Below are 138,431 nucleotides of genomic sequence, written 5' to 3'. Positions count from 1 at the left end.
GAATAATCGAATCACGGTGACAACACGTTTCAAACTATTCTGCATTTCGCTAAACGTGGCTGATGGTATTTCCAGTTGTGTCACATTTCCCGACGCCTGTACATGTCTGTAAGTCAATTAAGACGGATCAATATTAACTCCCACACAAGCCTAGTTTAAACTTGCCATCTCAAAGCGCTCGTATAGAGGGCATGCTTGAGCACGATCGCCGCCCCCACGCCAGACATTTTCATTTACACATATCTCTCTCTCTCTCTCTCTCTCTCTCTCTCTCTCTCTCTCTCTCTCTCTCTCTCTCTCTCTATATATATATATATATATATATATATATATATATATATATATATATATACAAAAATGAGGTAAATGTTCACTCGGTGTACATGTAATATATAATAAAATAATAAAGTCCACGTTAGTCCATCATCTTCTTTATATCAGTTTCATACATAGTACTTTCGCTGTCTCATGACACTGAAGAGCTGTCATGAGACAGCGAAAGTACTATGTATGAAACTGATATAAAGAAGATGATGGACTAACGTGGACTTTATTATTTTATTATATATATATATATATATATATATATATATATATATATATATATATATATATATATATATATATATATATATATATATATATATATATATATACGCATCTGAAACGTGATTATATGATCATCCCCAAAAGTAAATATAACATATTTTTATTCATTATATTGTGATTTAGTAGAAGTCCATGGTGGGTTCGAATACCGGTTCGCACTGATTATGATAAACGTCCAAAACCTGCTGCCCTTTCCTCCCGTGTCAAGCTGACTTAAAGAACTGATAACCAATCCCTGTATCTTTAAAAATGTTATGGTAAAATGTCTAATTATATCATTTCCCATGATACATTTTAGGTGCCACCAGGCATTTGTGTCCGACTAACCGTCCTTGTCTCTAGACAAGATGGGTGTTGGGTAAGTTAAAGGATCACAGTGACTTTTACTTTGCCTTTGTCTACGAGCCAACGTTATATGCATTGACATTGTGTTCATTTTAGTCTTTTTTCAGTCACTGAAACACTTGGCTTGATGTTTCCGACTCCCTGATGTAGTTGAATCTCTGTCAACAGATACTCAGTACACACACCAGTAAGCACTACATCGTAATGATGACATCGTAATTTAGATAAATGGTTAAGTCTTTGATAGCCATTCATAACGACATGAAACTCTTTGTGGACGTGAGTTCTTTATTCTATGAACGACATTTCAGGGGTATTTCTTGCCCCTTCATCGGGTGATGGGAAGTACCAGAATCACGGAGTAAAGGTTGTCAAAAAGGGAAAGGTTTTTTTTTACAATCACTAAATTTGATAACCACAGATAACAGTTGTCCTGAAGAGATCGGTGTTTCACATCAATGTCAAAGCGTTGTTGCATTATTGCATGGTGGAATTTATACATGCAAGAAATATGTAGACAGGACTGCTTTAAATAAAATAATAATAATAAAAAAGGGCTGCTTTCTTACACGGGTAACACTTACCATTCGCGTCTCATTCTTCCTTTAACACAAGTGTCAAAGCGTACGCTGTGACTGTAAACGCGATTTGGGTCGATTGTTGACAAATAGGCATTATTATTATTATTATTATTATTATTATTATTATTATTATTATTTGCTTCATATCTAATTATAGACATTGCTGTGGTTGTATATACTCACTGTCAGTCATATTTTGAAAGGCCTGATGAGAAGCAAGAAGCGATAATAAATCTGTGTTACGTTGATATAATTATGTATATTGTTGGTTAATAAATTGTTTAAATACCCATTGTTATTTGTTAAATATGGGTGTACGACATGCGGCGGCTACAGACATAACATGCGCATGCGTGAGGCTCTCGTTACAATCATCACGGCTATAAGAACCTCAATCCTGTTATCTTTATAAATAATTAGGAAGTAATCATGATGATTTTCTATATGGCCTTCTACCTCCGTCTATCACCCATCTACATCTACCCCGATCTATCCATCTACGTTCACCCCTATCTATCTATTCATCTACATCCACCCGGCCTATCATCGACATCATCTTCGATCTATCCATCAACACCCAACCCGATCTGTCCATTAACACCTACCGTGATCTATCCATCTACATCCACCCGATCTATCATCTACATCCACCCGATCTATCATCTACATCTACCCCGATCTATCCATCTACATCCACCCAAATCTATCCATCTACATCCACCCTGACCTATGCATCTACATCCACCCGGCCTCTCATCGACTTCATCTTCGATCTATCCATCAACACCCAACCCAATCTGTCCATTAACACCTACCGTGATCTATCCATCTACATCCACCCCGATCTATCATCTACATCCAACCGATCTATCATCTACATCCACCCCGATCTATCATCTACATCTACCCCGTTCTATCCATCTACATCCACCCAAATCTATCATCTACATCCACCCCGATCTCTGCATCTACATCCACCCCGATCTATCCATCTACACCCAACCCGATCTATCCTTCTACACCCAACCCGATCTATCCATCTACATCCATCCCGATTTATCCATCTACATCCACCCCGATCTATCAAGCTACACCCAACCCGATCTATCCATCTACATCCACCCCGATTTATCCATCTACACCCAACCCGATCTATCCATCTACACCCAGCCCGATCTTTCTATCCTTGCCTACCCCAATCTATCCATCTACGCCAAACCCGATCACTGCATCTACGTCCAACTCGATCTATCCATCTCCATCCACCCCGATCTATCAATCTACACCCAACCAGATATATCCTTCTACACCCAACCCGATCTATCTATCTACACTCATCCCGATCTATCTATCTACACCCATCCCGATTTATCCATCTACATCCAACCCGATCTATCCATCTTCCCACCCCGAATTAGCCAAGCACATCCAACCCGATCTAACATGTACTCTTTAATTATTGGAGGAAATACATTCACCCCAATTTATCAATCTACATGTGTACCCCATCTATCATCTACATCCACCCGATCTATACATCTACATCCACCCCGATCTATCCATCTATACCCACCCCGATCTATCTATCCATTTACACCCACCCCGATCCATCCATCTACATCCATCCGATCCATACATCTACATCCATCACGATCTATACATCTACCCCGATCTATCCATCTATCTATCTATCTACACCCATCCCGATCCATCCATCTACATCCATCCCGATCTATACATCTACCCTGATCTATCCATCTATACCCACCCCGATCTATCTAGCCATCTACACCCATCCCGATCCATCCATCTACATCCACCCCGATCTATCCATATACACCCACCCCGATCTATCCATCTACACCCACCCCGATCTATCAATCTACACCCACCCCGATCTATCTATCCTCGCCTACCCCAATCTATCCATCTACACCCAACCCGATATATCCTTCTACACCCACCCCGATCTGTCTATCAATACCCACCCCGATTTATCCATCTATATCCAACCCGATCTATCCATCTTCCCACCCCGAATTAGCCAAGCACATCCAACCCGATCTAACATGTACTCTTTTACTATTGGAGGAAATACATTCACCCCAATTTATCAATCTACATGTACCCCCATCTATCATCTACATCCACCCGATCTATCCTTCTACCCCTATCTATCCATCTACATTTACCCCTATCTATCCATCTACATTTACCCTGATCTATCCATCTACATCCATCCCGATCTATCCATCTATCCCTATCTATCCATCTACATGTACCCCGATCTATCCATCTACATCCACCCGATCTATACATCTATCCCTATCTATCCATCTACATTTACCCCTATCTATCCATCTACATTTACCCTGATCTATCCATCTACATCCATCCCGATCTATCAATCTATACCCACCCCGATCTACCTATCCATCTATATGCACCCCGATCTATACATCTACATCCATCCCGATCTATCATCTATACCCACCCCGATCTATCTATCCATCTACATCCACCCCGATCCATTCATCTACATCCACCCCGAACTATCCATCTACACCCAACTCGATCTATCCATCTACACCCAACCCGATCTATCCATCTGCATCCACCCCGATCTATCCATCTACATCCAACCCGATCTATCCATCTACTTCCATACCGATCTATCCATCTTCGCCTACCCCGAATTAGCCAAGCACATCCAACCTGATCTTCCCATCTGTATCCAATCCTATCTAACATGTACTCTTTTACTATTGGAGGAAATAAAGAATGTCTGTCTGCACTATCAACATCCCCGGAGCAGTGGGGGTGCCTTGAGTTCAAAGCGTTCTCTCGTCACGCTGATCGCCCGGGTGCAATTCCCCAAATGGGCACAGTGTGTGAAGCCGTGCTATTGCTGGAATATTGTTAAAAGAGGAGTAAAACCACAACCTTTCAATCACTTAACATTCACATCATCTTCGATCTATCCATCAACACCCAACCCAATCTGTCCATTAACACCTACCGTGATCTATCCATCTACATCCACCCCGATCTATCATCTACATCCACCCGATCTATCATCTACATCCACCCCGATCTATCATCTACATCCACCCCGTTCTATCCATCTACATCCACCCAAATCTATCCATCTACATCCACCCCGATCTATGCATCTACATCCACCCCGATCTATCCATCTACACCCAACCCGATCTATCCTTCTACACCCAACCCGATCTATCCATCTACATCTATCCCGATTTATCCATCTACATCCACCCCGATCTATCAAGCTACACCCAACCCGATCTATCCATCTACATCCACCACGATTTATCCATCTACACCCAACCCGATCTATCCATCTACACCCAGCCAACATCCCTATCAACATCCCCGGAGCGGTGGGGGTGCCTTGAGTTCAAAGCGTTCGCTCGTCACGCTGATCGCCCGGGTGCAATTCCCCAAATGGGCACAGTGTGTGAAGCCGAGCTATTGCTGGAATATTGTTAAAAGAGGAGTAAAACCACAACCTTTCAATCACTTAACATTCACATCATCTTCGATCTATCCATCAACACCCAACCCGATCTGTCCATTAACACCTACCGTGATCTATCCATCTACATCCACCCCGATCTATCATCTACATCCACCCGATCTATTAAAGAGGAGTAAAACCACAACCTTTCAATCACTTAACATTCACCGATGTATGTATACAGATTCACCAGACCTCCCCATCAACACCTACACTGTTTAGCCTCAACAGCAGGACAAACTTTAAGGCAAGGGGGGTCACGGGGGGCTTAAGTTGTCCAAGGAGCCGCAATACGCTGGCCAGAAACCTATCATCGGCGGTTCGATTCTCGGTTAGCTCTTATTACGTTTCAGCACCATACCCGTGCTTCTAGGATCTGAAAGCCTAAAACCTGCATCGCTTCTGGCTTTCCTCCCACATCAAGCTGACACTTCGTATTACAACTGATATACTATTGAAACGACGTGAGATCCAACTCAAGTCACTTGTTTGAGATTTTGTTCTCACGACTAATGACCGAAAGAAGATGTACAACCTTTACGATACGCCTTCTGTCAATCACTGCACTTTGACAGCAATTATCCGTTTAAAGGGTTACCTTTTCAAGAAATGTATCCTGATTCCTGTCTGAAAAGAAGACTTTGTCATCGTGTCCATTCTTTTCAATTATTTAATCAGAAGTTGGTTATTTGGAACTTGTAACTTAATGTGAAACCTGTGAAAGGTTGATCTCGTTATCACGATCTGAAACAATTGTAATACTCCCCGACGTCCTGTGTCTTAAGACCATTGAGCTGCCGCTCAATCAAGATCAAAGCGTCCGCGCTAATGAGATGTAAAAAGCAACAAAATGCAATCAGCGTCATCCGCTATCTTAAAGCATATTTCATATTTCACAATGTCCTTTTTCTTGTTTAAGGGAGCTATTAAATCTTAACCTGGGGGATTTTGATTAAAACCAAGGGTGTTGTAGAGGTATTGGCAAAAGGATTACATTAGCAAAGGCAGTTTGCGTGAGCGACCTTTTTGATTGGAATCTACTATGCCAAAAACGTAGCTGTGGATGGAAATCATCCAGACAAATCTGCTGATCTATATGCTATTGGCAAATGGAAATGATATGATCGTATCTACTGGGGAGTAGGCGATCACATCTAATGGGTTCTAATGGTTCGTGGGATGAGATGGTGCGGCTTGGTCGTTAAAAAGGTCGGGGTCAAAATCCAAATTTGCATTTTGCAGCCAATGTCACTAATATCGGGTAACACCACCAAAGTTTGCCAGACAAGCGCGAATTCTAATGCCTCGACCAATGTCAGCTTGATTCATGTAGTTCCACTCGTCAGTGAGAACAGCACCGTGATCATTGAGAGTGGTGGGTGGATTTTGACGTTGACATACACGTCTGTCAATGACGTCCCAGACGTTCAAATGGGGCAAAGCCACGGCTGAGTGCTGGCAATGGCATGACATGGATGTTTTGCTGTTGGAGGAATTGGGTCACAATCCTGGCACGATGAGCATGTGCATTATCATCTTGAAAGATGAAACGTTACCGAACACGTTGTGCAAATGGCACCACGAGAGGTGCAATAATGTCCCAGTAGTATTGACATGTAACTCTGCCATGGACTCTGCAATATGGAGCGCAGATCGACCACCCAATACCATTATGGGCATACGCCCAAACCGATTATGCTGTACGACGTTAAAGTCCATAAAATACTCATTAGGACGTCTCCAAAATCAATTCTTCGGTCATTGACGTCGAGAGTGAACCTCGCTTCGTCAGACCATATGACAATAGCCCAACATCAATTAACCCAGTGCAGTGTGTTGTGGAATGACAAATGACATCCGTGCAGACGATTTCGCTCCGTCTGGGCATGTACTCTAACACCAGTTGCCTGTTGCAACCGGTACCTATTCTGAGTGGCAGTTTGCAACCGATATCTTAATGGCAACGTTCTGACTAGTCTGTCCTGGGTTGGAGTTGTTACCCCTGGGCGTCCCGAGCGGCGTCGATCATCGACGCTATGTTTGTTGGTATCGAGCCCACAATCTGCTGATCACAGATTGACAAACTTGCAGCGTTTGGGCAACAATATTCTGACGAGGTCCACCTGCCGTAAACGTTAAGCACGTTGCATACGTCTCATGCTCAGCGCTGTTGCCTCCTTAACGAAGTGTCTTTGAGCGTTTGGTTCCCAGAAAACAATATGCGTCTGCTCACAACCGAGTGACAATGGCATACCGCCCTTTGCACGTGTTGTACGAGGTCCCGCTCTTCGTGACACAATGTTGTGTTTTGGACCTTGATTTCATCGAAATGTTCTTGCCAAATAAATCATTAACTTTCCTTGCGAGACATTGGTCATTTCACCTCAAAACAAAATGTCCCCTACTTGTTTGCATAATATGTAATGTATTGTTTACGACTAAGCTTTGATTTATAATATCTAACTTGTAAACCCCATGAAGAATCACCACCCTCTGACTCAAGGCGCCGTCGGGGTATGAAGGAGCGAGGATTAGGAAAGGACCACAGAAACAAGCCCGAGAAACAAGGAAACATTCACAACTGTAGGTTGGTTGGTTGGTTGGTTGTTTAACACTGCACTATTACAGCTATATGACGGCGGTCTGTAATTAATCGAGTCTGGACCAGACAATCCACTGATCAATATCATGAGCAGCGATCCACGCAATTGGGATACGATGACATGCATCAACCAATCCAGTGATTAATATCATGAGCATCGATCCACACAATCGGGATACGATGACATGCATCAACCAAGTCAGCGAGCCTGACCACCCGATCCCGTTAGTCGTCTCTTACGACAAGCATGGGTTGCTGAAGACCTATTCTACCCCGGATCTTCACAGGTCCACAACTGTAGGTGGATAGTTATTTTTCGGAAATGATATTCGTTGTGGGGCAGAATACGCTCACCTTCTCGTGAATGCCTGGTGTTATCACCATTTGAAAGTGATTAATAAACATATGCTCATGGCATAGTCGGACTAATACAATCGACTCTGTTTTCAGCAGTGATTGGTTACAAATGTGCAATGCAGCCTTCACCTGGAGATCGGAAAGTTAAGCTGATACATGTATTGTTTACTCGACCGGCTCCGTGCCTGTCACTGAACGTCATCTTTCTTGTGTTTGTTGCACTCACGCGAATCCATTTACCTTGCCTTACAACGGCCAGATCGAGGCATCGCTGCTTGCGGACTTGGTTGATACATGTCATCGATCCCAATTGCGTGTATTGATGCTCATGATATCAATCACAGGATTGTCAGGCCCAGACTTGATTATTTACAGACCGCTGTCATATAGCTGGAATATTGCTGAGTGCGGCGTTAAACAACCAACCAACCAACCAACCAACCCAGAAACACCACGGACTGTAATATAGAAGCTAACGTACGTCATGTCCTTAGATCCATATCACACATTTCAGCTTAACCAGTGCACACTCCGAGAGTCTGGGCTCAACAACTGTTGGACAGGTCAAATGAAGTACAATTATTCTCACGGTCGGGTTGTCTGTCCTAAAAGGGATGGACAACAGTATACGTGGGGAAGCGATGGAGTGATATTGCATGGTTACTCTGTAATCCGTGTATAGTCAGATCCGCCGCATAAAGTTCGTGCAACATGAGAGTAGAGTTATAAAGTTGGTTGGTTTGAGGTTTAACGCCGCACTCAGCAATATTGCAGCTATATGACGGCGGTCTGTAAATAATCGAATCTAGACCAGACAATCCAGTGATCAATATCATGAGCAGCGATCCACGCAATTGGGATCGATGACATTCATCAACCAAGTCAGCGAGTCTGACCACCCGGTCCCGTTAGTCGCCTTTTACGACAAGCATAGTCGCCTTTTACGGCAAGCATGGGTTGCTGAAGACCTATTCTACCCCGGAATATTCAGAGTTATAGATATCGTTATAGAAAACAGCTGCAGGTATAACAGTTTGATGTTGAGCATAAAGCAAATAGAAACACTTTTAACGTTTTTATTAGGGTAATGACTGACGACAGATTGTGTTGTGTTATGTGAAATAATAAAACTAGTTAAGCCAGTATGGATTCCTCCCAGTGTTAGACGGTTTGACCTATGGGATTGAGGTGAGCTAATAAGACCGCCGTATTCGTATTCCTTTGGAGAGACAAAACTGATGTTTGAATGAAACACAATAACAAATGTCAGTCTTTGTACTGCCCCGGTGGTAATCGTTTGAACGAAGTCTTATGGTCTTATATGTCAACACATTTAACCGAGTCTGCTAGACGGTACACAATAAGTGCTTTTGTCAGAACGAGTGGTCTGGGGCATATGATTAGAAACCTTATGTCAACAGACCTAGTTTATATGTCTGTAGGTCGAGGATGACTGGAACAAGAATTGAGAATACAGAAGGAGCATTTGGTCCGGGATATCTGCAATTTCTATTTCAAAAACAAAGAATCATTTACTAACATCATCAACAGATTATTAATCAGATGTGTCATGTGCTCGACTTACATTTGACGTGTTTGTGATACTAATTATGGAATATTTTGGTTGGTTTGTTGTTTAACGCCGCACTCAGCAATATTCCAGCTATATGACGGCGGTCTGTAAATAATCGAGTCTGGACCAGACAATCCAGTGATTAATATCATGAGCATCGATCCACGCAATTGGGATCGTGGGTTGGTTTGTTGTTTAACGCCGCACCCAGCAATATTCCAGCTATATGACGGCGGTCTGTAAATAATCGAGTCTGGACCAGACATTCCAATGATTAATATCATGAGCATCGATCCACGCAATTGGGATCGTTGGTTGGTTGGTTGGTTGGTTGTTTAACGCCGCACTCAGCAATATTCCATCTCTATATGACGGCTGTCTGTAAATAATCGAGTCTGGACCAGACACTCCAGTGATTAATATAATGAGCATCGATCCACGCAATTGGGATCGATGACATGCATCAACCAAATCAGCGACCCTGACCACCCGGTCCCCTCAGTCGCCTTTTACGACAAGCAAAGTCGCCTTTTACGGCAAACGTGGGTTGCTGAAGACCTATAATTCTACCCCGGAATCTCCACGGGTCTCAATTGGGATCGATGACATGCAATTTCAACATTATATCTTCCCCAACATTGTTGATATGTCACTTTCGCCGACAACCGAGTCAGACCGCATGCTTACTACATGTTGTGGCATTTGTTTGTTGTTTAACTCCGCACTCAGCAATATTCCAGCTTATACAGCGATCTGTAAATAATAGCGACTGGACCATACAATCCAGTGATTGACATCATGAGCATCGATCCACGCAATTGGGATCGATCACATACATCAACCAAGTCAGCGAGCCTGACCCCCCGATCCCGATAGCCTTAAAAGGTGACTATGCTTGTCGTAAAAGGCGACTAACAGGATCGGGTGGTCAGGCTCGCTGACTTGGCTGATGCATGCCATCGATCCCTAGTGCGTGGATCGATGCTCATGAAATCAATCACTGGATTGTCTGGTTCAGATTCGATGATTTACAAACCGCCGTCATATAGCTGGAATATTCTTGAGTGCGGCGTTAAACAACAAACAAACATTCAATATTCCACCAGCTTCAGCCTTTAGTGTCCTAATTTCACAACTGTTGGGGTACAATTGAGCATCCCCTTCATACGATATACAACTCTTGCTCAAGTGTTTGATCAGGGTTACAACATTCAAGGCCTCGGCATAGCTTTAAACAAGTTTTATGGTTGACATATGGAGGTCATTTCAAGATTTGACACATCAGTGACAAAAATCATATCTGATGCAATTCCCTATCGTTGCCAAATTATGTGCATGTATTTGTGGGACGTTGGGGTAGCCTTGTGGTTAAAGCATTCGCTCGCAACGACGAGGACCCAGGTTTGATCCCCTCATGGGTACAATGTGTGAAGTCCATTTCTTGTGTACCCGGCCGTGATATTGCTGGAATATTGCTAAAAGCGGCGTAAAACTATACTCACTCATACCCATTTAGTTGTTTTCAGGTGAACAATTGACTTGCCTTTTGCATGTGTTTGTGACTGGTGCCATCGGTTGGGCAGGATACGCTCTCCCTTTTGGCGAACACCTGGTATAATCATGATCACATGCTCATGGTGTGGTCGGGATCGTTCAATGGCAGATATGTTCTTGCTGTGGGAAAGGTTTTGTAGCGTCTACTTGCAGCTATAAAGGCGTCATGAAGAGAGAAGGGGTCGAAATGATTACCTCGGCAGAGTGGGGCGTTGCTCGCAATACGATCGAAAGGTCTGTCTGGCCCAGTGTGTAACTGCATGTCATTGTGAAATCCTGGCCTATGGAATATTGCTGGCTGCGCGTTATACTCACACTCACACACGCAGACATTTGATTAAACATATTGACTGTCATGTTCACTGCCCACACAATTGTTGTGGGGGAGAATTCTTCCTCCATTTTGTATCTCCATGGAGAATTTTAAGCCATTGTTCTTTGTACATACCTTAGAGTGTTCAGTGGGCACATCCCCTCCTCCATCAACATGCGCTGATTCCTGACTCTGGGTTGAGGTGACACACACCATAAAAGGTTACGACTTTGACTCGATCTCTTTTGTCATCCAAGTTTTATCCACCATAACCCTTGGTTATTGACTTTAATGACATTGTGAGATTTTGTTCTTATCATGATCAGCTGCTGTGTCTGTGATCCGTTATACATACATTGAAAACAGACGATGAGTAAAACCGGTTAGATTTGTTTTGTTTGTTTTTTTGTTTAACGCCGCACTCAGCAATAGTACAGCGATATATGACGGCGGTCTGTAAAATAATCGAGTCAGGACCAGACAACCTAGTGATTGACATCATGAGCATCGATCCACGCAATTGACATGTATCAATAAACCAAGTGAGCGAGCCTGACCACCCGATCCCGTTAGTCGCCTCTTACGACAAGCGTAGTCGCCTTTTACGGCAAGCATGGGTTGTTGAAGACCTATTCTACCCCTGATTCTTCACCGGTTAGATTTACATTTATTCGAATCGTATTACACATTACAGGATTGATACTATGTAATATAAATGTGTGGGTGACGGAAAAGTCAGAAAAATGTCGGTGTTAGATCAGCATATCAGAAACATTTGTACATTATCCGGACTTGTATCTTGTATCTTGCGCGTTCGCATCAGAGGAACTCGCATTCATCGCTAATGACAGACACTAGCCATATCTACTCACACCGCCGTATTGGTTGCTGATGTATTGTCAATGTTTGTTTGTTGTTTAATGTCGCACTCAGCAATATTTCAGCTATATGACGGCGATCTGTAAATAATCGACTCTGGACTAGACAATCCAGTGATTGATATCGTGAGCATTCTGATACGATGACATGCATCAACCAAGTCGGCCAGCTTGACCACCCGATCCCGTTTGACGCCTCTTACGACAAACATAGTCACCTTTTACGGCAAGCATGGGTTCCAACCCGGATCTTCACAGGTCTGTGTCAAAAGAAATGCGTTAAATCATATATCTGTACATGTATACGTGAATCCCGACTGAAGTTATGGTACTAGCATATATATTAGTGTATAAACAGAACTTAAAAGTAGCTTTCTTAATGATACGGTACTGTTCCAAACAAGCGTCCCTTCAAATGCTTTATTTTCGCAATGGTGGGACGATTGTTGCAAAGGAAAATTCTGTACTTATGACGCCAAGGAATCTCGAACTTGGCGTAATCAAAAGAACTTTCTTTTTCAACAGTAACGTACATGCAAGTTATGTATGAGTCGTTCTTAAATTCATTCAAGTGTTATTTCTCATAGAAATACATGTAGTTCATGCCGGTACGAACACATAAATTCGGGAAACCAATAAATAATTAATTCAAAATCTTTTCATGTAATGCTTAAGTTGTATGGACGGTGTTTAAATTGTTGTCTTATTTAAAGATTTTCCAAAATCCAGTAACGAATGTTATGTCTCTCATGGCTTTTCCGTAATAACAATGCACATACTTTTGGGAAAGTTGTAATATATATTGAAATTTTCTTTGATAAAACAGTTAACCAGATGTACATGTACTTCATGTTTTATTCAGATCCTTGGAAATAGTGTTCCCAGCACTGATGCTATTATAGCTGAAAGCGAGGTAAAACTCAAGTCACTCACTGTAATCGTCCGGCTTCTGGTTCAATGAGAACGTTCATGCAACGCCAAAGAGGCACTGAATTTGTACCAATTTGCAACAGATTGGAATCAGGCTTTGCTGAGCATTTAAATGTGATACACATCAGGAAGAGACTTAATGGAGTCTTCTTCTTCAACTTCTTTATTATGAGGAACACAGCGTTTCGGTGTATGTACTTACTCCTGAATGAATGCTATGATGCAGAGAGCATATATAATGTACATGTAAGAACAACAAAAGAAATGAGATAGTGAGTGAGTTTGGTTTAACGCCGCTTTTAACAGTATTCCAGTTATATCGCGGCGTGTCAGCTTAATGTGGGAGGAAAGCCCGAAATGATGCAGGTCTCAGACGTTTACCACTTCAGTGAAACCCACGAGCACAGGTATGGTGCTGACAAACCTAGAAACACAATCGGGGCGAACCAGGATTCGAACCCACAATCATATGTTTCTGGCGTGCCCAAGGGACGCAACTCTGCACAGCGAATCGCGGCGCCTTAGACGACTGGGCCACCCGTGCCCCAGAAATGAGATAACAAAAGGTAACATAACAATAGAAACCAACAGATAATAGGCGCTGATAGGTGATTAGCAAAAGACAATGGAAGCCAACACTCGCCTGCAATAGCGCTGATAATTCTTTTGCTAATCACTGATCAGTTATCTGTTGGCTTCCCTTATTAAGTTACCTTTTGTTATCTTATTTCGTTTGTTGTCCTTACGTGTACATATATATGCTCTCTGCCTCATATCATTTATTCACCTGATGAAGGAGTAAGTATATACTCCGAAACATTGTGTTCCTCATAATAAAGAAGTTGACATCTGTAAATTCTCTTCCTGAAGAATGGATTACATTGTAGCTTAGAAATGATTTAGGAATTGATTACTATTGAAAGTTTCTTTCAGAAGATAATTCTTATGATTATGGAAATGATGGTTGTCGCTTTTATTTGATCCATTTGCAAGCTGCATGTAATCTGAACCTTTAATGTAGCGGTAGCGCAGGTCTAGAGTTTACAAATTGTTTTTGAACCAACGTGTATGGTGCTGACAAACCAAGGATTATAATCAGGACGCGTCCAGGCGTGACTAAGGGACTAAGTGTTGCAAGGAAAAAATGATTTTCTTTTAGTAAAGACAAGTCTATTAAATTAATACTATTTGAGAGCTCTGTGTGTTTAAACTTTTAAAAAAATAATCAATTAATTTGTCTATACATATCTTTACAATACCGAATTGTTTTGTTAGTTTGTTGGTTGTTTAACGCCGCACTCAGCAATATTCCAGCTATATGACACTGGTCTGTAAATAATCTAGTCTGGACCAGACAATCCAGTAATTGACATCATGAACATCAATCCACACAATTGGGATCGATGACATGCATCAAACCAAGTCAGTGAGCCTAACCACCCGATCCCGTTAGTCGCCTCTCACGACAAACATAGTAGCCTATACCGAATTGAATAAGCTGTTTACATCTGGTGTAATCAAAACTAAAACAACAACAAAAATGTTTAGTAAAACACTTTACAGTTTTTTTCCCTGTTTGTGCCATTGGAATATTGTGAAAAAGATATCTTTTTATCAATGACAGGAGCCTGCTGGGTCGCAAGGTTCATTGCTGCTTCTTCATGACGCATCGTGTAATCCCATTAGTGGGATTAGAGGTAAATTCCACACCCCTGCTGTGGTCGTAATCAGCTCCCGCGCATCACACCTGGGAGGTTTCTCATCAAAACAAACAACTGAACAATGGGATGACCTTCATTGTTATGATCAGACAACCAGGTTAATCTGAGATGATGACGAAACACTACCCAGATATGGAGATTTCACATCCGTCATCCAACAAAGAACATTCAAAATCTATCACAACATAGGAATTACGGTACTTCCTAAGCTGATACTTGGAAAAAGGTATAATTTTAAAGTCACCACCTGCCCCTGCGAATACATCTCAAGTTGAGTTGACAAGCAATTCATTAGGGACTTGTCTACCCCGGATCTTCACGGGTCACTTGTGTCATAATTGTTTGTTTGTTTGTTTGTTGTTTTACGCCGCACTCAGCAATATTACAGCGATATATGACAGCGGTCTGTAAATAATCGAGTCTGGACCAGACAATCCAGTGATTGATGTCATGAGCATCGATCCACGCAATTGGGATCGATGACCTGCATCAACCAAGTCAGCGAGCCTGACCAACCGATCCCGTTAGTCGCCTTTTACGACAAGCACAGTCGCCTTTTACGGCAAGCATGGGTTGCTGAAGACCTATTCTACCCCGGATCTTCACGGGTCGTGTCATAATTAAAGATTTGAGTAACACAAGTGACCCGTGAAGATCCTGGGTAGAATAGGTCTTCAGCAATCCATGCTCACCGTAAAAAAGCGACTATGCTTGTCGTAAAGGGCGACTATGCGACTCAAAAGGCGACTCATGGGATCGGGTAGTCAGGCTCGCAGACTTGGTTGATCTAAATAACGTGGATCGATGCTCATGATGTCAATCACTGAATTTTCTGACCCAGACTCAATTATTTACAGACCGCCGTCATATAGCTGGAATATTGCTTAGTGCGGCTTTAAAGAAACAAATAAACATACAAACGACTAATACAAGTAGTCGCTCAGGGAGATCAATGCATTCCAGTGACTTCAGAATCTATTCGTGAGTCACAGAATCATAACCTTTATGTAGTCCATCCAACACATTGAGAGGTTACGGTGGTAAGTTTTATTCTCTTCAAGGATAATTTCTCGAACCAACAGTGAACTTCCAACCCCAACATCCCTTTCCGGCTCCTTTCTGCACCATGTAAATGATATCGGGGGCGCGGGTGGCCCAGTCGTCTAAGGCGCCGCGATTCGCTGTGCAGAGTTGCGTCCCTTGGGCACGCCAGAAACCTATGATTGTGGGTTCGAATCCCGGTTCGCCTCGATTATGTTTCTAGGTTTGTCAGCATCATACCCATGCTCGTGGGTTTCACCGAAGTGGTAAGCGTCTGAGACCTGTTTCACTTCGGGCTTTCCTTCCACATTAAGCTGACACGCCGTGATATAACTGGAATACTGTTAAAAGCGACGTTAAACCCAACTCACATCGACAAATGCAATGATCATAACTGATACTGAGTATAATAAATACAATACGATAAACAACCCAACCCAACCCAATACAATACAATTCAAAGCAATCCACATCTGAAATTATTTTCGGACACGAAGTCATTCAGGACTTGGACATTTCAGAAATAGCAGTTCAAAAGCTTAGACGATTTTTCTTTTGTACATATATCTTATTTTAATAAAAGCTGCTTTCACCAAGTTTCGTCAAGGGGTGGGTTCTTAACAAGTTATACTTTATACAATATAAAACTCTAATCAACACGTTCAACAAATTCATATTCATTTACGGAAACATAAAGCTGTCATGTGAAACATTTGCATGGCCATTGCCTCAGGATACACTCGTTCAATGGTTCCTGACCTTGAGTATTCTAATAGGCTTAGTGATTACACGAGTGTGAGATGGTCAAGACGTCACGACAACCCACGACTCGACCTCTGACTGACCTTGGACGTCAATAGGGGAAGGGGGTTTTAAATAACACACACCGCTCGTTATGTTACTATAAACTCACAGTCCTCTGACGATACAACCTAAAGCAAAACACGGCAGTAAGTAGTACTCTCTTGAAAATGTCATGGCACCTCAGGGACTCGTCTTTAAGATGCACACATACCGTTTTAATGAAATACGTATGTAGGGGTCAGTAACATGTATTGATTTGTGTCTTTGGATTGTTATAATAATATTAATCAGGTTCAACGAAAACGCTATTTGGTAACGCCTTTGGCGCGATGTAACGTTCTTCGACCACTGCAGATTAAGTTCGGATGGTAGGCAACCCTATGTGTATTTCTATATGCTTCTAACGTTTCAATTAATTTTATAATTTTCGAATTTGGGTATCCATTAGCATTCTAGTTGCAAAGAAGAATGAAACAACTGGTTAGTGACGTATAATTTCACGAATATATTTAAATCTCATCTTGTTTAAATAGTTTATAAATTTCGTTGACGTTTTCCTTCCAGTAAATCATGACACTGCTAACAAGGACAGTCAAGCAATCGGGAAATTTGGCATTGAAGAACCTCTTTCATCAGGCCAACGCAAGCCCAAAGTCGACGTTTGCCAGCGTAGACCTTCTGGATCAGTATGAGTGCAAACATTTCAAGGCTATGCCGGGTCCTGGTGGACTCCATGCAATTCCTTATATCGGAATGGCTTTTCATATGTATCCGTTCAGTAAGTGTTTATCTGTACATGTAATACAAGATCTGGGATTCGAATCAAAGATGTCTCTAGGTCTGTCAGCACCAGTGCCATGCTCGTGGGTTTCACCAAAGTGATAAACGTCTATGACCTACATCACTTCAGGCTTTCCTCCAACATCAATCTGACACGCTGTGATAACTGAGATACAGTTCGAAGCGGCGTTAAACTCAACTCACTCACTCACTCACTCACTCATCCTCACGTATGGTTAAAATGTGTGATAAGAGTTTTGAGTCACTTTGGTGATATCCATGCGGGAAACTGTTTCATATTTTGTATCCATGCGGTAAACTGTTTCATGTATTGTGTCCATGCGGAAGGGCGTTTGATATATTGTATCCATGCGGGAACGTGTTTCATATTCTATTTTCGTGCGGTAAAGCGTTTCATATACTGTATTCGTGCGGGAAAGCTTTTCATATATTGAATCATTGCAGGAAAGCGTTTCATATATTTCATCCATGTGGAAAAGCCTTTCATATATTTTGGAGTCATCACTGACTTTCAGGGATCAATTCATGTAATATTTACCGCCGCTATTTTGCCTTTTACTTTCGAATGAGGAAAAAAATATAATTATGAATTATATTTAGAGCAGTAGGATGTATTATGAAATTTAATAACATGAGTAGGCACAACAGAGATTACATAGAATCTTGTTGTCATATCACGGTGGTACACTAGATCATAAAGTATTCCATTTTCATGATGCATTGGGTGGTAAAGTATAGTGATTACAATATGGCTATCGTAGATTAAAACGAATCATATTTCAAGATCACATTGGTAATAATGGCTTTTCTTCGTGATAATATACGAAAGTGAAGTGGTTTTAAAGGTTCATTTGGCGGTATTGTATCCAACACTGGCACGCTTGCAATAAGGGGGTTTGGTTTATCGCTTCTTTGAACACTATTTCTGTCATGTCATTGCGTGTCAGCTTAATGGTGGAGAAAAGTGAATGGTTAGAAAGGTGCCAATACGTTAGATCATGTTAGATAACCTTCCATTCTTTTCGGGGCGATCGGGTAGCCTTGTGGTTAAAGCGTTCGCACGTCACGCCGAAGACCCGGTTTCGATTCCCGACATGGGTACAATGAGTGAAGCCCTTTTCTGGTGTCCCCGGCCATATTGCTACTGTGTGTGAGGACATGTGTCCCTTCCTCATGCCAGGAACCGTTTGTTATAGGTTCGAAACCCAGGTTTGAAACAGCTTCTGATCTTAACCCGTACGTATGGGTATCACCAAAGTGGTTTAGGTCTATTGAACCCCACATACAGTTCACAAGAGACCCGTGAAGATTCCGGCAACCCATGCTTGCCGTAAAAGGTGACTATGCTTGTCGTAAAAGGCGACTAACGGGATCGGGTGGTCAGGCTCGCTGACTTGGTTGATGCATGTCATCGATCCCAAATGCGTGAATCGATGTTCATGATATTAACCACAGGATTGTCTGGTCCAGACTCGATTATTTACAGACCGCCGTCATAAAGCTGGAATATTGCTGAGTGCGGCGTTAAACAACAAACCAAAACCAAAATCAAAAAGTTCACAAGACGTGACAGAGCTGATGTTCAGTTCAAAGCAGTGTTCACCTGTTTCATCACCTGCTGGGGTGGGGTGTAGTCTAGTGGTAACACCGTTCGCCCGTCACGCCATATGTCCGGATCGATTCCTTTGTTGATGCAATGTATGTTGCCCATTTACCGCGAGTATTGCTAACAGCAGTGTAAAACACAACTCACTCACTTATTACCTGCTTATTTGTGTTTTTAGCGCAGTACAATAGCCAAGAGATACACAAGATCCTAGACTCCTTACACGACAGATATGGACCGACGTTCAGAATGGAGTTCCTTGGGAAGTCAGTAGTGACAGAAGAGCCGGACCACATGGAGGTCATCATCAGGAACGAGGGCAAATACCCCGCGAGGGCCCCAGTCGAGCTGTTCGACGAGTATGCCAAAAACAACAACCAGGAAAGAGGGATGTCGCTTGTGTGAGTTTTGTTCATTAGATCCTTTCAAAAATAATACCTGTGGGTAATGGGGGAAGGAGTAAGGTTTTGCGCCACATTTTGCAGTATTCTAGGACACCAGACATGAACTTCCGCCATTGTACCCACTACGGGAATCGAACCCGGTCCTCCGGCATGAACCTGTACTTAGCTTAGTGTTTCAAATGTGGGCGCGTCAAACACAGCTTTCGTTACACGGGACCCGTGAAGGTCCGGGGTCTTCAGCAACCCATGCTCGCCGTAAGAGGCGACTATGCCTGTCGTAAGAGGCGACTAACGGGATCAGATTCGCTGACTTGGTTGATGCATGTCATTGATCCCAATTGCGTGGATCGATGCTCATGATATCAATTACTGGATTGTCTGGTCCAGACTGGATTATTTACAGACCGTCGTCATATAGCTGAAATATTGCTGTTAAACAACAAACCAACAAACCAACGTTACACGGTCTTTCGATGTAAGGTGTATAACGTTCAGATGGCCTGTTTTGGCTAGCGTTGCCTTGTTTATCCGAAGCCCCGGGTTCACTTGCCAACGTTGAGACAAGGTGAGAAATCAGTTCTTGGTGTTCACTGCTCGTACTGTTGAAATATTCACACACTTTCTCTTTTTAAAATAAGTAATACATACACATTTGATACTTGAGCTTTTAAATAGTTAATGTATCTATTGGTGTTTGTTTCAAAGCGCCCAATAAAGCACTGAACATATCGCAGCAACAGCTTGGGCTTTAAGGATCAGAAAAACGTCTTAGTTTTTATTTCAAGTTATTTCTTTTCGTTGTCGAATCTAATATTTCGAAGATACTGAAATGACTATGGATTGCAATACAATATGTTCATGAACAAAGATACATAACTCGGCTTTAACCTCACCTTTGCGTACAGCGTAATGTAGACTACGTATGATGTAGTATTTTAGGATAATTCATATGCACATTAACATAGGTGACTTGTAACGTATATTTAGAGGATAACTTATACACAGATTATTTAGATCATGTTTGGTGAAGCTCGGGTAGACAGTGTGGTAACTACGTTGCTTGATAATGTTGTTTCCATTCCCTCTGATTGGTATTTTATTCAGAAACGGCCCAGAATGGCACCGCGTGCGCTCTGCAACCCAGCAGCATCTTCTGAAACCCCACTCTGCTGCCGTATACGTGGGCGCTCAGGCTGCCGTTGCCAACGACCTCATCACCAGAATGTCCAAAATCACATACACTCCAGAGGAGTTCAGAAATGAACTATTCCAATATGCGACAGAAAGTAGGTTTGAAAGGTCTCATCAATCGACTTGTAAATTTTTCTTTGCACCTGACAAAAGGTTACATGTTACATGTAACAAAAACAACGTCACCTGGGCTGTTTTACCTTGATCCGCTGCTCATAGGTTCGAATCCTCGATGGTCTTCAGCTTGTCATGCTTGTCGTAAGAGACAGCTAAAGGAGTCGGGTGGTCAGGCTCGCCGACTTGATCGATTCATGTCACCCCAGTTGCGTAAATTGATGCTCATGATGTCAATCACTGGATTTTCTGGCCCAGACTCACTTCACAGACCGCCATCATGTAACTGTAATATTGCCGAGTGTGGCGTTAAACAACAAACAATACAAATAATCGAATCCTCGATTCGTTCCAATTATGATTATTTGTTTGTCAGTTCGTGGGCTTTACAAACGTTGTGATGTGTATTTTCTATTCTCCAACAGTAAGCTGATACGCCGTGAAATTGCTGACAATGTGTTCCAAAATGCGCCAAACTCACGGCTTCTTTGTATGACAATACTAAAGTGTGTTTGAACCATTTCCCCTTACTCATGTTGGGGCCCATTTCGCTGTGGCGTCACTAAGGAGTGTCAGAAACTTGTGATCTAATCTCGGTTCGCCAAGATTATGTTTCCAGGTTTGTCACCAACATACCCGTGCTCGCTGCGACATACCTACATGTAAAATACTTCCCAAAGCGGTATTAATGCACATACTCTCAATCAATCAATGTCTATTTATAAAATATTGGAGGACACAGACCCATTCTACAGTTACATGATTGCTTGAGAGAATAACAGCCTATATGTATTGGAACATTGAAATGCATTATCACACACATGATTGACTTAGCTGCCTTGATTCACATGTATACACATACGTTTTTTACAGTTTCTGGATGTTTTAAGACATTGATAATACTGTCCCAAAAGAGCATTAAACCAGAGAGTAGAATAGGTCTTCAGCAACCCATCCTTACTGTAAAAGGCTACTATGATTGTCGTAAGAGGCGACAAACGGGATCGGGTGGTCAGGCTTGCTGACTTGGTTGATGCATGTCATCGATCCCAATTGCGTGGATCTATGTTCATGATAATAATCACTGGATTGTCTGGTCCAGATTCGATTATTTACAGACCGCCGTCATAAAGCTGGAATATTTCTGAGTGCGGCGTTAATCAACCAACCAAAGAACCAACCAACCATTCAACCATCCTTACGTGATACCTCTTCGAATTTGTAAAAAAACGTTTGAGAAATGCCTTGTTCAGGTATTGGAGTCGTCGCCTTCAACAAGCGCCTTGGCTTCATGGCGCCCGATGGCAGCAGCTTGTCCACGGAGAACGCCAACTACATCACGGCCATCCAGACCTTCTTCGCGCTGTTCTATGAAGATATTGGTTTATCTCTGTACAAAGTCTACCCTACAAAGTTGTACAGGCGCTTCGAAAAAGTAGCCAAGGAGGCTTACGGGTGAGCCTTTGGACTGATAGTTGAACATCACCGTGCATAAATATCAGCCAGAACGTTTTTGCACACAGAATTCATAACGTATAAGAGTATATATGTACATATATAACATACTCATGTTGTGCTTTTTTGATTTGATACTTCTGTGAGGGCAAGGGGTGGGATTTCGCGATTAAGAGTTGTGTCCCTTACGCTTGCAAGAAACGTGGGTTCGTGGGTTTGAATCCCAAATCTGCGCTTATTCTATGATTCTAAGATTGTCGGTTCCATACTCGTGCTCCTGGGTTTCTCCTGGGTGGTAAACATCATTGGTTTCCGGGGCACATAACTCCACAATGCCCCATGTCTGCATGAGTTCCGATTATAAGTTTGATCAGTTGTACAAAATAAAGTTAGCGTTACGACTGCCGAAAGTTTATGTTTAGGTATGAGAGTTACGCTCTCCATAGCGCTAAGCTCGCTATGTACAACGGCAGCATGGTGGTTACATTGTTAAACCCCGCTGATGATATACCGACTACAGAGAGTGTTGCTCATGTTGTCAACCACTGGTTTGTCTCCCACAGACTCCGCCCAGAGTTTGCATGCCGTCAGCGGCTTAAAAAAACATAATTAGTCACTGTCTGAAATGGTGTAAGATGCGTGTGCACAAGATCCAGATACTGTTCAAATGTACTTTAGCAAATGTTCTTCTGTCTCCAGCTGGGGCGGTCGGGTAGCTTAGTGGTTAAAGCGTTCGCTCGTCACGCCAAAGACCCGGGTTCGATTCCCGACATGGGTACAATGTGTGAAGCCCATTTCTGGCGTCCCCCGCCGTGATAATGCTGGAATATTGCTAAAGGCGGCGTAAAACCATACTCACTCACTCACTCACTCTGTCTCCAGCTACGGGCGTGCCCATATAAGAGAAGCAATGGCGAGGTTTGATCGTGAAATAAGGGAAGGAACCTTCGATCCTGAAGAGCCAAATCTGATCCTTCAGCTTCAGGCCCATCCAAATATGAAAGAAGGAAGCGTGGAGGCCATAATGCTGGACCTACTGACAGCGGGCACAGACTCGGTTAGTTCAACGCAAACAGTCATTTACCTTATATCGTTTTCATTCATTCATTCATTCATTCATTCATTCTATCTTATTTTTTATGTTTTTAATAGTAGTAGTTTTATATTTTGTGGGGGTGGGGTTCGTTCTGGGTGGGTGTTTGTTTGTTGCAAGTGATCCTCTAGGGGTCGAGTGTTGCATGCTTATTCCCGAATATGATCCTTAGTTTCTAAGCACCATGCATTTGTTCATCGGTTCTACATGTTTTATGAAGTGTTGGACGTCTGTTAGTATTATCTTCGTCACCTTGGGATTTTCTCCCACATTAAGCTGTCAAGCCGCGAAATCCCCCAGCTCCAGACAAAGCCTTAACTAATACACTAACGCGGGAACGATCACATTCCACTGCCAAAGTAAATATAGTTTATTGTACTTAAGGCCCTCAGCAGAGCTACAGCGTCTGTTCTAATACTTCCAATATACAATACCAGGCGAAGTGATGCAGTTACTCGGCTCGGAGTCAGTATACTGTGCACCCTGTCAAATGGTGTATCATGTCATATATTGTATAGCATTATATAGTGCACCCTCTCAAATGGTGTATCATGTCATATATTGTATAGCATTATATAGTGCACCCTGTCAAATGGTGTATCATGTCATTTTTGTATGGCATCCTGTCAAATGGTGTATCATGTCATTTTTGTATGGCATCCTGTCAAATGGTGCATCTTGTCATAAATTGTACATCCATAGACTGCAAAGAACGTTGAGTTCCTGCTACTGAGTCTTGCCCTGAATCCCAGCAAACAGCAGACGTTGTACGAGGAGATTGTGGATGTCATTGGTCCAAAGGGGAGCCCAATCCTTGCTGATCACATGACAAAGATGGCGTACTACAGGTCATGCATGAAAGAGTCATTCAGGTAAAAGCGTAAAAGAGAACAAACAAAATCACGTCCTACTCAATGTCTCTTTAATGACCAATGGCTCCTCCAGCTAGTTTACATGCACAGACCTCACAAATATAACATCTTTTAATGAGTGTCCATTTTCATTTTATTTTTCCATTGTTTCTCGATTCATTGTTTTAATTGACATTTCAAGATGGGGATAGCCTTGTGGGTAAAGTATTCGTTGTCAAGCAGAAGCCATGGGTTCAATTCTCCATATGATTACGATATGTAAAGCCCATATATGCTATCACCTGTCGTGATATTGCTGGAATATTGCGAAAAGCGGCGTAAAAGCCATACTCACTACAGGGTCATTTCTGGAACGTTTCGGGCGATATTGGAGATTCGCAATAAGCAGTAAACACACATCTTTGATCAATATTTATTTACATTTCTCAGGTTAAATTTCCCATTGCCTTTTGGAACATTGCGAGTTCTCCCAAAGGACGTAATGATTGGGGACTACTTGGTCCCGAAAGGAGTAAGTATTACATAGCTCCTTTGTTGTCTACATATGGCAAATATACAGTGAATCCCTGATATTCACATGGGACCGTTCCCTTGAAAAGCGTCCGCGTTACAACAATTCCGGATAAACTAGCCATAGACAGGAAGGTGTGTCATTTGTATAACTACAGTTATAACGAACTCAAAGGGACCATATGTATAACATGGCGAACATATATAATTATGTATATACAGCAAATGTCCCGAGACTAAAAAGACACTAGGTGTTTGCGAAAAGAGTAATCATGTCCTGCTCTACTGACAGCACCCGGCAATTTACATGATTTACATGTTTGTTTGTTGCTCAACGCAGCACACAGCAATACTCCTGGCCAACGACGCTGGCCTGTAAACAATCGACTCTGGACCAGACATGCCTGTGATAAATTCAGTGACACGATATCGTGTTTACTGAGTTTTTTTAAACTAACAATGTTACTTTGTGTCTAATTGATACAAAATACTGAGCTCATGGTGAAAGTCCGGGACTTTGATACACCTTCCGACACAACGTCCCAGTTCAAGTAAATATAAACAATCAATGCCAGAGAAAATGTAGTAGATGTACACTCTTGGTTCTATTCCCCACATGGGTACAATGTGTGAAGTCTATTTCTGGTGTCCCCCGCCGTGGTATTGCTGGAATATTGCTAAAGATTAGATAAACTGTACTCACTCACTCGCTAACTCACCAAAAGCACGAGCATAATGTTGACAGACCAATAATTATCATGCGCTAATCTAAGAAGCTGAATTGTGACACCAGAGATCACCCATGTCATGGATGATCTGGAGTAACAGTTCTGATGGTTTTGTCTCTCCAGACTGTAGCAGTTTGCAACAATCGCCGTCTCCTTCTGAACAGCGAATATTTCGAGTCCCCGAGTGAATTCCTCCCAGAACGGTGGATGCGATATGGAACCAATAAGAAGAGGGACAAAGACTACCCAGGTGTTGCTCTCCTGCCATTTGGGTTTGGGCTCAGAAAATGCATCGGTCGACGTTTCGCTGAGCAGGAGCTTTGGCTGGCAGTAACTAAGGTGAGTTGTTGTTGTTGTTGTTTGGCTGGCAGTAACTAAGGTGAGTTGTTGTTGTTGTTGTTGTTGTTGTTGTTGTTGAGTTCATCTGCAGCTTTACAAATTAGTATGCAACGCCACTGCCCCCGTATATACAACCTACCCAGCCACTGAAAAGTTCCAGACAGTGCTCTCATAATATAGAACATTACAGAAATTTCCCAATGTTTCTATAACATACTATCACTGGGAGTTTACACACCACACACGCATCTTAATATAGTAACTTCATGACGACTGATCACTGTCCAAACACAATGCAATAAGCGTCTACCGAGTCTGAGAATCAATGAAACACAGTTAGAACCATTGTTAAACAACAAAATACTCTGACATGTAACAAAAGTATGTAAACAGTGCCACGGATACTTCATCCTCGACGATGTAGCATCTCAAATCTCCATTCTATATTAGTACGATGCTCTTCTATGGCATATATCTGCATTCAAAATAACATCTTCGTCGTATTCAGTATACACATCTTAATTCTAGTGTGATACAATTAATACATTTGACCAGTTCGCTAGGTTACCATGCCACGATGCTTAAAAAGGCAATGTTGTTTAATCTTTATTGCATCAAGCCTGTCTTACAGTTTTAATACATTTGTGCTCGCATTTGCCTTACCAGATTTTACAGAATTTCAAAGTGACAGTATCGGAAGAAGATCGAAACTATGAAATCATATACACAACATTTGGTCAAGTAAAGAAGCCTATCAACTTCACGTTCAAACCAAGGTAACAGCTCCTACATGGGACACGGATTGCGGTGCCACGCCAAATCTCAAGGATAGGTCACAAGAGAATAGAATGAACAAGTATGTCTCCAACATAGGCCGCAATATATTGCTAACAATGTGAATATACAGTAAGACCTCAACAAATTAATGGAAGGATGACGTTCTTCTGAATCAAAGAGAAGAGTGATGTGTTTTGGAATATATGGGAAGCTAAGTCATGACCCTTTGTAGATATGGGGACAAGGGTAATATCCCTTTGTATATATGGGAAGTGGAGAAATGTCCCTTGTGTATATAGGAAGCGGAGTAATGTTCCTTTGTATATATATATGGGAAGTGGAGTAATGTCCCTTTGTATATATATGGGAAGCGGAGTGATGTCCCTTTGTATAATAAACGTTATCAGACACTTTAAGAAGCAACAACTAAATAGAATTTGTTCTAATAATTATTGATCGATTTTTATATTTAATTTATGTGATATCCACTTCTCGAAACAGAATATCATGGGGGGTGGGGGGTGGGGGGTGGGGGGGGGGGGGGGTTTCAAGTTTGAGACGGAAAAAAAAGATAGTTGTGAATAAGAGATATGTCGTGAAAAGTACAAGACTCTCCTTCAGCTGCACGATAATGCATTACCCCGTAATCCTTTGTTGAAAGAAATGAAAATGTTTTTCGGATTAATCAACATTTGTCAAATGATTCCGAAGAATGTTTGACAACAATTTGCAGCCCTTAACAGTTTTTGTGCGCACGTGAGTATACAATTGGATGTAAATACCCCGCCAATCATGTATTCTGGCATATTTGTATATTAAATCACCAAACGTTTGTGTACCAGATAATGTTGTAAAAATAAAGATTACTTGAGTATACATATAGTTGTTGGTGTGTCACTGAGAATTACAAAAGATGTTGTGTGTAATTTACACCGGACGAAAACGATGCCTTTTCGGACTTGGAAAGAACATTGAGCGAACGTTCATTCAAAGCACTCGCTGTCTCAAGTGGCCAATAAATGCAACATTGCTTGAAATTGCATTGAAGTGTTGTTTGATTGTGTTTGAGTTTGAAATGAAGTCTGGGATCGTAGGTATTATGCATTTAACAGATAAGGACATACTGTAATATTGCTCGTTTTAAGAAAACTTACAACTTTATGGATAACAACTTCTGGTTTATTGCATATAGCGGCATTTCAGTGTAGATTCTTACACCGTTATCAAGCTGGAGTGACAGCAACCAAGTGATGAAAGGTATATATGCCTGACATGTTGTGATAAGAAGTCGGTTACCATTGCCAACAACAGGTAACAGATAACAAGTAGCATACAGATAATTGGATGCAGCCAAATGTACAGTAAGAATAACAAATAACACACAGGTGATGTGTGAGTGAGTATGATTTTACGCCGCTTTTAGCAATTTTCAAGCAATATCACGGCGGGGGACACCAGAAATGGGCTTCACACATTGTCGGGAATCGAACCCGGGTCTTCGGCGTGACGAGCGAACGCTTTAACCACTGGGCACACAGAGGATGAAGCACACGGGTAATGAAGCCAGATGAACATTAAGGATAAGGATTAAAAGGATTAAACAGTTGTGACCGGCTGATTGGATCCTAATTAAAATTTCTATTAGATAAGATCTTCATAGGCAGACGAGATGAAATACCCTTAATCTCTTTTGATCAAAGGTTTGTGACGGCGGATTTCTACAGCTTCTGATAGTTTTCTTTTGGTGAACCCCTGATGTTTGGTCTCAGAAGCTATACAAATCCACCGTCAAAAACCTTCTTATGAATGTGGATTCTTTTGTCGCTTTTACATAAACATCAATAATGTAAGCCAAGTTGTTACTGCTACTTATACTGACACAATTGAGGTCAAGGTCACGAAGGTCAAGGTCAGTGTTCTACTGATGAAGGAAACCGCTGACTATAACTAGGACTAAAATTGAGGGTAATGAATTATTCCACTTAAAATAAATACAAAGGGACCGGAACCTTTAATCAAATAATAGAGAAGAACACTTTTCATGTCAGTAAGAGACATGCTCTTATGGTAACGTTGTGTTTCCCAAGAACGAATGTTTGATGTGTTTACTTCATCTTCGAAACACTGCAGTACGTCTAAAACACAAATTTTGCTATTTACAGTTTCAAATTAACCACCATATATGATAACCTTTTGATAAGAGTCCCAATCACTATAAATTGCCTTTTCCATTGTTGCAATACATCTCATCGGTGAGAATAAGTGTACATGTAGACTTCGCAGCCATACAAGAGACATGTCTCACCGTCACTTCCCTTGAAATCTGCCAAATGAATTACGTGTTAGTACAGTGACAAAAATGATGTCCGATGCAATTCCCTAGTTTGACTTGTACCATACGTTCCCATGCTTTTTCAGATGAACAATTGACTTGCCTTAGCATGTGTTTGTGACGTGTGCTACCGGTGAAGCAGGATACGCTCACCTTTTCGCGAACACATTGTATCATTACTATTTGATAGTGATTCAAAAATACATGCTCATGATATAGTCGGATGCTTGAATCGACTCTGCTCTATTCTGAGATTTCTATTATTTTCCATGTGGAAAGGGTTTCGTCACTTTTTTGTCCAGACAAACAAATAAGAATGATATCTATAATTTGATCTTGAAAGATCAATTGTACTAAGTCTTACAATTATTCTGTTTCTATTGTTGTTTGTTTGCGCCGTCTTTAGGAATATTTCAACACTGTTGAAGATTTTTATGACTGCATATTGTGTTTAATTTAACGATGAAATATGAAAAATTGTCCAAAGTGTTTGTACACATAGACTTTCCCAAAGCTTTCTGACAAAACGGAGTCAGGTTTCTAGCGTAGTACTGGTATCGAATAGAACTGAGTGAGTGTGCGGGATGTGCACGGGTATGAGTTTGACATCAGTAGGAACATGACCAGAGTAAAACTGGCATTTCAAAATAAGTTTCTGACCCGCCAAGAGACGCAATTCTGTATAGCGGCACCTTAATTACACGACTGGAAACTTGTGCCCTTAGACATGTGGGTCTCACCCCAATTGTTAGACACCTTAAAATAGAATAGAATACTCATAGGCTTTAATTCAGAATCTCAAAGAGATAATTCAAATACTTTAACAAGAGTCAACTCAATTTCACCAGTCTGCTCACAGTATCCAAATACTGTATTGTGGTCTTGATCCCATGAGTCAACTGATCTTTGAGTCTGCATTGTGCAGAGCGACTCATCATCAACCCAGATGGTGACAATGGAGTCATTGAAGCCTCAGAGCACACACAAGAGGATAGCATGAGGATCCTACTCTGGCAGTCCTTCCATGTAGATCTGTTGTCTGTTGATAAAACTCAACATTTTCGTGAGAAGCGGGGATGGGAACTGTGGAGAACATATAAATATAAGTTATTTTCATGATCAAATGGTCCATTAGTTAAATCTACACCGGTAGAAAATAAAACAGTGTATAATCCAATTGTATTGTTTCCAGTTATATGGCGGCGTGTCAGTTTAATGGGGGAGGAAAGCCCGAAGTGATGCAGGTCTCAGACGTTTACTGCTTCGGTGAAACCCACGAGCACGGGTATGGTGCTGACAAACCTAGAAACATAATCGAGCCGAACCGGGATTCGAACCCACAATCATAGGTTTCTGGAATCCCCAAGGGACGCAACTCTGCACAGCAAATCGGGGCGCCTTAGACGACTGGGCCAGCCGTGCCTCCTATATAGAGGATTAAGTCTATTAAGACTGGTCCATTACCACGACAGGTAAATCTCATATGTTTTGACAAGTCCTCTCTGCTCTACTGTCTAACAACCGGGGTGTCTGACAAATGGGGTATGACCGTCATATTAAACGTCAAAGCCAGAAAATAACCAGTCTCGATTACCTGCCGAAACAGATTCAAGTGGGCGTAATATGAATGGACACCAGCTGTTCGAGCAAAGGATAATTAAGCACATGTGCGTCCTGTCTACTCAGATGAAGAAAGATATGAAAATCTCGGAATTCGCAACTTTAAAAGCGTAGTGTGTGGGGATGCCTGTTGGTCTAAAGGGAGGTAATCCGTATAACTGCCTCACGTCAAAACACATGCCATCGGCAGATGGGTCGGTTTCTGATCATGGTTTTAGGCTATCTGATATTTGCGATATTCACACTCAGTGTTTCGAAACACGCAAGCGAAAAAAGATTAATGAGAAAAATGACATTTGAAGTGATGACTTAGAGGATATTGATCCTGAGATTTTGATCACTCGTCAGTATTAGATTCCCGGGGCATTATTGGAATAAATCTTAATCAATGAACACGTGTTTCTAATTACATTGACGTTGATGTGTACTAGATCTTGAATACTATTCGACTTGATGAGTGGAAAGTACACGTGTACGACTGCGACGATTAAACCTTTACCGTTCCAGTTTTCATTTCATTAGTGAACGTTGTCAGCAGTTCGGCAATGCCACGACGTGTAGGGTATCAACCATGATGGTTAAATACACCCTGTGGTCAAGTTGATCCGAACAAATTCACACTTTCAAATTGATCGAACTGTGATTAGATATACAACCTGTGCAACCAAACCTTCTTAAGCCCTCAGTACAGTGCGTATACAACTCTTGCTCAGAAGTTGTTTGATGAGTGCGTATACGACTCTTGCTCAGAAGTTGTTTGATCAGTGCGTATACGACTCTTGCTCAGAAGTTGTTTTATCAGTGCGTATACGACTCTTGCTCAGAAGATGTTTTATGAGAGCGTATACGACTCTTGCTCAGAACTTGCTTGATGAGTGCGTATACGACTCTTGCTCAGAACTTGTTTTATCAGTGCGTATACGACTCTTGCTCAGAAATTGTTTGATCAGTGCGTATACGACTCTTGCTCAGAAGTTGTTTGATCAGTGCGTATACGACTCTTGCTCAGAAGTTGTTTTATCAGTGCGCATACGACTCTTGCTCAGAACTTGTTTGATCAGTGCGTATACGACTCTTGATCAGAACTTGTTTAATCCATGTTACAACATTCAAGACCTCAGTTAAGCTTCCAAAATGTTTTATGGTAGACATGTTGAGGGAATTTCCAAATTTGAAGCATCAGTGACAAAAAAAAAGATGTCCGATGCAATTCTCTATTTTGGCTTATACCATATGTTCCCGTGTGTTTTTTTCAGGTGAACTATTGACTTGCCTGTGTATGTGTGTGATGGGTGCACCGGTGGAACAGGATATACGCTCACCTTTTCTCGAACATTTGGTCTCGTTACTATTTGATAGTGATTCATAAACACATGCTCATGATGTAGTCTGAATCGTACAATCGACTCTCTGCTTGATGTAGAGATTTCTATTGGATATGGAAAGGGTTTTGTCGCTTTATTTGTGTGTATAATCACGGCACGTATGGCGTATATTTGAGTACTTCAGAATAGATACACTTATAAGAAATGCTTTGCCATAAAAATGCGACTATGCTTGTCGTAAAAGGCGACTAACGGGACCGGGTGGTCAGGCTCGCTGACTTGGTTGATACATGTCATCGATCCCAATTGCGTGGATTGATGCTCATGATGTCAATCACTGGGTTGTCTGGTCCAGACACGAATATTCACAGACCGCCGTCATATAGCTGGACTATTGCTAAGTGATGCGTCAAGCAGCGAACAAACTGACTGACCTCGAGCTCACTTCAAAACTCTTCATTTAGGGTCGTTATCGGTTTGTTAATGTTGTAATACGCATCGGTTAACAGGCAAACTAGTGGTCGATGTAATATCTTATACTGAAAACCCCCGATCCTTTTCAGCAAATTTTTACCGCAATCACGGGGATCAAATTTCCTATTCTGTCTGCGAGATGGTTCAGTTACAACACGATGCCAAGGTGCACTTTATGTACAACAGAGTGAGTGATTATGTTTACGTCGCTTTAAGCAATATTCTAGTAATTACACGGGGGGGGACACCAGCAGTTATGTACAACAGAACTAGGACGTAATATAAGTGTTTATTTTGCAACATAACAATAATACATATTTGAGGTATATAAGAAAGAAATGGAAACATGACTTATGAAATGGTAGATGGATAACAATTTCCATGAAGTGATGAGGCAATATTTGTGCTCTTCGATGCTGTTATAATGCATCCCCAACCTTTGCCTAAAAATTGGTACACGTGCATGTACTTGTTATCCAGTCAAAAGGTCATCAATTCAACAATGTTCTTGGAACCCATCAGCAGAACTTTAAAGAAGCCACGTGCGCGTTACCGCATCGAACACTTAAGCAAAACGGACAGACAGAATTTATTCTGTACTTTAGGACTTAGGCCCAAAATACAAACACGATGGAAAATATGATTAAATTTAAATGCTGAATAAGTAAATAAGGAAATAAGGAAATATACACTTAAAAGGCAACTCTGATTCGTCTCGCCGGTGCATCTTTTATTAGGCCGCGTAATCCCCAGATTAACGCCGAGCCCCAGTCGAGAATATTTGCCAATAAAAAGCAAATTTTGAATCCGCGAAGCAAAAGGACATCCATATTTCAATTCTTTCAAAATTGAAGTGTTGTTGCCCTTTAATGTTCCAGCGATAGATATTTTCTTTCTAAGCTTAGCACTTGGCAAGTGAATTACTCAAACATTAAATATTATGAATATTGTCTTGATGAGATTGGGTTGATGAGATGATTGGTGAAACATGCTCTTCTCGGTTGGGAAAAGCTGTCGCATATCAATAATACACGTAGCTCACCTTCCACACAATCAAAGCCTAAAGTGTGGCAGAATAGCTAGAAGTGTTCTTTATGACTTGTGAAGTCTTTTTATGACGGCGACTTTTGACTGAAAGTCTGAAGGACATTATTTGAAACATGTTTTTTTAGCAAAATGGTTGTATTCATCTAACCTAAAGATCGAATTTAAATCAATATGAAAATTTATTTTTTTTAAATTTAAACGTGGTCTTTATTTTTTTAACTTACTTTGTTAGTGTGCTGTTAAAGACTTATTTAACAGTCATTTGTCAGCAAAATATACGTCGCACTGACATAATCTAAGAATAATGAGCTTTTACTGGTTTGGCTAGATACACGGATTGACAGCGATGTAACATAACACATGGAAATAGTGTCTGTATCATTGGCTCATTCCTTACGTATGCCCACTGTATCCCCGTCTGCTATAGAACCAGAGAGGTATGTATGTATGCTAGATGATAAATCGCTTCTTAGGGCATTGTGTAAATTTAGAGGGTCATTACACAATTTCAGTGTAAATTCTAGACGTACATGTAGATGTGAAAAAAGGGAAGTTGAAATGGGTATCTGTACGAAACTGACAATTAGGAGAGATTGAGGATGAATTTTATGTTTTATTAGTATGTGATAAACATGAACATCTTAGAGAAAAATATATTCCGATGTTTACCAATAGGCATAAACACAAGAGGTTAATGCTCAGTCATAAAATCCAACAACTCTGCTGTTACACGATCATTAGCCATATTGTTGAAACATATATTCACTGTCAGATTTTGTATATATCATGTATATCACGCAAAAAAACAAATGAAACTGAAAATGTCAACTTTACAATCGGCCATGTGACCTTAAATACCGAATACAATATCTATCTAGCTATCTGTATCCTCACCCCGAAAACATGAAGTAACAACGTTTTGTGGATACTACTTACCTTACCTTACCTTACTTATTTGGTGATCGGGTTTTCAAACGGAACGTATAAGATATGGCAAGACAGACAGACAGGTTTATTCAGTATTATGGCCATATGGCCTAAAGTACAATTGATACTAACTCATATGTCACGTGCATATACAGAAATTACATCTTCTTGAATCTGAGGAAAAAAAACATGCTTTATATAAGTAGCAAGGGCACGATTTGTCCCACTGGGATATGATTAATTTAAGAAATGAAAAGTTAAAATTTAAAAAGTTAAAGTTAAAAATCATTGTGAAAGTTATCGGCTGTGCTTATACGAAAGGTAAGGATAAAATGTGTCAATTACTTATATAAGAGGTTTTCAGGAAGCGTATTTGATCAGGGGCAAGACTTTGACACGGGAATATTTTCTCAGGAGGTGAAGATTAAAACAGTTGCAAGTACGATGAAGCGTAAGAACGATAAAATTAGTTTCTGCCATTTGGACTTGTCTGACAACTTTCTTCTCGAGATTAAAAAGTTTTCTGAATTTTACACAAAAAGGGCCATACTCCTACCTCCTTTGTGAGTGTGATCTTTGGTTTCATTCTGTAACGTGAAGGACATGTGTGTGGTTTGGTAGTTCAATAGACCTTTCATGGTAAATTGACCAGTAGCTGAACGATGAATGATAATTCAAAGATGCTAGCTTATCCGGGAAACATTCCTTTAAAAATCAACGTGAGAGATGATTAATTCGAGGACATAGATAACCCAGGATAGTATAGTGAGTTTCTTTTTTGTAACTCCATATATACAGAACATAGTATTTACAGATACATCCATCTCTCTCTCTCTCTCTCTCTCTCTCTCTCTCTCTCTCTCTCTCTCTCTCTCTCTCTCTCTCTCACACACACACACACTCTCTCTATCTCTCTCTCTCTCTCACTCACTTTCTCTCTCTCTCTAATGCCATATGTGAAGAAAAATATTTTCCAAAAAAACGCAAACTAATATTTATGCTGAATTTGAAGCCTTGCGTGGCTATATAATGCGACTTTGGAACGTCAAGCTTCTATTAGCTGAATCTTTTGTCATGACTCACAAACTCCTTCATGTGAAGTCTGTAAGTACAGATACATCTCATAATCTTGATAGTCCTGACCTTGAGCTCCTTGACCTTAACAAAAAGTCACTATGGGGGTGACCCCGCCACAGATGTCTGCTTCGTAGGTTCGTCTCGCGGAGACATTTGTCCATTCACTTCTTCGTTTAAAGGCTCCGATACTTCACATTTCTTGATAAGTTTATTTTTCAATATGGATTTCTTTTTATGACTAGCCAATCTTCCATTAGCATGACGATAATTCCTAAGGCACTGCATCTGAAACAAAAATTATGATATGTTAAACTGCATTCCTGTTGCAGGTAGGAGGCATGGGTGACCCAGCCGTCTAAGGCGCCGCATTTGAAAAATCATGACATGACAAGGCGCCGCGTTTTGCTGTGCAGAGTTGCGTCCTACACGAGAGAAACCTATGATTGTGGATGGGAATCCCGGTTCGCCCCGATTATCTTTCAAGGTTTGTCAGCATTAACCCATGTTCGTGGGTTTCACCAAAGTGGTAAACGTCTAAGACCAGCATCACGTCGGGCTTTCTTCCAAAATGAGGCTGCCACGCCGTGATATAACTGAAATACTGTTAAAAGCTGCGTTAAACCCAACTCACTCACTCAGCTACTCCTGTTCCGGGTTGGAAACATATATACAATCATTTCCCATTATTTATTTCCCATTATGTCTTAATCCTTTTGAGCTCACGTCTAGAAAAATGCACTGACCACCACCGCCGTCTTAGAAAACCACAATTGTCGAATGACGTCAAAAATATTCAGCTATGACGTCATGTCTTAAGTGACGTCATTCCGACATTACCCCACAAGACGATTCGAATGACGTCAACAATGCCGTCCGGATAGCATGAACAATACTTTGGTGCGCGCGAAGTGATATTTACGTTAGTGCCCATACAAATTTTATTTATAGCTCAGTCAATCACTAGTTTGCACTCATTTGATTTTTGACACAGATATTGATATTCCAAAGATGTATTCACAAATACTTTTCTCAAAAGACCCTTTACAGATTGCAAGAGAAAGACGCAGTAATTACAGTCATTAAGTGCCTCCTGACAGCTCTGTCACGGAACAATAGCAGCCTGGACACTGGCAAGACAACATAGAACGTTAATCAGTCAAAACAGATTCCAGGCGAAAGAGCAAAATATGAATGGATCACTAAAAATTAGTCACAACACCATGGGCCCATTTCGCCAAGCAATCTTAGCGCTAAGACTACCGCAAGCGTATATTAAAGTATGAGAGTTTCTATCATCTTAGCGCTAAGATCGCTTTTTGCAAATTGGCCCGGGTGCTTAGGAAAAGGGTAAGCAAGTCTTGCTCTACAGGTGGCTATGACATTCGCCATCTCTGCATACAAAACGTGTGCTGCCTGACACGGCAAAGCAGTACCCCTGCCCTACGACGGCCGTAACATTCGATTCTTGACAAGACAAACTTAACTTTTCTTTATTTTATGTTTTTCGCGCACTTATGTATAAGAGATAGTTATACATGCTAATAGCCTTTTATCTGTGCTAAAACTTCTCATTTCCTTGATTATTATCATTATTAGTAGTATTGGGAATCTCATCCGACTTCCTTCGAAACTTGTTCACATATGTGTAGGAGAAGTTTAGCTCTGAAACATGATGTGCGTCAGTCATTCCCTTTGAAACTGTCATTTTGCCATCTCCCATCTGCGACATCTTCTCCAAAACAGAGGATGCCCTTTGGTACTCCGGATGCCGAGCCTTGTTAAGTGGTATTCTGGATGCCGCAGTGCAGTACGCTTGATGTCTTGTATTGTTTATCTTGTACGCTGATGCCGATTTTCTTCGTCTGTATTTCTTTCATATGTGACATATACGTAATATTTTATCCCTAAGCTTATGGCCATGCATGCTACGTGAAAACGCAAGTCCAATTTACTTGTACCAGTAGATTGATATGACTCAAAAGTTCTTCAATTGGATACCAAGACAAATGAAATTGTCTGCCGAATGTCTGGAGGGTTGGAGTTACCTGACATACACGATGACAAGCATCAACCAGGTCAATGAGTAACCACTCGATCCATTCTGTCGCCTCGTACAACAAGCATGTGTTGTTAGAGACCACTTCTAACTCGGAATCCACTCGGGCTATCGATTGGTCCAACCATTATGATATCAATTAATGTCATTGAAATATTGAGAAAGAAATACTGATCAGCGTGTGCATGTCATCTTTTGAAATACCATTGACACTCTGCATCTGTGTGTCAGCGTGATGAAAAAGAAAATTAACGAAGCGTTCATAAAATTAAGTGCATTTTGCTTGTTTCAGTATCGAAGTACTGACAAAAAGAATCAAAGCTTGATTTGCAGCCTTACTATTAGGCAACATTGTTTTGCTTGTAACCGTTCGGTCTTTTACACTGCATGAGAGTTATTTTCCAATTGTGTTTCGGGTCTCTGTGTTTCACAGTTTAATCACAAAAAGCAGGTAAATGCGAGGGTAGATTAATAACATTGATAACATGTATAAGGAAGCGAAAGTGAAACATTTTTGTGTGTACATCACATGACACCAGAAGCCATCCACGAAGATACGAGTACAAAACTAGGGAAGGATGTCCCTTCATTTTCATTGTAAAGAAGTAAGAGTTTAAGCCTGGTCTATTTAAGAAATAAACGACTCGTCGTCGTTGTCTATCGAACAATAAAACGCTGCAGGGAGAATAAACCATGAGGTATCAACATTGATACAACTTCTATAAGGAGGTAAAAGAATGAACAAGCTTAAAATTATTTTACCGTATTTAAATTAAGATGACTCCCCGAATCCAATCCGACCTCGGCAATGACGGACACATCCGTTTTATGAACAGGAGAGTTACGTTTGGTAGTTTCCCTCTCAAAAAGAACGACGCCCAATTTACGTCATCATGTTCCGAGCGCATGTTCGAGTCTCCAGAAATGACGTCATGATAGAACAATGTTTTATCGTGAAATAAACCATGCTTCGTTCTTCAATGTTCTTTGCGATTTATCGCGTAGCTTTTTTATATATGTGATTATATATGTGTTACTTCATACTACAACAATAAGGAACAACAGCCCTATCACGGAATGAATATACTTGTTTTACTTCATACATCAACGAGAAGGACTGACAGCCCTATCACGGAATAAATATACTCTTGTTTTACTTCATACATCAACGAGAAGGACTGACAGCCCTATCACTGAAGGAATATACTTGTTTTATTTCATAAAGGACTATCAAGGAAAGAATACGCTTGCTTTACTTTATACATCAACAATAAGGAACGACACCCCTTTAACGGAATGAATTATACTTGTTTTACTTCATACATCAACCATAAGGAACGACAGCCATATCACGGAATTAATATACTTGTTTTACTTTATACATCAACAATAAGGTACGACAGCCCTTTAACGGAATGAATATACTTGTTTTACTTCATGCATCAACCATAAGGAACGACAGCCATATCACGGAATTAATATACTTGTTTTACTTTATACATCAACAATAAGGTACGACAGCCCTTTCGCGGAATGAATGTACTTGTTTTACTATATACATCAACGATAAGAAACAACAGCCCTATCACGGAATGAATTTACTTGTTTTTCTTCATACATCAACGAAAAGGACTTACAGCCCTATCACGGACTGAATATATGTCTTACTTCACACATCAAAGGACTGCCACGAACTCATATGTTTGCCTGACTTCATACACCACAGATGAGGGTCGACTGTTACGTGACGGACTCCTAAAGGTGTTCCATCATAAGAAATGTTAAATACTGATTATTTTTAGTCACATCTTTTCCCACCAACAAGGAGCACCACTCACCACGGGTTGATCAATTACTTTGTACCCTACACACAACGATCAACATCACCTACGACTATCATATTCCGTACGCTTAAGAACAACTGTATTTTTATCGTGCATTAGAGTGTGTAATGTTGTATTGTTAAGTGCCTGCTGATAATAGACAATTGCAAAAAGAAAGTTCACTTGTTTTTCATATTTTAAAGAGCGAAAGGGCCATGGACATAACTCTCCTGTCACGGTGATAGAAGCGGTCTCACGTAATGACTCCTTGTAGGTGCTTGTGATGCATCAAAGCATTGCGTGGGCCTGATATCCCAGCCGACCGAGTGATACAGCAGTAAGGATGGTGCCAAAACAGAAGCAATGTGTTTTACATTTCGTCCGTAACCAAAAAAAAATTTCTATACAGAACACAGGCGCGTCTACTCGTGTTTACAATGCTGCAGTAGCAGAGATGCTGATCTGTACTGATGGCACTTGGTTCAGATAATATGATACACAATGCATTCCGTGCTCGATGGGATCTCAGGGTCGGCATAGGGGTGGTCTGTTTGAGGTTAAGAGAGAAAAAGAATATTGAAAACCTCACAGTCAGCCATTTTCCAGCTCTATCTTGACGACGTGTAAATTATCGAGTTTGGACCCGACAAACCAATGGTTCATAGCAAGAGACAACCTGATGACGTGATGGTTAGCTCTTCTAAACCAGAGGTACAATTTCCTTCCACAGCTCCCCCGTTCAATGGATTATGATGGTGTTTTTGAACCTATATTTTATCTTTTTTTTCGACCAGTGTTTGTTTGGTAACGTCGATGTATCTTCATCACAATGAGCTTAAGTCAAGTCAATCAGGCGCCTTGTGTAATCAAACAAACTCCTCAGCTACCATACCATACATAATTTGGAGAATAATCTACGAACTTAAGGAATTCAGGGTTATCTATCCCAAGTGCAGGAATCCTGTAAGTACGAATTTGTTTATTTGTTGTTTAGCAATATTCCAGCTATGTGACGGCTGTGACATGCATCAAGCAAGTCAGCGAGCCTGACCACCCGATCCCGTTAGTCGCCTCTTACGACAAACACAGTCGCCTTTTACAGCAAGTTTGGACCTGTTCTACCTCGGATCTTCACGGGTAGTGTTAGGACGAAGACCTTAAAATCTTAAATCCCAAGGGAAAGGTGATACGTAATGGCGTATTGATTATTCTGCACATTACCAAACGGTCATTATTGTAAAAGGTGTCTGAAAGCGAAGAGATTCCCGATCATAGAGAGACTCTCCAAATCATTGTTGATGCACGGCATATCGTCGGATTCGTATAATGGACAGCTTTTAGCAGAGATTTCTTATGGTTATGGAAATGCTATTGTCGTTTTTATTAAGCTAACGAGGTTCGATGTAAGGAGTTCAAGCTATCGAGGAAACGAGATTATGATAAGACAGTTCGAGATATCGAGGTTTGATGTAAGAAGGTTCGAGATATCGGAGGCTAAAGCAGACTCACCTCCACGTCATTCAGGGCATTGCGCTGACTGACCGACGTCCTGTTTGCCCTGGCACTGGACATTGACTGAGAGGACTCCTTGTTGACCTGGGGCCTCCACACAACAGAGGAGAACTTGGAGAACAGTTTCTGCTTGAACAGCTTGGTGGTGATGGTGTACAAGAGCGGGTTGAGGGCGCTGTTCACTGGCAGCACAAACACAACCACCCAGGCATACAGGTCACCGCTGATCTTGACACCTTCGAAAACAAATATACGAACTGAACTTTGTACATTCCAGTGAGTTAAGAAGAAGAAGAAGAAGAAGAGGCAGAAGAAGAGGAAGAAAACGAAGAAGAATTTTTTTATCTAAAGTGTCACACAAAAACTGCACGTATGACTATAAAATTATAAATACCAAGTATACAATATCAGGCCATATGGTCTATAGCTATGAGACACGAAACACTGCATATATACAAATATGCATAAAATAGAAAGATGCATGTATATTGAAATATATATTCCCGTGGTTACATTTCATTTTGAGATTATATTACATCTATTCTCTCTAATATCCATGAGTTAATAAATGTCCTCGTTGATGTCACGAAAATGACAAATGGACTTTTAATCGTTAACTTTTAATGGATCCATTGTATGACCATCCCTGTAAAAATGACGTCTATCTCTGACACTGTGCGAAGCTGTAAAACAGTGAACATGGAGGCAATATCCAATGGTTTCCATTTCTTTTCCATCAACAAGAATGTACCACAAGAGGGAAGACTACAACCTTCCAATATTCAACTTTCCATTCATGTCGAGAACTATTTCTGCAGCTCCATCCAGACTTTGGTGTCTACATTTTACAACTTTTGAGGTACAATTGAGCTTTCTATTTCAACGACGATTTCAAAGAACGCCGTACGACCTTTGCTCAATGGTTGCTTGATCAAGGTTACAACATTCAAGGCCTAAGTAAGCTTTCAAAAGGTTTTATGGTAGACATGTCGAGGACATTTCCAACTTTGAATTATCAGTGACAAAAATTATGTCGGATGCAAGTGAGTGAGTTTAGCTGAAATAGGCTGCGTGTGTGTGTGTGTGTGTGCGTGCGTGTGTATGTGTGCGCGTGTGCATGTGTGCATGTTGCTAGTACGACCTAATGCGGGTTTTGTAATGCTTGCCCATTGAGATACCATGCCGCAGTTTTAACATGAATACCCAACTCAACCAAGCATACTGACTCCGGTTTGATGTAAGCTTCAACGAATGTAAAATGCAAACGTGACACTGAGATCACAGGCACGTCTCAAGAAGATGTCTCATCATTAACGACGACTACATTCCTCTTGAACACATGTTTGACTTCTTACACAAGGGTACAGGAACTACGGGCAAACAGAAGTATTCACTCGGCATCTCCGCTCATCACCCCTTGGCACAGGTCCCAAGGTTCTCGGCGAATGTTCCTCCCAACGCGCCGCGAGGTGAACGGAGCCGGCAATGTAATCGGCCAGACACACGGTAATAAAGCGGTTTACGTAATGTTTAGGACATCAGAGCCCAGTTCAAGAGTCCTTATTATCCAGTTGCCTGATGGTGAAGTGTCTATGTGTTCTTGGAAAATAGACCCATAATCTGTCTGCACATGAACCACGCTTGTTTGGAAAACGTGGATTCGCGGAATGCTATTTCTGACGATATACCCAAGTGAGTGAGTGAGTTGGGTTTAACGCGGCTTTTAACATTATTCAAGTTATATCGCGGCGTATCAGCTTAATGTGGGAGGAAAGCCCGAAGTGATGCATGTCTCGGATGTTTACCACTTCGGTGAAACCCACGAGCACGGGTATGGTGCTGACAAACCTAGAAACATAATCGGGGCGAACCGGGATTCGAACCCACAATCATAGGTTTCTGGCATGACCAAGGGACGTAACTCCGCACAGCAAAACGTGGCGCCTTGTCATGTCATAATTTTTCAAATGAAACAGTTAAAAAAAAACGTCTCTTTTTTTCTTTACGTTTTAATTAGTAATTAGATATTAATTGCATGAAATACTGACTCCTTGGTTTTCAATATGTTTCTATTCCATCAAATCCATCAAATTCCATCAAATCTATTCCATACATAAGTCATTGTAATAGATCTTGTAAACTGTAATACCTCATCTTGAGTGTAAAAAATACAGCTATGACGTCACAAAGGTCTGTAAAGCACTGTGATGCAATTTCATTGAAGCGATATTTCCGGGGAGACATCACTCGGTCTAACCTATGCAATATGTACTGTGGAAGCCAGTTTGTGATGATAAATATATTTACATATATGTAGAAACCATATGTCCTAAATAGTCTATGTGAATACTCCCTGGGGAGTTTTACTTTTATTTCTTACTTTGCGGATGTGCCGACTCAAAAAGCAAGACTATACAATTCCACTTTGAATTTTGTATTTCTAAACCTGATAATCATGCTTATGAATAAACATTTGCATCCCAGCCTGACTGACACCAGTGGAATATGCCGTATTGGGGTATGACCAATAGGTGTCCCAGATTGGTTGATGTTATTGAGTAGTTGATGCATGACAATCTTGAAGACATTGAAGACCTCCGGCTAACATTTCTGGGCATCAATACTCAATAAAACTTGCAAATATGAAAACATATACTGCTTATCGACATTGTAAAATACATTGTAAACGTTTTCAGTAATTTTCCGTAACACTGGAATGATCTGATGTCAGGGAATGTCATTACGTCATTATGTTTCCGTGATAACGGAACTGACCTGGTAAGCAGAGTGTGGAAAATGACGAAATCGAAGGGTTGTTTATCAAGTATCAATCAAACACAAAATATAGTGAATGCGGTTTTCTAACTACCAGGACAAGTGTCCCGTTTTTCCCATTTGGGATGATATTTACCATGAATAGTCCAGCCATTTCCAAGCTTGGACTCCGATCGGACAACGTTTTTCAACCAATCAGATTGCAGCACATTATCCCATTCGTTTCACAATGACCCGTAATGACCCGTTTACGTTGAAAACATTAACATTCGTTTGAAAATTGAAAAAGACAATTTGAAATTTTATGTTTTCCTCAAACGTTTCTTACAAAATAATTTCTTTCTTTTCTTACAAAAACAAAAAGGTAATTGTCCATTTCAAACACCAACCAATTGTTTTGAGAAATAGAGGAATCAAGTAAATAAGCTTGAGAAATGTCGTTACCCTGTGTGTTATATTCATAACGTCAAGGGCATTGAGTGAGTGAGTGAGTGAGTGAGTGAGCATGTTTTAACATGTTTTTCGAAATATTCAAGCACTATCACCGCTGGTAACACCAGAAATGGGTTTCACCCACGTGCCCATAGGAGTGAATGGAGCCCTAGCCTCTATTTGGCGAACGTTTTAACGACTAGGATACCCAACCGTCCCATAAGGGCATTGAGGTAGACCCTTCAGCTTAAACATTCAAGTGAAATACTTCAAAATTATATATGGTGTCAGTGTTATACGTCAGCGTCACACAGCAAATTACAGAAATGCAATATGTTATAGAATTAAATAAAATAAAACATAAGTGTACATTTTGATATGTCACATTGAAGGAATGTCATGTATGAAATATTTGCCAGTAATTGTAATCTTTTACCACTCAAATGTTCGCATGTTCTCTCGCACCGGCACTGAAGCCGGTCTGTCTTGCATTGCATTGTATGACGCGTGTAGGGCCTTTAATGGAACCAGTAAGTGGAACGTGTTAACAGCGGACAGTGTGGACGTTTACGAGCTAAATGGTCCTGTACACGAGCGTTCATCTCATAACGAATGTAAAGAATTCGTCATAACGATTTGTGAGGTGAGGTGAGGTGAAATTGGGTTTAACGTCGCGTCCAAGATTATTGCACTTATATAGCGACGTGCATGTACGTGTGTGTGTTTGTGTGGCTGCTTGTACTAATCCGGACTGATGCCGATTTATAGTGCTAGCTCACTGAGATACCATGCTGCAGTTTAACATAAATACCCCACTCAGACACAGCATACTGACTCCGAGCCGACCAGTCCTTGTTTAGCCCCTTAAAGCCGAGCGCCAGACAGGGTAACAACAAGTACCATCTTTTAACGTCTTTTGGTATGAGGAGGCCGGGGATCTAACCCCGGACCTTCCGCTCTCCGGGCGGACGCTCTACCACTAGACCATAGAGGCTGTCCTAACGATTTGTGAAGTTACAAAGGTTTAATGTATGTGACAACAGGCTTGAGTTATAGACCCTTGCCCACCATAGGATTCAGTCAGGAGTGAGTGAGTGAGTGAGTGAATAAGTTTGGTTCAAACGCCACTTTGTACAGTATTTCAGTAACAGCGTGTCACCTTGACGGGTCCCGTAGGCGTGGATCGTTGCTCATAATATCGATCACTGGATTGTATGGTCCAGACTGTAATATTTTCAGGCCGCCATCATTTGTGGAATATTGACGAGTGCAGCGTTAAACAACAACCAAACAAACAAAACATATCGAAGATGGGGGACGGGGCAGGTGGGGGGAGGGAGAGGGAGGTCACGCAGGTCCTACGTTTACCATTTTGGTGAATTAGTGAGTGAGTGAGAATGATTTAACGCCGCTTTTAGCAATATTCCAGCAATATCACGACGGGGGACACCAGAAATGGGCTTCACACAATGTACCCATGTCGGAAATCGAACCCGGGTCTTCGGCGTGACGAGCGAACGCTTCAACCACTATGCTACCCGACCGCCCCGTTACCATTTTGGTGATACCCTTGAGAAGGGGTATTGCGCTGTCAAATATAGAAACATATTTACGACGAACAGGGTTTCGAACCCACGGTTATAGGTTTCTGACGCTCCTTAAGCGCCTTAAACAACTGGTCCCCCTATAATCAGGAGATAATTTGGAATAAGGTGACATGGCGAACACATTACATCCACTTAGACCTTACGGTGTCATTACGTCCGTACTGGCCGGTCAGCGAACTAATTACGCTAATTAACTAATTAACTCGATAGACATTCTGTAACGACTAATGATGATTATGATGATGATGATGATGATGATGACATTACCGAATGTTGTCAAGTTAAAATCACATTCAAGTGATTAATGTGTGTTGTGACAAATAAGAAACCCTCTTCATCCACGCAGACGCATACATATTGTAAACATATTATTCCCACAAATTTCTAAGCAATTTAACCGTTAGGAACAAACTCTGTATGTTTTAAACCCTGTGTACAAATTCCAACTTATATCAATCGCAATATCATGCTTAATTTGATCATTAACTCATAATTCATATCTATTTGATCGTAAGATTGATCTTTGATTATAATCTTGCTTCATTAAACAATCGACTCTTCAGTCGCCAAATCAGAAATAATCAATGAGTATCCTTGAAATCTGTGTGCACTTGATAGATATGAACTGCGACAGACAAACGGCAATCAAGTGCTATGTAATTCAGATCATTTCTACCCTGAGGGTGATTTGTGATTATAGTCTTGCCTCATTAAATTGCCCATTCAATCGCCTAATCAGAAATATAATATAGCTAGGCAATATATCGCAAAGAACAATGAAGGACGAAGCGTTGTTTATTTCACTATAAAACATTGTTCTATCATGACGTCATTTCCGGAGATTTGAACCTGCGCTCGCAAATTGATGACGTCGTTACTTTTGAGAGGGAAATGTCGAGTGAGTTGTACTCCATAGATGTAGCTGGGCAACGCAGATGAACGCAATGCCCGAACGATCGCATTTAAAAGTGGGAGAGAGATATATGACAATCGGTATTGGGAGAAAAGGTACAGATAATCAACGTGAAAATTGTGAGAATATCCGGAAATTAGCAAACGTAAACCCCCTGTTCATAAAATGGACTTTTCGACATTGCTGAGGTCGGATTGTATGCAGGGAGGCGTCATTATTGAAATACGGGTGAATATGTTTTAAGCTTGTACATCCTTAAAGATGCTTATATAATATTGACATCGCATATAAGAAATAACCGACTCGTGGTCGTTGCTACCCTCAAAAACTCCCACTTGTCTTTTATTAATCAATAAGCATCCTGGGAATTAATATGCACTTAATACTATGTGAACTGCAAGAGCCACACGTCTAAACCTAAGACATTTTGCCTTTATCTTCAAGGAGCATCTCCAGCGCTTATGGCATCGATGAGGTCCATCGCAAGGTCAGCTAGTGCAGGCTGTAGATACACACCCGGCTGCCAGTAGAGTAAGAAGGTTATCTATCTCACCACAAATCTTATTACAGCCACCAATGGGGCTTGATAACGTAACCTACGGGAGATTGGCGATAATGTCATTCTGTAAAGATGCCTGGCGATGTAGGGAGTTTACCCATATGGCGATTTGTACAGTGTTTATCTGCAGTCATTAGGACCTGGGAAGCTTTAAAGTAGGTAGCTAGGGTAGTAATGTAAACCTTATGTAAAACTAAAATAGCTGTGTCTTTATTATGATTCGTTTTCACGTTCACGGAGCAATAATACCCTGACAGTTACATATGACATAGTTAATAAAATGTCCATATGATGGATGTGGGTTATTTTGAGATCATAATTTAAGACCTAAAAACATCACGCCACTCCACCATCAAATTGAAACTGCCCGAGCAATGATACACGGTGATTTAAAGATGCTTCAAGACGTTATAAGTATTATTGATGATGCAAATAGGTTCTCTATGAGCGTCTACGAGTTCTAAATTGTAACGCCATCGCTGTAGTATGATCTAATATCTGTCAGGGTCTAGCACAGCCGGAGAATATAGATCATACATTTAACGCGCACTACGACAGGCGTGTCTTTTATATACATGGCCAAATGTGTACCGGCCACAATCTTACTCGCACAGCGGATGTTAGCGATCGGGGAGGAGATGCTCGCCCGTTTTTTGAACACCTGGTGTTACCTCATAATGGCTGTTTAAAAAGGGTCCGGAATTAATAAAGACACTTTATGGCCCACATGATTCACATGTTTTTTTAAATATACAAAACATTTGAAAACCGTTGTGAAAGTTATTCTCAAAAATGAATTTTCTCTTTTCAACACGTGCATGTTCCTTCTACCAATATATCAAAGAACAGTTCCTGCCTTTAGTGTTTACATTTTACAATTTTTTAAGTACAATCGAACATGATCTTCCTACGGAGATTCATAAGAAAAGCGTCATACGAATCGTCCTCAAGTTTTAGATCATGGTTAAAGAATTCAAGTACTTTGCCAAGCTTTCAAAAATGTTATGCTAGACATGTGGAGGACATTTCAAAATTTGATGCATCAGTGACAAAATTGATGTCCAGTGCAATTCGTTATTTTGATTTCTACCCGTGTTCCCGTTTTGTTTTTCATGTGAACAATTGACTCTCTTATGCACGCTCACCTTTCCTCGAACATCTGGGATCAACACTTCGATTCATAAACACATCGTCAGAATTGTACAATGGAACCTGTTTTAGGGAGATGTTTCATGTGATTATGGAAAGGGTATTGGCACTTTTATTTCATTGATACTTCATCAAAACAATGTCATCACAATTGCAACACCCTTGGCCGAATACAAACTCACCTCATTTACCACCATGCTATAATCTCGTTTTAAAACCAATTTGATAACGCTAAACGTTTATTTAACGAACCTGGATGTATTTATACCTTTATCAATCCCTTTAATATCGCTACGTTTGGGTAGTCTAGAGGTTAAAGAACTCTCTCTAAAAACAGGTTCGATTCTTAAAATGGGATCAGTTTTGGAAAATTATTCTTCTTACATTCCACCTGTCTCATGTTTGATAAAAGCGATGTAAGGCCAAATTCACTCCCATTATAATGTCAAACTCTTGTTTACTTCCAACTTCCGCAAGTATGGCCGTCACATGCAGGTCTGGGTGTATATGCCTCATTGTGCTTCGGCACTGGTGTCCTAGGCAGTCAACTGAATTATATTCTCAATATGAGTGGGGCCAAGTTTCTCAGTGTTATAATGTAATATTAGTAAAGTGTGGGTCAAAGGTTTGATCTGTTTAATCTATGTCATATTTTCTGTTAAGAATACAATGCTGGTAATGAGATTAAACACTAATGCCTATATAAATATAGTATTTTCACAGTTAGTGACTGAATGGCTGTAGGACAAAGAGTACATTCTTGGATCCATATTCTTACTGTTTGTGTTCAGTGTTCACTATAATGTTCCGAACTTGGTGTTCTGCATTGTAGAATGTAACCAGACTCAATACATCTTTCCTGCTGTACTTCAAACGGTGTACTTTATTATCAAATGTCACGCCACTATCAAATGACGTACTTCATTATCAAACTGTGTATGTCATTATCAAACTTTGTACGTCAATATCAAATGGTCTGAAAAACAAAAGCAACTACGAATATTGTGATGAAGACTTAATAAAACATCAATTCGATATTCTAAATATAGCAAACCAATCCAATTTCCTTCTAAAAAAAATAAAAAAATGAAATATAGTCTATAAAATGTATCTTTTCGTATTCTCGGTACAAACAAAACGAAAAAGATGCGGTATTGTGTAACAGGATGCCATCAAATGCAGAGGATGGAAAGATAACCAGTTACAGCAAATCATGCCTGGCTGCCTTAATGAAATTACGATGAATGACATTTTCTTCAAGATGGCGTCAAGGAATGTCAACCGGGCCACAGTGTCCTCCTGTTCCTTTGACATAGACACAAGGTGACCTGAACTACTTGAGATTTAATTTGCTGCGGTTTAAAATACCTTGTTTATATTGCGTTTTCCCAGATGGAGGCTGTAAATGTCTTTACTGATACACGTGCATATGTGCTGCTGAACCAAGGAGCAACAGAACCACTAAACAACACACTATCTTGGTGCCATCTCTCACTCCATCTTAATTACACCAGCGTATCGCTTGTTTATAGCGTTGACTCTTCTGCTAGGGATTCCGGTGATGTGGAATAGTACACCCTTTCTTGCACATATAGCAATGCATACAGCCACTGTATGTAATATATAATTGTAAATGACACTATCCCTTAAAATAGCATCGAAAAAGCAAACGTATAAACATTGGCTTTTTTATGCTTTTTGTTTGTTTGTTTATTTCAAAGACAGCCGCTAAAAGTGTGAATATACTTCGCTCTTTCCGTTATCAATCACAATGGCAGCTGCATGTATTTTTAAACCTTTACGTTATGATTTAGTATCTTCTTGACTACATGAAATATTAACCTTCTGAAAGATAATAGGTTTAAAGAAAACACATTCTTCACAAATGAAAAAACAGGTATACAAGTAAACATGTATTTTTATAGTCGTGATAATCTACGCACTGTATATCGCCAATATGAAATTCGTTGTGCTGCCTTAACGTTTTATCAAATATAGTTTCAACAAAGAATTTCATATCGATGCGTACATCTTGCAAAATAGAGTCAACATAGTTGTTGGATATATCAAATAATCGGTTTGTAACAAAAGCGACAAGACTCTTTCCATAACCATTGATTATGTCTAATGATTATAACTATTCAATAACCATATGTATATGAATCACTATCAAATAGTGACGATAGTGTTCGCGAAAAGGTGAGCGTATACTGCCCCACCTGTGGCACACGTCACAAACACATGCAAAGGCATGTCAATTGTTCACCTTAACAAACACGGGAACATGTGAAAAGTGCATCGGACATCATTTTCGACACTGATGCGTCAAATTTGGGAATGTCCTCCATATGTCTACCATAAAACCTTTTGAAAGCGTAACTGAGGCCTAATTAAACGCTGTAATCTTGATCAAACAACTTCTGAGGAAGAGTCATATGACGAAATGTTCGTAGAAACAGCATTGTAATGCTTCGTAAATGTTTTTACTTGCTCTAGGTCTCAACTAATAAATCAATTTTCTTTTTTGAATATTATTTGACAGAATGATTCTCTCGGCTGTTCATATAAATATAATCGACAGAATACAAATAACAATTTGATTTCTTCTGGGATAAATATAAACGTTTTGTTGCAACATTCGTCCTTCGTCGGATACGTGTGTGCTTGTGTGTGAGTTGACGAGAGTTGAGTTCAAAGAGATTTTCAGCGATATTCCAGTCTTAACATGATAATGACGGGATCGCCACGAATGGGCTTCATGCATGGTACTCGTCAGGGGAATCAAACCGAGGGATTCACTCTAATGATGTAATGTAAACCATAGGTTGCTCTTCTGCTCGGAGGCAAGGTGGGTACTTCAGTAGTAAACTGATCCGAAAAGCTAATAACTAGGAACACTATTTTTTTAAACATATTTTAGGAAAGCTAGTCATAATATTGAGTGTGGCTTATCATCATATTGATTTAGTAAAATAAATTACACATGATATAATCGCGAATAATTTGTTTTTATCCCGATGTCTTACCTTAAAAGATAATCCCGGACCGCCACAATTGTGTTTCTAGGTTGGTCAATACAATACCCGTGCTCGTGGATGTCACCAAAGTGATAAACGTCATCACTTCATCACTTGGGGCTTTCCTCCCTCATCAAGCTGACATACTGTGATATAACTGGATTACTGTTCAAAGCGGCGTTAAACCAAACTCACTCACTCACTCACTACTAAAGATTTCCTTCATGAACGTCATGGTTTAACCTTCGAAGCATGTGTAGTGACAATATCGATCTTACATTTCGACTTTCGACTAAACCGTATTTTAGGAAGTACAGACACCATTGCCGCGGGACGTAAAGTGATAAATTTAACTTTATCGGCGGGTTTTATTCATCAATCAGTAAAGTTGTAGCTATTTGTAACAGTGTGTGCCAGGCAGTGACTTATCACCATCCTGCCTGCAGATGTTATTAACCGTAAGATGTTGAAAATCTATATCCTTGATCTCCAAGTACGTTCCTCTTCCGGCAGACCATTAGAATGAATAATGCAACAGTGTTGCGTTTTATCGTATTTCCTGCACATTCCGGAAGTAAATGAACTATACGCCCTTCTGTTGCTGTAGACTACACTTCATGATATATAACTCTGAAAGGAAGTATTTGCATCGGAATGAATTGATATTAACCACCATACATAGTAGTTCACATAACGAATAAACCGTTCTCAGACATCCACTTCGTATCCAATTAGTTGTTTCACTTCTTCCCAATAGAGTGGGTGAGTGAGTATTGTTGTATGCCGCTTTTAGCAATATTCCAGCAATATCACGGCGGGGGACACCAGAAAGGGGCTTCACACATTGTACCCATGTCGGGAATCGAACCCGGGTCATCGGCGTGACGAGCGAACGCTTTAACCACTAGGCTACCCGACCGCCCCTATTCCCAATAGATATGAACCATGAATTATATATCCTTTCAAAGTAACGCGTCGCGAAAAAAAATATAGATATGTATGTTACCCAGTGATCGTTCGTTCACATGTTGCAAACTGACCTCATCGTGACTCAAGAGATTACAAGCAGAAATCATTTCTTAACAACCAACAATTTCCATCGATCCTCTGGTCACTATTTTTCCAATGTGACGCCCTCTAACAAAACGATACTAACTGACAGTGTTTAGCAACCAAAATAGACCAACCAGTCATATAAAGACTCCGGCATCCGTGTCCAAAAAGGCGTTTCTTCTGCTGAAATGTTCTTCTAATTGCTCCCCTTCTGTACAATGTACATATCATGGTGGGGACCTTTCACTAATTGCTGCGTCAGCAAGACTTAGGGTCTCGAGGTGATGGTTGCAAGTGTACAGGTTAGTAATTCTATCAAGAAATATGGCTCTTCGTGTGAGGATATACACGACAACACGCTGTTTGACCTCTTCGCCTCAGGACATTTATCTCAAATCTATGACCACGTCCGAAATGAATGGACGTACATAGATCACAACCCAGCGCTCACTGAGACTGCTATACATGAACACACCACAAGTACTCGGTGTGTTTTCTTAAGTAACCCCATCAATCATCTGAAGCATCCACACTCTCAGCTCAGTCATCATCCGTGGCGTTCTAGAATGTATAAGTCAGCTATATATTCTGACCTTTATGATTGTGGAATCTTAAAATGTTTATTTGGACATACTAAGTAATCAACGCTTTGCAAAGCGAATTTCTTTCCATACCATAGTGTTTATTCATCATGGCAACAACTGGCTGCACATGATCTATAATAGAAACTGGTATATAGGTTGCTTCTCCAGCCGGGCAAAGTAGTACTGTGAGTTGGGGTGTGACGGCTTATGCGTTAAAGTGTTTGTCAGAGTGTGTGTGTGTGTGTGTGTGTGTGTGTGTGTGTGTGTGTGTGTTCATTGCTTTCAAGAAGCAGTCATTAGTAACCAACCGTTAAATATTTGGAGGTTGACGATGTTGTGGTGAGACGTGATTTTTACTTATTACAGACTATCAATTGGCCGTGTTAGTAGGAAATTGCTAAGCGAGTGGTCAAATACACAGTTTTGGCAATTTGCAATGGCATTTGTTCGTTCAGGATATTTTTCCAGACTAGTACGTGAAAATATTGCAGGGAACGAACATAAGTGTAAACAGTCATAATGTCAATTTAAAGTGCGCAGGAAACGTGGCATAGGTCATTATATATTGTCCTCCAAAACTTTCAAGTTCCAAATGATCATTGCTATAGTACTGCCCAGAATATCCTTAACCTTAAACAACTGCGCCTGTTTCATCTCAGTAAGTCCTACAGCTACCCACAACATGTCATACAGTTGGATGCAATTAGTACAAAACACGTCCCATTTTAATTCTGGAAACCCAATATTCCAGAAACTCTACGGTCTTTGCCTAGTCTCGGTCAAAGGTATTTACAAAATTAAACATGCTGCTTTCATGGGAACATACTAAGGAAGAAAAAATGAAAAAGATTTTTTCAAAAACTTTACACTATGTCGCCATGTCACTCAATGTCTCCTTAAAGTAATGTAGAACGGTACAGATCATGTGAGATCATACTCTAGTTAGGGAGATGGTTAATCTATATAACGTGTTATTATTCTACCTAACATTGTATCTAATCAAATTGATGAAAACCAAACTCAACGGTTAAAAGGTTTCATTGAAAAAACTACTCCTGGTCTTGCCTAATAAAACAGGTGCAACCCGACACAGACGCAAACGCAACTTACAAACACAATCATAATCTGTATCATTCAACGAGTTGGAGTAGCTTACTCTGCCACAGTATGACAGAATTGGGCAGCTCAGTAATTAGGAGGTAAAACCAGGCAGGTACACTGGTCACACTTAACTAGTCTGTCCGATGATTAGGTCGTCTGAGAATTGGGAGTGAACCATAGCAAGTACAGCGGAATATCTGTAAAACTAGTTGCTTCTTTTATGGGACCGATTAGTTTTATGACCACGGGCCTCGGCACAAGCGTGGTGTTGGAAGACAAGTTATACATGTACATCCCATATGGTGACTGTTTTTCGCTATTCATATTCTAAATTCATTCACAATACCACAATATTTTAGTACTCCTTGAAACTTTACAATGACTTCAAAATGTACAATAGATTGAACGAGAACAAATAATACGAGGGGTGTTCCTTTAAGATTTCCCCTAAACCACTTAGGGTTATCATATTTGGTTGAAATTTCACATGTGTAATGATACATGTATCTATGGGTTATGTCTGAATTTGCAGCACCGAACTATTAATCTTACCACTTTTACAGGTGTTATGATCGAGTAGGATGTGACAATGGAGCCAGTAGAATACCGACGGTGATTAGGTTTTTATATTTGAAAGGTCGCACACCAAAAGAAACTTTCGATGAAATGAAAGCAACTTATGGGGAAGATGCCCAATCATATGATGTTGTTAAACACTGGCATCGCCAGTGCAAGTGTGGTCGGACATCTGTGGAAACAGCTGCCATTCCTGGTCGCCCCCATTCAGCCATTGATGAGGACACTATCCATCAAGTGGAGACCGCCATTTTGGCAGACCGACGTATAACTGTTCGCCAGTTAGCACAAGATGTCAAGATCAGTGTAGGGTCTGTGGAAAAAGATCCTCCATGACAATTTGAACATGCATAAGGTGTCTGCACGATGGATTCCCAGGTTGCTCACACATTTCCAAAAGCTGGAACGAGTCAATTGCTCAAAGGATCTTTTGGACATGTGCCAAATAAAACAGGCAAACTTTTTTGACAGACTTATCACACAGGATGAAACATGGGTCCATCACTATGATACTGAGACTAAAGTTCAGTCGATGCAATGGAAGCATGTGGAGTCACCACCCCAAAGAAGGCACGTGTCCAACCCTCTGCAGGCAAGGTCATGCTCACGGTGTTTTGGGACCAGCACGGAGTAGTGATGATGGATTTCTTGGCAAAGGGTACCACAATTACAGGAGCTTATTATGCTTCACTGCTGCGGAAATTGCGGGACGCTATCAAGCTTAAGAGGCGTGCCATGCTGACCAAGGGTGTCCGTCTCCTGCAAGACAATGCTCCAGTTCACAACTCTCATGTTGCCCAGACAGAAGCGCGGTCCTTTGGCTATGAAATCCTTCCACATCCTCCTTACTCTCCTGACCTTGCACCATCTGACTTCCACATCTTTCCAACCATGAAGTCATCTTTGAAGGGAAAACGTTACACAGATGATGAAACACTGATTTCTGAAGTCAAGTCCTGGTTTGAGACGCAAAATGAGGGCTTTTACAAGCGAGGTCTCCATAGTTGCATAAAACGATGGGAGAAGTGTATAACTCTTGGTGGTTCCTATGTGGAGAAAGACTAATACCTATGCCAAGTTTCCTTCCACTAGGTCCATCGGAAGTGGGTCAGGGAAAATCTTTAATGAACACCCCTCGTATATTGCTGATTATTCAATCATTGTTATCAGCCGCTATGTTTGTATCGTTGGATTGTACAAAGAAATATTGTGTCTGTCCTTTTGCAGATTTAGCCTCAGCTCATTCGATTTAGGAACTAAAATAATTGCTTATCATGAATATATATGATACAGTTAAAAGTTACTTGTGCACTGTAGATGTATTCACTTTAAAGTCGTATACGACCTTCGACCTTCGCGAGCGAGTTAAATGATCCAGGTTAATTGGAGCGAAGTGTAGAACAGGTTATAAATGTTGTATTTGATATTGTGTAGGTTTGTTTTTTACTTAAAATAAATTCATTTTATTCAAAATGTAAAAAATTAAATTATGCTTGAAAAATATAGCTGACTTGATGGGAGATATGACGTTAGCCACCTGAGATTGCCTGGTGGACACGGTTTAACCTTACTGTGTCCTCACCCTGTTGTTGTTGTTGTTGTTATAGGGGATTAAGAGCTACAGCTCATTGCATTTTTTGTTTATAGTCTGTCTGACTAAAGTGGACATGTGCAGGTGAACTCTGTTCAATTAGTGTCTGAAATGGCCAAAAATGTTTACTCCGGACAATAAAAACCTAAGAGTAAATCCACGTGGGTCTGCCTTTCTCCTCGTTCACCTTCGTAAATCCTTGATCATGCCAGAGTTCTGAAATTCAGTGACAATGTTGCTGAACAGTAGATAAAATCTGATGGACGTTTTGTGCAGAACCTGTTTGACACCATGGGTTCCAGGCCTACTGACACTGGGAAGAGTGACACTCTTGGCTGAAAATGTTTGGTCCTAACCGTCCCAACATCTACAAGTTTGTAAGCTTGTTGACATCATTAAGAAGAATGATGCTGAGACCTTTCTCTAAATCCGGGCAGAGTGCCAACAAAGAGAAGAAAATATCACAACCCCGAAACATGTGTGCTCAGTCAAACACTGAACTTACGACCGACAGAAAAAAAACTCCACTTGAGTATGCCGATGCTGTATCTCAACCCTGTTGGCCTGTAAAACCTGTTTGAAGATGTATATAGACCGCTGATTAAATCCATAATCATAAACTTATTCTTAATAGAAACCGAATCTTAATTTGTTCTTGCACTGTATCATATTGTGTATTTCATCTGTATATGTGTAATGTATGTATAAATGACTACACTTATACTGCATATTCTGCAACAGACTATAATTAATCACCTAGAAACAGTGACTACATGTACGTAATCCGTATCAATCAAAGGTGTAAACAAACCGAAAATCATATCTGTGGGAGACACACCAAATTACTAAGTTTTATCAATTAGTATATTTATTACAATGCAAATACTTTAGTGATACATTTTTTTCAGAGGAGAGGGCATACACACAAGTATATTGCTTCCGTGTGTGAATGCAGGTTATACTTGGCATCTCAGTTCTCAGTTTCATACCGGTTGTATATCTGAATTTGTATATGGAACCATGCGTACAGCATGAGAATTCCTTGCTAGTCGTCAGTCTACAACACACCAAATACGGTCAAACAATTTTGGGGTACCGCTTTTGCAAGTCGTTTAGCACCATAATATTTTAATAAAATCTATTTCAATTTGTTTTCACCATTTTCCTTATTCCATTCCATGCATGTTTATGTTGCTACATCTTATTGTTCATGTTCCCAAGTATTATAAAACACTTTCATGTTTCTCCTTCCTAATCTAACATTATAACATTTCAGGTCATTACCATCATCTAATACACAAGAGATGATACTAAGACGTATTTTATTCGGTTTTATGGTCTGTGCGGTCTTAAAAATGATTTTATTAGTCTTTAAATCTTATGTCTAGTGCATATTTTCATAAATTGGGCCTTGAGCTGATATAAGGAATGTAACATCCGGTTGAGGACAATTAATATTTTGAATAAGCCGTTAATACGCCAGTTGTGACAGGGATGATGGTATGGTAGCTCAAGCAGACAGATTGACAGCCGTTGTTACGAGCGTCACTAGGTTATAAGTACGGCATTGGCCTTGTTGATTGTATATACTTTGAGGATTTCTGTGGCGAGTAGCGGACGTAATTCAAACTCCTTCCACACTGACACCGCATCAAAGATATTTGTGTACCGATTACATAAGTCTTACTGACAGGGTGGGGTGGTAGTTCACCGGACGACACTGTCTATATTGGGCGGCGCCTTTGATATCGCCTCACAACATACTTTTAATGAATTACCCATTAAACGATGATACACATCAGGATCGCGGAGAAAATACAAATGGAAGAATGTCCGTGTCTGTATCTGTTTCGTTTGTTTTCATTAAAGTTTCTCGTGGAATGTTCATTGCTTTATTTACAGCGTCTTTAATCACTCAACACGGATATCCTTGTAGTTGGAGATATGTCTTTAATTCTTCTAATCTTCGGTTTCTTGTGTCCACACCCGAAACAATAGTACACACTCTTCTTGCCATCAAATATGGAATATTAATTTTAGCGTGACGCGGATGACATGAATTGAATTGTAGGTACTGATGCGTGTCCGTCACTTGTAGTAAATATCTGTTTTCAATTGGTCTTCTTGCTTAATAACTTTCACGTCCAAAAATGAAATCTCATTGTGGTCACATTCCATAGTGAATGAAATCAGAGGATGGATCGAATCCAGAATCTCCCGGAAATTGTGTAACTCTTTCACTGTTGAGAACCAAATAATAAAACGCTGTAAATAAAGCAATGAAAATTCCACGAGAAACATTAATGAAAACAAAAGAAACACATACAGACACGGACATTCTTCCATTTGTGTGTACCTACAATCCCAGAAACTGTAACATTATGCGCCTTATAAAAGCCAATCTTCCAATTTTACAGCAAAGTAAAACTATATCTAAGTGTAAACTTATACGCAGCACTAGACAGCCTAAAAATCTTAAACAAATTCTTTGTCCATCCAAATACTCACAAAATAACACAGTGTAACACACCTCGATGTGGAACTTGCCCAATAATAATTGAAGACTGCAAATTTCAATTTTGCCGAGATAAACTGTTTACTGTAAAAAACATCATGAACTGTCGCAGTAAAGATGTTATATACGTTTTAACATGTGCGGGATGTGTTGAGCATTATATTGGAGAAACTGGTATGCAACTGAAAGACCGAATCACTGTGCGTTGTATAAATGTAAGCACATTGATGAATGAGAGAGTGGTCATTTTACCGTCTTTCCGTTTTATAAATTGTTTAATAATGACAAACATTTACGAATGGAAAAAGAACAGATGTTCATTAGGTTTTTGAAACCTAAACTGAATTCAAAAGTATAATTTTAAAAACTTCCCCATGTAGCTCAATGTATATTTGTGCACTCACAACATAACATATTCATGCCTCCCGCTATTATCAATATGACGTCATATGCTTTAAGACGTCAAAAACATTACGTTGACTGTCGCCTTGGACTACGTTTTACTTCCCCCTATATTGTCACTATTACATCATAGGCTTTATGACGCCACCAATACTACTGTTATGCGTCGCCTAGGACTACAATGTAAGTTAAAGTTTTCATTACACCTGAAGAGCCGTTGAACGACGACAGATCTTGTGTGGATAAAGGAGTTTTGACAAGCACGAATATCTGGACTCTGTTTTTTCTATATATATAAATATATATACACAGGCAAGGTATTAATTATCCCACAACAACAGCTGCACAACTTTATTATGGTAAATTGTTGTGGTAGATTGTAATTGAACGAGAGCAGGTATTGTAGAATCACCTGTAAAAAAGGCCGACACTGTAATTAGATACAACGTACTTATGAGAATATGAGAATTATCAAAAGAAGGCTGTTGTTTTTTTTCCTGAACTGTTGCCATTTTCATACAAAAAGTGTCAATACATTTAAAAGTTGCTTTCGTATCATAATATTCACTCAGGTTTTCCTCAATCGCCGTTAAACATAATTTCCATTGGTCAGTTCGACACCGCATATAATTAAATAATTATTTCGAGATTTCGTTAGAATGTGAGATATTCAGCCAGACGTTATGCAATGAAAGACGAATCGGGGTGTTTTCCATTAAAATACGCGCACGCGTACCTGTATATTGCATACATAATGTCACTTAATTGCCCTGTGTGATGTAACAACGAGACATTAAATGGGAAATGAAAAAAACTTTAATGTTGTGGAAAACCACGCCAATGAATTGGAGTACACGCGCATGAATTCGTGTGATAAACTATCAAAACGTTTTCAAAGGTAAGGCCGGGTTCATTAAAGATCGCTACAAAAGGTTAAAAAGGTGAAATTTGTAAAACTTCTACAAAGGAAACATCCAATCAAAGGTCCTTTTCAAACAGTAATGTAATGGCATAATATAAAGTATATTTCACATGATACAATATACTGTGGCCATAGGCGAAATGTTTCAATAACGCTATAAAATAGTTGAATTAAGTTAAAATGATTTACATTATGTATCCTGAAATTTGTAAGAACACCTGTATGTATTTGCGAAACAAAACCACGAGTTTTGAGCAAAGGAAAATATTCTCGCCCATGGGCGAAATATTTCAATATCGCTATAAAATCGTTGAATTAAGTTAAAATGAGTTAAATTTTGTGTCATGAAATTTATAAGAACACCTGTATGTATTTGCGATACTAAAACATGAGTTTTGAGCAAAGAAAAATATTCTCGCCCATGGGCCTGCCAATGGGCCAAACTTTTTTCTCGCCCATGGGCGAAATATTTCAATATCGCTATAAAATCGTTGAATTAAGTTAAAATGAGTTAAATTTTGTGGCAATATACTTGAAAGAAATACATTCATGTATTTGCGAAACAAAAACATGAGTTTTAAGTAAAGGAACCTATACTCCCCAATGGGCCTGCCCATGGGCGACATAGTGTAAATATTGAGTTTTGAAAAAGAAAATCTAATTTTTCTTCCTTAGTATGTTCCCATGAAAACAGCATGTTTATTTTTGTAAATACCTTTGACCGAGACTGGGCAAACACCGTAGAGTTTCTGGACTATTGGATTTCCAGAATTAAAATGGGACGTGTTACAAATTTTTGCTCCTTGCAAAGTGCCCTGAAGGTTTCGTGGTGGACTATTGCGGTTTAAAGACAACCTGAGAAAATAAGTAAGTTGAAAATTATCGTAAAACCTTAATTTGTGAAAGCATATATAAGATCATTCAATTATTTCAAACGTTTCTCAGTTTGCCGTGTGTGGGCTCTCTTCAACTCCCACTTGCAGGGTTGACCAACTGAGAAACATAATCAGGGTGAATCTGGGATTCGAACCCACGACCACTGGTTTCGGGCACGCCTAAAGGACGCATCTCTTCACATCTTGGCCGGGGCGGTCGGGTAGCCTAGTGGTTAAAGCGTTCTCTCGTCACGCCGGGTTCGATTCCCCACATGGGTACAATGTGTGAAGCCCATTTCTGGTGTCCCCCGCCGTGATATTGCTGGAATATTGCGAAACGCGGCTCACTCACTCACTCACTCACATCTGGGCCACAAAATGTCAACGCCAGGGCATATTCAGCCTCGTGTTTCTCCCGAACAGATTCCATTAGAAGGAAAAGGCAAAAGAGTGGTGAAACATATTTATGTATTTCACATGTCAATTCAACTATCTTAAAGTTTTTTTCCAAACATTTCTGAAAACCAAAGTCGGGCTGAGGATCGTTTTATACCTCCAAGGAGGTATTCATACGAAATATCTCCTTTACATGGTTTAAGGTCATGACGAGTCAACTTTGTTCAACATTGTTTCTCAAAGATTGTAATGGTGGTTTTTTTTCTTGGAAACAAGATGTTGTGCCCCGAGAAGATATTTTTCTGCTGACCATAACAAAATATGTGACGTATCTCGAATAGCCGGTATTGATTACAGGCGTAAGGTTCTCACACGAACACGATGCTTCCATCCACAAATGACGTTAGCGTACATTGTCTTCTTCCATTGTATGCTACGTCGTTGCTTTGATATATCCCGTCCCCGTGTGTCGTTATAGACGTCTGCGGTGATAGAAGTGACAGTTAATTTCAAGACTCTATGTGACACAACTGATCGAGGATGACAGGTTTATTTGAGAAGAAGCGCTGCCGTTGATAGAGCACCTTCACCCAGTCGCTACACCATAGGAGCAATTTCATTTGAGATACTGCACGACGTTTATTGATACAGGCAATGTAATTGAAATGTCCTTCAAAGTTACGTGCTGAATGACAGTACATCCCACATACTTGTTTTGATGTAATGAATAAAGTGGTATATATTGATCATTGTTCTTAGTTCAAAAGGAACGGTGTTGTATTTTCCCTCAATGATGTACGTGTCGTGATAAATGAATGTTCTTTTCTTCAGGAATCAGTATGGTATATGCAATGCACTTGTGATGACGTTTCGTTCTATAACAGATAACCATAACCATATTATAATCAAAACTGTTGTAGACTTAATCACTTAACTTACGAGCAACGTGAAATACGGATTATCCTCCCCAAGTTGAATAATTAAGAAAGTTCTTATCCTTATTCCTGAGAAATAATTGATAATAACTTAACCTATATTCATCTTATATCTTTTATCTTATCGTAATATTCTACCGCAGCACATCCACTCTATCTTGCATGTACTTATTTCTCTAGGTCAGAATATAACACAATATATTCTATTACATGTACTTGACTCTGAAGCCAAATTCTGTAGAAGATTATTAACATTTTTATCACGACACAGTTAAGCCGATCTATAACTATCAGACGCGGTGGGGTAGTTGTATGGTATACGTGCTTGCTCGATGCGCCGAAGACCCTGGTTCGATTTTCTGGTGGATGTACTTTTCCTCTGCAGCGCTTTTACCGGAACAATGTTCAACTCTCCCTACACTCCTACACAATCTACAACGGTTATCAACTAAACGAGGCGTGATAATTACTTTAGAAAAAATAGATCAGAGATAATATTCCCATGAAGATAATAATCATCGTCACAAACCTGTAGAACCTGTTCCTATCTGCATATTCAGCATTAACAACAGTCAGATGTAACCCAGCACAAGGGTCTATGATCTTCTTCATCTAAATGGATCTTAACGTACAGACTGACCGGTGCCACAGACAGATGCCAGAGCATGCATTTACATAATACAGATCGTTTATACAAAAGTGTCCTTTCTGGAAACAATCAGAGTAGATGGCTGATAGTCCGTGAATACCGACTGAGAGTTTTCTCAACACTGTATCAGGATTGCTGGGATATTGTATTCACCATCATACACTGGACTTCAAAGTAACATCCGACTCCCAATTTCCATTTAATCCGAATACGGTTCACTTGCCATCCGGACAGAAACCTGAGGGTGTTTTGTGTGGTCGCGATAGATGGGATATTTGTTTCGAAGTGTAGTGTCACTTGTACATCATTTATAATACTGTTGGCAGATCTACAAGGGATACTACACTTCGAAAGACATAACAGTGGTCACGATGTGGGTCTAGAGTGACAGTGGACACTCTCGCCTCTGGACGATGAGACAACATGACAAATAATGAGGCTAAGATATCACTTCAGTACAAGCTTCGAGCGCCGGTACGTTCAGTTCATATGACAGGACGTTTCTTTCAGGAGAGAACTATGAACAAAAATAGGTCAGAGAACTCGAAGGTTTAGTGTCAGTTTATATGCTGACAAAATACTTGAAAATGCAAACGAATGTCGAGACAAACTCCCAAGGAAACCCTGTATCCCAAATTGTACATTTTAGGAATCAAGTGACAAAATAGGAATGGTGTTAACACACCTTTTCTTAGAATCACCATCGCTTCAAACGATAAGGTATATAAGTTAGACTATCTGAAGAGTGTGCAAGTTAGGTAATTTGTGTTATCCTTGTCTGCCAGTTGTGCGATCCGAATATTATCAAGTTAGGTAATTTGTGTTATCCTTGTCTGCCAGTTGTGCGATCCGAATATTATCAAGTTAGGTCATTTGTGTTATCCTTGTCTGCCAGTTGTGCTAACCGAATATTATAATTTAAATCAAACTTTGCACAAGCATGACAAGAACGTTATTAATTTATTTCAATTGTGATCATAAAATTGGTCAGCTCCGCTTTTCACACAACGTTTCCTTTTCTCAAAAAAACTTATGGAAAGCAATAATAAGCCATTTATATAATTTTGTCCTCTTTTATTGTCATTTTACACGCAGAAGAATTCCCCTTTGAAACCAATTAGCTGGGCTGGGGGATAGAGGGGATTAGCGTTACCCGATTAGATAAACCCAGTTCGTAGAACCTGACGATCTACGTAATCTAGTTTGACCATGTACTGCATTACGTCGTACGTCGATGGAAACCAGCCAATGAAAAATGGCCATTAGCATTCCGTTATTTCTTCTTGAAATTGTATTTTGGCCTTATTTAATAAGGAGAGTCGATCGGGATTATTGAAAGATCATGTTTCTTTTTCGCTGTGAAAATAGATTACACATGTCTGTATTGTGTTTTTTTCCGTGCTTGTTTTGTACGATTTGTATAATTATAATCTCATCCCTCTAATCCTATTGTCAGAAAATGTGGGCGTGTGGTGCTCTGCTTAGGTTGAGGTGCATTATGTGATTAGGAAAACTGTATAAAAATAGAATCCAATTTATATATTTCACAGAAAACAACAATTATATCAACTCTCAGGTTATATTAGTACAAGGCTTTTTTTTCTTGGATTAGTGGTGAGGTGAGGTGAAATGGGGTTTAACGTCGCGTCCAAGATTATTGCACTTATATAGCGACGTGCATGCACGTGTGTGTGTGTGTGTGTGGCTGATTGTACTTGTCCGGACTGATGCCGATTTATAGTGCTAGCCCACTGAGATACCATGCCGCAGGTTAACACGAATATCCCACTCAGACACAGTATACTGACTCCGAGCCGACCAATTCTAGTTTATGCCCCTTAATACCGAGCGCCAGACAGGGTAGCAACAAGTACCATCTTTTAACGTCTTTTGGTATGACGCGGCCGGGGTTCGAACCCCGGACCTTCCGCTCTCCGGGCGGACGCTCTACCACTAGGCAATGGAGGAGTAGATGCATGTAGTTCAAGAAAAAAGTAATTTATACATTTACTCTTGATGTGAACAAATCTAGAGGTGTTACCCTAATTTAATGGGTTTGCATGAAACATGGATGAATGCGTGCGTGCGTGAATGAGTGAGTGAGTGGAAATGGGGTTTACGTTGTATCGTGTATCAGCTTATTGAGCGGAACCAAGTAGCATGGGCACAGTACTGATAAACCGTAATCTAGACAACTCTGGGATTCGAAACCACGACCAGCAAATTCTTTCAAGTGATACAACTCTTGCCAGTCATATATATACGTGGTGATAATTAACAATTCCTGAAAACATATTCAAGATATTCAGGTCTTGTTTCTGAAAAGAGAAATATATTATGTGAAGGTCGTTTTGCATTGACCATGTACTTACCGGAAAGAGCAAGTATTTTGATGATAATAATCGGCACCCAGCAGGCAAAGTCTGTAATAACAATAAAAAAGAACCTCTTGACCAAACACCTGTCTCTGCTTTCTCTCGTAGTCCGGAGAGGAACAGCTGTCCTCTGTATGGATAGAAACATAGCAGCGTAGGCATAGCTGATGAAGGCAAAGGACACTGAGTTCACCCCGAGAATAAGAATGGCCGAATATTCCCAGCCTTTCACGTGGGGATCGTGTAAATGTAACGGAATGCACACAGCATTATCACTATAAAACGACTTTCCAAAGTAGTCTAATCCAAGAACAGGTATAACTCCCATAAGAATGGCCAAGGTCCACAAACTTCCCATGGCAAGGTATGCCACCTTCAAACCACGCTTCCTAAAGGACAACGGGTACATGATACTCATGTACCGGTCCATTGTGATCAGAGTTAGGGTCATCACAGACATCTCACTGCTGACCGTAGACAGTATTCCAGAGACGTTGCACTCCCAGCTGTTCCTCCAGTCTTCATCATGGAACATGTACACTCCCCTGTACATCTTATCCCGGGAACCTATGATCAGCAGGTAAATGCCCATCAGCATGTCGGCCAGGGACAGGTTCTTTATGAAGAAGGAGTGAATCTGGTTGTCCTCCTTGAGAAGGAATCGCCCCAGGAGCACCACGATGTTTCCAGCACAAGCAAGGACTGCCACCACCCAGACACTTATCCTCAGCACGACGTTCTCAAGAAGGTTGTCCTTGCTGGATATGCCGTCCCCGTCAGGAGTACACACCACGTCTTGCACATAGGCACACATGTAAAACTTTTCAAAGTAGCTGCAACCAAAGAATCAATCCATGTTTTAATGCTAAGTTTTCATAACTTCAACTTTAACAGATACAAAAATGTGATGTGGATGAAGTAAATCGTCTCGAAGACTGAAGATGGTACCATCCGTTATTGATAACGTCACTCACGTTGTAATGGGACAGGATTAGAAATACGGTTGGATATAACCTCTGCAAACTGTGATCGGCCATATCGAACATTGATAATATATAGAATAACCTAGATGGAGGTAAAGATTATCTGTCCCTCGTAGATTAATGCTAAATGATACAGAATTATGAACATACAATGCCATCAAGAAAGTGGTCAAATGTAACAAATGTTATATTAGAGATAACACTTTCTTAGTAAAGTTCACATTCTTGTACCTTTTTAGGGTTTAGTTCCGTCCGGGATTCGAACCCACCTAACCACCAGCACACAAAGAAAGTGGTATCCCAAACATAACATTTCTTACATTTGACCACTTTCTAAATGGCTTTTGTGTGTACATAGCTTTCGGCCAAGGGAGCCGTGCCAATTTACACTCGTCAGAGGGGTACACAAAGTACGTGATCTAGACTACAAGTTGTTGGACTTTCATTTGGTGGAATCTTCGGTGGCTAGGTGGGTTAGATCGTTTTGTGTGCTGGCGATTAGGTGCCTCACTCTGGCAGTGTGGGGTGGAATCCCGGAAGGGACTCAACCCCCCAAACCATGTCAACAATCATAAGAAATATCTGCTAAAATCAGAGTCCGTTGTACGAATCCTACTATACCACAAGCATGAATCAATACCGCATTGTGATGATACCAGGTATTCGCCTCGTAAAGATCTTGTTTGAACTCCAGGTGTGAAGTGATTCAATCCATGTTCTAATCTGTGTAAACCTATTGATATGATTAATGGAATACAAATATACTATTCAACTTTTGATAGGGATTATAACCAACTTATGATTCACCAACTGATAGATTCACTTCAAAATAAATGCATTCTTAAATAGTTCGAAATATCCCTAACAAAGGATGAACAGCTTAAACGTTCATTTTCTGAAGAGAATTCACAAGCAGGTCTGGTTTAAGCAACTACAGCAATACGTGTATGAATCGAGAAGATTTCTATTTTTGACCTGACAGGAAAGGTATATGTCATGGACGCATTGTTTACTTTTCTTAAATTGTTTTGAAACGTCTGATAATCACGTTCAGAATGTTTGTTTGTTTGTTTGCCGAACTCAGCAATACTCCAGCTACATGACGGCGGTCTGTAAATAATCGAGTCTAGACCAGACAATCCTTTGACTAATATCACGAGCATCGATCTTCGCAAATGGGATACGATGACATGCATCAATCAAGTCAGCGAGCCTGATCACCCGATCCCATAAGTCGACTCTTACGACCAGCATAGTTGCCTTTTTTGGCAAGCATGGGTTGCTGAAGACCTATTCTACCCCGGACCTTCATGGGTCATGTTCAGAATAAGTAATGAGGAGAGCAGTTTTATATATACACATTTCAAATGAATACTTGATTTGAATATTATATATTAGGCTCGAGTATTAGTGAATGGTGAGTCAGTGAGTGAGTATGGTTTTACGCTGCTTTTAGCAATATTCCAGCAATATCACGGCGGGGGACACCAGAAATGGACTTCACACAGTGTACCCATGTCGGGAATCGAACCTCGGTCTTCGAAGTGACGAGCGAACGCTTTAACAACTAGGCTACCCGACCGCCCCTTATGAGTAAATGGTGTTCGATGGAGGTCAATATTTGAAAGTGATCCATTCACTGAGTGAGTTTCGGTTTTGCTCTGGCTTGACAACGGTATTATTAATAATTTGAATCGTATCGTCGCTACGGCTTTCTAGTAAGAAATTATGATACGCACTCAAGCATGTCACAGAGTCCACCCGATGCCCACACGACTCCCATGTCTTCTTTCGACAATGTGCCCAGAGTATTGGCTACCTGACAGCATGATCAATGTTATTGTCGTTCGGTAAGATACACACACACTTATACTAATACAGATTAATTTGGATTCTGTGCGGTTTTTAATTACCAGTATTCGAATTCTCATATCTCACCTGCTAGGTCCTATCGTGATTTCAGATACGTTTTACGTTTAACAGATTGATTTATTGAGGTTTGAGCGTGCCTGTGCACACTAAAGCCCCATGTCATCAACAAAGGTTTCTATGAGAGGACTGATAAAAAGAAACATGATGTTTATGAGTAGACGTCATGTTGCAGAAGGTAAAAACGTTATCAATAATGTCACTTTCTGAAAAATTGGCGTTGCAGATAACTGCGTGTTTATTGCTAGGTTTAACGTCAATCTCTACACAAAAAGTATTATTGAACTGCCAAGTGGATACTAAATAAGTTCAGGCTATGAATATCACATCAAGAAAGTGATTACACGAAAAACATTATTTTGGTAATTCTAAAACCGTTGCATACATCCTTCAATTCCATCAATGTTAATTGATCAAATTTGAAACACGTCATTTAATAGTTTACAGAACACACAAATACACTGGAATTTATTGAATGCAATTTCCTTGGTTAATTTTTAACCCTCACTGTCTGCGAAACGGTTTTATAACATTGTGCCTTATTAATCACTACCTTTCCCAGAATAGCTTTATAGAGACGCATAGATCCTAAGATCAATGTCAAGCTTGTGATATATCACCGCATACACGCGGTGCACTTGCGTCTGAAAATATCAAGAGCCCTTCATTAATGCCAACGTAACGCCGGCATATCCCACGACCTTCTAATTCATCTTAACGTTCGACGGCGATCTCTACCATCATCACTGATTACGGATGTGTAAACGATGTGTCTATCCTGAAGTGGAACAAATGTGGTAGAAAGGAAACTGTCAAATGTTTTCTAAAAAGGAACCGTCAAATTTATTTCAATGTTTATCCGGGCTATTACGTTCGTCAAGCACCGCGCACTGCTTGACCACGCTGCGTGAGTCCATGTAAACGTCTCTGACATGTGCTTAATGAAGTCAGCAACTCTAACGTCTTAGTGTTAGCATCCAAGTCCGTTTGATGATTGCATTGCAATGTTCCTTAGGGTAAATTTAAACGATTTGCAAAAATTAATCACATCGGCTCTGAAAGACTATTTGTATAAAAAAGAGGTTATGATGATGTCAGTAATACATAAACTATTAACTAAGATGTTTTTATGTGTATTCTTTTTGGCAGCACGGAGTGATGAAGATACATTACAGTAAGTTTCCGACCCGTGCAGATTCCGGGGTAGAATAGGTCTTCAGCAACCCATGCTTGCCGTAAAAGGCGACTATGCCTGTCGTAAATGGCGACTAACGGGATCGGGTGGTCAGACTCGCTGACTTGGTTGATGCATGTCATCGATCCCAACTGCGTGGATCGATGCTCATGATATTAATCACTGGATTGTCTGGTCCAGACTCAATTATTTACAGACCACCGTCTTATAGCTGGAATATTGCTGAGTGCGGCGTTAAACAACAAAACAACCAAGCAACAGTAAGTTTTCTGTATGTATCAGCTCAATACAATGATGGTATTATAACGTCGTAAGGATGTCATGGTTATCGGCATGGTCATTTTGTTTCTATGACGACGAATGACAACACAAGGTTGATTGAGGTTTAGATTATGTAGATAGACCCCATCAAACTTCGCATTAAATACCGATTTGACAATATCTTTTCTTTTCTTTTATTAATTTCACAAAACGATATTCGGTTTTTGTCCATAGCTGGATACCTATCATCAATCACATTACGGTAAACTGTAAATGATGACATTCATGATAATTAAACTATAGGTACGGCGTAAATGATTTGAAAAGATATACAAGGTTTTGTTTTATAAAACAACAAACATTTAGTGTTATGATGAAATTTCCTTACATGAAGTTAAGTCCGTGGATCTTCTTGAATGTATCCTTGGGTATCTGCCGGAACGGATTTAAGGTCATATCCCTGCAATACATGTAAAATTCGTGTACGTATTAATTATTAATACCACTAAAAAGTGAGTTTCAAAGCATCACTGGGTATAGCTTAGCATGTATGAAAATTAAGATACAGGACGCTATAATCATTATCTTAAAGAGACTTGTGAGACATTAAGTTTTGATGGCCATTTGTTTCATATAGTTTTATCGGCTATGTCACACGTTTTAATCGTCTCTTAAAAACAGAAGGTACTAACAAAATTCTCTGACCTTCCCACGATAGAAGGTACTGAACATTGTCTCTGACCTTCCCACAACAGAAGGTACTGGGAATTTTCTCGGACCTTCCCACTTTAGAAGGTACTGGGAAATTTCTCTGACCTTCCAACAATAGAAGGTACTGGGAATTGTCTATGACCTTCCCACAACAGAAGGTACTGGGAATCTTCTCTGCCCTTCCCTCAACAGAAGGTACTGGGAATTTTCTCTGACCTTCCTACAGTAGAAGATACTGGGAATTTTCTCGGACCTTCCCACAGGTCCACAGGTAAATAGGATATGAACATAACATGTACACGTGTAACCACAATCCCACTCGATAATGAAGAATTATAAAAATAATTTCGAGCTAGCTATATTTTCGTGCAGAGAGTGTGTGTGGTGTTACGCCGCCAATGCTCTAGCAAACACCACGACGGGGTACACCCGTAATGGGCTTCACACATCGTACTCACGTGGGGAATCGAACAGGGCCTTCGGCTTGACGAGCGAACGCCTTAACCACTTGGTTACCCCACCGCCCAACATTGTCTATTACTACCGGGTGTACCAGGTATTTAAAGTAACTTACACTGATTGCAGAGACAACAGAGGGTCGAATGCCCCAGCGGTAACTGTCGTTATGTCATTCCTCATCAGAAACCTGCAAAAGGAGCAGCACACGTATGATTGGTTGGTTAGTTTGTTGTTTAACGCCGCACTCAGCAATATTACAGCTATAAGACGGCGGTCTGTAAATAATCGAGTCTGAACCAGACAATCCAGCGATTAATATCATGAGCATCGATACATGCAATTGGGACCGATGACATGCATCAACAAAGTCAGCGAACCTGACCACCTGACCCCGTTCGTCGCCTCTTACGACAAGCATAGTCACCTTTTGCGGCAAGCATGGGTTGCTGAAGACCTATTATACCCCGGATCTTCACGGTTCGCACACGTATGAAGATCACAAGTCCAAAATGAAACTTTTGTTCCAGACACAGAATGACGAAATCGTCACTGATCATGCGTTGAAATCGAGTTAGTGAAATACACATTTACCAACAGCAGAAATCACCATTAAACAGACTTACGTAATTAATTAATATCAACATGGTTAATGCAAAACAGTATATTATTAACTATTTCATAATCCCGATATGTGAGTTTTAGCTTGTTTGTTTGTTTTTTTCTGGGTTAAAAAACCCACATTCTACATGAATGTGAGTTGAAATAGAAAGAGAGTAACATACAGCATCGTTAGTTGCTCCAGGCCATCAAACGTCCCTTTCTTAAGAACTTGTATCTTGTTATGCGACAGGCTCCTTAAAAAACAAACTCATTTTTGGCATGGTAGAACATGGTAGAACATGGACACCAAGAGGATTCAATAATATATATATCATTTGCGAACATGTGTCATTCGATGGTTTGAAAACAAACAAACAGTTATGTTAACTCAAGCATCTATATGTGTTTGTAATTGGACATTGTTGGTATCGCGAATCTCTTTCTTTAAATATTTTATCTGCAATATTCCAGCTTTATAACAGCGACCTGTAAATGATCGACCCCAAATACTAGTGGTTGATATTATGAAACGTCCTACACGTTGAGCACGATCATACACACTCAGTTAGGTCCGAATTTAGATACATTGGGATCTATAACGACACGGAAACCCAATGGGACTTCCTGTTCCTGTAAAATGTTTTACCATGTTGGGATTCGAACCCGGTTTTTATACTTTTCAAGCCAACATCTCGCACACACCAACTTACAGTATGTTTAGTTCTTTCATGCCTGCAAACGAACCAGCTTCAATATACTCGATGTTGTTATAGGACAGCATACTGCAAGAAATAAATGTCAGTGACAGTAGACAACCAGTGTAGAAGCTGCAACCTAGATGTAGATGTACCACGTTGTTCACGGCATATCTGAACATCAGGGCAAAAGAAAGTACACACTGAAAATTGGAGCATTACAAGGCTCAAACCAGTCGCAGAGAAAGAGCAAATTTAAGTTCCAAAACACAACTATGATACCCGTATCAAATACATCCCCATTCAATTACCATTTCTTGTTTGTGTCATTTTAGCCACCATCAAATATGGGTGTATACTTTCTTTTGGCCGGCAGTTTACGTCAATCACTGGTATACTTACTGACACCGTGCAGCAAAGTGGATATCTCATCATTCTTGACAGTTACAATGAGGGACAATATATACATATTTACAAAACGATTCACCGAGTTAAGTTAGTTCCGTAGTGTATTCCGAAGGCAATAATGAGCTCATACACTAATACCGATAGTCAACATTGCCCTATATGTTTTTAATTGATATAAAACATTTCTCACACCTCACACCTCTTCAACCGCTGAAACAGTTTCATATGTATGCAAAATATTTTACACAGTCATTAAACCTCGAGTTACTGCAATAACCACATTAATTATGATTATGTAATTAATTAAAGAGACAAGGAATGGAAAACAAATAAAGTACTGGTTCAGTTTAACTTAATATAATGTCCAACTTCATTACAACTAAAACGTTAACATATTGATGTGAACACTTTACATCGTATAAAACTGATTTATCGCTCACAGCGTTAGCGTTAAAACACGCTATGTAATGGATACTTTAATATCTTTTATAAACAGTATCATAGTTTTATGCCTGTCTCAAATCGTTGCATACATGTCGTGTACATAGTACTCATGTAGAATAGTCGTTGGAAGTTTTCTTTTGACAAACTATAAGTAGATCTCGGAATTTGCTCTGGGCTATATGTTCATGCGTTGTTGACAAAAATGCAGGGGTGCCACACATAACTTCAGAAACATGAAACGAGAGGTCCCGAGAATAGGTCTATAATTGTGTTAAACGCTTGTGGCCAAACAACCTCTTTAAGAGTTTATCAAACTTTACAACCCTATAACGTATAACTAAGAAATGAATAAAGCGCATTTGTGATGAATACAATACCCTTGTATTCAAGCAATGCTCATTAAAAGCCTAAAGGAAATGAAATCGAGTTGATGTCTTCGTTTGATGGTTCTTATTTTTCAAAACGCATCCTACATTACAAGTCTGTTAAACATAGAGGACACCTTGATGTATGCTATTCTAAGACCATTGAGTTTACACTCTTACGCGTACATGGAAGTGGTGGTATTTATTTCTGCCACATATATGTTTCAGCCTCTGATCACCTAATATATAGCCTGAAGGTTGGCAACCGTGTTGAAAAAGACGTATAAATGTGTACATAATGATGCTATTCTTGAAGTCAAAGGACCTCCAGTGTTGCTATGACTTTGACGTCATTTGTCATACGGAAATACACTGAGCTAGCGCAACGTCAATACTTTCATCCACCTCGGAAACACGGAGTCCTACTTAAAACGTCAGAAGCATAATGACCTACTTAAAACGTCGGAAGCATTACGACCTCTCTGATTAGTATAGGGTGTTTTATACTTACAGTCTGTGAAGGTTGTTGAGTTGGTCAAAAAATGACGGCCGGATTTCCACTAGTTTATTGCCGCTCAAGTCTCTGAAAGAAAACGTGAAATTAACGCAATATCAATAATCAGCTGCCGTGGTTCCAGAATGGAAGTGACAACTTGACGGGGACACTTGTGACACTGACACGTTGATAAAGACGGTTTCACAGATCTACATTAACATTGAAACACATAAACAATGTAATACTCTAATTATCTTTTCAACGCGTACATAGCCTCGTGGAAGATGTTAATGCTTCGGAATGTTCTTTTCATGCATCACTGAGACAAGAGCTGCTTTATATGAGTGTGAGTGTTTTGTTTACTGAGAAAGACAGATAATGGGTATGTGGACATGTACAATAAAAAATAAAAAAGTTCTACGCATGCTTATAGGGATAACAAAACAAAAATGTCCAACCGGTTTTCGTGTTGTGAAAATATATGATGATAAACGAGTGAGTGAGTGGGGTGAAATGGGGCGAAATTAGTGCACTTACATGTATATAGCGCACTTAGAAGCTCGCGCGTGCGTGCGTGCGTGCGTGCGTGTGTGTGTGTGTGTGTTTTCACAATTTTCGTAACAATTATAAATGCAGTTGGGTGAAAGGGAGAAGGCCGCAAACGTTCAGAAAGAAATGCTTAACTTGCAATCCACTCACATAAACATAACATAAAATCGTTATGGAGATATAAATAAAAGTGACAAAGAGCTTTCCACAATCATAAGAAATCGCTGTTAAAAGCTGATCCCACTGCCAGATTCTACTATATCATAAGCAAGTGCTTATGAATCACTATCAAACAGTGATGATTTGAAGGCGCCGCCATAAAGTTGAGGTCACAAATTATGAAGTAATGCAGTTATAAAACAATCAGCTTCACTTTCATTAATAAAATTATTTGTACACAGATGGTTTGGATATAAATGGGCAGAACTAGAGGGAAGGGTTTTCAACGTTGAGACGATAGACAATTAGATTGGAAAAGATAAAGCAGGCCGCTACGTCTCGTGCCTTCTCCCCAACCGGTGTAACGAGTCTTGAAGGTGACTACTCACAGATCCTGTAGCTGGGGTGTCCATGAAAAGGCACCGCTTTCTATCAAGCTGATTTCATTTCTTGCCAGATTTCTGTAAAACACATCACAATAGGTGAAATTAAGTGCAGAGTTGCATGAAATAATGACGTGTAGGTAATTGAATAGCCTTGATAATCGGGGAACTATAATAAGAATTATCTGGATGTCTGCTGATGACTGAGACTGTAGTCTGAGGGTCTTGGACTATGGCGACACAAATCTTCAGACGTGCTACAGACACGGTAAGCCTGTCAATAGCGTGTTAAGAGGGTGTTGTGCTTTTGATTCCCAAAACAGACAGGGTATTTTCAATGCAAAACACTTATAGATAGCTTTTGGATTAACACAGAGTGAGTTAGTTGAATTTGACAACACTTTCAGCAGTATTCCAGCCATATGTCGGCAGCATAGGGAACTGGTATTCAGTGACAGGAAGAAAAGTGAAGGTGGTATATGCTCGTGTTACAACACTTTTGGCATTATTCCAGCCATATGTCGGCAGCATAGGAAACTGGTATTCAGTGACAGGAAGAAAAGTGAAGGTGGTATATGCTCGTGTTACAACACTTTCAGCATCATTCCAGCCACATGTCGGCTGCATAGGAAACTGGTATTCAGTGACAGGAAGAAAAGTGAAGGTGGTATATGCTCGTGTTACAAAAATTTACTACAAGAAGCTAATAAATATGAAATAATAAATATATACGCAAAAAGCACAGTCGATTGCATGACTCCGACTATATCATGAGCAAGTGTTTATGTCTCACCATCAAAAAGTGCTCACAATTGGCACCCGTCACAAACACATGCAAAGGCTAGCCAATTGTTCATAATTAATGATACATGCCACCTATAATGATGCCTTTAGTTTTATAAAAACTGTTTCATTGCAGCATGTACTTGGTTGTAGCAGAGGCACGGATGGCTATGGTTATTGGGCGCACAAGAAACATTGGATCCTGGGTTCGATTCTGCAATTCAACCTTTTTATAGGTTTGTCAACGTGTTATCGTTCCTCTCACACCAAGCAGACACGCCGAGATAAACTGAAATAGTGTTCAAAGCGGCGTTAAACCAAAATCACTCACTCACTCACTCACTCGCGGTTGTTTCCTCTTCGACCACGTGTTGCGGGTATTTTATCATAATGTGTATATAACATTGTTTACATGTACTATGCGTAATGGGATATATTTTTGGTATCAAAGATCAAACAATTTCATGAAGGTATCCAAAAAACAAACTATTTTCGTTCATTGTACATTTCTGACATTAATTCTAACCAATTTATTCTCACATATGAAAAAAATAATTTTACTTACAATTTATAGAGGTGGTCCAAATATCGAAGATCAAACTCTCCTAGTACAGATATCTGATTCTGGCTCAATGTTCTGAAAAAAAGCGAGTTATTTATTGTTCATTATCAGTACCATCAATATAACACAAGTAATCAAGTACTAAGACAATATCCCATAGGTGATATTCTTTGTCATGCACGGTTATTCGTTTATGCGCTAATACGTTTGTGACCAGTGAAGATCCTGGGTAGAGTTGTTATGACGTGTTATTTTGCCTTCCTACGGCGTGTTGTGCTTTGTTATGACGTTATTTTGCCTTCCTACAGCATGTTGTGCTTTGTTATGACGTGTCACTTTGCCTTCCTACGGCGTTTTGTGCTTTGTTATGACGTGTTATTTTGCCTTCCTACGGCGTTTTGTGCTTTGTTATGACGTGTTATTTTGCCTTCCTACGGCGTTTTGTGCTTTGTAATGACGTGTCACTTTGCATTCCTACAGCATGTTGTGTTTTGTTATGACGTGTCAGTTTGCATTCTTACGGCGTTTTGTGCTTTGTTATGACGTGCCAGTTTGCCTTCCTACAGCGTGTTGTGCTTTGTTATGACGTGTCACTTTGCCTTCCTACAGCGTGTTGTGCTTTGTTATGACGTGCCAGTTTGCCCTCCTACAGCGTGTTGTGCTTTGTTATGACGTGTCACTTTGCCTTCCTACGGCATGTTGTGCTTTGTTATGACGTGCCAGTTTGCCTTCCTACGGCGTGTTGTGCTTTGTTATGACGTGTCACTTTGCCTTCCTACAGCGTGTTGTGCTTTGTTATGACGTGTCACTTTGCATTCCTACAGCGTGTTGTGCTTTGTTATGACGTGTCACTTTGCCTTCCTGCAGCGTGTTGTGCTTTGTTATGACGTGTCACTTTGCCTTCCTACAGCGTGTTGTGCTTTGTTATGACGTGTCACTTTGCCTTCCTACGGCATGTTGTGCTTTGTTATTACGTGCCAGTTTGCCTTCCTACGGCATGTTGTGCTTTGTTATGACGTGTCACTTTGCCTTCCTACAGCGTGTTGTGCTTTGTTATGACGTGTCACTTTGCCTTCCTACAGCGTGTTGTGCTTTGTTATGACGTGTCACTTTGCCTTCCTACAGCATGTTGTGCTTTGTTATGACGTGCCAGTTTGCCTTCCTATGACGTGTTGTGCTGAGTTGTTATACGATGCAGTGCTGTCTGTGTTCTGTTCTAACAACATGTTAGGATATTGTGTTAATGAAGAACTAATTATAATGATTGTTGACCAGAGAGGAATCAGTGATCCGAATATGCTTCGATGCTGCCTTTCATGGCGTTAACGCGTACATAATCTATACTACGGGAAAACATTACTTAAAGATTCATCATACGTAACAGATGTTGTACAGTTGCTAATTATTTTCTCAGACTTCCCCATCTGTCTACAACTACAGTTTACACCTCCTGTTAAGCAATACATGAATCCTTTTCACCACTTATCTCCAAAGATGAGTATAACCTGTAAACTGTCATGTTTCACACAAAATAAAGCGGATTTTCATATCCTGCTTTTAACATTATGGTTACATAATCACGGCAATAGTCTTCAAAGGATTTCCGCTGTTGGTAACAACTAATTTACCCAAGTCTAAAGGGTCTGCGCTATCAAAGTCAAGCACTATCATGTTACTGCCTTTGAAATAATTCGTAGTCAAGGCACGCTTAGGGCTTACATGAGTGATATAGTACACGTGTTGAAGTATCTGTAGTCTTTTAAATTGGCCTAACCGCTTTCTGGAACTTTGCCAAACGTGTCATCATCATTACATCTGACAGTCTTCAAGTTAAAGAAATGCTGTCTCTGTTGTTTTGCATTATATTCCCTTCCTCTTATTATGCCACGTGTGTTCAAAGAACACCAGTGTATAGTATCAGTGTCTACTCCCTGTAGTCTGGTTGGTTGGTTGGTTGGTTTGTTGTTTTACGCCGCACTCAGCAATATTCCACCAATATGACGTCGGTCTGTAAATAATAGAGTCTGGACCAGACAATCCAGTGATTGATATCATCAGCATCGATCCACGCAATTGGGATACGATGACATGCATCAACCAAGTCAGCGAGCCTGACCACCAGATCCCGTAAGTCGCCTTTTACGACAAGCATAGTCACCTTTTACGCAAGCATCGATTGCTGAAGGCCTATTCTAACCCGGAATCTTCATGGGTACCGTGTAATCTGGACAGAGGGGTCCTCGGGGATATCGTCGCGAGTTTAAAGAACCATTTTAAAAAGTATCTACAACACAACCCATTAATCTGGCTAGTAGTTTTCCAAGTGATATCGTCGCGTTCTGAGTCACGTGTGTTTGTAGAATATCAGTGTAGAACATCAGTGTCTACAATACAACCCGTTGTCTGGACAGTAGGGTTCCCAGATCAACGAAACATTGTTACAGAGTAACTGTACATACACATACATAATTTATATAAATGTATAAAGTGTGTGTATATATATATATATATATATATATATATATATATATATATATACAGTGATTTTTCCGGAGTAACGTTGTCCGTTCCAATTGGGCTTCGACCAATAAATAGTAGATTCGTAGCTCCAGAACTCTTCAGCGCATTATCGCGACGGATTATTCTGTGACATCAGGAACTTACATCAACTTGGGCACGACTATTGTCCAGCTGCTGTGATTTTTAAAAACAAATCTAAACAACAGCTGATAGCTATCATACTTACATGTTTCGCAGTCGGTTTTCTCGAGCAAATATTTGCGAAGAAAACGTCTTCAGTTTGTTTCCAACCAGGTGTCTAAAACAAGAAAGAAAGTGATCGCATATATGAGTTGTAATAGGTTTTAGTCTATATTTGCTGTTAAACCTTTTTGGCCACCCACGCCTCCTCGGGTCGAAATAACTCGAACAGTAAAATATAAGTGAAACGTTACAGATATAAGTATTATGTCAACGTGTCATGAGTTATGGACTCCAAGTACCCTCAATCATCAGTGTACAAACGAAGTGAATCCTCGATGTGTCAGGGTTTATAACATCTGTAACAGGGATGATGAATTAGAGTGTACCGATGTTGGCAGTCTACCGTAATGTCTGGAGGTCTCATTTTAAAAATAGGCTCAGAGGTGAACTTATTACGTACACTGCGAGCAATTTACGCGAGCCGGAAAATAATATACTAAACATAGGTTCAATTAAAAATCCACATAGTAGCCCGCTTAGGGCACTTTCAAAAATATCCGAACGTACATGTAGGCCAAGATATTGAAGTCCATTCTCCAGTCCAGTTTATGAGTGAGTGGGTATGCCTTTACGCCGCTTTTAGCACTTTTCCAGCATTATCACGGCGGGGGACACCAGAAATGGGCTTCACACATTGTACCCATCTGGGGAATCGAATCCGGGTCATCGGCGTGACGAGCTAACGCTTTAACCACAAGGCTACCCAACCGCCCCTGACCAGTTTATGATAATGTATGAACTCGCTATATTTAACATAGCCTCATGTGTTCACTTTGTAATATATCGTGCCCAGTTTACTCCATTTTCTGAATGTCACTACCAAACATTAGCGATGCAGTTTATTACCTACAATGCGGTCAGTTTACGACAATGTCTGTATGTCACTACCAATCATTAGCGATGCAGTTTATTACCTACAATGCGGTCAGTTTACGACAATGTCTGTATGTCACTACCAAACATTAGCGATGCAGTTTATTACCTACAATGCGGTCAGTTTACGACAATGTCTGTATGTCACTACCAAACATTAGCGATGCAGTTTATTACCTACACTGCGGTCAGTTTACGACAATGTCTGTATGTCACTACCAAACATTAGCGATGCAGTTTATTACCTACACTGCGGTCAGTTTACGACAATGTCTGAACGTTCCGTTCCTGATGTGCTGCAGAGATGAGTACTTGAACAACCTGCAGAAACAACACAGGGAGTCATGAACAACATATCAGTTAACAGGGAACAACATGAGGAGTGAATCACGATACCCTGGATAAAGTGAAACCTCGTTAGTCCGTACCTTGTCCGTATCGCGGACAGTGTTGTTGGTACAGTAACGTTAGTACATGTATATGCATAAATCATCTATAATTATGATGTAAATGAACATAACTTAATACTAAGGACTCGGTTATCCGGACATTTGCTAAAGTGGAAGATTGCACCGGAGAGATATCGTCCGGATTAATGGGGTTTCACTGTTACTGCATAAAGATAATCTGAAAATAGCTTGGATTACAAGACATGAATGAATGCGTATTGTTTTACGTTTCACAGCAGTTGCCATCAAGAACGCGTTTAGCACATTTCCGCAATCATACATACATACATACATATAGACACACACATACACACACACACACACACACACACACACACACACACACACACACACACACACACACACACACACACATATATAGATACATACATACATACATACACAAGTAGATTTAACTTACAGTTCGATTAGCTCCGTCAAGTTTCGGAAGTCTTTCACTGTGACTGATGGGATTTTATTCCCGCTAATGCCACTGCAATGTAAATTAAAGCAAATATTATTTCAATGTTAACGCTGATGCAATGAATGTACCACGGGCCTTTAAGTATCCTAAATTAATAAACCTAGTTGAAACACATTCTTAATTAAAGCGTACCCGTTTTCTAATAATTGTAGTCAATTCAATAACAGTAACTTCAAAAACACATTTTGTCACAAAAATATGTACATAATGTTCTAAGCAAACGTATGCCTCATTGTTCATCAAACGCCTCTTATTTCTTTGTTATATAGCTCATGTCGCATTCTTTTATATACAGTAAACTACGGTTATAACGAACTCGAAGGGACCACCAATTTTAGTTCGTAATAACCGTAGTTCGTTATAAGCATATATACAACATTTATACAATAAATAGTCGGGACTAAAAATTAAGTTCGTTATATCGGTCAGTTCGTTATAAGAGTGTCCGTTATAAACGTAGTTTACTGTATGTGAAGTAATGTCATATATGTCACTGGCAGTCACCCTCCCATTTCGTGTCTAACGCACATTCTGAATCCCAAATCCATATTAACCTACTTAGTGCACGTAATTTAGTCCAAGTAAGTTCCCAAAAGACATCAAATCAATCATCGATGATCAATTGAGACCAGGTTGTGTCCTGATTGGATAGCCTGTCCACTGCCACGTGAATGCTTGGGGTCAGTTCCGGCGAGCATGAAGTATAGCGCACCACGACACTGGGAGCATTGGGCTAACAAAGTGAAACCCATACGACATCGTTGTTGACTTGCCGGGGGTGTCGGTGACGTTGACTGATCATCTGTGTTGCCGGAGTGGCCGCGGAAAGACGTATCTTGACGAATGTGTATTGAAGTTAACAGATGAGAATATGTCTTTAATAGACAGCGTGTCCAAATAGATTTGAAATATTAGTCAAAAGTACCTTTAAAAAATACCCACATTTTGATTGCTTTATAATACGCCATGGAATAGATAACTGATCATTTTTTAGAACTTCCCGCTTAATATTGGTGTTTTTTTTAACTTTTTGTGAGAGATGAGGTCAGGTGAAATTGGGTATGACGTCGCGTTCAAGTTTATTGCACTTTCACTGTGACGTGCATGCACGTGTGTGTGTGTGTGGCTGCTTGCACTGGTCCGGATTTATCCCGGGTTTGTATAGTTCTAGTGAGTGAGTGAGTTGAGTTAAACGCTGCTTTTAACAGTTTTCCAGTTATATCACGGCGTGTCAGCCTAATGTTGGAGGAAAGCCCGAAGTGATGCAGGTCTCAGACGTTTACCACTTCGGTGAAACCCACGAGCATGGGTATGGTGCTGACAAACCTAGAAACATAATAGGTGCGAAACGTGATTCGAACCCACAATCATAGGTTTCTGGCGTGCCCAAGGGACGCAACCCTGCACAGCGAATCGCGGCGCCTTAGAAGACTGGGCCACCAGTGCCTCCGTGCATGAAAAGTGTGACAGAACCTTTCCATATCCAATAGCTATCTCTACTTAAAGCAGAGTCGATTGTGCGATTCCGACCATATTATGAGTATGTGTTTATGAATCACTGCCAAATAATGATACCAGGTGTTCCCGAAATGTTGAGCGTACTAAGCCCAATCGGTGGCACTGGTCACAAACACATGCAAAGGCAAGTCAATTGTTCACTTAAAAAACGACGGGAACATATGGCAAAAGTTAAAAATAAGGAATTGTATCGGACATCATTGCCACTTCTGAGTCAAATATGGAATTGTAGAGCAAGAGAACACACAGGAGTTTTAATACGGACGTTGTCCAAGTCAAACGACAACCGTCGTTCAAGGATCCCCGTGTTTGTCTGCTAACACCAGTCATGCGATGTGTTCACACATGGACATTGTCCGAACTTCACACATTGCTTCAATTACAGTGTCCAGACACAGACAGGACTGGACATCAAGGAATCAATCTTCCAAGACGTATGACGAAGCGGGTAACAAATCGTGGCGCAAAGACCCCTTTAAAGGTGATATTGCCAATCTGGGAACGGATAGTAACAGAATAACTCGTGTGTATAATTTTGTACCGTGAACAACAACATGATTGGTCTCATTAGAAAGAGGCATTTTCTCATCCGAACGCAAGACAGTCTGGACAACGACACGAAATGGAAGTCCACCATCCTAAATGACAAATTGAATATTGTAACGGAAGGTTTATATCACCGTTATGTCAACTGCAGAACAAAATTTATTTAAAAACTTTGTATCGAGGTGAGGTTAGGTGATTCGATGGACGTCGCGTTCAAGATTATGTGCACTTTTGCGGGTTTATAGTGTGCTAACCCACTGAAGGATACCATGCCGCAGTTTAACATGAGTACCCACACAGTATACTGACTCCGAGCCAATCCTTGATTTAGCCCCATAATGCCGAGCGCCAGGCAGGGTAACACCAAGTACCATCTTTTAACCTTTTTGTATGACTCTACCGGGGATCGAACCCCTACCTTCCCTTCTCCAGGCATACACTCCAGCCACTTAACTACGAAGGCGGACAGATAGCATAGTGTGCAATACATAGATAAGTTGATAGATACACTTACAGTTCGGTCACTCTCCACGGTATTTTTCTGGGCACTTGACGTAACTGCTGGTTCTCGCAGTATAGGTGAGTCTTACTCTTGCACTCACATTGTTTAGGGATAGGGGATAACACTGAAACATAAGACAATTTATCACGTATGCATATCTGTTAACTTTTGTTATTTGATGTGTTTATATGACAACGGGATCCGATTTTCATATTTTCGGATCCAGCAGAATCTCATTAACTTGCAGTTAGGGGGAGGAAGGGGAGGGGGGGTGGCTTTAAAATGTATCGAATTACCCGAAGTCCGTGATGAGTGTCGATTTTAGATCGTATTTCTGATAAGGATAATCTTGCGACAATATCTTACACGATGAATTGGACTTCGAGTTAATAGAGTTCCCCTAACATTTAAGATTTACCCCTACTTACCACATTCACGGCTTTCTTCCTTCCTGTCAGCTTCCGGTCGTTTCTCATACAATGTTTGAAAATACTGATTGTGGTATTCATCGCCTGTGGTTTGAAGGAAATGTATATTAGATACACAGTATAGTATACGATGTTTTACTTCAATAAAACATTAAGCGATGTCTTAGCTCGTGAAGGAAATAGCATATATTACGTTAATTGAGTTTTCAAATACTTAATGAGGACACGGGTGGCCCAGTCGTCTAAGGCGTCGAAATTCTCTGTGCATAGTTGCGTCCCCTGGGAACACCAGAAAACTATGATCGTAGGTTCGAATTCCGGTTTGCCCCGATGATGTTTCTTGGTTTGTCAGCACCATACCCGTGCTCGTCTGAGACCTGCATCACTTCCGGCTTTCCTCCTTCATTAAGCTGAGACGCCGTGGTATTACATTATACTGTTAAACTCAACTCCCTCACTCATTCAAATACTGAATAAACAGTTAACGTTTACGTTTTGAGGCACAGGACAACACAACATTAACCTACATTTTGACTGCTCATCAGATTTGTCCGGACAATCGTCGACGTGGTCGCAGATCTTGGTGCGGTTGACGCACACGTCAGACGTGTCACAGGGTACTGTGCCATCGGGGCAGTTCAAGGGGGGGTTGCGGGATGAGGAGCCGGGCTCCTTGGAGTCTGTGGAGCACACTGAAACGCACATCAAAGTCAGTGAAATGAACATGTTTTTGACAGGAAGGTGTTACATTGTGTGATACAGAGTACTGAAATTGACATGATAGTCAGTGCCATTTCTAGCATATAGAGGAAAGTGACAGTTATAAAATTATGCAATGAGTGTGATTATATAAAGCGGCGTCATGGAATGACATGTGCCAAACATAATTTGTCTAAAATGAATGCAAATGCCATCTGTCGTTTACTGAGAAACCAATATGTGAAATACTTTATGTGAAAATGGGGGTAAGACATTTAAAAGGGAAAGTTGGCAACGTCATGGGCACCTATTGTGCTCATCTTCTTTCCGATCTGATTCTTTATGATTATGATTCAAAATTTATGCTCGGATTGCCACAGCCAAATCATGGTAATTTGGCCAAGAAGTGCATCTTACGTTTCAGGTATATCGATAAATATATCGTTCAATTACCATCAAATAGCTTTCCACTGATTTCCCAACAGAACAAGAAATAAAGGAAACTAGCGAGACCGCCACATCTGTTTCATATTAACATCTATGCATGAAGATTCAGAGAGACCAATAAATCTCCGCAAAACTGTGTGACACGTGAGCTGACTTCAACTTTCAAACAGTCAACTTTCCCTTCATGTCGAGCAATATTCAAGCAGCTCCAGCCTTTGCTGTTTACATTCCACAACTGTTTAGGTACAACCGAGCGTGCTCTTTCTACCAAGATTTCGGGAAGCATCCTACAACTCTTTCTCAGAAGTTGTTTGATCAAGGCAAAAACATTCAATGTCTCAGTAAAACTTTCAAACAGTTTTATGGTAGACATGTAGAGGACATTTCCAAATTTGACGCATCAGTGACCAAAATGTTGTCCGATGCAATTCCCTACTTTGACTTGAACCAGATGTAACAGTGGGTTTTTTTCAGGTGAACAATTCACTTGTTTTTGTGACGGAACGTCTTTCACTTTCAGCTTTAAAGTATTCAAATATTTTAACAACGAAACCCTTTCGCATCAGCGGAAAGATGCTTGCGCCGAGACATAATGCGTGCGTGCGTGATTCCCGTGCAACCTTTCGAGTTGAGTTGATTTGTTCAACTGTGTCATATGGTCCTGTGACGCAGGGGTAGCATTATGCAGATGGCTGTTACAATGAATGCTCGTTCCACCCGTGACGAACAGGTCTGGTTGTTGATGAAATACAGTGATAGCTAAATAGAAAGATTTTTTATTCATGCACCGATTGTCATTAAATGTAATATCCAGTTATGTACGACTGTTTAATAATCTCATACCAATTTTGACTGGAGTAGGTCCAACAGTTTTTCAGATATTGTAGTAAACGTCGGTACCTTAAATTTACTTCCAGGCTATACGCTTCGAAACATATTTTGACGTGTTCTCGATTACAAAATTAAAACTGATAAGAAGAACATTCTGGAATGGCTTATAGATAGCCTAGATTGTGTGGATATAATCATAAAACCCGTAACTGTCGTTCGGAATACCCCGTGTTAAATATTTCGTGGTTGTATGATTAGAAAACACATTCCGAGTGTCACTTTCATGATCTGGTAAGCGACGCTCTGATTGGTTGGATGAAAGGTCGTTCTGACGTGACCCTTAATGGGATTTCCTCAGATCTATGTTTAGCATAGCGAGAACTAAGATCTGATTTAAATTAGATGGGTCCCTTTATTTCTTGTTTAACTATTTATTTTCAGATAAGAGTAATGGCTGTAAAACGAAAGTTCCCTTGACCTAATGTAAATTTCAAAGCTATTGCAAAGAATTGTGTTCTGACGTCGCTCCTTTCTCATAACGTTCAGCGAAATGTATCACAAGTTTACCTGTACAATATATAATCAACGCCGAAAGAATCGCGAGTACCATAAATGTTGGTTAATGTATAAAGAATTACACATATTCAAGAGATATTATACTGAGGGAAACAAATAAGGGAACACATGAAAATACAATTGCTCCTTTATTGTTTTCCAGGTTTTGTTCCCAAGCTATGCATGTCACTGTGGGTAAAAGTCTGGTAATAAATAAAGTGACACTCCAATGAATTGGTGTTCCCTTATTTGGTTCGAGACACAAAGGTACATTGTGGTATGTTGTGTGAACCTATGCTCATGAACGCATCACATGTGACGTCATAGATCCGGGGCTCAAGTTGCGTCATTTGTCTCATGCAGAAATAGCGTGTACAGTTTGGAAATCACATGAAAGAATAAGACAGTCTGTAGTAACACTTGACTGACTGTTTGTTTTGTCATTAATTGGTACACATTGGAAACATCTCTTCTAAACGTACATACAGTAAACTACCTTTATAACGAACATGCTTATAACGAACTGACGGATTTAACGAACTGTTTTGTGGTCCCGTCCATTTGCTGTGTATATGCTGTAACGAACTACGGTTATAACGAACTAAATTTAGTGGTCCCTTTGAGTTCGTTATAACCGAAGTTTATGTACTTCTCTATATGTTTTTATGGGTTCGCGTTGGAGTATATATCAGACTAACCCTTCTCCCATGTGACACACTATGGAACTCAGGTACAGTATGTCATCCTGCTTGTCATGAGAGTCGAACAACCAGGATTGGATTACTTATATTGCGTGACCTGACCCTGTGCTATCGAACCGAAGCGTGGACAGCTGCGCTTGCAGTCAATCACTGTGTTCCCATGCCCGGCTTCGTTTGTCAAAAGTCCGCTTTATTGTAGTTCGAATGTTGTTGAATGATGCATAAAGCAATATGCACTCTGTACAAAAATCCGAGGATGGGGCAGAGAATGAACATGACACACGAGAAAATGAAAACTTATTTACTCCTGTATCTTATATTTATAAATTATGTATGATATAATATATTTCCATATCAATTACAGTTGCATGTACGTGTGTTGTGTTGTACTCTACACGAGTTGCATACAGGTAATGTAAAGGTGATTGTTAATTGCACTTCAGGGCGGCACAGCCTGGTCGTTTATCCAGTGTGACTATCAACTTAGATAAGGGTATCATCAAAGGAAACACGCCGCCTCAAGAGGCATGCACGTAATTGTCCACGAAGACAAACGAGATAGTTGCTGCAACCAGATTACACATAAGGGTAGCTTTGAACTGAACATATATACGAAATACTCAGCAAAACCCTTATTAAACACAAGCAATAGAAAACAATGTATGTGAACAATATAAGTCCTTTACGTTTCATTGCACGTTCATGGCCTTTCGCGTCTATGATCTAGGGGATAGAACGCCGCCCGGAGAACGGAAGGTCAGTGGTTTAATCCCCGGCCGCGTGATACCAAAATGCGTTAAATGATGGTACATATGTTGATCTAAGGCATGGTATATATACCGACATTAGTCTGGACTAGCACAATCACACACACACACACACACACACACACACACACACACACACACACACACACACACACACACACACACACACGTCGCTATTTAAGTGCAATAGTCTTGACAGCGATTTTCAAGCCCAACTCACCCACCTCACCTCACCTAGTGGCACCCCTCATAAACACATGCAAAGGCATGTCAAATGTTCGCCTGAAAAATACGGGTCAAATAGAGAATTGCAACTGACATCATTTTTGTCACTGATGGGTCAAATGTTTAAATGTCCTCACGTATCTGCCACAGCACTATTTGAAACCTTTACTGAGGCCTTGAGTTTTGTAACCTTCAAATAACCTTTGGTCCAGAGTCTTACGACGTTCTGTGAAATCTTCGTTGAAAAAGCATGCCCTTAACAGTCGTAAGTACAACAGTTAACCTCGGTCATCAACCCATGATGCCATCCTGTCTTGTAGATGTCAACAACCAGAGACGCCACATAACAAAAGTTTCGTAATAACACATTTCTTTACTACTTGCTACAACTAAGAAACTGATCAACAAAAATACCTCCGAGAATTACAATGGGCAAAAAACATATCCCAAGACAATGTTTACTTCTAATATCATTCGACAGGTACAAGCGTTGCCACTTAAACAAATGGTCCAATCGAGATTTTTTCCAAGGTACGTGTTTGGGTGATATTTTTACCGTTCTAAGGAAATATTCAGATGATTGCAACGCATGACCAGGAGAGTATTTCTGAGATAAATGTACAAAAGTTGCGAGGCGCCGGAGATGGAAAAGTGATCATACGGCTTCCCGGAGGGGCCGTCACTCAACCCTGTTACTAGTTAAGGAGGGATGCGTATTTTTTCTCTATCTCTATTACTCTCTCACCACCAATTTTATGAAGTTTTCAACACTTTGTGTGCACTGAAAACCTATGACAAATCAAAAGCCAACCTATTGTGGTGAGATAGAACAGTTCTGATCGTTTTTTATAGTTACAAATATGACTTCAACACAAAATTAGACCTTCAAATGTTATTGTTGAACATGGAAAATACGTTAAATTTGATTTCATCGAGTGATGTTCCAAAGCTGGCTCGAGACATCCATTATTCTTTATAGCAATGTTCTCAACCAAGGGCTTACAAGTTTATAGCCCCGGAACAGACATTCAAATTGAAGATACGCGTATAGTCATCGTGTGCATCAATCCGTTGCACGTTAGCTGCTGTTTCTACAGACATCAACTTAGAAGCTATTGCTTTATAAGAACAAGACGTGAGAGGCTTTGAGTAAACAAATCTAATGGCCGGCAGCTTAGGAACTCATTTGGCAACGGGGTATGTCTAAATACTATGGACGCGATATATAGATTGTATATATGTCTCAACCAACTGTTTGTTTTACAAATTTATTGGGAACGCGAACATATCTTTTTATCCCTAATATATGGATTTGTACACAATACATTACTTAACAGAACAGGTGACAATTAGTTTCGCCTGTATCACTTTCGACTAATGGGGTTATTTTTGGTAGACATTGTTACAATGTTTCTTACGGGTCGTCGGTGCAGACGCTTCTGTCCCCGCTTCCCCCTCAATACATCACGTGATCTCGTTATCACGTGAATAATCCATCTTCATTATGTAGTTCGGATACAAACCGTATACACCTTGACAAACGATTGAGAGAAACAGACTATTATTTCGTTTAACGACCTTGGTGAGTGAGTGACTTGGATTTAACGCTGTTTTGAATAGTATTCCCGTTATGTTCCAGTTAAATGTGGTAGGTAAGATCAAGTGACATCAGCCGTGCATACCAGTCTTGTTACATTCTTGTCAAGGTTACATCACCCTGAGCAAACCTTTCTAAGTTTTGTGTATATTTCCAAATTCCACGTATCATTGACCAAAATGATGTCCAATGCAATTCTCTATTGTGACTGGTACCATATGTTCCCGTTTTGTTTTCTGTCGACTAATTGCTTTGCCGTTGCATGTGTTTGTGACGGGTGAGCAGAATACGCTCACTTTAGCGTTTAATGAACAACTACTTATGATGGAATCGTAATCGTACTATGCAGAGATTTCTTATGATGTTGGAAATATCTATTGTCGTTGGATTGTCTGTTCCAGACTCGATTACTTACAGACCGCCGTTATATAGGTGGAATATTGCTGAGTGCGGCGTAAAACAACAAACCAACGAGCCAACCAGCCAACCAACTTTTGTCATATTAATTAACTGTACATGAACATGACGACTGCTGAGTTTGAGGGAAAACGTCTATACGGTGTATCGGATGAACTATGAAAAATATATCGACCAACAATTAGATGATGGTCACGGATGCCGCCATGCTATTTCGTATAATTTTTAACTAGTCACATGAACTAGTGAAAGTAGCGAATCCAGTTTCAACATGGATTTCTCCCAGTGTTGAGCGAGATGTCCAATATGGGATTGAGGTGAGCTGAGTTCATAAAATCCATAAACGACCATAAATTAGATTATCTGATGTGTTATAGGTTCAGCTATGACCTTACACTATGAATACACTTCTAGAAGACTACTCTAGTTAACAAGCAATGCACCATGTGTACACGATAACAAATCAACACCACTCTCTGTTACTTGACCAACTTATGCTTAATATATATTTAGACAAGTGATAAATGTGTGAATGTACAAACGTGACATGTGTCGCGCACCTGTTGTTACACATTACAAGATCACAGCACCCTAACGCACTTCTACACCCCGACGCCAACTACAACACTAATCTGTCTCATTTCAGTCGGACAAAACGTGTCTTCAATGGCTACACCAACCAAGCCTTTCGCACGGTTTCAGCACTCTGTGCTTGGAATGCATTCCGGTAGAGAACCTACTAGCTTGTTGGTAATTAGGGCAATTAGTTATGCCTCAAAGACGTCTTCATATTGCCCCACAGGTGGCGCTAAACAGTCCAGAAACATGTTGGCCTGGTCTGTTCCCGTTGTTTATCGTTCTGTGCGGAGTGTGCATCTACATATGTCAATACTACCATGCTGAGGGCGCACTGTGAGGCCGTAATCGATCTTATACCAAAATATATGTTTTTGTGTGCTTGATAGTCGGTGGCGTGTCTCTGTTGTAGAATTCTACACGCGTTGTTTTGGGGTTTTCTTTAAGGATAAAATATTCGGGTTGGACGTTTGTGTGGCACACAGAATTATTGTAAGATTGTTTATTATACATTGACAATTCCGGTGTGGCATTACGCCTCATCTGTTTCATATTTCCATCTATGCATACAGATTCAGAGTGACAAAACACTCGCCACAAAGACTGTATGACAAAAGTGATGACTTCAACTTTCCAATTCATGTCGAACAATATTCCAGCAGCTCCAGCCTTTGGTGTTTACATTTCACAAATTTTGAGATACAATCGAGCATGCTCTTTCTACAAAGATTTCAAAAAGCGCCATACGACTCTTGTTTAGAAGTTGTTTGATCAAGGTTATAACATTTAGGGCCTCGGTAAACTTTCAAGACGTTTTATGGAAGGCATGTTGAGGACATTTCCAAATTTGACGTATCAGTGACAAAATGATGTCCTATGCAATTCCCTATTTTGACTTGTACCATATGTTCCCACCGTTTCTTTCGGGTGAACAATTGACTTGCCTTTGCATGTGTTTGTGATGAGTGCCACCGGTGGGGCAGGATACGCTCACCTTTTCGCGAACACCTGGTATCATTACTATTTGATAGTGATTAAGAAACACATGCTCATGGTATGGTCGGAATTGAACAATCGACTATACTTTATGCAGAGATTGTTATTGGATATGGAAAGGGTTTTGACGCTTTATTTATTAGAAATACCATATGACATTGAACATAAGATGCGAACATCAGACATACAGAGCGGACATTGTAGATAGGTCGTCATAATTAGATGCGAGAGGGTGAGTGAGTTAGAGGTTTACGTCGCTTTGAACAGCATTGAGTATACTCATGAACGATGCTGCCATTTCAAAAGGGAAAGCTATATATGGGAAAGCTATGTTTTTTCTCTTGAAGATATTTCACAAAATGTATGAACATGTGACAGGTCGAATACAAAACAATAATATATTGAAACTTCTTTCAGTGGCATTTAGAAGTTGGTGTGATGAAGAAAGACAAGTTCTATGGATGAACAACTTCTTTATTACAATTAGTGCACTAATTGTAATTAAGAAGTTGTTCATCCATAGAACTTGTCTTTCTTAATATATTGAAAGGTAATATGTATGAATATTTTTGCCGTATTGGTAAAGAACAAATTGTTAAAGAACTACATTCACTCTGTATTCAAAGCAAACCGATCAAGGAAATATAAGTGTGTTCATATTTTTTCAGTTTTTATACGTATATGAGTTAAAACATGTTTATTAAGAACACATCAACATGCGTGTGGACTGAATATTCTCTGTTGACGTTGTAATGAATTAAGAACGTCCAGTTTGTTTTCAGTTTCATCTTGAAATACATCTGAGAATATTTCCGATTCATTCGAGCCATTATTTTTCAACAAAGGAAGAAACTTTAGTAATGGGACCAGCATAAGTTCAGTTATATATCTTAACAACACTTCAGGACAAACTATGCGTTATTACACTCCACAATGGGGTAATTATTCGTCATTATTAAGAGTCAAATAACTGTCAACAAACAAATGTCACACCAAACGTTCTAACACATGGATGTGAGAGTAAATATATTTTTTCACAATGTCAAGATCTACTCTATCAATTGCATTGTCAGATAAGAGTGAAGGATGAATATCAGAACTGTCTGTCAAGACAGTAAGTTAGTAGTTGTTCTTGAAGACAATACTGCTGGGAGTGGTCCTATCATGGAAAAAAACGACGAAACTCTTTTCCATAATCATAAGCAATTAAAACCTATGCTACTGTACGATTTCGACAATATCATGAGCATGTGTTTATGAATCATTATCAAATAGTGATTATACCAGGTATTCTCGAAAAGGTGGACTGGCATCCGTTTTCTACAGAAAACCATAGCAAATATAAGCCGCTGTCCTTCTGAGAAATCTTTGTCTAAATAATACTACATTTAAAAGCAAATAGAATGTCATATTCGTCAAGTGACTGATTCACACTGTTACAAATATAGGTCGTGTCACTTAAGGACTCCAGCCCTCAATCAGAATCTACGCTGAAATTTATAATGGTAAATGACTCCTTTACATTAAGACCTCTGCCAATCCCCAAATTACACTACTCATCGGGTAACATCAAGTAAATGTGCTAGTTCCATCTAACAAGGACAGCAGAAAATTGAAAGATCCCTACACGGGGCTATTCAAGATTCGAGGTCTTTCGCTTGAGGGGTTTTCGCGAGTTCAAATAATTTGAAGGAGTGCTAAAGGTCTCCCTTGCAAGAAATTAACTTTATGTCACCGCCATTCCAATTGCTTCCCACACTTTTAAAGGTTCGTTTATTTTTTGTTACAATGAAGCCCTAGACTAACTCGGGGATTACGCTTTGAAAGAAACCGATTCTGAATCTGTTCCGTTTTATGTGTAGCACCGGTCTGACCCTTTCTAATTGTCGCCAATCACCATCATTTTCCTACAAACCTGATCTTGATAAAACACCCGTTTAGTTTCATGGCTTTTTTTTTCATTTTTATATGAACACGAATTAATGTTTATATATTAATAGATCGAACATTGTTTTTGTGACCGATAATCATTCTATCTGTAAAACGTTCTGACTTGACAATATTATCTACTTTGGATTTGGGTTTAACGCCTCTTTTAACAGTATTCCAGTTATATCACGGCGTTTCAGCTTAATGTTGGAGGAAAGTTTAAAGTGATGCAGGTCTAAGACGTTTACCACTTTGGGGAAACCCACGAGGATGGGGATGCTGTTGTTCTGTAACAGTTCTGTTACGTGACCAAGGAACGCAAGTGCGGCACAACGAATTGCGGCACCTTAGACGACAAGACCACCCGTGGCCCCACAATCAAAGACCATTTACTTCAGCTACTAAATATACATCAAGGAATATCATCTACCAGTCATATCACCATTTATTCAATGACCAAATACTAGTATACACCAAATAACATCAGTAATATCGCCACTTCAATTCACAGATTCAGTTATTTGCATATATAACATAACTACGCGATACATCGCAAGGAACTATGAAGAACGAAGCGTGGTTTATTTCACGATAAAACATTGTTCTATCATGACGGAGATTCGAACATGCGCTCGCAGCTTGATGACGATATATATTGGACGACGTTATTATTGAGAGGGAAGTGTCGCGTGAGTTTTTCCCCATAGATGTTGCTGGGGTACGCACTGGGAGACATTTGACAACAGGTATTAGGAGAAAAGGTACAGACACACGATCTGAGCATTGTGAGAATATCCGGGAAATACTAAACTTAACCCACCTGTTCATAAAATGGACTTGTCCGATATTTCCGAGGTCGGATTCTATTCAGGTTGTTATTATTAATATTAAGGTAACTATTTTTAAAGCTTGCACATTTTATTAACATCCCTAAAGAGGCTGTACATAATGTTGATATCTCAAATAAGAAATAAATCCCAACGTCTACAGGTCATATCACCATTTTTATCGAGATGTAAATTTACTCCTTATCACTTCAAAATTAGCCGTCGCTGCACTACTCGTAATGGAGAGTTTCAAATTGGAGAGATCGTTTATTCTACTATTTTTCAAAACTAGAAAAGAAACTTTCTGCTCGCGACAGTAAATATATTTATCACTCAGCCCCATTTCAATTCACAGACAACACATACATCAGATATAAGGCGATCTTCCACCCCAGCCGGGCTGTCTGTAAACAATACGATGACCTCATTACCACCACATAATATGAATCTTCACGTATATAACTCCTAGCATTCCAGCCATACATTAAACTATGTATTGGAGTATATCAGGACCACCAACCAGTCAGACTGACATGCGTAAACAGCTCGCAGGTGGTGGATGTTAGCTCTCTGTTTATGTTCCATCCTTTAAAAGCATCACCAAAATACCACCAATGAAGTAGAAGCTTAAATAGGCCTACTTTCTGTAACACCCTAGCCCAAGTTTAGCCTAATAGCTTTCCAATTGTAACTCGTTATCATTGAAATCTTTTACCTTTAATTTCATTAAGACATTTTATCTTCTCGGGTTTTGTTCTTTCGAGCATTCTAATTAACGCGAAATTGTTTGTCGTTTTAACTTAATGGACAGAATTTTGGTGTTTATGTTTCGTATGGTTACTGAAAGGAAAGACAGGGAAGAAAGGTGTTGAGCAGTAAAAACAAGTCTGGATTATCAAATCATAGGAACAAGTACCATTACTCTGTATACATGTATACAGTGTTTTCAGATAAGTATCGAGGCAAATAGACGAGACGCAACTCAGGCCGTAAAAGGGCCTCGTGTCGCTCTTGTTTCATAAGTATTGGTCGAATGATCACGCCTACCATATTTGTTAACAGGCAGGGAAGGTAACTCTAAATTCGACTCACTCGCTGTTACCAACAGCGCTCGAAATTGTACCAGCGCTTCAATCATTTGCTGCCACCATAATCACTACACAACTAACACTTGTGCAAGAGTTACGAATATGAATACCACTAAGAGAGTGGGTGAGATGTGTTTTATGCCGCTTTAAAACAGTATTTCAGCATTATGTATAAGATTAATGTAAGAAGAAGGCCCAAAGTGACACAGGTCGCAGACAATTACCAACTTGGTGAAACCCAAGAGCACGAACGCTGTGCCGACCAAGAAATATAATCAGTGCAAGTTTGGGATTCGAACCTACGTCTAACGAATCCTGGCACGAATTACCAACACATCACATTGTCAACTGCTGGACTAACCGTTTCCCGTAGAAACATATGAACCAATAACCTTTGGTGAAGCAATGGCCGTGGAACAACGCATGACCATTCCTCTGGAATCTGTTGCTTCCGGAATCGTTAAAGTATATCACTGTTACAGGTCATGCCTTGTTGAAGAAGTGACTTGTTGTGCCAACCGTCTGAATTCACAACCCAGTGTATGTGTTCCTTTATGTGCACATACCTACCTATGTCATATTACATTATGTGTCTTGTTTGGTTTGGTTTGTAGTTTAACGCCGCACTCAGCAATATTCCAGCTATATGACGGCGGTCTGTAAATAATCGAGTCTGGACCAGACAATCCAGTGGTTAATATCATGAGCATTGATCAAGGCAATTGGGATCGATGACATGCATCAACCAAGTCAGCGAGCCTGACCACCCGATCCCGTTTGTCGCCTTTTACGACAAGCATAGTCGCCTTTTATGGCAAGCATTGGGTGACTATGCTTGTCGTAAAAGGCGACTAACGGGATCGGGTGGTCAGGCTCGCTGACATTGATTATTGCCTACAACGCGATACTGATAGTCTATTGGTGTTATAACTCGTGATCGGGGGTAATTTGTTAATAATCGACCGTAATTCTGACACAATTTATTCCATCATGTAAATTGCAACGAATACATGCAGTCAATAAATTGTCAATAAATTCTAATTGTATTAGATATGTGAAACAGGTTCACAATGGGACTACACCTGACATGGAACTCGGATATACAAAATAATCCATCTTTTCCAATAATAAGAAATATGTTAAACATTCGGCCATGGCAACACTTGTAATTATTCATCAATGCGAACACATTGTCATTTTCATATTTCCAATGTGTTTTTCAGTGCTGTCTCGGAGTTCACAGCCAAATGCCTCCCTCCAATTACACATGCCACGTTGCTACTTCATCGCATTCCGCGCCGTCTAAATCACCAGGGGGAACGGCAATGCCCTACAGATATGTCGTGTGTTCCAACAGTCAGACGAGGGGCACGATAAGTCTTATCATCTGTGTAGAAGGATTTATTGGAACCTCCTTATGACTATCAGATTCAGACAATGCAGTGTGGGGACTCACTCATTCAGGGGCGATAATATTTACCATTTCTGCTTGGTTGATTACCCATTATTTTATCATTTGGTGATGATAAGTAGTCATATATACGTAATTGTATCGCTAATTACTTATAGGCTGTAAGCTCAGCCATACAATGGGCACGGTTGGCCAAGGGATCTCAGGTGCTGTAATACGATGTACAGAGCTGCGTGTCTTTGGCGTCCCAACGCTATGAATGTGGGTTCGAATCCCAATTCGTCCTGATTATTTTTCGAGGTTTGTCAGCACAACACTTGCGCTCGTATGCCTCACTGGAGTGAAAGACGTTTGAGAACTGCAGGGCTATTCTCCAACACCAAGCTTACATTATAATAACTGGACATATACGGCGTTAAACGAAACTCACTGAAGCTTAAATGAAGAATGGTTAACGCTTTTGCTTCACTTGCTGAAAGCTAGTTTGATTCGCTACATTGATGCAACCGACGACATTGTATCCATGTTGGGGAATCGAAACCGGGTCTTCGGCGTGACGAACGAACGCTTTAACCACTAGACTACCTCACCACCCTTCCTATTTTGAAATGCTGCAAAAGAAACCACACTCACCAACAAGCAATCTCGTTGTACATGCATATTACTTAGTAACGTAAATATGTTACTATTTTGAACTAATTGATTACAAGCAAGCATGCCACCCACGATGTTATCTATGCTAATAGTCTATGACCTACGCAAAGTGAAGAGAGAAAAGGAAAAAGAAAAGGAATAGAATAAAACTGATTATTTTCCAGTGATTGTTAGGTTCTCGTATTGTCACGCAGAGGGATCAGAAAACTATTCGAAACTACTTTGAGAATAGTTAACGAGCTCTGGGATCGCACGGTAGAAGCTCTGAATGTACATTTAATCATTCCCGATCTCTAATCTGTAATTTTTCAAAGCAAGCTGGTTATTCCTGAAGTATGCTCATCGGATAAGATGTTATACGGTGCGCGTGATACATGTTTATATTAAAAAAATCGCCAAGAATCCAGGAAGTCTTTGGTTAAAGCCGTATTACATGAATATTGCAGAACATCTACACGTTACGACGCCATGACTTCAAAGAACTTTGTCTTTCAGTTCAGTAGACTTTCTTCGCAGGATTTTAAACCGTCTTGTTTTGAATGCTTAACAGACGTCCCAGAATGACCACTCGCGGATCGAGAACTGCGTGTACGGAGCGTCTAAGCCATGTAAATGATCATTTGGCTCGGAAAGCCATCCGTTCATTACCGGAAGATAATTGCCGTTCCTCGTTGGTTATAATTGAACGACGTAGCATGTTGTACACAACTATAATTTCCAAAGTTCGTAAACCTGTGATAATTAGCTCAAACGTCACCTTAAGGACTACGAAGTGCTCTGAATTATGGAACTCTATCTGGTCACTGTCCTCCGAATCCTCCCACTTGGGATAAGTGAAGTGGGGTATCCGAGTGAAGCACATAGACCTGACACTAATGGCTACGTGCCTAGCGATGGACAAATGGTCTGGTCACAAGGGAAGCCTAATCTCAGCGGAGAAAAAATTCATCAGTCCAGATGTCAGATCGTTGAGTTCTCAGTAGGTTGTTATAGTTTCAGACACATCATACGATAAGTTCACTTATCCATACAAACGAGAATAAGGTTTACAACAGCGGGGCTTGGTGGGGCATTCAGAAGGTTTTATGGTGAAATTTCCAAATTTGACGCATCGGTGGCAAAAATGACGTCCTATGCACTTACCTATTTTGACTTGACCGGGCTTGTTTACGTGAACAATTGACTTGCCTTTGCATGTGTTTGTAACGGGGGTTAAAAGATGACATATTCGTGTCAACAAAGACAGGCAGCGGTAAATCACTTTCATACGAAGGTGTAACAGTCGTGGATGTTGATTTTGTGAAACGATCTCTAATTGGACTATCGATATGTGTGTGATAGTCCAATCATATTCAGCAGTGTGGCAAGGGTGGAAATATACGAGAAAAGCAAGGCTAGTTGACGCTCTTGCCTCGGTAAGATGTGAAGCAGGAGACACTAACCTTTTCGCGAACACCTGGTGTCATCACTATTTGACAGCGATTCATAAACACCTGTATGATATAGTCGTACAGTGGAGATATCTTATGGTATGGAAAAAGTTTTGTCGTTTTAATTTTGTGTAGTTAATACTTATACAGTAATTATTAATGTCGATATATCGTTTACACTAAAGGGACTTTTTGTACTGACAGAATCAATACTGTAGTTGTATCCATATCAGCACTCAGTTTATCCCGAAAGACGGACAGCTACATGTAGGTATGTTTTCAGTGGTTTCTGAGGACTTCGAATTAACTAAGTTTTTCAATATATATATGCAGCATAAGCAATGTGTGTTAATCAAAGCGAATGATTATGCGAACATATCTAATTTCTCGCCATATTTGATATTCATGTCAGCGATAACTTATTATTCAAGTTGTAATTAATTTCAGGACATGATATATCCTTCTGAAAGCCGATATCATTTCAACATTTTTTTGTAATTCATCTTTTTAAAAAAATTTTTTTTTTAAAATACATCATTAAAACGAATTCTGCAAGTACCCTTATCGTATATCACATCTTGTGTAGATATTGATGGAGAATTTGTAATGAAATTAGAAAAAAACATATTCATATAAGTACACATTCTTATTCAAGATTTACACAACTGACTCACAAATACCCGACTTTTTATAGTACATACATTTGCTTATCGTCCAACTTTAAAATAAAGCCTAATCGTACGAATAATTTTCATAGCCTTTATTCGGGGCGGATTATGTCCTGTCCAGCAAAAGTCTTTCAACACAGAAACACTTTTTAAGCCGTCAAAGTCAAAGATATAACAAGTTATATATCGAGTAACAAATGTCTTAATCTCTTCTTTAAAACGGCGGGGCACGGCTGGCCAAGTCGTCTACGGCGCCGCGATTCGCTGTGCAGAGTTGCGTCCCTTGGGCACGCCAGAAACCTATGATTGTGGGTTCGAATCACGGTTCGCCCCGATTATGATTCTAGGTTTGTCAGCACCATACCCGTGCTCGTGGGTTTCACCGAAGTGGTAAACGTCTGAGACCTGCATCACTTCGGGCTTTCCTCCCACATTAAGCTGACACGCCGTGATATAACTGGAATACTGTTAAAACCGGCGTTAAAAACCTAACTCACTCTCACTCACTCACTCACTCACTCACTCACTCTTTAAAACGGCATCGCCTGTAGCAAATGTTTTTATCGTTTCTATGTAAAAATGGTTCCCAGTGGATAGATTCATATCACGGATGTCTCTGAAGCTCTTTTGTACAACGAGATACAAAAAACATCGAGTACTGGAATATTTGCTGTAATCATTCCTCAGCCAAGAAGAGCGAGAATAGATGTGTCATTACGAAATTGAATAACTTGATGTATAGCCGGCAATTCTAACCGAATAGGTTAAACCAACTTTTTCAATTTCCATATAAAATCCTATTACAGGTTTTATGTATTGCTCGTATGACAAGTGGGGTGTAGTTTTTTTCAAATTGTCAATGTTCCTAACGAAATCTATTGTTACATCATAAAGCAAAGTGTTACATGACACTTTGAAATTATGTTGTTATTGAGTAATAGTGTTGCTATTTCCATGACTACAGGCTCTAAAATCTCCCATAACAATACAAATATGCAAGCATTCAACATTATTCATACAATATGCAGATTGCTTTGTTTCCAGTAACGGATGTGACATGCCAATAAATACATATTGGCATGTCAAAGCGACAAAAGTATGTCCATATTCAAAAGAACCCTGTGCTGAAAGCAGTATAAGTTGTAGCCGGATCATGGTATAAAACCTAACGAGGGACGGTTGCGGAGGCGAGTGGAATAAAACCTAACGCAGAACGCATCGAATGTGTTTTAACATTGTAAAATAATTCAAATAAATTCAAAATTGGTAGGAAACAGCTGCTCGACTGAGCTGAGGTTAGTTTGCTATGTCACGTGACTTCCATTGACTCGGGGGTAAAGGGTGCGGCATTTTACTTTGAAGTGGGGTGTAAAGGATTTATTCTGCCTCTCAGAAATCCACGTGCAGTCTGACTTGCTCGTGGCGGGGTATGAGAGATAAACTTCCCTCCAAGGCGGGATACACAGTATTTCAACAAGATCACGTAGACCAGTCAGATCTCATCATTCTGACATGGAGGTATGATAAAGTCGATTGTGAGATTCCGACTATATTATGAATAGGTTTTTATGAACCACTATAAAATGGCGCTGACCAAACTACGACCAATCTAAAGAGTTGGGGTTTTTGTTAAACACCATGACCACCGTTGTGCACAGTAATACGTTGTTGTGAGTCTGATTACCTTCAAACTGGCGCTTATACAAATTGCGCTATTCAATTTTTTTTCAGTTTAGCTGAACAAGCCAATCGCGATTGTTCCCTATTCGTGTAACTTAGTCAACCCCTGCCACACTGCACACTTGAAGTCAGTCCGACCAATATCCACCGACAGCATCTACAAAGTATTCACACACTCTGACCACATAGAACCCTGACGTCTTAGACCTAATGAAACAAATTCATTTAGTATCTCCTTCCGGTAATAGATGTAGGACAAGATTATCTTTACCGTTCACTAATGAGACCGCGTATACTGAAATCATGGTAGAATCATTCTATCCTACTTCCACAACAATTGCTGGCTATAATGACTTAGATAAACGTGGGAAGTTAAGTTTGATCGAGGAGGTCTGTAGAGAAGGGGAGAACAAGACCATCGCACGATCTGTCCGAGTTGTAGAGATCGGTGTTGCTTATGTATATAAGTAATCACAGATTCCAATTACCAATTGTAGATTGAAATTAAATGTATACTTGTTATACTTACTTAGAGCGCAAGATGAACAAAGAAAGTTAAAAGGGATCTATATATATAAAACTTTTTATGTTGCGGCTCTGGTTGTTGGCATGTACAAGACAGGAGGATATTAGGTTTCATGACCGAGGTTCACTATTGTACTTACGACTGTTTAGGGCATGTTTTTTCAACGACGATTTCAAAGAACGTCGTAAAACTCTGGCTCAAAGGTTGTTTTATCAAGGTTACAAAACTCAAGGCCTCAGTGAAGAATTCAAAAGGTTTAGCGGTAGATATGAGGAGGACAATTACAGATTTGAAGCAACAGTGACCAAAATGATGTCGGATGCAATTCTCTATTTGACCCGTATTTTTCAGGCGAACATTTGACATGCCTTTGCATGTGTTTATGAGGAGTGCCACTAGGTGAGGTGAAGTGAGGTGAAATGGGGTTGAACATCGCTGTCAAGATTATTGCACTTATATAGCGACGTGTGTGTTTGTGTGTGTGTGTGTGTGTGTGTGTGTGTGTGATGTCGGTATACCATGCCTCAGATTAACATCTGTACCATCATTTTACGTATTTTGGTATGACGCGGCCGGGGATTAAACCATTGACCTCTATCCACTAGATCACAGATGCAATTCTCTATTTGACTTGTGCCGTATTCCCCGTTTTGTTTAGGTGAACATTTGACATGCCTTTTTGCATTATGCTTTTTAGGGGAGCCACTGTTGAGGTGAGATGAGGCGAGGTGAGGTGAGGTGAGGTAAGATGATATGGGGTTGAACATCGCAACTTTAACAACTTTATGGAAAACAACTTCTAAGCGAGTAAGAAAACATGGATAACAACTGTTTGTTTATTGCATATAGCGACGTTTTGATGTTGATTCTGACACCGTTATTACTCCAGCTTGATAAGGGTGTAAGAATCTACATCGAACTCCCTTACCAACTCCTAGGATGCCAATAAAACTGTTGATGAGAGAGGATTGACCTCAGACATTTACAAATTTTGCACGGCATGATGCTGAAGAAAAAAGCAAGAATCATATACCGGGAAAATCTGGGATCAACGCGAATTGCAGCGGCTGAGTGAGTTAGTGAGGTTTTACGCCGCTTTTAGCAATATTAAAGCGATATCACTGCGGGGGGGTCGAACCCAGGTCTTCGATGTGACGAGCGAACGCTTTAACCACTAGGCTAACCGACCGCCCCTGCAGCGGCTTAGACGACACTCCTGGCATCACATGATTCACCGGGATAGTAATAAATATAATACGTGGAGTCAGGGAACAATATCTCTCGATTATCTGACGAAACAGATTCCATTGGATGTAAAAGGCAAACTAGTTGTAAGAAGTATATGTATGCATCAATGAAAACCACTGAAGACACCAGGTGTTCGCGGAAAGGGTTCGCATGTCCTGGTAACCCATCAGAAGAACCAGTACCTGGGATGATTGCATTTTCGTAATTACAATATTTGATTGTTACACACTGAGATGGCTAGATACAAGTTATTTCTTACGCATTTGATCGTGTTAGTTTTCGCCGTACATCTGTATTATCAATCAGATGTTGAGGGAAAAAAAGAAGAAAAAAACTTACGTCGTTTCATTCAATCATGATGTTAAACAAAAAATATTAAAAAAGCCAAACGCGATTTTCTGGATCCTTAAACATAAATACATTCAATTTCTGTGCAGCAAGAGCGTGGTCATCATTAACATGTCTGATCTTTTTCTCCATAAATTTCTAGAATTTACATTCATGATCGTTTTTACAACACAACGTAGCGTGTCTGAAATATTTGTCTCGAATGCAAAACAAAACCTGACATTTTTGCGTGTATCTCTTCTTCAACATAAGGGTCATACAAGTGAGTGAGTGAGTGAGTAACTTGCATCACGTCTGGTTTGCCTTAATCAAGCTGAAACGCCGTGCTATAACTGAAATACTGTTCAAAGTGGCGTTAAACCAAACTCACTCACTCACAAACAAGAAATAGTTATTTCATGGTGATGTATTTGAAATCATGTGTTTTCGGCGACTGTTTTCAGCCTAGTTGGTTGGTTGGTTGATTAGTTAATCGCACTCAGCAATATTCCAGCTACATGACGGCGGTCTGTAAATAATCAAAAACTGTGACTGAGATGTTTCTCTTTTGTCTTCATTTCAGCCTTGTACACAAACAATACGAAGAGCTAATTTGCGAGCCATGTTATACAGTCACTTATTTAAGCTTTTGTAATGTATTGCCGTTAATTTATCAACCAGCAATTTAACGCAAGGTGTGAAACAGACAGTCTCTGCGTAATTAAAGTAACCATTACTGTTTACTTAATACACACCTTAATGGTTTTACGCCGCTTTCAGCAATATTCAAGCAATATCACAGCGGGGGACGCCAGAAATGGGCTTGACAAATTTACCCATGTGAGAGCCCCCTTAAAATTGAAAGTAGCTGAAAATTGGGAGTATCGCTTAAGGGACTTCAATCAAATTAACAGGGACTACCAGTTAGCCGAGCCTAGTCACTATTTGAGCAACATTTCAGCAACATCGTTGTTTGGTTTGTTGTTTTACGCCGCATTCAGCAATCTTCCAGCTGCAAGACGGCGGTCTGTAAATAATCGAGTCTGGACCAGACAATCCAGTGATTAATATCATGACCATCGATCCACCCAATTGAGATTGATGACATGCATCAACCAAGTCAGCGAGCCTGAACACCCGATCCTGTTAGTCGCCTCTTACGACAAGCATACTCACCTAGTAACGTTTAGATGACGTTTGTATTTGTTTGGTCAAATCTAATTTTCACATTTGTACATTCTTTTCCCCGACAGTTTATAAAAACATATTAAAACAGTGAAACGACGGTCTCAAATCTACTCAGTATGGAAACTAAAACCAAAACAATATTTTCCCCTCAGTGCGTTCCCATGACAGTTTATCAATGCCCCAGCTTTCCATATAATCGGTTGTTTATCTGGAACTGGTATAACTCATTTGTACACGTGCGCCAGAAATGGACACATACATCAGAATTATCCCAGTGGTCGGATTCGGTAACATTAGCGTTGTCACAGCACATTACACTGGCTATTTATTGCAGTGGTCTCCGGTGCGAGGGCAATGTATCGAATGACAGAAGGTTTAATGACCACGCCAGACTGTGCAGGACATCCATCCAAGCCACTGACAATGAGGTGAGGTGAGGTGAGGTGAAATAGAGTTTAACGTCGCGTCCAAGATTATTGCACTTATATAGAGATGTACAAGCACGCGCGTGTGTGTGGCTGCTTGTACCTGTCCGGACTGATGCCCATTTTGTAGCCCACTGCAGGAACATGCCGCAGTTTAACATGAACATCCCACTCAGACACAGTATACTGAGACTACCAGTTCATATCATAATATGAGCCCATTAATGCCGAGTATTAGGCAGAGTAACAACAAGTACCATCTTTTAACGTCTTTTGGTATGACGCGGCCGGGTATCGAATCCCGGACCTCCCGCTCTCCGGTAGGACGGTCTGCCACGGAAGCGGTCTACTGCCAATGAAAACGCTTGTGAGAAGAATATGGTTTGCAAATTACCGACAGTATGGGAATTGGTGAAATGTGGTTTTGCACATTTATCATGACCGTAACACTGATTTCAAGTCTAGGACGACAATTCGATCTATTTCGGTTACTAAAGGTTTATATGACAGGAAACATTTAAGACAAACGGTCCAGTTAACAAAACGATGGACTTGAGGTAACGGTCAGGTTGTTCACTTGCTCATAAATCAAACAAGCAGTCAGTTGAAATGACAGTTAATGATGTGGCTCAGTTTTGTAACATAAACCCAGTAGGCCATTGGGATGCATGCCAATCTGGGAACTGTCTTCTCTTCGGTGATTATTGGGTTCAATATAAGGTCTCTCGAGGAAATTGCTTATTATAGGACACTAGCCGTCACGAATACTCTTGTACACTTTACCGATGCATTATATGCCCATGTAATATCTATTCTTCATATTCACAATGAAGTTCATTTTCATTTGCAACGGGGGAATAGGTGGCTCTGTGGTAGAAGGCGCGACAGAGACATCCCTTAGGCATGCCAGAAAACTATGACCGTGGTTTCGAATCCCAGATTAGTCTTGATAATGTTTCTAGGTTCGTCAACACAATAAATTCCCGTTTCACTGAAGTAGTAAACGACAAAAACCCCCGTCACTAACATCAAGCTGGCACGAGACGAAATAAATAATGTCCAACGCGGCGTCAAATCCAGCTCACTCATCTACTTCATATTCAACAGATTTCGACCTTGCTCTTGATTCAACTTTTAAAGTTTACATAAGTGTGTAATAAAAGCTCTGTTGCTTAAATGAGAATGGTTGGTTGTTGGTTGGTTTGTTGTTTAACGCCGCACTTAGCAATATTCCAGCTATATGACGGCGGTCTGTAAATAATCGAGTCTGGACCAGACAATCCAGTGATTGACAGCATGAGCATCGATTTACGCAATTGGGATCGATGACATGTATCAACCAAGTCAGTGAGCCTGACCACCCGATCCCGTTAGTCGCCTTTTACGACAAGCATAGTCGCCTTTTACGGCAAGCATGGGTTGCTGAAGATCTATGAGAATGGGGAATCATTGGTACCGGCGTATCTATCCCGATTTCTTTCTCTTCTCGGTTTTTTCTACGCCCATAAATGTAATCGATAATGTCATAACAAGAACAGTTCTACCAACCCATTAAGGAATCTCTTCTTGTGTTCATACACATGGACATTAAATAACCATTCAACACTTTTCTCATTGTTAAACAATTACCCCCTGCACTTCAGTTACATTAAATACCCACGCACTTCTATACTGTGTTTCAAATGAAACGTACATTTCAAGTGTTTTCTCCGAGTGTACATCTTTCATTTACGTCACTAAAACGTTCAGCGTAACAACGTAACAGCCGAAACATTGCACGAGAATAACTAACCTGAGGAGTAGAAACTATACCTTTCAGTTGATTTCATCATATATTTTATTTTCATTTTAACATATCTCAAGTGAACGGTATCATGTCTCCTCTTATGTAAACGTATTTATGATATGATACGTGTATTGCATATGTTGTTTGTTTGTTGTTTAACGCCACACTCAGCAATATTCCAGCTATATGACGGCTGTCTGTAAATAATCGAGTCTGGATCAAACAATCCAGTGATTGACATCATGAGCATCGATTTACGCAATTGGGATACGATGACATGCATCAACGAAGTCAGCGAGTCTGACCCGCCTGCTCCTGTTAATCGCTTCTCACAAGCATAGGCGCATTTTACGGCAAGAATGGGATTCTGAAGACTTATTCTAACCCGGATCTTCACGGATGACTGCACATGTCAACCGTGGTATTTCCTTTGCCTGTAGCGTTGTTATCGGACAGGTCTTTCCCAGTTTCTACAGGTGGCTGTTTGTTCCAGCTGTAGGAGCGTTATATGCTATGAATAGGATAAGGTATTGCACCACACGTGTGATGACAATAGAGGAGATGGGATGACCTTGTTGTTGAATGTCTTGTTTGTCATACCGGCGGTCCAGGTTCAAATCCCAGATTTGGTATATCTTATTAACGTTATATTTTGTAATAATGGACCTGAGTCAAATTAGTTTTATTTAACTATGAATTGTTATAAATTGAAGACAAATGAAACTCTACCACTTAGTATATTTTATCATATGCTTCATTTTCAATTAAAAATATCTTAAGTTAGCGATATTATATCTAAAAAGATTAACTGTACTGGCGTTATTAACGTTATATTTTGTAATAATGGACCTGTGTCCAATAATTTCTTTTTCACTGTCATAAATGGTTAATAGTGAAAAAAAACTGAGGACAAATGAAACTCCACCACTTATTTTATTTTATCACATGCTTTTCATATACCTCTCAGCTGATTTTACCACAGCTTGACTTTCAATTGAAAAATGTCTTAAATTAGCGATATTATTATCTAAAGAGATGAACTTCACTGGTGCTGAGTCAGCACTCAGAGAATACTTCTACATGGTTCTATTTCTTCCTATATCATTTAATGGAAAACTTTTAAAAACATGCAAAAATATTTTGCCGCATAATACACAACTGCTGGTGAGTACCTCAGACATCTTATCTTTGAAAATCAATAATTTCTCTCTTTTCGACACAAAGATAGATTATTTCAAATGTGGTAGAGGGCATTTGGTTGCAAATTAATTTTCCTGTCTCCATTTACAGAATATATTTTACACAAAATCACGCAGCCATAGATTGCTTCTTTCAAACTTTTGCAAGAATGAGTGATGGTTGGACAGAAATAATCAAATTTAACAACAGTTCTTTCAATTACAAAAACACTCGGTACACATTCTTTTTGTTTTGGCCATCAATCTGCGTCTTCCGGTGTAGTATAGGTCTTCAGCAACCCATGCCTGCCGTAAAAGGCCACTATTCTTGTCGTAAGAGGCGACTAACGGGATCGGGTGGTCAGGCTCGCTGACTTGGTTGATACATGTCATCGATCCCAAGTGCGTGGATCGATGTTCATGCTGTCAATCACTGGATTGTCTGGTCCAGACTCGAATATTTACAGACCGCCGTCATATAGCTGGAATATTGCTGAGTGCGGCGTAAAACAACGAACCAAACCAAAAAACAAACAAACCAAAACCTGATACTGTTACAGGGGCAAAGATAATTCAATTAACAAACCATTGGTTCAATGGCTCCGGACACATAACGTAATTTCCTTTTGATGTCTGATTTAGAGCGACTTAGTGTTTTCTAGACCCAATAATTATTCAATCACAGCAACCACTATACTATATTGTCAAATCTCCATAGTTGCAAAGGAAACATCTCGACCGCAGATGTTATAATAATTGCATGGTGTGTTGCTCAAAATGAAAACCCGTTTTCTGATAATAGCGCATCTGAAATTGGCCTTTGCAGACCACCTCTAGGGGATGTGTTCGTTGTAATACATTTTGCAGGACATGGCGAAAATTGCCAGCCTGTCTTGTTATGTTGTCAGATTTCATCATTCCGCTTACGAGACACGTGTTCAATCAAATTGTTGAGGAAGGAAGAACTCGGTTGGTATATAAATGACTGGGCAAGGGTAGCCATAAATATTGTCTTCGTTCACCATGTAAAACCCAATTCGTGTATTGAATGAAAGGATGAGGTAATTTGTAATATAATCACTTTATTCGGGACATCTCTGACGAAATGTCCTTATGATTGCACTGACAGATCAAGTAAGTGCATCATTACATCGGCAAATGATTCAGAAATGTTGAGTCGGCTATTTTAAGGAACAGATCATTCTGTCTTCGCTAAGACATTTGATTAACTCTGATAATCATTTCATACAATTACAATCGACCTTGTATTCCGGTGCATAAACCAATCTAATTGCCGTGGATTATACAGCGATTTCCGGTAAGCCTTCTGTCATCCCTGTGTCAATTGTAAATCTGACGGTTTCCTGTGGCAACATTCCCTCAACCAATCCACTTCTTCCAAAACGACCTGACTCAATTGTATTAAATGTAATCATTTCGTCCACACGAATATATCGCACCAAAGGACTATTTTGTGATGAAATGTTGAAATGAGGTGTTTTTTCAACAACCACAAAGGAAAAGGCAAACAAAAGTACTTAATTGCATTTCCGAGATGTGTTTGTGTAACGTAATAGACTGTATCATCTGAACGGCATTGCCATCCCTTTTAGTAAGTGACCTTGACGGATATCATGACGATATAAGCGCTGGATCTAGACACATAATTTAAGAGTTACTTTAAAGGTATTGACAAAAAGTTTCACTGAAGAAAGTGACCGTAAGGTAACATGTTACTTTCGAAATAAACGACGAGTGGGAGTTAAATATGAACTGTACACTAAAACACCAGGAGGGGCCAGACAATCCAGTGATTGACATCACAATCATCGATCCACGCAATTGGGATCAATGACATGTATCAACCAAGTCAGCGAGCCTGACCACCCGATCCCGTTAGTCGCCTTTTACGACAAGCATAGTCGCCTTTTACGGCAAGTATGGGTTGCTGAAGACCTATTCTATCCCGGAATCTTCACGGGTCTCAAACAGCTTTGACATCCTCTGTACCGATGTGTTCGTTTCACCTCTGCGATTATCGGGTTACGGAAATTTAATTTCTTAAAGACCAGGATAAACATACGAGAGGAAAATCTTTTTGATTTGTTTCTATTTCCTATCTTATCCTGTCAAATCAAATGTAATGTCGATCTGTATGACACCAGATACATGTACATCTCGAAAATACCATAGTTATTCTCAGACATAGTCTGGTATTTTACGTTATTAGTACCCTCTGAAGGCCCGGGTTAGAATTGTTCTTCAGCAAACCATGCTTGTCGTAACGGGATCGGGTGGTTAGGTTCGCTGACCTGGTTGAGGCTTCCAAATTCTAAGAAATCTGTTCGTTGTAACATTAAATCATGAGACTATCTCTATCATCAGTTGAGTGGTATGGTTGATTGGGTGGCAACAGTGGCTACTGATGATGAATAGCGCTTGTGTGTGTGTGACTACCATTATAGCATTCATTATGTCTGTGTTTATACCTGTCTTCCATATGAATTGTGACCCGTGAAGATCCGGGATAGAATAGGTCTTCAGCAACCCTGAACATGAACACTGAGTAGAATTATCTATTTTTGTTGAGTGGGGTGCACATAAAATTGACTTCATAGTCTTGACCCGTGAAGATCCGGATTACGGCAGTCAGTGAATAATCGAGTTTGGACCAGACAATCCAGTGATTGACATCATGAGCCTCGATCTAAGCAATTGGGATACGATGACATGCATCAACCAAGTCAGCGAGTCTGACCACCTAATCCCGTTAGTCGCCTCTTACGACAAGCATTGTCGCCTTTTACGGCAAGCATGGGTTGCTGAAAACCTATTCTACCCCGGAATCTTCACGGGTCTCTCCCGTTATGAATAGAGGCCAATGTCAATATACATTTGGCATTTAAACTAGTCTAGACCAGAAGACATTTGTTTCTGTTCGCGAACACCTGGTGTCATCTCTGAATTACACATTTCATATAATCCTCACAGCTATTTGGCCTTTTTGCCCCCAGTGAAATCTGTTTCGTCGGATAGTCGAGACTGCTTTTTTTCTCTTGCATTATCTTATATTTTCATGATCAGGAAACTCAAGAATCTTTTTTCCTTAAACTTTAACCCATTGAGCTGCTACCTGTCATATAGTCATGATCAAATGTAGGATTTCTCATTACAAACTCAAAAGAACAAAATGAAAGGACATCTTTACAGGTTTCAACGGATGCCAGCAAGAAATAACCTTTTTTGCAAAACATCAAACCAAATAAAAGTCTTAAGATCAAAACGTTGGTACTGGTATTAATTACAGTAAAGGGCATCTCCCGTCAACACATGGGGCAACTTCCATCGCGAGTCAATGGCCAATACCATGATTCATAGTCAGATCAGGGAGTACTGGTGGCCCAATCGTCTTAGGCGCCGATATTTGCTTGCGAGATTTTCGTCCTTTCGTCGTGGGTTTCAATGCAAGATTCGCGATCATTATAAAATTTTAATTCTTGAAATGTAAGAACCAAAGCCGTTCTCGTGGGTTTCAACAAAGTGATTTAAAGCTTGAATCATTTCGTGCCTTCCCCCAAACTGACGCGAGAAAATGATAGGTGTTCAAAGGACGTTAAACCAAAATCACACAATAACTCATTAACAAAATCAAACATTTCCCCGAAATGTCATTGCACTCAAAAACATGGTTTTACGTGTGATATTCCGTCTGCTAATTGCTGAATCTCTGTATTCCTTATAGTGCATGCTGATTGAATTACCTATGACAAAGCGATCCTATGTTTTTACGTGATTATTGTAACTTATTTTCACGGTCATTTGTTCGCCACGGTGAGGGGCGGTGGTGTAGTCTCAAGGTCAAAACTTTCGTTCGTCTCGTTTACACTGTGTGAAGCCCTTATATCTGATGGCGAGGAATGTCAGATTGTAGTAAGACTGACAGATGCAAAACCCTCCTCTACATGCACCAACTCACGGTGAAGCCTTGTCAACTTTGTATCATCTGTGAAGCCGGTTTCTGGTGTCCCTCGCCATGATATTGCTGGAATATTACTGAAAGCGGCGTAAAACAATATTCACTCACTCACTCTTTATATCTGATGTGCCGTTAGATTGTAGACTGACATACGCAAAACTCTACCATACGTGATATTTCTAGAATATTGCAAGACGCGGCGTAAACCTTTCCTCCTACACACTTTACTGAATATTGAGCAACAACGTGCATGTACATACAAAATTTATTTATTTGGAGTATCAATCTACGATTATATATCAAAGGGATACTTGAAGAGACCAAAGACCGCGATAAGGGCTTCTGAAACTCTACATTTATATCGTCAACGCCAGGTTATCTGCCGAAACAGATTCCATTGGGCATAAAAGGCAAAATAGTGATGAGAGTGATATTAACACTGAAACTCAGTGATGACACCAGGTGTTCGCGATACGGGTAAACGAGTCCTGCTCTAACGGTAGAACCTGCCACTCGCAAAATTTTCATAAATAAGGAAGTTTTTGTTTTGCCTGACACCGCACACGGCTTGTAAGCAATCGATACTGGATGGTTTGGTTGGTTTGTTGTTTAACGCCGCACTCAGCAATATTCCAGCTATATGACGGCGGTCTGTAAAAAATCGAGTCTGGACCAGACAATCCAGTGATTGATATCATGAGCATCGATCCGCGCAATTGGGATCGATGACATTCATCAACCAAGTCATCGAGCCTGACCACCCGATCCCGTTAGTCGCCTTTTACGACAAGCATAGTCACCTTTTACGTCAAGCATTGGTTGCTGAAGACCTATTCTACCCCGGAATCTTCACGGGTCGATACTGGACAGACCAGTGATCAGTATCATAAGCAATTATCCCCGGCCCGTTGTTGTGGTACATCGCCACATTTCAACCACATCACCAAGCACGACCACCGATCCACCACAGTAAGTGCCAGTGCAATAGTGTGAAAACTCCCCGTAGAGGCCATAGTAAGGGACAGTATCGCGCATCGCGTTGACAAGCAGCATGTCATGCTTCATGTGAATTCCACTGAATGTCTACCAGAAAAATTAACACCACGACAATCCTATGCAATAACGAGATAGCATACAAAGTGATAAATACCAGCATCATATCAAGTATCGGAAAGACAGCTGTATAGTGACGTGACGAATGAAAGATGTTACCCCTGAGCTATCCCACTGCGTCATTATGTGTCTGCTTGAACTCCCACACGACATGGATACTAGGAAATCGACTGAGGGGCAAACGAAAATATACCTCGTGTGTTTTTTATGTAATTGGAAATTGAAAGAACTGTTAACTTTGATTATATCTATTTATCTTCGACAGTTTATAAAACGTAATCTTTGGCTGAGAAATGTTGTGTGCAAACAAAACTCGTTCAATGAAGACTGGGGTAAAAATGATTTTGCAACCACATGACCCCTTACATGCTTGAAATGTTGTTAATATGTACCGAAAAAAGCAATCTTACTGATATTCAAACAAAAAATGCCTTAGATACCAGCAGTTGTGTATTATGCGAAAAAACTTTATTGTTATTTTCTAAAGCTTTAAATCAAATTATATTAAAAAGATTGAACCATATAGATGTATTCTTTGAGTGCTGACTAAACGCCAGTACAGTTCTTCCTTTTAGATATAATACCGCTAACTTGAGATATGTTTAATTGAAAACCAAGCAAATGATAAAATAAAATAAGTGGAAGAGTTTCATTTGTCTTCAATTTATAACCATTCATAGTTTAATCAAACTAATTTGACACAGGTCCATTATTGCAAATATAACGTCAATAAGTTATACCAATACTGGGATTTGAACCTGGACCGCCGGTATGACAAACAAGACATTCAACAACAAGGCCATCCCATCTCCTCTATTGTCATCACACGTGTGGTGTAATACCTTATCCTATTCATAGCATATAATGCTGCTACAGCTGGAACAAACAGCTACCTGTAGAAACTGAGAAAGACCTGTCCGATAACAACGCTACAGGCCAAGGCAATAAATACCACGGTTGACATATTCAGTGCACGTATCACACCATAAATACGTTTAGATATGAGACTAGACATAGTTTCCTTAAAAGTCTATAAGAATCTCAAAGATAATGACATTATAGCAATTGTGTGAGTGGAAAAAAACTATTTCATCATTCGTGATTAGGTACAAACGAAGCAGAGAATGATTTTCGCAAGATTTATCTCCAATTTTACTTTGTAAGACGCCCGAAGGAAGAGGGAGCTATTTTGCAGGTAAAATCGCCCACGCGTTCAGACAGTCGTGTTTCAAGCCTTACAAATTATGTTAGTGAATCCCCCCGAAATAACATGACCCCGAGATGTCGCCAGAGTGTAGTTCAGACGGAAAAACACGTCGCATTATTGTAAAAAGTGACATACATATTATTACACACTGCTTTAAAGATGAATATGTAAGCGTAGAAGAGAATTCTCTTACTTTTTGAATAACGAATGTTTCTTATAAATCATAAAGACAACTTAGAGATACAAAGGTGGCGGATCTGCATTGTTACGGATAGCTGTCACTCTTGAAACTGATGGAAATAAAACGTCATTTTTTAAAGAAAGAATGAAACAGGAGCTCATCGCGGAAACGGGATTGAGGAGAAAAAGCGAGAGTTATCAATTATTCGTTGTTTTTTTTAATGCTGAATTTATACCCTCGAGAACGGGGACATCATGTGATAGCACTTCTTATATCCATCTGTCGATTAAAGCAAGTTGAGGAAACTTAAGCATTATGGCTTCCTGTTGCATTGGTCTTATCAAAGAAGCTCCGCTACTTCATATCTTGTTGTAAGTTATTATTAAAGTCAGATCGTGGTTTTATTCCCTCTGACGTGACTCGACATTATTAATCTGAGAGTAAAGGCTGCATGAATGAAGTGAGTGGTCACTGCTTAATACACTATAGAAGATGCAGAGTTTATGAATAAACCATATGAAAATGAATTATGCATTATCTAATACCTCGAATAAAGAATGAATGGATGCGGTTTTGAAGGAATATATGACTATTTACTTATCGCCACAGCAGCAATTTATTGAAGAATGAAAAATGAGAGCAAGAAGATGACCCTGTATCTAGTTTCTCTCATTGACTGCGTTGGGGATATTTTGGATAAGGAAACTGTTCCCATAGTTCGGATAACGATGTGATTGCTATGGACATTAGGAAAGGTAAAGCTCGTATTATATGTCTGCGGATGAAGACCCATTGTCGTTGGAGTGACGAACATGCTGGAGAAGGAATCCCATATCGTGGTTGTAGTGAAATGATTATTTTTGTTGTTGCGGAGGGTAGTTACGCTTCTGAGACTCTAATTATGTTTGGGGCGAACATTGTGAACAACTCAGGGAAGCAATGCTACAGGATACTGCTAATACATGACTCCGGCAACACAAATACCTGTGCATCAGTTATCAGCCTCCTTCGCTGTCTTGCCTTGATATCAGTACATTCAATTTGCCTTATCCTGTGTAGGAACTGGAAAGATTAACCTGGGATGAGGGAAAATGCGGTGAGGTATAGACCAATAATTGGATTGGATGATAACAGCATGACATGAAAACAGACAGAGGATTACATTTGTCTAAACAAGTGATATTTTCAGATGATCAACCATAGTCGAGACTCGAAATTCATTAATATCATCAGACTCTAGTCTTGCGACAAACTGAAATAGAGCATAGCCGTTCGGCACTGTGACTAACCTAGCTCAGTTTAAATTACTTCAGAATTAAGATTAGCTCACGTATCATACGTTCTGTCGGAATATCAATAATATAAGATTTCCGAAATATAAATATCGTGTTTTATGTCTACCATAGACTACGTAAAAAATCCTTGTTGAAACAAATGAAATATTGCGTCAATTCTTTCTAATAGCCCGGAAGGCGAAAGGTCGGTGGTTCGATGATAACAGTTAGCCTGCTTGTTGCTAGGCGTAAACTAGAGACATTCAAATTAAACTGTGGAATGGTATCTCAGTTGACTTGTACTATATAACCAAAAACACTCCGGATTTGTACAAGCAATCACTTACACATTCACACCCACCCACGCACGCACGCCGCTATAAGATTGAAATTATCTTAAACTACGTCAAAGCCCATTTCAACTCATCATCTCTGGTGTATATTTGAGTTCTGCTATTTGTGATTCTTATATAAAATAGACACTAGTTTCTGTTGGCGTCATGGTAATCGTCCGTGGTCTACCACCTTTTTCATGTAAATAGTTTACAAAAATGTACAGATAGCACAAGCTGGTAGAGGTTGTATGTCACTATCCTTCCAAACACGTCAATCCGATGCCGAGCACTCCTCGGAAACCACGCAATGGATTGTGATATATTCTAAGCATCATGTGTCTATTCGTTTTAACATTGTTTCAAAATATCACCACGTAATATGTAAGCTTGATAAACATGGTTGTAATATACATAATTGTAAATTATGGATTTGCTTTTGTTTAGAAATTATGAAACAAGACTCAAAATCTCATTCTGAAACAATTCGCAATTATACCTACGCACATGAGAACGCCCACGGATGACAACCAGTCAACTGTTATTAGTAGTGAAACTATTGAATAGGTCCTTTCACTCATTCTGCCAACTCGATGTCCAGTAACGGGGAACTTGGCTTTACAGTGAACTGCGCACAGACGCCGAGTCTCCTGTACACTGGTCATTGACCCCAGGAATCAGGAATTTTGCCAGAAAGTCAAGAACATTAGATAACGTCAGCCTATTTCTTTCACCTACGTAAGGCAGCTACTACTAGTATTCAAAAACAATGATTCTTTACTGGCATCATCAAAACCTGTTCAAATAAGCGGGAGAATAGTTTTAGCTTTCGAACTCATGCATCATTTCTTCATGTGAACAAAACATTACAAACCTTGTCCTATTTTTATCATTGATCCTAAATACAATTCTGTCTTCATATCTAAAACATGTTGCAAAAAACTTTTGAAGACTTACCACGTTTAACTAAAATGGCATCTATGACTTGAATGAAGAAATTATCAAGAGTCAGCCAGCATAGATCAGGCAGCGACAGAAACATTTCCATTTGTGTCTACCAACATATCAGGTTTGAAAATCACTCAATCCTTGGCACGACCATCAGGATATTAGAGAAAAACTTTCATTCATCGAATAGCCTGAAATGCAGTCGACTTTATACGATCTCGAGGGAAAATTATTGGATTAGACTCTTGCGTACAGCAATGCCATATATGGATGTAATGTGATCAAAATATAAAACGTTGTTACTCTTTCTAATCAACGAGCTCTTTTGAGTCTGTTTCTGGCATCACAAAGACACGACCGCAGCTAAGGTCACAAGAAAGGACAAAGGACAAATTATACAGTTGATTTGGAGGATTTATTGCCCCTCCTTCAACAACCATTTCGTCTGCATACAGAACAAACAAGACCATACTCTACGTCAGCAACGTTTGCTAATGGACGGCTATCCAAACAGCTTTGAGTCCACGTTATCGACTAGAGAGGATAGTTCTTGATATTGCTTTGAAACGTTTGGCCAAACCAGAAAAGTCACTGAATCAGAAAAGGGCCGCATGTTCCAGAAATAGAAAGATTCTCAGATAAAAATCAGTTTCCCTAAATGCCCAACAGTATTTCAAATTTCAGTAACCACTTTCATTTTCAATACGAACACCATTGCATGCAAGCTGTTCAAGTATAGGAATATGTTGCAGAACATGGAATTGCCAGGGTACACACCACTACTAGTGGCTGCCAAGGCTCATCATATTGCTTCCACCCCATTGGTCACATAAATGAAGGTGACTTCTCTATAGACAATAAAAATATTAACCTTCGTCATTTATTCACATTTGGCCTAGAGGATACAATTCCTCGTGGGTGCTGTGACGTCATAAGGAAAGACAATAGCAAAAATAGCACTGTGTGCGGACTACAAAAGTTTTATTTTTCTCTTTTTAGTTCGTTATGTAATAAAAACATTATTTAATGACATTTCCTCATAATGTCTACCTTCAAATACATTGTAATCAAATATTACATCTATAAACTGCAATCATTACATAAACACTCATAAGTCGGAAAATGGGACCTTGCAGAAAATGAGTCCAAATGTTTGTTGCCATGTATCTCTGTAATAAATACGAATTGAAGCTTAATATTAATTGTATGTTTGTGGTCCTGAGATACTGTAGTTTAAGTCAAAACGTGATTTTTCTCCCATAAGGTCCCGTATCTCATGGTTGGTCGCATATATGTTTCCCAATATGATCACATGGATGGGCATGTTTCAGGACACACGTCCGCGTATTTTGTTTAACCTACCAAAGTGTGCATATCATATTTAAAGGCAATGTAATTTCAGAATTTGTCAGCGAAGAAATGTGTATTATAAAACCTCGGGGACCATGAATACCCGTGATGTCCACGTTGTAATAACTATTGGACCTTTGGTCTGTGGCCTAGGTATAAAGAAGAGGATGTTAACTGAAGATCCTTCAACCTGAAGACATGTCCATTCCTCTTTTGTACTGGATTCCAAAGATCTATAAACCTCGAGACAAAGAGATATATATTGCAGGGTCCAACAAAAATGTATCACCAAATCACTGTCTCAACGCTTAACCATATTCTTTCATACAAAGAAGAAAGGGTTTTCTTTATATTTTCATAAAGGATATGGGACAATTTGCAAGTGGAAGAAATAACATATATATAGATTTGAAAACCTAAAAGGATTTGCTTGAGCTTTTGTAAATCGCACAAAACAACTTTTGACTTTTCAACTTTGTAAACCAGAATCCCACACGAGACGATTAAGCAAAACCTCCGTTCCTTGATCCATGGGACATTAGTCCCTGAACGTGTCGACCATAAATATACTTGCATTTCTATCTTCAAAGGTTCAGGACAATTTGTCAAAAATGGAAGCAAATCACATTTGAAGTCCAATGAGAAAACACGAAGTGCAAAGTTGGATTTCCTCACAGATAACATTGGTGTGAATTTTTGCGATAGAACATTTATGCCATTGGTAGACAACCCCCTGGGAACCATTTGTTCTCCCGTCGATGGTGATATATCTTTGATGCATATGAATCGGAATTTCATTTTGGATTGGTTGATAAAGCATCGGGAATTTGGCCAAGATGTATAACTCTGAGCTACAGGTACATGTATATCGAAGATGTGATATTCAATAACGACCAATTCCCCTGATTTACCCACCGGAACAAGATATAAAAGAGACCAGTGAAACTGCCATACAGCTCCAGCCTTTGGTGTCTAAATTCCACAACGTTAGAGGTACAATCGAGCATGCTCTTTTCCAAAGATATTTTAAAGAGCGTTACACCAGGTTTACTCAAAAGTTGTTTCATCAGGGTTGCAGTATGTATTGCCTTGGTAAAGCTTTCAAAAGTTTGCGGATATTTCTAAATTTGACGCATTGTGACCAAAATGATGTCCGATAAAATTCCCCTTTTTGACTTGTATTATATGTTTCCGTGTTTGATTTTAATGCAAGAATGCTACGGTATTGAGAGTATAGATCTTTTCTGTGATTTCAAATAATGTTAGATCTCAGGTTGACGTACGTATAACTCTCGCGAATGTTGTGAGTTATATTCATTAAACATAAGCGACAAGAAAACTTTCTATAATCATAAAATATCACCAGGAACCACGAAAAGCAAAGTCCATCGTACGATTCCGACTTAATCATAAGCGAGTGTTAGTGAATCACTGTCAAAAAGTGAGGACACTATGTGTTCGCGAAAAAACGTATTGGTGATAGGTTTGTCATTGAACTCATCAAGACTTTAGGAGACTTCAAGTAAAACCAGGAGACTATTCAAAAAGGTTATATATAGACTCCCTGGTAGAAAGCGTACAAAATATCACGCCTCTAAGGTAACACCTGACTTTTCACAATGTTCATATAATTGCATCTTCAAAATAACTTCTGATATGTGTTGTATTATGACGAGTAAGTTTTCTGTGTTCAGTACCTCGAACATGGATTTCTATCCTGTCACATTTCTAATGTATGGAAGACACATACCGTCAGGTTTGATGTATTAGAGCGGTGCGGCCAGGGGTATCTGAGGTGATCAGTATGTATCAAGTGCACGCGTTCTCAGTATCTCTGTATATAGATAACATATCAAAATCTCGGTTTTTAAGAAGAGGGATTTTCAAACATTTTATTCACACCTTTTTACTTTTCTAGTGATGTACTTTTTACACAGGTGATGCCGCACACGCGTACACATTCACGCCTTGGTATAGCAGTACGCGGTAGTGTTAATGGTCACAGCATGTGAGGATAAACTAGCTAGAGACTAGATGGCCCGACACACATTGAATGGACAGGTTCTGTTCACCTTGCAGCGTATGGGTACCAGGCAGGATGAAGAGACTAGATGGCCTGACACACGCTGAATGGACAGGTTCTGTTCACCTTGCAGCGTATGGGTACCAAGCAGGATGAAGAGACTAGATGGCCTGACACACGCTGAATGGACAGGTTCTGTTCACCTTGCAGCGTATGGGTACCAGGCAGGATGAAGTGGTTATGTGAACGAAAACCTTCAAGCGCCAATCAAGCAGTTCTATACTTCCGAGGGAGTCAATCATCGTCATTATTGTTGTTGTTATCGTCATCATTATTATTGTTTGCTGGAATGGTTTTGCGATCGCTGCGCCACTCTAACCGTAGTGGATACGTGGAGATCCATGGTAGAATAGGTAGGTCTTCAGAAACCAATGCTTGCTGTAAAAGGCGACTATGCTTGTCGTAAGAGACGACTAACGGGATCGGATGGTCAGGCTCGCTGACTTGGTTGATGCATGTAATCGTATTCCAATTGCGTGGATCGATGCTCATGATGTCAATCACTGGATTGTCTGGTCCAGACCCGATTATTTACAGAACGACGTCATATAGCTGAAATATTGCTGAGTGCGACGTTAAACAACAACTAAACAGTTATCCCACGTTGAACGTTGTTCTAGTCATAGTAAATAATGTTCCTATAGCTAGAGCAAACAGCCACATGCAGTAACAAAGAACGACATATCATCTATATAAACAACGCTCCAGGCTACGGCAATAACACGGCTGACACATATGCAGTACACGTATCACAACATAAATGCGTTAGATATGGGACGGGATCGGTTATAGCGATCGGGTGAGGGAAAAAGCCACCTACTTCTTCCTTCTTAATTAGCTACAAACGAAGCATGAAACCTATCTTCGCTTGACTTGTCTCTGTTATAACGGATTTAGACGTCCTAGAGAGCTATTGCGCAGGTGAAATCGATTCAGGCATCTTAAAGCCTACGGGTTTCACATAAGCGTGTTTCAAGCCTTACAAAATTATGTTGGTTAATCCCTCTGAAATATCATGACATCCAAGTGTCAGCAGTGTGTAGTTCAGACGGAAAAAAACATGTTGTTGATTTTTTTTTTTTTTTTTTTGGTTTGTTGTTTAACGCGCACTCAGCAATATTCCAGCAAATGACCGAGGTCTGTAAATAATCGAGTCTGGACCAGACAAGCCAATGATTAATATCATGAGCATCAATCCACGCCCCTGGGATCGATGACATGCATCAACCAAGTCAGCGAGACTCACCACCCGATCCCGTTAGTCGCCTTTTACGACAAGCATGGGTTTCTGAAGACCTATTCTACCCCGGAATCTTCACGGGTCCGGAAAAACATATCTCCATGTCGTAAAAACTGATGGACATATAATTACACACCGCTTTAAAGATATGTAAGCGTAGTCAAGAATTCTCTTACCTTTTGATAAACGAATGTTTATTAATTTTATAAATCATAAAGACAACTTAGCGATACAAAGGTGGCGGATCCGCATTGTTACGGATGTCTGTCACTCTTGAAACTGATGTAATTAAAACGTCATTTTTTTAAAAGAAAGAATGAAACAGGAGCTCATCACGGAAACGGGATTGAGGAGAAAAAGCGAGAGTTATCAATTATTCGTTGGTTTTTTAATGCCGTATTTAATCCTCGATGAAGGGGGACATCATGTGAGAGCACTTTTTATATCCATCTGTCGATAAAATCAAATTGAGGGAACTCAAGCATTATGGCTTTTTGTTGCATTGGTCTTATTAACAAGGCTCCGCTAATTCATATCTTGTTGTAAGTTTTTATGGAAGTCAGTTGTATAATTCAGACGGCAAAACACATGTCGAATATACAAATATGTCCACACTCCTTAAATAAATATGTTAACTTCTCATCTACTTTTTCAAAATAGTATATGAACCGGTACGATACAAAGGTGGCGGATTTGCATTGTTATCGACGGTTGTCAGTTGGGGAAGTGGAGTCATTAAAATGTCATTTCTTTAATGAGTTGTAAAGCTCATGGCTGAAGTGGTTTTGGGAGAAAAGCGACTGTTATCGATTCGATTTTTTAGTTTTTCTAATGCCGTATTCAACCCTCGAGATGGGAGAAGTCATGTAGTGGCACTTCTCAGAGCCATCTGTCGATAAACGCAAGTTGAGAGGAACTTAATCGTGGCTTTCTGTTGCATTGGTCTTAAGAGGCTGAGCTACTTCATATCTTGTATTAAGTTATTATGGAAGTATTCCCACTGACCTTACTGAACATTATTAATCTGAGAGATATGGTTGTATTAATGAAGTGAATTGTAACAAACGATAACAGATGCCGAAGATTTAAGGAAGAAACCATACCACAATAAATGCCTGCATTATTTAATACTTCGAATGACACAATGAGCAGATAGGCTTTTGGAAAAAAATTTAAAAAATTTACTATCTGCACATCTGCAATTCATGACGGAATGAAGAATTTGAGCAGGAAGATGACTTCAAATCTAGTTTCTCTGTTGACATTTTGTTATAAAGAATCTGTTCCCATGGCTGTTGCTTACAGTTCGGATATAGAAACCGTCTTATGGTTGATATGGACATCAGGAAGCTCTTCTGATGTTAGACCTGCCGAATGGGAAACTCTTGTAGCTGGAATGATGAACATGTTGCATAAGAAATCCCCGAAGAAGCCTTTATTGCTTCTGGTTGGCTGTCTGGATAAAGACTCTCTTGTTCATATATGTTGGAGGTCTCTGTCGCTGCGGACTTGGAATGATGAACATGTTGCATGAGAAATCCCTAAAGAAGCCTTTATTGTTTCTGGTTGGCTGTCTGGATAAAGACTCTCTTGTTCATATATGTTGGAGGTCTCTGTCGCTGCGGAGTTGGAATGATGCACATACAGGATAAGGATTCCCTATCATGATGGAGGCGGACAATTTGGATGAGGTTATACTTCGAGATCAATCAAATAACGAGCATGTGTAAAAGGAAGGATGGACTTGTAGAATAAAGATTCCTTATCAAGGTAGTGACGGACAGTTTAGATGAGGAGCATTCTCTCAACGGTTTCTGCAGACATGATGGGTATGGAAGTTCTTGAAATTGGAGTGATGAACATGCTGGAGAAGGTATCCCATATCGTGGTTGCAGAGAAATGATTCATTTTGTTGTTGCGAACGGTAGTTTCGCTACTGAGACTCTCATTCTGTTTGAGGCGAACATTGTGAATAACTCATGAAAGCAATACTACCGCACACCGCTAATACATGAGTCCCGCTACACAAATATCTGTACATCAACCTCCTTCACTGTCTGTCGAGCCCCGATAGCAGTACATATGATATGCCTTATCTTGTGTAGGACTGACAAGATTAACCTGATGAAGGAATATATAGTGAGGAATACATCAGTTACGAGTTAGGTCAGTTACATCGTATTGCATAGGCTGATATTAACATGACATGAAAACAACACGTGGATTACATCTATATTAACACGTGATACTTCCACATGATCATTTATAACCATGAACCTAATTTAATTAATTTAATGCCTCACAAAACGTATATAAAACATATTTTATGAGGTTTAGCATTGTGGATGAATAGCCTTAGGATTAAATTTTCATGTAGCAATTTCGTATAATCGGAATATTAATTACAAATAAGCCCTAACTATATAAAATTAATGTTTTATTTTCATTTTGTCTTTATAATGACAACCAAATAAAAACAATGAAAATTGCACGATATTATTAATTAATGTACGATTATGTATGATAGCTGTAGTGTCATACAGGCTTCAGATGTAGGTTTGAGTTCTCCAGTGTGTAATTCATACATAACAGACACTAGTTTCTGCAGCCGTCATGGTAATCGTCCATTTCATAATTGACCACGTACTCTGTTGCAATGGAAGACACATTCGTACAAGAGTATCTGTGTTGGAAATTGCCTTCTAATTTTAGCTATCCAGCAGCCTTCTATTTAATCAGCTATCACACACATTTAATCATTCAAATCGAAGCAGTACATCAGTACCTTCGTTTCCGGAAAAAAGTTTGAATAAGAAATAAAGTTACAGATGACAAACACTGTGGAGGTTGCATGTTGCTATGCTCCAACACACGTCAAGCCGACGATCTATACTCCTCCGAAGCGTTAATCATCGGAGGGAACATTTGGAAATATGTCCATTCATTTTAAAATTGCCACAAAATATCACCACGTAATCTGTAGCCTTGAGAAACATGGTTGTAATATTTAGTAAATTTCGTTTTATAAGAAAATAATCAACCACGATTCGAAACCTCATTCTGAAACTAATCGCAGTCTAACCTACGCCCATCAGAACGCCAACTGGTGGTAACCGGTCAACCGTTATCAATAGAAAAACTATCAAATAGGTCGTTTCGCTTATTCTACCAGCTCGATATCCAGTAACGTGGGCCCTGGCTTTTACATTCAAGCACACACAGACGTCGAGTCTCCGGTTTCAGCGGTCATTAACCCCTCAGGGGCTATCAACAGGGGTAATTAGTCAGGAATTTACTATAAATTCAAGACAATTAGCGAACGTTAGCCCATTTCTTCAATATCACAGCTAAGCATACTGCGTCATGCGGATTAACATAATTACGAATTTAACTAAATCTAAAGACGCTATTGTACGACAACAGTCACACAAATCTTTTGCATAATCAGAAGAAATCTCAGTGAGCACAGTCCAGCCATTGTTCAATTCCGATTATGTCATGAGCATGTGTTTATGAATCACTATCAAATAGTGATGATACCAGGTGTTAGCCGGACACCCGTCGCAAACACATGCAGAGGCATGTCCATCGTTCACCTGCCCAAACGGTGGCTTTGGTATAGAGTTCATAGTTTCAGTTGCAAAATCCCATAATTTGGTGGTTTCATGTTTTGCTAGTGTAGTTGTAACATAATTTTACATGTAATTTGGTACGTTGGGTTTCTAGGATATATTGACAATATTATGGCTTGTCAGCTTGGATTAAAAAAGTACAGATCTTCTGGTTAGATCTCAGGTAAACATGAATATAGCACTCATTAATGTGAACATCCTTGCTTGGATCAGGGACGTTTTGATTCTTGTTCATTAAAAAACGTATTGGTGATGGGAGTGTCATTTAAGTCCTCAAGACCTTTGGAGAATTCATGCATGTGTCACAACCAGGCATCACTAAAAGTAGAAATGGATGACGTCTCAACTGCAACGTCTGACTTTTCACAATATATTTTCAAACATACTTGTGAGACTTGTATAACGAGAAAGTATTTCTGTTTTCAACACTCCGAACATAGATTACTAGCGTATAGACGACATACTCTCGGGTTTGATGCATTATTAAGGCGTTACCGTCAGTGTTGTCTGACGTGTGTATATTGTGCACGAGATTATCTACATAGATAACATGTCATCATCTCGGGATCTAAGGCAAGACACTTCTCTCTACTTTCATTATTGATGTTTTTACGCCGCTTTTAGCAATATTCAAGCAATATGACGTGGACATAAGAAATGGGCTTCCTACGTTGAACCTTTCTACTTTTGTTATTCCCAGCTGAAGGATACGCGTGCAAGGTAGTACGGGGTCCTTTTCACTGTATACAGGTCACAGCATGTGAGGTGAGGTGAGGTGAAATGGGGTTTAACGTCGCGTCCAAGATTATTGCACTTATATAGCGACGTGCATGCACGTGTGTGTGTGGATGCTTGTACTAGTCCGGTCTGATGCCGATTTATAGTGCTAGCCCACTGAGATACAATGCTGCAGTTTAACATGAATACCCCACTCAGACACAGTATACTGACTCCGAGCCGACCAGTCCTTGTTTTAGCCCCTTAATGCCGAGCGCAAGACAGGGTAACAACAAGTACCATCTTTTAACGTCTTTTTGTATGACACGGCAGGGGATCGAACCCCGGACCTTCCGCTCTCCCAGCGGACGCTCTACCACTAGACCACGGAGGCGGGCCCACATCATGTGAGGTTATGATGACTTGAAAGTAGATGGCCCGACCCCAATGAAAAGGCTATAAACCGTCACTGTGTCGTAATAATATAAACATGCTAGTTTATGAAATCGCTGTGTACGAGTGTCAGGTAGAAGGAAAAGGTAACGTGAATTAAAACCCTCCAGCGCCAAACATGCAATTTTGGTTGTATACTTCCCAGGGTTGAATACCATAATAACAATCATCATCATATATTTCATTTCCTGGATGCGTTTAACCTATACCACTGAGCACTGGGTACTGGACCAGCAACGGGCGGACTGACCTGGGGAATATGTAACGCTTGTGACGTGTGGTTGGGTTATCCTTCAGCAGTATCTTGACATGCACTTGAACCCGTTACTATCAATTCGGTTATCTTGAAACTGATTCGCAGACCATATCCGTGTATGAAACATCTCATCTGAAGGCTCACACGCTCAATCTGAAGACCTCCATCGTAAAAAGTTCAGTGCTCACTGGCCCCGCGAATGCTCAACTGTAAGTTGGATTTAACGCCGCTTCGAACACTAATTCAGTTTTTCCACAGCGTGTCAGCTTGATGAATAATGAAAATAAGTGATGTAGGTTTCAGATGTTTACCACTTGGTGAACTTCACTAGCGCAGTTATGGTACTGACAAACATAGAAACATAATCAGAGCGATGGGGATTTGAACCCGCGATCATAGGTTTCTGGCATGAAATAAGATGTGCAAGAAATGAAATCAATGTAATTAAAATTAGAATAATTTCCCAAGAGTCTTGTGTATTTTCTCAGAGACTCGTGTAATTCCACATGGGCCTTAGGGATTTCATCGTTAACCCATGCAGGATCCGGGACCTGAATTAACCCCTTACTTCCATGCTTTGGCATCCTAACAGAGTAATGAGGATTGCATGTGTGGCTGCTTGTGTCTCACCTAACACCTTACAGTACCTATCAACTAAAGGTTTGGCTGTCCCTGACGGCAGGGATCATGCTATCAAATATAGGTCTGACTGGCCCCGCCACAATTATTCACAGACCGCACTGAACTAACAGGAATGCCCCTGGATGCGGCGTGAAATAACATTCACTCACACACCGTGGGGGATTTCTTGTTCGGAAATGTCATTTTTACACTTTTTGTGTCTGTTTTTGGGGGGGTTTTTTAACTGTTTAAATGAAAGAAAATGGCATCTTAGACGGCACCACTGATGTCACTATGACGTCAAGGATAATGAAGTTAAACAACTTGTTGACACGAAAAACTTTCATTCATCGATGTGTGTCTCCTTCACACACGTTCACCTTAAAGGATATTTTTTATGGAACATACATAACTTGCTCCAGGCAGGAGGGGAAAGGTCACACGCCAACTTGATGGATAGCATATGGGGTTCTTTATGACAGATGTCACGGTCTGGGTCTTCAAAACACTCAACTATTTCATGTCACAATGTCACGTTATTCAACAGTACATACAACTGCTTCCCTAACCTCCTATCATGTTGTGTCTCCTTTCTCGAATCACCAGTGCCTTCCTACACATATCCCTCCCTCCAATCGATCACTGCACTGTCATTTAACTATGTGCTTTAATGTTGATTTAACATTAGATCCACACTAAACAGACGTATAACCGACATGTGACAAAATTATGTTTCTGTGTTAATTACGTCAACATCTGTTCCGGTATTGACATTGCTGAAAAAACGGACCCCGGAAAGTGTTATACGTGTTGACGTGTCACTTTGTACAGACAAGGAAAGGGCTGGTGTAAATAATAAAATATCAAAATATATATCAACAGAAACTCTCTGCTCATTCTTACTAAACTATTTCGGACAAAAATACTCCCTTTTTGTCATTATCGAATAACCGAGTACCACATTTCAGTTGTTACATACATACAACACGCCAATAATAACTACTTGCCACACTGTGACACATGGTCATACATAATGAAGGTTTACACAGCACAGTCTAAAGACAGATTTGTGACATGTATTACACAGATTTGTGACATGTATTACGGGTCCAGGTTGAAAAAGAGCCTAACAACCACACAACGCCAGGCCCCACCAGCTTACAACGGTGAAGCAACAGGTAGAAGAAAAACCCTCTCTATGAGAACGTACAGTAAACAAAGCCGACTTACCGCACAGTATTACGACGAGCAGGGCAGTAGTAACCATAATGAACACAGAACACGTGTAATATCTCCTCATCTGTATCACTTCGTTGTATTCAGATTCTTCCAGATTTAAATTTCTCCTAGGGCCCCAGTTTCGGAACCTACTGCCGTCCATCGCTGCTAGCTAACGCTAGCAAGCTACACTTAGATCTGAATCCCATCCTGCCGATCCTTTCTGCCTGATATATGCCACGGCCTGTTGTTTGTCACCTTCGCAAAAAGAACGCCTCTGAACTTTCACTTAGGAACCGCTCTATCTGAAATAGAAAAATTGCTGTCCATCGGATAATTGTGACAAATCTTTATAAGTCACGATTCAATTTTCTAAATTTGTTTAAAAATTCTCCAGAGAGTCCGCCCGCTGATAAGATTTACAACCCGTCGGAAAGTTAGTTACAAAGCAAATGGGGAATTCTGTTTCAAAATGACAGAGTTTGAAGTGTTTGGGACAGAAGTAGAAATAGCTCGCTGTAATAGCCGTTGGCTAAAAATATCAGTGGACTGGCCGATCTATTAAGCATACGAGGACAAGATTTGATACGAGAGACCCACGATACTGAAGGCAACATACACGTTACGACCTCAAGTAGACGTTGATGATGTAGATCAAGTTGCAGCGGCAAAACAGTTTTACTGACTTCTGAAAACGCGCCAGTGGCTTTGTATGTTCTTCACTCTTGCAGGTGTTTGGAAAAGTGGGCATCTTGAGGGAGCGTGGCGTGACGGTTTATTGTTTATTGACCCTGCTATCACATGGACGGAGGGGTCAGTTGAAAACACTGGGAAATGTGCTATCGATTGGTTAGCTTTTATTATTGCTGTTTGTGGTTTGGATAGCTATGGCTTATCGAATTCCTCCTTTCAGAGGTAATATGTGAAGATCATTATATTGTTTATTAATTAGGACGACCATACGTGGCATACATAAGTGTTCCTATTATAATACAAGTTAGTTATATAAATGTTTCAACAATTACAGTAATATGTATCATTCATTCGTTCATCCATATGTTCTTATCTTCATATTTAATCCATTCAAAAGAAACTCCCATGAAGATTCATATTCTGTATAAGTTATATTTATAGAGATACAAAAGTGTAACCCAAAAATATATCGTAACAATTCACAACTGTAGTATTTATATTTATATGTACATAAGACCGCCTCCGTGGTCTAGTGGTAGGGCTCAGAGCTAAAACAAGGACTAGTCGGCTCGGAGTCAGTATACTGTGTCTGATTAGGGTGTTCATATGAAACTGCGGCATGGTATCTTAGTGATCATGAGCTAGCACTAATCGGCATCAGTCCGGACTAGTACAAACAGCCACACACACGTGCATGCACGTTGCTATATAAGCGCAATCTCTGACGCGACCTTAAACCCAATTTCATCTCCCCTCACATATTGGAACAGGTATAATTAAACGATATAATGATAGTTTCTGGGGAAAACACGGCTCAAAATAACATCTCATTTAAACCCGGGCTATAAACACATTTTGCCTTTGGGATGCAAGGTAGGTGTAGCCAAATCACTACATCAAGAAGAACCCCAGTATATACAATGACAACGCTCGTGTATGTCACCTTGCGAAAAACATCGCAAGGGCTTACCTTGCAGCAGTGTAAGGATGACTCAGTGTCTCATGATGTGTAAGCGCACAAACCCACAACGAAACACACCCTTGGCATCTCACGTTAAGGACTACTACATGGGTAATACTGCGGGACTACCTTCTGATCTTTGATGTAAATAAATTGCCACAGACTCCTGACTCCATCCCTCTCAGTAATGTTTTACAAGTAGTTTGGACGTTAGATCATCGGCGGCCAAGATACGACTCCTGGGATCTCTATTTAAGATTATTGCATTTGTCTGAGGAAAACAAATGTTTAATGTGTAATTATGTGTGTAATTAATTTATAAGTTTAAGTCTGAATCCGAAAATAGAAGCAGTTTTATATTTAAGGTATTATTTTCCTAACTATGCCACGTATAGTTAGTTATATCCCCGTGGAGTGATGAGGTAGCCTAGTGGTTAAAGTGTTCGCTCGGCACACCGAAGGTCCAGGTTCGATTCCCCACATTGCTGAGATATTGCTACTAAATTAAAGCGATAACACATTTCCTCGTTCAAAACATAAATTATCAATGCAAGAGAATAACCAGCCTAGATTTTCTGCCGAAACAGCTTCCTCTTGGCGTAAAGGGCAAAAAGTTGTGGAAATTATATGAATGGATCACTGAAAAACAGTGATGACGCCAGGTGTTCGCAAAAGTCCCTACTCGTCGACTTGAAGATTCCGATTATGTATTGAGCATCTGGTTTCATCACTGATTTCAAAGATCCATTCATATAATTGTCTCCTTAATCTTGCCTTTGACGCCCACTGGAATTTTAAATCGGATAATCAAGACTGGGTATTCTCTGGGGTTGCCGTGTTATATTTAAAGACCATACTCAGGGGCATCATACGTGCCCATGTTTGTCATAAGGGCGAATTAAGATCCAGATCAGTATGACCACTCTCATTGTGTGTCAATCAATCAATCTTTATTCATGGTACTGTTGCGGCCAAAGGCCTATAGTACATTGTCTGGGGAGTGTTATGAATTCATACATTCTCTTAGTTTGATAGCATGATAAATGAACATAGATAATTTCTCATAGTTTCTGTATAATCATATGTCATTCATTTGCAAAACGTGTTACAAGGTACCATTTGAGTTGTGGTAGAAATAGTTATTCAGATTTTGTGCGCTTTAATCATACACATCGGATATACACATAAAAGTTATATTTATGTTCAATACAATAGGGTTTTACAAATCCTACAAAGTCTATGTTCTCTTGCAATTTATACCTACATATATGCATGTTTTAAAATATAGATCACGTACGCTGCAACGAAATCGAGAAAGAGGTGTTCTAAACTTATGAAAATTGACACTGAATACATAAGGTGTATCATCGCGCCTCTAATGGCGGATCGGTACTCATGATGTCAATCACTGTTTTTAGTCTTGTCATGACTCGATTATTTACAGGTTGCTGAAATGTAGCTGATATCCTGCTTACTGCTTCCAGTCATATAACGGCGTGTCAGGCTAATATGAAAGGAATAAAGCGATAAAGCCCTTTCCATATCCTGAAGCACGTTTACCACTTTGGTGAAACCCACGATCACGGTTTCGGTGCTGACAAACCTTGAAACGTAATCGGAGTGAACCGGGATTCGAACCCACGATCACAGAAGTCCGGCGTACCCAAGGGACGCAACTCTTCACAGCGAATTGCGGCACCTTGGATAACTGTGTCACCCCTGTCCCCAAATAAATATATGACGTGTTTGTGGATGAAACTACAAATGTGTTGTGTTTCATAGATGGCTCGATGTATTTAGAAACTCCTCATCAAAAGACAGCCCCAATTGCTATTCAATTCAAAGCTAACCTTAATATACAGCATACGTGAACTATCCTTCAAGACAAACAGGACAGGGATGACAATTTCACCAGATATCGTTCTGACAAATAAATTAATGCCCTAAAGAACAAACTCAGTCATGAATTAGGTAGACAAAAACAACATTTTGTATATTTGCCCTGGTATCGCAACAAAATACCTTAAGAACGGAAACTGTCTTGAGTTCTGGAATGTTCTGGCCTGGACAGATGCATGTGCATCCTTTTGTTAGAGTATTGCCTGAATTTACATCTAACATCAATCGCAGTGAATCAACCATATGAACTACCTTGGAAAAGAACATCCGTTTGACATTCGAGGTGACATGCACTGAAAAACACAAGAGAATGTGTGGGAGCAGTGTACATATATCTTGCATGTACGTATTTGGAGAACGTTTTTTTTATCTTTGGAGGGTGAGGCATTGATTTAACGCCGTAATGCATGTCTTAGACGTTACACTTTGGTGACATCTACATCTATGGCTATCTTCGCTGTGTAGAGTGGCATCCTTCAGGCGTGCCAGCACCATCCCATGTTCATGTGTTCATGTTTTCCCAAGTAGGTAAACTATTGTCCCTGATATAAGCGGCGTTATAACTGAACTACTGTTGAGGGCGGCGTCAACCAAACTCTGCACACACACACACACACACACACATACACACATACATACATACATACATACATACATACATACATACATACATACATACATACATACATACATACATACATACATCCTACCATCCATCCATCCATATATATATATATATATCACGAAAAGATAAGCGCATCCTGACCCACTGGTGGCCCCCGTCACAAAGGTATGCAAAGGTAAGTCAAAAGTTCACCTGGAAATACACGGGGACATATGGTACAAGTCGAAATAGGGAATTGCATCGGGCATGTATACAAAACCAAGCGAAAGTATTATCTATTATATTGATAAGGCGCTGTGTAGGGATCTTTAAAGTTAGATAAGAATAGACATTACCACAGAAACGCCCACCCTTTACCCGCATCATCATTTAATTAACTGAAACAAATTTCTGGACTTAACCATCACGTCAATTTCACATCCGCTTTGGCCATTTACTGCGCAGTTAGTTAAAACCTCCACATGAAACCTGTTGTCATCCAATGCACCGCTCGGTCACGAAAGAAAACATCAAATTTCCATATATAACTGACTCCTAGATGAGACAACACGACTAGACGATGGCCTCATTAAACACACCTGCACCACGCATATGAAAATTACATCAATAGATTGTTAATGGCATTATTGTGTCAAAAGGTAAAATTGTTGTTATTAAGTTAATGACTTCTTACGGAAGGTGTATTTAATATCAGTTAAATAGGTGGTAAAACGAATGGCCCTTTTTGTTCAATCGTCATCAGTATCATTATCATTCGCGTGGAAAGAGCATCACAGCATGTTTCATTACAAGCAAGCCATGCAGCACTGAGATCACACGCACAACATGCGACAAGCGCTCTCTCTTATAGCCGGACCGGAGAACACTGTCACATGCAGCACTGAGATCACACGCACAACATGCGACAAGCGCTCTCTCTCATAGCCGGACCGGAGAACACTGTCACATGGAGCATCCAATATACAGCCTTGCTTGCTGCGTTCAGATGAATAGATCCCGACTTAAATACTTCTTTTTCATAAAATCGTTAAATATATGACAATGTACAATTATTTCTGAAATAACTCTGTTCTACTTTTATTAGCTTAAGTGTTGTCTGGAGATGAGGATTGGTATCAGGTAATTGTCAAAGGGGGAATTTGTCGTTCCACAAAGCCTCGTCGCTCTGCCCACTTCGCTAGACAATCAATATAACTTCGTAGACACGACAACATAGCTAAATAGACACTTATCAAGTGTTTAGAGTAAATGGCAAAGGTGTGAATAATTCCCATGTGGCCATTGTTTTCACCTTTCCTGCAGCTACCATGCTGAGGCTTGACACTGCTACAAATTCTTTATCACATTAACTCATGATTCAACTTCAATGAGTGTTAATGTTAAACTAAATTTGATCAACGTATTTTAATCAAATCATAAGGATTATGTTACAAGATTATAATCAAATCTAGTGTTACGTTACTTTGGAATTATATTCATATTACATCATTTTATATTGCCAACTAGATTATTTTTCAAAGTAGACACAATAAATGGATAACAACTTCTTTATGTACAGTAAAAAAAGAAGTTGTTTTCCATAAATTGCCTACTTTTTTATCCGTCAACTTCTAAGTATTGCCTATCGAACAATATATTCTTTTTCTTATAACTGCATGTTCCAGACATATTTGTAATCGTCCAAGGAGTCTAACTGTTTTATTGGCATTCTAGAAGATGGCAGAATAAGTAAGAAAAACGTACAACTTTATGGATAACAACTTCTGGTTTATTGCATTTTGCAACGTTTGGATGCAGATTCTTACACCGTTATCCGGCCAGCTTAGTTTAACTTCAATGTAATTCCTTAAAAATGGTACATGTTGACCAAAATATAATGTCTTAAACAGATAGATGTTCGTGTAAATTAGCAAATTAGAAGAAAATATCCACTTTAACATTTAACATTGCGAACACCTAGTATTAGTTGGTTGGTTGGTTGGTTGTTTAACGCCGCACTCAGGATTATTTCCAGCTATATGACGGCGGTCTGTAAATAATCGAGTCTGGACCAGACAGTCCAGTGATTGACGTCATGAGCATCGACCCACACAATTGGGATCGATGACATGCTTCAAACAAATCAGCGAGCCTGACCACCCGATCCTGTTTGTTGCCTCTTACGACAAGCATAGTCGCCTTTTACGGCAAGCATGGGTTGCTGAAGACCTATTCTCCCCCAAGCATTATCATAAAAAAAATCACTATCAAATGATGATAACACCTAGTATTATCACCATTTGATAGTGATTCATTAACGCATACTTGAGTCGGAATCGTACAATGGGCACTGCTTTCAGAAGAAATGTCTTATGGTTATGGTTATGGTCTTGTCGTTTTTATTTGCAAATTCTCTATTAGGGAAAAAAATCAAAAAGGATATTTCAAGTTTTTCTGACCGAACATTCACAATTGGTCGACCATACTTTGAACATAGAAGGAAATAATGCTGGCTAAATGCCTCAACCCTGTGTCTCACGTTGCATATAGTTGTGTCCCCTAAACTGACAATTTCGGTTGTTGTGGGTTCGAATTCCTGATTCACCCTGATTAGAAGTTCGAGATGGTCTGTCCTCTTATATTAATGATTGAGTGAGTGAGTTAGATTTAACGCCGCTTTTAACAGTATTCCAGTTACATCACGGCGTGTCAGGTTAATGTTGGAGGAAAGCCCGAAGTGATGCAAGTCTCTTTAGGTTGCAGTGTTTCAACGACTGTTTCCAGTCAAGTAATATTTTTATAACATTAGTAAGTGTTTGATCAAATCCGAGTTTTAGCATATATGTTCTTTTGTCCAGTGAGGTCAGGTGAAATGGGGTTTAATGTCACGTCCAAGATTATTGCAAACTCTGCGACTCTGTACAGAAATTTCATTGCCTCAGGTGACTGGGCCACAATGAAAGAATAGCACAGTATGCATCTTCCTTGATTTACCTGTCGGTGTCCAATATATGATATAATAATTCAGTCATATTGTAATAAGACAATGTCACTCTACTTTCTACTTTCATAGTTTTCATTCCATATCAGTGAGTGAGTGAGTGAGTTGGGTTAAACACCGCTTCTAACAGTATTCCAGTTATATCACGTCGTGTCAGCTTAATGTGGGAGGAAAGCCGGAAGTGATGCAGGTCTCAGACATTTACCACTTCGGTGAAACCCACGAGCACGGGTATGGTGCTGACAAACCTAGAAACATAATCGGGGCGAACCGTGATTCGAACCCACAGTCATAGGTTTCTGGCGTGCCCAAGGGACGCAACTCTTCACAGCGAATCGCGGCGCCTTAGACGACTGGGCCACCCGTGCCCCCTTTATATTAATGAATGATTAGGGTTTTATTTCCGACGCTGTTAACAGTACACACGCAAGAACACAATAGAGGTCACAAAGAATTGGTATCACATCTTCCTACGTTAAACTGACAGGCCGTGATAAAATATTGTTCCAAGCGGCTTAATTCCGACTTATTCACTGAAGACAAAGGTTTTGGGCCATGGCACAAGAAAGACAGAATGAGCAATGTATTGCCCCCGAAGCTGTTGTGAAACTATGATGAACTACAATGTAGAAATATTTGGTCTATTTTTGAACTAATGAAATAAGATCACGTCTAGACGAGATGTTTCTCTTGATGTAATGTGTGTTTCAGGGTGAAATGGGATTTTTCATTCAATACCTGTTTTAGAATTGGATCACGTTATATGATCTTCGTACAAATAGATTTTTAAACAAACATTTCCCTAACCTTGTAATAGTTTTGCACAAAGACATGGTTCTTTGGAAGTATTTCATTTGTATCTAAATAAAACAAAGAGAAAATAATGAAAGCGGAACACATACATTCATAAACTTACTTTCAAAATTATATGATAAAGGTATCCTCATTGAACTTTCAAAAACAGCATTTCGTTATGCAAAATGTGTGAATGACGGGTGCTAGAGGAAAGGTAGGACATGCTTACCCTTTTTCGCGAACAACTGGCATCATTACTGATTTTCAAATCCATTCGAATAGTTTTCACAACTATATTGCCCACAACGCCAAATGGAATCTGTTTCTGCGCATAATCTAGATCGGTTAATCTCTGGTATTGACGTTTTATATTTACTGACGACGAAATGAGACTTTTTCTTTTATTCGATTGACGTTGGTCGTAATTAAATTATTGATGGGGTTTCATGTCGCAAGAGTTCTTCATTACTGTTTAACGCCAACACTTGAATACAAAAGCTTCGGTTAGAAACTCGTTTCAACGGTAAAGCATCGAAGCTAAATTAATGTAGCAAAGGACCCCCAATGGTGATTAAGGGTTAAAACATGATCCCAGTATGTATGATGGTAGGACTGGTGCTCACATTATCAATCATCCGATTGCCTAGTCCAGATTCTATTATAATTATTTACAGAAAGTCTGTATAATAGGAATATATCGACGTTAAACAACAAACAAACAGCAACTGACACCGAGACCCCGCACATTTAATAATGCTGTAATTACTTGGACATCGAGTCACTCTTCAGGGGTTTCCAGGTAATCTAAGATATCCGGAGCCGAGGACAAAGCCCAGCATGTGCATGTCAATAAATCCGATTACGTCAGCTCGCACAATCCCTTAAACAATCCTTTAAACCTCACGGGGAACATTTGTATCAACATGTCTTGTTTTGAAACCACTTACACACAGCGTTTTATCTTTGAAAGCTTTTTGCATCTTAAGTTCTAAAGCAAAGATGTGTAGACTACAGTTTTACGCGTAGAAACCATCTTTTTTTCAAGTTGAAGTAACTAATTCATGAGCTGATGCATAAAGTGATTCATACTGCGTGCTTGGCATCATCTTGATCGTGTCATAAAGCTTCAACGTAAACTAGAGTCAATGACTTGGGGAATAACACAATTAAAACTGCTGATATGTAGCGTGTAAATACTCTTAAAAAATGGCAAACCAATTATTTTTATGCAGGTATTTTGAAAAAACTTCAATTAAACAATTAATTATTTCCGGCATAATAATCATGCGGCTGTTGACGTACAGGCCATTAACTTGCGATGGTATGGGCTACTTCCGCGTGCATGATGATCTACTACGGGGTGACATCATACATGAAAGACCTGAAGAACACGGAACAGGGAATGGTGTTGTTTGAGTAATTGGAGGAAGCGACATGTGATATTGATAAAAAGTGTTTGAGTCACTTTATGGTGTGGTTTTAACACAAACAGTAATAAGATGCACGTTTTCTCAGGCATAGAGATTCGGGATCTTGTTTTCGGGCGAATGCAGGTCAGTTGACATAAAGTCTTTCAGTGATTCATTGCTAACAGTATCTGACAGGATTGGTTGGTTGGTTGGTTTGTTGTTTAACGCCGCACTCAGCAATATTCCAGCTATATGACGGCGGTCTGTAAATAATCGAGTCTGGACCAGACAATCCAGTGATTGACATCATGAGCATCGATCCACGCAATTGGGATCGATGACATGCATCAACCAAGTCAGCGAGCCTGACCACCCGATCCCGTTAGTCA

At 40.0% G+C, this 138,431-nt stretch overlaps 2 protein-coding genes across 2 annotated transcripts; one reads left to right on the top strand and one right to left on the bottom strand.

Annotated features, from left to right (window-relative positions):
• The first annotated feature begins 17,419 nt into the window (after positions 1 to 17,419).
• Positions 17,420 to 26,742, top strand: LOC139475586 (probable cytochrome P450 49a1). Its single transcript, XM_071258777.1, has 9 exons — positions 17,420 to 17,627; positions 19,435 to 19,657; positions 20,765 to 20,946; positions 22,219 to 22,420; positions 23,303 to 23,477; positions 24,216 to 24,385; positions 24,815 to 24,896; positions 25,747 to 25,962; positions 26,629 to 26,742. The coding sequence occupies exons 1-9, from the start codon at positions 17,420 to 17,422 to the stop codon at positions 26,740 to 26,742; spliced, it is 1,572 nt and encodes a 523-aa protein (XP_071114878.1).
• An 8,654-nt stretch (positions 26,743 to 35,396) lies between these two features.
• On the bottom strand, positions 35,397 to 128,877 carry LOC139474806 (relaxin receptor 2-like). Its single transcript, XM_071257930.1, has 17 exons — positions 128,693 to 128,877; positions 84,431 to 84,595; positions 83,904 to 83,987; positions 83,488 to 83,599; positions 80,847 to 80,918; positions 80,226 to 80,297; positions 79,087 to 79,158; positions 76,344 to 76,415; positions 75,002 to 75,073; positions 73,920 to 73,991; positions 72,207 to 72,278; positions 71,679 to 71,750; positions 71,012 to 71,083; positions 70,115 to 70,186; positions 65,356 to 66,191; positions 40,930 to 41,168; positions 35,397 to 35,826 (listed from the first exon to the last, which is right to left on the bottom strand). The coding sequence occupies exons 1-17, from the start codon at positions 128,841 to 128,843 to the stop codon at positions 35,638 to 35,640; spliced, it is 2,496 nt and encodes an 831-aa protein (XP_071114031.1). The 5' UTR covers positions 128,844 to 128,877; the 3' UTR covers positions 35,397 to 35,637.
• Between the last annotated feature and the right edge of the window lie 9,554 nt (positions 128,878 to 138,431).

Source organism: Haliotis cracherodii, unplaced genomic scaffold (assembly GCF_022045235.1).
Source record: "Haliotis cracherodii isolate W230 unplaced genomic scaffold, xgHalCrac1.p SCAF_3, whole genome shotgun sequence".
Lineage (NCBI taxonomy): Eukaryota > Metazoa > Mollusca > Gastropoda > Lepetellida > Haliotidae > Haliotis > Haliotis cracherodii.
The sequence above is the reverse complement of the archived record's forward strand: the minus strand, read 5'-3'. Positions and strand labels throughout refer to the sequence as shown.

Excerpts from the sequence above, each read along its gene's own strand:
- LOC139475586 (XM_071258777.1), top strand. The coding sequence starts at position 17,420 with ATGACACTGCTAACAAGGACAGTCAAGCAATCGGGAAATTTGGCATTG. Across the intron at positions 19,658-20,764 it reads GAAAGAGGGATGTCGCTTGT|AAACGGCCCAGAATGGCACC; the intron begins GTGAGTTTTGTT and ends TATTTTATTCAG. Across the intron at positions 25,963-26,628 it reads TTTGGCTGGCAGTAACTAAG|ATTTTACAGAATTTCAAAGT; the intron begins GTGAGTTGTTGT and ends TTGCCTTACCAG.
- LOC139474806 (XM_071257930.1), bottom strand. The coding sequence starts at position 128,843 with ATGGACGGCAGTAGGTTCCGAAACTGGGGCCCTAGGAGAAATTTAAAT. Across the intron at positions 75,074-76,343 it reads TTGGACCACCTCTATAAATT|AAATCTGGCAAGAAATGAAA; the intron begins GTAAGTAAAATT and ends TGTGTTTTACAG. Across the intron at positions 72,279-73,919 it reads CTCAACAACCTTCACAGACT|TATGCTGTCCTATAACAACA; the intron begins GTAAGTATAAAA and ends TATTTCTTGCAG.